General features: G+C 28.3%; 6 protein-coding genes and 1 long non-coding RNA gene across 17 annotated transcripts; 3 read left to right on the top strand and 4 right to left on the bottom strand.

Moving 5' to 3' along the window:
- Nucleotides 1–8,640: 8,640 nt before the first annotated feature.
- LOC149058185 (uncharacterized) lies at nt 8,641–9,538 on the top strand. The gene is made up of 2 exons (XR_016190348.1): nt 8,641–9,221; nt 9,345–9,538. It is a non-coding gene; the product is annotated as an uncharacterized LOC149058185 (long non-coding RNA).
- A 49,411-nt stretch (nt 9,539–58,949) lies between these two features.
- On the bottom strand, nt 58,950–62,745 carry LOC107173293 (uncharacterized). Of its 4 annotated transcripts, none has more exons than XM_089221269.1 (6): nt 62,604–62,745; nt 59,845–60,048; nt 59,735–59,767; nt 59,540–59,645; nt 59,320–59,472; nt 58,950–59,261 (listed from the first exon to the last, which is right to left on the bottom strand). In XM_089221269.1, exons 2-6 carry the CDS (start codon nt 59,982–59,984, stop codon nt 59,211–59,213), a joined length of 483 nt encoding a protein of 160 aa, XP_089077395.1. In that variant the 5' UTR covers nt 59,985–60,048; nt 62,604–62,745; the 3' UTR covers nt 58,950–59,210. The 4 variants fall into 4 exon arrangements, with proteins under 4 accessions (XP_089077395.1, XP_015379263.2, XP_015379264.2 ...); XM_015523777.2 differs by lacking the exon at nt 62,604–62,745 and adding an exon at nt 60,142–60,282; XM_015523778.2 differs by lacking the exon at nt 62,604–62,745 and adding an exon at nt 60,138–60,277.
- LOC107173294 (nucleolar protein viriato) lies at nt 62,515–65,015 on the bottom strand. Its single transcript, XM_089221268.1, has 4 exons — nt 64,784–65,015; nt 64,466–64,571; nt 64,243–64,404; nt 62,515–62,878 (listed from the first exon to the last, which is right to left on the bottom strand). The coding sequence occupies exons 1-4, from the start codon at nt 64,882–64,884 to the stop codon at nt 62,600–62,602; spliced, it is 648 nt and encodes a 215-aa protein (XP_089077394.1). The 5' UTR covers nt 64,885–65,015; the 3' UTR covers nt 62,515–62,599.
- A 2,418-nt stretch (nt 65,016–67,433) lies between these two features.
- Nucleotides 67,434–72,404, top strand: spdi (sperm antigen with calponin homology and coiled-coil domains split discs). 2 transcript variants are annotated; one of them, XM_015523749.2, is made up of 11 exons: nt 67,440–68,139; nt 68,440–68,598; nt 68,659–68,765; nt 68,838–69,357; nt 69,460–69,900; nt 69,984–70,146; nt 70,336–70,512; nt 70,606–70,773; nt 70,843–70,950; nt 71,097–71,371; nt 71,970–72,402. In XM_015523749.2, exons 1-11 carry the CDS (start codon nt 67,801–67,803, stop codon nt 72,057–72,059), a joined length of 2,547 nt encoding a protein of 848 aa, XP_015379235.2. In that variant the 5' UTR covers nt 67,440–67,800; the 3' UTR covers nt 72,060–72,402. The 2 variants fall into 2 exon arrangements, with proteins under 2 accessions (XP_089077393.1, XP_015379235.2); XM_089221267.1 differs by lacking the exon at nt 70,336–70,512 and having other exon boundaries at nt 67,434–68,139; nt 71,970–72,404.
- Nucleotides 72,405–73,143: 739 nt separating this feature from the next.
- LOC107173314 (PDGF- and VEGF-receptor related) lies at nt 73,144–93,478 on the top strand. Of its 7 annotated transcripts, none has more exons than XM_015523805.2 (27): nt 73,145–73,483; nt 80,023–80,153; nt 80,454–80,622; nt 80,960–81,090; nt 82,412–82,550; nt 83,715–83,875; nt 84,002–84,188; nt 84,247–84,373; nt 84,458–84,636; nt 84,708–84,880; nt 84,946–85,090; nt 87,008–87,166; nt 87,324–87,479; nt 87,576–87,703; nt 87,764–87,935; nt 88,668–88,777; nt 88,844–88,994; nt 89,143–89,367; nt 89,440–89,572; nt 89,656–89,890; nt 89,948–90,073; nt 90,277–90,406; nt 90,500–90,581; nt 90,667–90,772; nt 90,855–91,056; nt 91,240–91,351; nt 92,383–93,478. In XM_015523805.2, the coding sequence occupies exons 1-27, from the start codon at nt 73,408–73,410 to the stop codon at nt 92,390–92,392; spliced, it is 3,855 nt and encodes a 1,284-aa protein (XP_015379291.1). In that variant the 5' UTR covers nt 73,145–73,407; the 3' UTR covers nt 92,393–93,478. The 7 variants fall into 7 exon arrangements, with proteins under 7 accessions (XP_089077390.1, XP_015379291.1, XP_015379290.1 ...); XM_015523804.2 differs by lacking the exon at nt 82,412–82,550 and adding an exon at nt 82,108–82,267; XM_089221264.1 differs by lacking the exons at nt 82,412–82,550; nt 91,240–91,351; nt 92,383–93,478 and adding exons at nt 82,108–82,267; nt 91,654–91,972 and having other exon boundaries at nt 73,144–73,483.
- A 902-nt stretch (nt 93,479–94,380) lies between these two features.
- Nucleotides 94,381–102,069, bottom strand: LOC107173281 (chitooligosaccharidolytic beta-N-acetylglucosaminidase-like). Its single transcript, XM_015523751.2, has 9 exons — nt 101,915–102,069; nt 98,322–98,429; nt 97,264–97,422; nt 96,920–97,164; nt 96,507–96,834; nt 95,469–95,796; nt 94,944–95,366; nt 94,750–94,874; nt 94,381–94,659 (listed from the first exon to the last, which is right to left on the bottom strand). The coding sequence occupies exons 2-9, from the start codon at nt 98,417–98,419 to the stop codon at nt 94,554–94,556; spliced, it is 1,812 nt and encodes a 603-aa protein (XP_015379237.2). The 5' UTR covers nt 98,420–98,429; nt 101,915–102,069; the 3' UTR covers nt 94,381–94,553.
- Nucleotides 102,070–105,333: 3,264 nt separating this feature from the next.
- Nucleotides 105,334–108,773, bottom strand: LOC107173292 (retinal homeobox protein Rx-B-like). Its single transcript, XM_015523776.2, has 6 exons — nt 108,629–108,773; nt 108,365–108,499; nt 107,147–107,258; nt 106,955–107,081; nt 106,807–106,892; nt 105,334–106,207 (listed from the first exon to the last, which is right to left on the bottom strand). Exons 1-6 carry the CDS (start codon nt 108,701–108,703, stop codon nt 106,050–106,052), a joined length of 693 nt encoding a protein of 230 aa, XP_015379262.1. The 5' UTR covers nt 108,704–108,773; the 3' UTR covers nt 105,334–106,049.
- Nucleotides 108,774–125,590: the final 16,817 nt, after the last annotated feature.

Raw genomic sequence — 125,590 nt, 5'->3', positions numbered from 1 at the left:
TATATATATATATATATATATATATATATATGGGATAATATGAACGAAAAAAAATAAAGGTACGAATTGAAAACCAGCCATAAATCAGAGGAGCCTCTGTGCAAGATGCCCTCCGGAGGACGACGACGAGGTATGCCGGTCTCATTAAGGTCCGATTTTATTTAGAACACGCGCCGCGGCGATCTCTCGCGCGCGCTCACGGGACGTCCTCTAATTAGCGGCGGCGCGCGCGCTCGTTTCGACATTCCCCGCGCTCGCAACCAACTCGTTTGTCTGCCGTCGCCGCCGTCGCCACTACCGTCGACCTACCCGCTGCACCACCTAAAGACGCCGCCGCGTCATCGGCGTTTACCCTGTGCGGCAGTGTTGCCGCCACTCCCCTGCGACCGCCGCCCACCCGTCAAGCGACTGTATATACTCTGCTGGGCAAGCATTTTTCCCCGCCCGCCCACCCTCCACCCGCCGATAGCGTGCAGATACGATCATCTCAACGTCTGATGCGCACCGTAGTGGTCAAGTTGCGATTTCCATCTCGTCGCGGTCGAAAAACTGGATTTTCTCGTCGATTTTGCATTTTTTTTTTTTTTTACCTGTAAGCTCTACAGCACTGCAGGATTTTTGTAAATCATATAATAATATAATTAATTTAACGAGCTGCAGCAGCGATATGTACGACGCTCATACAATTATATATTTATACAAATCGCTGGTCCAATAGCTGCGATAACATTATTATTATATATAGACGATTGCGAAAAAATAACCGATTGGGTGATTTGCTATTATTATTATTATTATTATACCTACTTATCACGGGAATCGATCGATATTTTAATTAAAACCAAAAATAATATGTAATTGTACTTCAAAGTAGTTCAAACTTCAAACATTCAAATGACGAAACTGAACACATCCGTAATGTTAATGTATTAAACTATAATATATGTAAACTAAAAGAAGAGCTTTAAGGTTTGCATTGCAACTCTGCTGCAGCATCATCGATAAATATTTGTGAGGAGGCGCCAGTCCCCGAAACACCGAGTCTGCAGATAAGTAAAATTTCGATTAAATCATAACATTATGTTGCATCGAATAATGTGATAACTGAAAAACTTATAAATTATCAATTGGTAATAATTCCCAATGGGTATAAGTATATAAGATATGTACGATGTACCTATATAATGTGACTGGAAATAGTGGAAATGTTGACATTTAGGAAATGATGACAATTCCTTGTAACGGAAGATAATTATTATTATATCATCGTCTAGTGTTTATGTTAACCTAACGATATCAGGAAATTTAGAAGATAACTAGATTACAGTAATTATAATTTATATTATTTCAAGTTCATTAGCAAAAAAACTATGATCTTTATAATGTATACTAATATACCTAAGTACTGGTTTCCTAAAAATCAGGGCTTTAGCCTTTAATGTTTCTTTTTAATATTTTTATTATGTTTTTTGTTATATTTAATTATATAATTACATGTTTATTATTAGTAAGAAAACTATGATCTTTATAATATATACCTAAGTACTGGTTTCATATACAAATAAATGTCATAAAGATTCATGACCAAGAAAACTCTGATCTGATTTTTAACATATAAGTATATAACTATATAAGTAACCACGTTCATGGTACATATACAATATACGATACCTACCTATTCCATATATATTTTACATTTTTACATCAAATTATAGGTACAGCAAAAAAATACAACATATTATTATACATTGAAACTGAGAAAAAAATGTGTGTCAATGACTAATGAGGTATTTAATTTATTTAGATTAATTATTTAATATTTTACAAGACAAAACTACAAAAATAATGATAATTGAAATATTTCAAAATGTGTGAAATATTTCATGAAATTTTCAAACACTATATATACCTAAACAGTAGTTATATGTATACAAAACTATATAGTATATACCGTCTGAGGAGGAATAATATTATATTTTGTTGGTAGATATAATATCACTCTTCTGCTACCGCCGCTGTTGCTGCACCCACGACGTTTCGTGCGGTTTTTATTTCCAATTTTTTTCTCCGTTTCCGAGGTTTCCGCGACCGTAAACCGCCGTCATACATCCTATACATTGTGTAATAATTTTACATTATACACACACACACACACTGCACCGGCGACCCACCAATAATCCAGTGGTAAAACTCTATCTAATATATATATATATGTATGTGGTACCAACCTGCAAATAGCCATTTACGTACGCCGTATAATTTTCTGTGCACGCCAATGTGAACATTTTCGTATGTGGGTTTATGCATGGGATCGTTATTTATTATTATATTTTAATATTACACACAATCCGTTATAATAATGTCCCGTACCGCATACATTAACCGCGACATCATGTAAATTTATATTATTACCTCTTTGGCAATATAATTATTATTAACGTTATCGAAAGCACATATGTGTTCACCCGCAATAATAATAACAATAATAATAAATCTTTTATCTTACGATTTATCATAACATATTTATACCTAATCAAAGTGTTTGAGATTTAAGTCTGCCGAACGAATATTGTTTATTTTTCGCTTCTCCGCGTTATTCTATAATATATTCGAGCAGGTAGCAGGTTAATGTATTGGTACAGGTGGTATAATATTATAAACGTATAGGTACCAAGGTACCTATCTATAATGTACACGACAGCTGTTCACAGTGGATGGATACCGTAGTTCGTGTTTAATGAAATCTATTATCTTTTGATACTTTTTTGCTTTTTCGTATACATATAAATAATAATTTGAAATCCTATACGGTGTCGTGAAAAAAAAAAAACGTCTTACCAGCATAAAAAAAAGACCACGGGGTGGCCATCATAGCAATACTATATGGCTATAATTTATATTAGGTACATAGGTCGGTAAGTATCTGGTATATTTTATATTAGTTGTTGTATTAATATATATATATAATATTCTAATATGTATATGAAATCATATACCTATATTAAATAATAACTACCATTTTACATATTCGGATGAAAATACAAAATATTTATTGATTTAAATAACAGCTCAGCAATCAATGACGGTTGCTTAATAAATGTCAAATTAAAATTAATTTAAGTATTTACAAAGTGTTATAATTATCATTAGACTATAATATATTTTGTTGATTAAATTATTTCCAATTCTCAATCGATTGGTTCTTCAATAATGCGTCTACAAGTTTAGATAGTTAAGCTTCCCGGCAAAATATGTTGATTTATTAATTTAGTTCTGTTTGGTTTTCTGATTATATGGCCAAGAATATATGCTATTTTTTCATATTTATAAAGTTTTTGAAATGAAATAACTTGTGGCTTTATGAAAATAATTTTAATACCAATAACTATAACGGACGTTACAGTATTATTCTTGTGAGTTGGGGTCAAATATTCAACGCCTCGAACAATACATTATTATTATATATTAAACAAAAGCAGTACCTATATATATATATATATATCATTCTCGAACACCTACCACACTCTAACAAAACCGCAATGACAGCCTGCAGAGTACGATCGTTGATTCTTTAATATCTTAAACACCCGTTTAAGCACACGTATAAGACGTATATACATATTATATTATTTGACTGATTTTAGAAGTAGATGTTTTTTTATTTATTATATTTAATATTGAAATGCACATCAAGTCACCGAGTGCGCTCTTGCAAGAGTTTAAGTCCCTATTTAAGTACACGTTTGCACAGAATTTTTCGTTAATTTTCAACAGTAGCACACACCACATTTGCATTCTTAGTACAATATTCACACTAGATTTTTCTAACCTATGTACTTACTTCAAATGTACATGAAAAATCGGTTGAAACATTATAAAACCCCGGTATTTGAATGAAATAATTTCCATGTATACTCATAAGCGATTGATCATCAGAATTATTTTATTTCCATTTTTTACATCGTATTATCTTAATCAAATCATATTATTCGGGAAATCTATCATAATTTTGTCGTGGATGTCGCTCTGCTGTACAGTAGGTTACTGTAATGGGTGGGATTAAATTTGAATGCAATTATAGGTATCATTGTATACGAAAAACGATTCTGAACGGAGATGATTTGTCAGTTTAGGATATATTATATTTAAATATTGTCATAATTATTATATTCTATTTTGAAACAAATATTTTATTTTTCAATTAAGACGCATTTTTCATAAGGCATGGTTAATCAATTAGTGTAGTTATCATGTAGTTATCATAGATATACGAATACCTGGTTTGAGGATAAATCGTTATCATTACGCGATTTCATAAAAATTTAAAACTCAAACGCTCAAAACATTTTTCCTATAATGACGCTTCAAATCTTCTCTATAGTTATTAGAAGCAAAACTTATGGAAAACTTAGTGTTAAATTTGTAACCTTAGATATAAATACAAACATGAAACAATATTATGAGTTTTGAACTACAAAATAATTTGCAAATATTCATGGTTTTGACGAATTTTTGTCAATATTTGAAGTTCAAATGCTAATAAAAATTTAATTTGAATTTCCAGTGGACATTTTTTTTATGATAAAGATTGACAAATTTGTAAGGAATCTTGAATTAAATTTTCAAATCTTAGATTTAAAAAGACAATTTTTTATGAATTTCTAGCTTAAAACAATTTGCGAATTTTCGTGATTTTTACGTATGTTTTCAAAATTTAAATTTAAATGCTTGTAAAAAAGAATGTGACTATACATTTCTTGTATTTTTCAACTGCTATTGTAAAAATATTTTAGGAGCCTCGTATTAAATTTTTAAATCTTAGGTATAAAAGGAAAATTTTTATGAATTTCTAGAATTAAATAATTTACGAATTTTAGTGATTTTTACGTATGTTGTCAAAATTAAAATTTAAATGCATGTAAAAAAAAATGTGGGTATATATTTCTTTTATTTTTCAACTGCTATTGCAAAACTATATTATGAGCCTTGTATTAAATTCTCAAATCTTAGGTATAAAAGGAAAAACTTTTATGAATTTCGATCTAAGATAATTTGAACATTGCCGTAATTTTTACGTATTAAGTCATTATTTGAACTTCAAATGCTAATAAAAAAAAATCGTGCATATGTATTTTTATAATTTTTTAATCACTATAAGAATAACTTATGAGGAACTTTGTATAAAATTTTCAAGTATTTTGATAGGGCCATAAAAATTTTATCAACACTTCAAAAAAAAATTTTTAGAAAAATTGAAAATTTCAGTTGTCTATAAATACCTCAAAAAAAGTCAAAATATTTTGAAAAATAAATCATGTAAAGAAAATGCCAATCTAAATAACTGGTAAAATTTTTCAAGTATCTATGACTTATACTTTTTGAATAATAATATTTCCCGTTTTTCTGTCATTTTTTTTTGTTTTTATCGATTTTTTTGGAAACTGTTGGAAAATGTTTACTTTTGACCTCTATAATGCACCAAGGATCTTCAATTTTACATTGGAAACCCCCCCCCCCCCCAAAGTTTGAAATCGAAGCATTATTTCGACTAGTTATGCTGTACACAGACACGAAAAAAAAACACACATCATTGTAAAATCAATACATTCATCACTTCGTTCAGAATCTAAAAAGTTTTAAAATACAGATAATATATATTATCATATAATACACCTAATAATATGCTTTAACCGTGACTATATTCAGATACCGATCGGCGTATTATAGGTTCTTACCAAGTAGTGACATAATATCGGGTTGGTCTCTACCGACATATACAAGAGATACCTATCTGGATACTATGATCTTGAAACGTAATTATTTTTGTCAGGCGAATTTACGAATATAATAATATAAGTATGATAATATTATGCACACGTATTATCTAAATACAAACTAATAAAACGGTATATATTTTTATCTACGCACAATAATAATATAACGACGATGATATTAATGTCCGCCTCAGCACGCCCGCGGCAATATACGGCGCAAAACATAATATTATGATATGGTCCGTACGACAACGCAACATAATAAAATGTCCGTAGAAATTAACGACGGAACTAAAATTAATTTAATATACAAACTATAATACACGTTGAATATAATATTTTTTATGCCTATATACGTAGTCATTTATTATATTCGTAAACGTGTAAACGTATCCGCACGTGACATAAAAAAGGCGCGGCGGGACAGTATAAGTTATAAAATATATTTATTTAATATACGAAAAACGCGATGACATTTACTAATATATATAATATCATAATGAATGTGTGTGTGCGTGTGTGAGTGGACCCGTTTACAAAATACCTCTGCTACAGCAAGTACCTATACGTCTTGTATAAAACTATATTAGAATATTGTGTGGCGGGTTGACCGTGACATTTCGGTACAGACTGTCCGGCAAAGCTGCGGCTATAATAGTGTATAATAATACTATGATATTATTATTTAACTAAGATTATATGACACAATGAATACTGTATGGGCGATGGATAGACTGTCGACATTTGTCTATTTTCGTTTTGAATTACTATCGACTGGTTTGAGCGGAATCGTGTTTGAGAAGAGCATGTGCAGCGGTATAATATTATTATGGTGTATGATATGATAATAATGTATATTATTGTAATTAAAAAAAAAAAAAAAAAATTTGCATAATAATAATCATAATATATTTTACATCCCCTTTTCTATGTATATCATAATGTCTCCCCATAAAATTATTACCTTATAATTACTTTTAGGCTAATGGCCTGTGTTGTTGAAGCCTTTAATCCCATAAAAATAATATATATTATATAATATGATACGTGGACGTATCACAGACTATATGAAAATATATTTAATAAAAAAACAAAAACAAAATAAAAATGTATTTCATATTATCTGTGCTCGTACCGTTTAAGCTCGAATTGAAAATATTTCTTTCAATCGCAAACGGCTAACGACTGATGTTATTGAGTTATTGTTATAGATCATACAGTTCATAAAAACGACGTGTTTTGTATGACATGACTATATATTATGAAAAATCAGAAAAATAACAAGTCCGTAAGTGGAAAAAAATCTTCAAACTTGAGACTTTTAAGCTAGGGTGACCATACGTCCTGTTTTTTACAGGATTGTCCTTTATTTCAGCGTTGTGTCCTGTTGTCCTGGAAAACTTCATTCAGGACGCTTTTTGTCCTGTGTTTTTGATCAAACAAAATTAATGAATTTGAAAACGAAACTTACGAAAGTAATGAATAATGATTATAATTCTAATCTTGTGATTGCCTGAATTTATCAGTGTGGGGTATGTCTACAAGTTATAGGAGCTTATCGGAGTTATCGGATTGACCGTTGTCGGACTATATGCTTTCGATTCTATCTATTTATCTCACTAAAAGTACGTTTTGTGAAGACGGTTATCGTTATTATAGCGAATAGCTATTGCTATTAGTTTGGTACCAACAATCGTTGAGTGTTACCTGTCATGGACTTGTTGATAATCGTTAATATATATATTATATATATATATATATATTAAGTATTAATAAAAAAAAATTAAATTATTATTAATTTTGTCCTGTATTTTTTTTTTTTTAAATATGGTCACCCTATTATAAACCCATCGTAACGGGCGACCAACATTGGAGATTGTATTACAATAACAATAATATCATAATTATTGCTACGTCGGGCAGGTAAGTGCCATTCGCCATAATACGGTAAATCTGGTTAGGTATTGTGCGACATATTATAATATACTCTCTCTGGCTCGCGTTCTCCTAATACATAAAACATAACATATCATATATTATTATTTATTATACATGATAATTAACTACGGCATGGGGCTGGGTATTACCTCACCACACGTCGGTTTGTGCGATTAATTATTGCCATTACGTCGCAAACGGGCTTGGCAGCGGCACGTAAACAATGAGCGTGTATAATAATAATATTATTAATAACACGTGCGGACCTACGCTGTACAATACTGTACACAATAATACTGTAGTATACCTACCTAATACCTATAGTGCATAATATTATATTATCATTTTAATATTATTATGGTAATTCTGTCGGCGTTATATATTGTGATATTGTACATAGGTATAAGTACGCGACCGACGTTAAAAACTGCACCTGCATTTCAGCGTATGTAACAACTGATATTATTGTGTTTATATAATATATATGCATATGTATTATATTATATAGCCGGTGCGTCGATAAATGAATTTTATTATATATATATATATATATTATATAGGTATTGAAGACGAACGGTACGCGGGGGAGGGGGTCGCAAAATGGAAAGAAGAGTATAGTAAGAAGAGGAGTAAGAGCAGGAGGAGTAGGAAGAGTGACGACGATATATCTGCGGAGACGAAGCTGTACTCCATCGCATAGACCATTATATAGGTTTATATTATATATATATATATATTTACGACTAAAAAAATAACGCGTATACGCGACCATGACGAGGTGTGGTCGGGCACTATAAAATTAACTACTTAACAGAACCCGCGCGCGAAGGTATTGTATGTATAAGTGTATTATATATACTACGTGTATATATATGATATAGGTACCTTATACGCACAGGTAACACTCTCGCGGTAGTCGTCGGCCGGTTAATGGAAGGTGTGTTCGGTTGTGATCGGGCGGCGGCTCCAGAGTATTTGGCCGTCACTCAGCTGCCGCGGAAATCTTGTACTTTTTAACACGTGTGCGCTGTGTATGTGTGTCGGTACGTACCAGTTTACGAGTCGACATTGTCACATTCGAAGAGCCCGACGTGTGAACAATTTACATAATATTATTATCGTTGTAAAAAAACGTGCGGCGAGCGCGTGTGTGTGTTGGTACGCATTACGCCCGTGGGACGCTGGACATAGAGACCAACGGACGGACGAACGGACGGTGTGAGAGAGCGAAAAAATCTAAAAAACAATCGTCGTATATATATATATATATATATACACAATAAGAGTGGGCAGGTACGACGACGACGACGGCGGCAGCAGCGCGTCCGGGCAGAATGGCAATTATACGTGTTTTACGCGACGTATACACGCAGATAAGCTATATGTACAACGAACACCTGCTTAAAGGTCCCATCTAGAAAAACGTCATAAAATAATATCATTACAACATTATGTAATATGACGTGGTACTGTTGCAGAGACGTTATGATCAATATAATACTATAATACGTATGTATACTTTTAAACAATATATTATATACATGATAATTTTCTATAAGCATGCTCGCCCCCCCCCCCCCCATTTTCTCGTTATTCGATAGTATTTCAATACTGAAATTCTGATTTTTACAGTTTTTAAGCATGCAAAGAATATTTTTACAATGTCTGGATCATTTTACCAAAATACTCGAGAGAGGTTTTTATGTTGTTCAAATGTTTATAACGTTTATACTGATAATCCTTAAATATGGATATGTGTAATATCAGATTTTGTATTTATTATATTTTGATCATTTGAAAAAATTATTTATATTATACAAGATGAATAGTAATTGTTGAATATTTTCAAAACCTCAGTCTCTTACATTTTATCCTTAGTACACAAACTTATGCAACTAGAAAAATATTAATTTTAATTTTGATTTATGTACCTAAGTACCTACATCATAATTTTAAAAATATATATCTACTGAATAATTAAAATTGAAAAAGGAGGTGAGGGTTCCTATTTGAAAAAAAACAGAGGTTTGTATTATCAATAGTACCTTCATGGCTCACGGTAACCTTAAGTGGTTCAAAAAATCTTACGATGAGTATGCTTAAAATATCACCAGTATCGCTGTACCATATGACGCATTTACATAGAATTATACATGTTATACATAATCGGAATATCGGATATATCAACATACGTTTTACCATGTTTAACCAACTATATACCAAGAATAGGAGGAAATGGCGCATTCCGAATAAAAATAGCTTTTGTTAATTAATATTCCACGATTAATTACCTATTGTTCAATTAAGTTGTGGATACTTTAATATTTTTTCCTCAAAGAATTGATTCGTCAAAATAATAAAGAACTAATTAGTTAAAAGTATAATTTAAAAACTCACCGAGCATAAATTTTTTTTAACAATGTTACTAAAATGTATGAATAGTTTCTTATTTTGTTAAATAAATATTATTTTTTTTAAATTTTATTACATGAATTATGGAGTTGAAAAAAATACTACTTACTTATGAAAGACGCATATACGGCTTACGAACAAGATAACATTTGCTTTATAAATATAAAAATCTATTATTTGTCTTTTACTACCTCAAATAATGACGGAGCCAGTACAATAATGATGAATTAATCCGTTAATGTATGAATAATCCTACAACGTCGAGTAATCTGATACACGAGATGTGTGGATTAAGTTCCAATCCCCGAAAATAGCTACCTATACTTAAGGTGCATATTATATAATAATATATATGTACTATATGTCTAACTCTAAATGTATAAATCGCATAAGTGAATATAGTTGTTTGATGGCGAATAAAAAATATGAACCATTTTACACTACACATGCCATCATGTCCATGATTTGTTTATTTTGACCTTAAATAAGTAATATAGCATATGTTTTTCACAACAATTATATTTATTATTATAGTCAAGATATAACATGTATTGCGAAAAACTTAAACTAAGTAGTAAACAGTGACGTATTTTAAATAATTTCTTGACTTACTTTGAAACGCAGCGATACTCCCACACCAAAATAACGCAACTGTCTATATCGTTTAATTATCAGAAATGTTGACTTAACATTGAGTAACTCTTTTTTTTGTTCTCTAGCGGGGGTTGAACCCATGACCCCTCCGAAAATACACCACTGGTAATAAATAAATTGCATTGATTAAACATATCACAACTTTTAGTTGAATACTTGAATATAATATCTTATGGAATAAAAAAATTAATGAAACACTAAATAGTTTAAAATTTAAACGAACTATATAATACCAAGTATACCTACTCACTAACTCATACATGAATTACCTACCCAATTATAAATTTAATATTCGAGTAATAACTGTATAATATACCTAGATTGTATATTAGATTACTAGTATACTGTATAATATAATTGTAAACTGTATAGACAGATTATTATAGTTTATAATGTTATACTTTCTGCATTTTGTATGCAACTAAACATCTAAATAATATATGGCAACAAATTATTTTCCTCTGCAATAAATACGTTAATTAAAATAAACGACTCTTCACCACAACTCTTCATAGACCTAAGCTATTTTTATTTTTTATTATTTATTACCTGATGTTATCAAGTCAATTTTGTATCTTCAAAGATTCCACGTGATTAAGCCTAGTATACATGTATTATGTTCTGAAACTAACGTCTAACAGTATTCTGTTAAGAAAACGTCGGCACGTCTTTGGCGAGATGGTTCTCAATTTCTCACGTTATTTATTATTATTGTATTATTAGTTTCGATTCATATATTTTAATACGCCCGATTGATATCTCAGCCCAATAATGAAAATCAAATTTGACCTTGATTGCTGCGACCATGGCGGTGTTGCGGTCTAACCTATACGCAGCATTTCGAGCTTAAAGTATCAACGTGACTATATGAGTTTTAGATTGCAAAACATAATAATAAAAAATAATCATTCAGCAATGAGTAGACGTTTCACAAAACAACTGTTTGTGTTATACTGTTATCGATGATATATATTTTATGCGTGCATATATACGAGATTATGACGTATGGTAAGGAATTACTATTTTATAAAACAGTCTATACTCTATAGAAATATCCGTGAGGTAAATGATTAGATTTCGATTCAATCGTCGTGATGCGAATGAAATAATATCGAACGCGTTGCGATGTATTATAAGATTACCATAAACATTATACATGTATATGCCTATTATAATATTATGTAATATATATATATATATTGCATAGACGAATAGGCGGCAAGTCGCAAGTATATACCTATGTGGCAATTTCAACACTAGGAGATTCTCATTTATATCAGAAATGTACTTGTCCGTTCGAAACATTTGCTTTGAAAGTTTAAAAGTAAATAACCGTCTATAGATTAAAATTAGTCTTGGAATTTTTTTTTTTTAATACAAATGTTCTAATATTTACATGTCTACCTCATAATCTGTAAGGGTATTGAGTGAAAATAATTATTATTTAAGTATTGATATTTAAAATTTACTTATGTTTCAAGGTTTTCTTTATACAAAATAGTAAAATATATAATATGCTATATACAATAAAAAGAGATTCCATAATATTATGTTCATTATATAGCATAAGTTACACAAATTTCTAATTTAAAGTTGTGTAATTAAAATTTATTTGTCACTTATTGCTGTTTCAAAAATAATATATATTTACTTATATTATGTATTATATACACTATAATGTAGGTACCTGTCTATACAAAAACCCGCATTAGTTCCAAGAAATGTTTTGAGCATAATATTGAATATACTAATATTAAATTATACAGTCGGTATTTATGGGGACGTTTTAGTACTGTACATTCAGCTATAGGTATAGCCGGTATAGGTAATTGTCTGAGCCTTCAACCTGGTAATGCTAGTATATTTCCTATATTGTCTTAGTTGAGAAAACCATGTATATTTTATAATACGTAAACAACTATGAATAATTATTTTAGTTGTCGTTAATGATTCCATTTGTTATCACTTATCATTACACATACATAATATGTGGTAGGGACACCTATAATAATATACGTTTTTGTCGTTTTTCATTAGTAATTACGTTCTTTCATAAAGTCAACTAAATGTAGTTATGGCTATTTAAATGTTCAAAAAAAATCTCACTTCATATGTAGTATACCTAAATATATTATATACACTTGACAAATATTTATTATAAAGTGACCATCATACCAAATATTGTTTTTTCTAAGTGTATTTATATATTGTTCAACGAATAAAGAAAAAATTTTAGTTACTATGCAGTAAATAAATGCAATTTATTTACTATGTATACAGTATACACCTATACATTTATTTGTATTCGTTGATAAACTACGTAGTAGTTGATAATGTTATTAGTCAATGTCAATGCAATTTTCAAAACTTTGAGAGAAATAAATGGCTATTTTAGTATATTTATTTATCTATATCAGAGGTGGTGAACCCACGGCACGCGTGCCAAAAATAGCTCGTTTGTCAAATTTCAATTATACGTGAAAAATTTAAATCATGATATTCATAAAATTTTGCTTGAAAAAAATTCTAAGAAACAAATTATATACATTTTAAAAGTTTTAATATTTTTAAGTAAAATTGATTATGTCATTTTGTATTATTACTATATATAATTTACTATACTACTATGTTCTATTTAGTGTTTACAAACTTTAAGCACGTGAAAAATTGTCAAGACCTTGATTGAAAAAATTTGGCACTAGACCTAAAAAAAAGTTCGTCAACCATGATCTATATACCTATCTTTAATTTGAGGGTGGAGGGTGATGACTGATGATGAATTGTGTAATACTATGATAAGTTTATACAACAATTCAATATACACATATTTATAAAAATAACTAGTCACTTAATCAAATGAGTGCAAAGTCAGATATAAAAAGCTGGTATTTATTTAAAAATAAAAAATAGTACTGAAAATGTTATAATATTGTACCCGGTTACTCCTACAGCAAAGCATTACCTACTTTTTTTTCGTAAATATAATAATTCGGTATTATAAATGTAAAAACTAGTTCTACTTTGACATATAGTTTTTCATGCTCGATTCAATATTGAATATACATACAAACCTATTGGCTATTAGAATACATATTATATGGTATACAATCATTTTTCACGTGTCACGTATATGTATAATGTGCTTGGTATAGCGCAGGGAACGAAATTATTTCGAGACTATTGGACTATATTATAATAATCAGAGTTTCTAGTGGTATTTTTTCTAGCACATATTATATACTAGACCAATGTTGCAGCTAAAATTATGCACCGACTTTCGCAAAACGTTACATATAGGCCACGGAGGTGCCGATACACATCTGTTCACGACTTTCGTTCACGTTGACCAGGTGAATGGTGCTATGATATTATATATATATACGATTATTGCTGCATGCGCAAACTCGTCAAACGGTGTACCTATATACGGTCTCTGCATGCGTATACATTTACCTATATTATATATTTATATATATATAATATAAGCATATATAGCTCAATACAAGTAACGTTCCGCACGCGATCCTGACGGGACCACCGCCTCTGTTTTACCTAGGTATATGTTATTTTGATTTATCGGAGATCATTATAATTCATACACATCAGCCGTTGCAGCTTATATATATATATTATGTTTACATATAATACGATCGAAGAAATCGTTGCACTGTTTAATAAACCGTGTGTGAAGACGAGTTAACGAGTGAAGAGGTGTCGGAACCAGTTTCGCGCTATATATAGAAACGTCGATAACTGTATATATACGTGTCCTGGGCACTGCAGCTGACGGACAGAAAAGAATAGAGAAATAGGTATATAAACTCATGTCTTATGTATACACTTAAATTATATACTATTCGTTATGTAATCGCGATGGAGGTGAGTGAAATCCAAAATCTGCTTGCATTGGCAAAACTGCAGTATACGTGATACGCATATAGCCCCATTTCACTTAGCCACGCGTCCTTATAAAAACATATAGCCATATAGGCTGATATAAGTATACAACTGAGTTTCAATAAAACTTTTTAGGACGAATTGATTCCAGGGTTGTTTTTCGATACATACTAATTGAGTCCCGTCAAAATTCTTAGTTGCCGATATTATTAGATACATTTTTATAAAAACGAAATTTTAAGGTACCCATCGGTCGTAAACCACTTTAATTTCTTTCAAATAACATAACTTCACCCATAGTAAACTAAACTCCGTAAACTATAGAGTGAATAATAATACAATTATAATGATACCATTGGACGGTAGTCGGTAATTATTATTATATACCTACTATCGATAGTAGAAATAAAATCCTAAATTCTCAGCCATCATATTTTGTTAGATTATCTGCGGGAAGTCATGAAAAATGATATGAAAAATAACACGTAGTCTTCTTCATAATAGTTCATATACGAATAAATATTTTAATTGATTTTATATTTTACTAATAATATAATCTTTGGACTCAATTAATTTTATTTTTTAACTTTTTTACCAAAACATTAAAATAAATTAAAATATGAAATAATTGTAGTTCTTATCCCTGTGAGTTTTATTACAAAACCAGAATTTCGATATCACCATTATTTCGGGAAATATCGCAATGGGTAAATCCTCACTGGACACTCTGTATAATACATACATTTAGATACTATCGCATGAGTATACCACTATACTACTAATCAAATCAGTTTTTTAACGACCTTGTAGAATACACTTAATATTAGTTTTTTCTTTTTTTTGCAATTTTTCTTGTTACTACAAACATAAATATATAATATTTAATTACGTTTTTAGTATTGATTGCTTCATGTGATTATATTGCATTATCGAAACATTCAATATTCGAAGTTTCTGGAATCAGTGAATGTATATTCGGATATTTTCTTACCTATCGCAAAAATACAATACAATATATTATATCATAGATTAAATAAAATAAACTACCTATATATTTACTAAAATGATATTAATGTTTGTATAAAAATAAAATAAATATGTACAAGCATTTTTAACATCAATGTTTTAGAACTTTTAATGAGATTACCAGCATCTTTTTATTTGTGGTAATTTGTATCAAGTGTACTTATTGTGTTGTGTTTAGCTTAAAATTAATATTATTATACGTATTACCTACTAACAAATCATTACGTGTTTTCCGTTATTACATGACGTTACAAAAATAATAGATAAGTATACAATTTAATGTAATAGTTATAAATAGCTAGTAACCATCCAAGGTAGTTCGAGTTTCATATGGTGCCACGTATATTATATAACTTATCTAAACATTTTTCACTAGTATACCCTTTTAAAGAATTAAATATTGTTTTCCCAGATAGCTTGTCCAGATAGGCTTCTTACCTACCCGTGTAAGTGAGTGTCCCCTTGCGGGTTTAAAAAAATATTTCAATGCATTCCCAGTATTCGAGTACATAAGCCACTTTGGTATTTTGAATGTCTCAATACTCGTTTTGTCACACATTGTTTTCGCGTTCTATCTATATTATATTATAATATTAAATATATATGATGAGTTTCCTCTTGATTTTGTACCCATTATTTACTATTATTTTATATAGTTTATTTCCTTAACCGTACCTGGTGTAGCTCAATCGCTCAATGTTTCCGTAGTTTCCATTATCTCCGTTATTAAACAGTTTATAAACATAAACACGCGGCAGCCGATTTCCTTTTTATAACACACCTTTTTGCACGAATTATTAACATCGCGATCACAGAAAAGTCTAGACCACTACCACGCCCATAATATAATTCACACTATTCACAGTCGCATAATGTAAAAAACCAGATAACATCATCGTTGTTTGCCATTCGTGGTCTGTACATGGTTTTATCTAAAATGAAATATTTCTTCGTTTAACCAAGTGTCAATATTCGATAATATAATATATGTTGGTCGTAACTCAACACACTTTAAATAAATAAATAAATATATATATATATATATATATATTTAGATATTTAGATATACAAATCATATTATAATATAGTACACACGTACACAGGTCGGTCGGTGTGTAGCGTAACGAAGATTACGGTACCGAGCGCATGTACTATTAATGTACGTTCTCGGCCAAAACAATATGCGATTGTTTTTTATACTAAATTGTTTTGATCTAAATAATTTTGTAAATGATCTTATATTATTATATCTTAAAAACACAATAAAATTGAAAAAATTAGACACCCTTAACAAGTATTACATTTTAAAATCAAAGTTAAACATTTAATCAACATATAGATCACTAACACTGACTAGTGATAAAAGTCAGTGGTGATCATCATTAGATAAAACAAAAAAAATACTTTATTTCAAATCAATAGAAAACTACAATAAAATGCTAATCTGGAGCTTGATAAATCCCATTTTAACTAATTTTTAATTAAAAATATACCTGGCTTGTACTACGTGCTATGAGTAAGTTAAATTTTAAATAATGAAGGAATAGTGACTAAGTGATTAGTGGTTTAATATGTTAATACTAATGGTCCTTAAATAATTGATTCACGAGCACGTTCATGTTTATATAGTGGCGTTAAAGAGGTAGGTACTATTATGTTGAGGCGGAAGTGTATAGAACCTGTTGGTTATTTACATCTTACATGCTAAATATTTACATAAAACAATTACACATTTTTCGAAAAAATAAAAAAAATATTCATTTTAACAATAATAAGTAGTAATAGGTATATTAAGACATACAAATAAAATATACTATTCACGTTGAACGAACCAAGTATAATAATATATCGATTAACTATAATAGATCTGTTAAAACAGTAAAACCTGATATCCAATAACCTCAGCTATATTCACAGCTGTCAAAGTTGAATATCATAATTTGTACGATGATGGTCGATCAGTCGATCTGCACGTTATAATTTATAAATCATATTATGAGCGCCTTGATTTTTCAATCAACCCCGTTCACAACATTTATTTACATTTTTATTACGGATAATGCATAAATGTAGATTATAGACAAATTAAATTATTAATTATGGAAATAGAGAAATATTTGGGTTGTTCTCCAAAATCCTGCGTACAAGTCCAAAACTTCATTTTTTAGAGGGAATTTGCCACTATATATCAAAAAGTAGTATTTATGTAATTTAATCTTTCTGGAATTAAATATTGTTGATATGTATATCATATGATGATTATATTATATTATACACATACAATTAAATTTCAATCAAATTCTCTCTCCAATGACCATTAGTAATATTCATTTAAAAAAATTAACTGATTTTTAAATTAAACAAACTTAAAAGTCACGAGATATTTAAATTAGGCTGTGATTTTATTAATTAAAGAATAAACCACTCACAGTTAAAATATTAATTATATTTTTTGTAAAAAAAAAACGAAAAATATAAATTCAAATACTATACCTATAATAATACCTCAAAAATAATTTTCGGTAGTAAGTCCCTTAAGTTTTACTTTGAAACAAATCGTGTACTTAATTTATTATGTTTAATATAGGTGGATCGTAAAATAAATTTAAACCAATATTTAAAAGAAACCAAATGTTTTACAGGAAAAGATTATATAAGTATATTTTTTGAATATGCAAACTTTTCACAAGAATAAAGTTTAAATTTCTTAAATTCATGAAAGAAAAACAACACATAGTTTCATCGATATTGTTATGCATTTTTATAGGCAAGTGGTACCCATGTAGAAAGTAATTTGGGCAAGTGGACAACGATTAATAATAAATAATTAATCCACGTAAAATAAACTTGACCACACGAGACGTTAACGTTAGAAGCGGGCGCGTGCGAAAAATAAAATAATAAAATTTTAACAGTTTAAAGGCGCATCTTACCTAGACGACAACACGTCATGAATTCATAACTAACTGCTGCACTTGTCATGTATGTAATAATTATCGTACAAATTTCGTACATTATACTCGAATTGTACGTCCATTGCGCGTATGTCGTATACTCGTATACGTGTGCGGTGTGCATATCATAATATTGTGTAATAACTAATAAGTAAAGTCGATTACCAGTAAATTGACTGCAAAACTGCAAAAGTGCCATACAGTTGCCGCCCGCCTGTCTATATAATAAATGCGTTAGGTAAATATAATATATATATTATATTATAATATACACATACTAGCGAGAGTGTGTGCGCGTGTATACGAATATATTATAAATTATAATACACAGGTGTGTACAAAAATGATGGTTATGAAAATATGAATTTGTTATTCCATGTTATTAGTATTATTACACTCGCATCAAGTGCCTACTTATTATTATTATATAATATAGAGTGTCCCACGAGGATTTACCCATTGCGATATCTCCTGTGATAATAAATAATATATCATTTTTATTAGACTCACTTAGATAAGAGAGTAACATATATTTAATTTAATTAAATTTGTTGGTAAAAAAATTAAAAAATTATTTTTTTATTTTTGAAAAAAATTAAAATATCCAATTTATAGAGTTTGAAAATGTTGACCTTTCAACATTTTATTTTTATTAATCACATGATTTTTAATAAAGTTTATAGATAAAACGGCAAAATACTGGTTTTTATCCGTGCGACGATAATCCCCCTACGGCTTTTGGGTATACATATCCTCACGGGACATTATATAATATAGCATTATCGAGAGAGGCGTCCGCGATCTATGTAGATCGTATAAGTCGGGTTTTTTTTTTTTTAGTTCGTTTTTGTCGATCGGCGTCGAACCCATCGTGTCGAACTTCGCGTTTAATAATATTAGAATATAATAACGCGTAATATAATTCATCTACGTGTGCAATAATATCCCTATACCATCAGCTATTTATAGGTATAGTAGGTATATAATATAGTATAATACAGTACGCGCATGTATATAATATATAATATTTATATGTAACAAAAAAGTCCAACCCCGAAGGGCTTGCTATTATTATTACTGTAATATATACACACTTGCTGTCGAGCAAGCGTGCGCGATCTCCTACCTATTTATGGCTACATAATATTCGTTATACCTATATGGTTATATATACCTATTTAAATGGGCAAGCGTTAAATCCAGTGACTGATGGCAGCCGTTTGTAGACACTCACACACACTCATACATACATACACACACATTTGGGTCCGTCGTATCCCGTTTCATCGGTAACGTACCCGCCGGGCCACCGCGTGCGCGAGTATGAAACCGGTCCCCTCAGCCCCTCAGCGCCCAGCCGGCCAGGACACGATGACGACGACGACGACGACGACGATGATGGCCTGCTCAGGCCGACGGCTATAATACAGCGGCGTGCGTGCGTGTGCATGAGTAGCCGACCGACTGGACGTTGTGATGGCGTGCGCAATGATTGACGGCCATCGATTATATTATAAACGATACGATGCTTGCATATATATATAGATATTAGAATAATATATATAATATGTATATAAATAAATATTATATATTATATGTGCAGAGTCCGTTCAGGGTCCGATACACGTAATATTATATCTATAATATGTTCCAATATACATATAAATTGCTTTATATTAAGCATTCTCGGATTCCCATACATTCATATACCTAATATAGTAATATGTGTGCGGCTAATTTATAGCAATAAATAATGTTCGTAATCAAATTTTAAAAAATTACCTCCCCTCCCTCTGAGTTCATGTGGCACAACTCTATTGCGCTTTGCGTGTACAAAGTAGTGATTAAGGTTCAGTGGTTTAACCCCCCTCTCCGAAATGTAAAAAATAAAAATAAAGTTTCATATTTAAAATATTTTAACCACATAGTATAGATCTTCATGATATTTATAAATAATATGATATTTAAAATTTTGATTACCTTTATTAACTAAAAAAATGTTTAATTTGTTTCACCCTAAACTAGTTCACATGACTGGTGTGTGTCGAAGCCATCATCTAAAATGAACTTCTGGTCAATAATCGAATCGTAAATTAATAATGCGTGCGCGAATTAATAATTTATAACCGCGGTCATCTGCCAATACTACTTACAAATGGATGTATGGAAATATACGTCTTGGACGCGTGTGCAGCACAGAATATTGTATCATTGTTGTTTTTCATATTTTCAAATTACCGCGTGTTATATAGTTTCCATGTTGCGATTGCTTTTGCGCAATTATATTTTCTATATTCGGAAAAATACTGAAATTTTGTAAACATATAATGTTAGAACCTATATAATATTATAAAGTATTTTTTGTCTCAAGCGTGCAGACGCATCGTAGGTACATCATTATACCTATATAATCCATGTAAGATTATACAGCATTAATATTGTAAATTGTAATCCCGAACACGGAGTAATTAAAAAATCATAAAAAATATCGAATTTAAAGCTCAGAGTAATATATGACGTGATGCAGACGTCGATGGTCTTTCGATTCGGCCTTGACGGAAAATAAAAGGTTTTGTAAGAACACGCATTATTACATTATAATTGTATTAATAACGCCAGTGTTCTAAACAATTTAATGTGTACGGCCTCTATAATATTATATTTATTATATTATTATAGTCATGTATACGCGATGCCGAGAGAGGTTTGAATCAACGTCTCATAAAAAGTCGACCGTCGCCCGTCAAAAATCGAATTGTTTTAAGACGGCGGTACATTCTGCGGCGCGTATATTCGAAATTACAGCTAAGTGCAGTACCCTAACTCTCTCCTCTCTCCGTCAAATAGCCTCACCTATCGCATGCATATAAATACATAACTCGTAATATGTCTACTGTCTATAAGACGCTTATTGACGTCTTATTAGTATTCGTCCGAGCTGCTAGCGGCGCTCTACGTTATATGCATATAGGTACAATAATATAATATAATATATATATATATGTATTATTAAATATATTCCACGCATTTATAATATAATATCATATAACCATGACGTGCATTGTGCACAGAATAAAATAAGATAGGTACATAACTATGCGCATTTATAGGGAAAATTTAGGTAGACATAATAAGCACAGCGCGTGTTGCGCCATATAACAGAAAGAAGCCTTCAGTTAGACGTAATTAACAAACTACCTAGATTTCGTATTGATAATAATTGATATGAACGAAAGTTATTGTTACACACAGTTTAGTTAGGTATCACGAGCACAAATTGTTGGGGGACGGAGCTGTTCTTCAATTTTTTTTTATTTTGAAATTTGAGATCATCCATTCTTAAATTCTTTTAATTAGAACTGAGATACGAAATGTTTTCGTTAAAATAATTTTGTAATTATAAATTAGTAAAATTGTACATAATATTCAATAAGATAAATTAAAATTAATGATTTTTTTTTGTGATAATATTTTATAACTAGGTCAAAAGCGCTTTTATTTATTCATCATTATTACAATTTATGCCTTTATAACTAATTACTTACCTATTTATAGTTAGAAATGCTAAAATATATTTTTATGTGCTTAACCATTAGTTGATTATATTAATAAATTACAAGTGAAATAATTTTTATTGTAATTTGTAGAAAATGTTACTATAGTATTTGGTATAATGGTATATATTATAATATATCAACAACTTATTGTTTAAAATCAATGGTTGGGGGATGTGGTGGGACAAATCCCTCCACAATCAAGATTGATAGTTTAATAATTGTAAGGAACTTTATATTTTTTAAATCTGAAGTCCTCTTTTATTTTTCTGATTTAACAGTTATTTCTGTTTGAACTTGATGGAAAAATACCATACCTATAATACCTTTACTAAATAACTTTAATATTAATTATACTGATAAATAATAATAATCAATTTAACTATAACTGGAGTAAGTACTAAAATGACAAAGTTCGTAGGATAAAAGTTATGCATTTGATTTGTTCAACGACTTCAAATAATGCTAAAAAAAAATAATAATAATGTTTACAAAAATATAAATTCACCGAGAAAAAACATTTTTTTTTTATTGGGTTGAAGGCTTCAACATCACAGGTCAGTAGTCTAAGATAATTATAAGATAATCATTTTATGGGGAAACATTATGTTAAACATAGAAAGGGGAATTTAAAATATATATGTACCTACAATTTTTTTTTTTAAATGAATTACATTTATTTTGCTAAACCTGTGTTTGTGAAGAAATTGTATATATTTTTGCAGTTTTCTTCTCCAAGTGTTAGTTTCATCGATGATGGATTTCCGAAGATTTGTCTGGAGGTGTTGAATTTGGGGCATTCAAGAGTGATGTGTTTGATTGTCAATTCTTTGTTGCTGAGTTCAGAAGTCGGGCAGTCTTCTTTGGTTATATGGTACAAATGCGTTAGACGGAAGTGAAAAAAAATATTGTTTAGTGATAAATTAATTATATTCAATACATAAATTCATACGTAGAGTGAGGCTATACAATTTTGCATACACGTCGGGCAATAAATTTACACGATAATATAAATTGTATAGAAATGAAAAGGAAAAAATAAGAAAAACAAAGAAGAAAAGAAAGCAACGCCGACTCTGCAACCTAATAAGCGTTTTTATTTTTAGGTTTTACCTTCTGTTCGATACACAACAATATACATTTCAATATAATAATACATACCTATAATAATAATCAGGTGAGCAGTGAATATACTTAATTTGTAGCATTGTCCGCATCGTTCTTACTTTTTTAGTTTTCTAACCTTTTTACTCAAAGTGTATAGTTTACTATAATAATACATTTATAGATTTAACATATAATATTTATATACAATTATTTAAATGCATAAAATACTTGTACTGTAAACATATTATTAGTATATTATACATAACACTACAAATAAAATTTTTTATATTATACATTACACATATTATAAGGTCATAAACGCGGGAATTTCGTTAATTTTATGTAGGTTTATGGTTATACTATATATATTATATATGGTGTATGATTATCGTTTATTATATATAATATGTATATCAAGTAACTTTATTTTACAAGTCTTATATAGAAACTTATTTTACCTTGAAAGAATAGCAGTAGTCAATATCTCATGAAATGTATCGAGTTTTTAAATTTTAAGGATAAATATTGATAATCAATAATCATAAAGAAAAAGGCGGGTAAGTCGTGGATGTCGCTCTGCTGTGCAGTAGGTTATAATACAAGTGGCCAAGTGGGTTACTGTAATGGATGGAATTAAATTTGAATCCAATGATATTATATCATTGTATACGAAAAACAATTCTGAGCGAAGACGGTTTATCTGTCTAGGATATATTATAGATTATTAAAAATTTTCAAATCTAAGATTTGAAAAGAAAATTTTTTAATAATTTCTAGTTTAAAATAATTTGCGAATTTTCGTGATTTTCGTGATTTTCACATATGTTGTTAAAATTCAAACTTTGAATGCCTGTAAAAAAAAATTGTGCCAATATATTTATTTTATATTTTACCTACTATTGTAAAAATATATTAGGAGCCTTATATAAAATTTAAAATTCTTAGATATAAAAGGAAAATTTTTTATAAATTTCTAGCATAAAATAATTTGAACATTGCCGTAATTTTTACGTATTTAGTCAAAATTTGAACTTTAAATGCTTATAAAAAAAAAAATTGTGACTATATATTTCTTTTAATTTCCAACTGCTATTGTAAAAATATGTTAGGAGCCTTGTATCAAATTTTCAAATCTTAGAATTCAAAAGAAAAACTTTTATAAATTTCTATCTAAGATAGATAGATAAGATAGATAAGCATAACTTAAATGTAGCGTGTAACATAATGGTAGATCGCGTAGCTCGCGCCCTGTGTACTGTAACAGTGTCCAGTGCCACCCCCGCTTCACCATCAAATCGCACGTCATTTATATGCATTCAGTTTGTATGTGCCTATGTGTATGCATGTGTGTATGTATGCACTATGCACCCGTCTGTTCGTACGCGTGGATAATAATAATATTGTTATCTCTGTTTTACAACCGCGACTGCTGGACGACGACACAGACTCTTAGCCGTCAGTACAACGACCCCGATGGGCTGCTGTATAACCGGTGCGGTGGTCGTATACGACTCTTCTTATACATAATAACACGACGAGTGTATATAATAACAGTCGTCGCCAGTATTGTGTAAATAAATCTGATATTATTAGGTTTAAACTATGTGGATGCGAAACCGAAGAGTACAAACCATTACATGGATTAGGGGGTATTTTAGAGCATCATAACGCCACCCGCGACTGCTTGATTTTTATTTCTGTAGTACGGGTTGAAGTGGGGGAGCTTTAGACTTTTTGCCCAATCCTACGACAGTTTCTGTGTGTGAAATCAATTAATCGAAATAGATTACGAAAAATATACACGGCTATAATGTATGTAATATATATATTTTCTGAAATATAATTAAAATTAAAATATTGATTCTTTTCATGGTTCATCCATCAGTATTTATCATAATAAAAAGATGAAATAACATAACTTAGTAATTTGTTTTAAGTTTTTTATAGATTTCAGTGTTATTAATGTCGTGTTCTAAAGCAATATTGTTATGAAAATTCGGATTAATTTTTATCAAATATCGAACAAAACTTTATACAATACAATATGGTGACTAAATAAGTAAACCTATGCAACACAATAATTTTGCTGGAACATAAAAATTCTACAATTTCACAACTCTTATAAGTATAGGTACGTATAACCTTTAAAGTTTTAGTATTTAGTAATAAAAATCTATATTAGTTGAAAATTAATGACATACAATAAAAAATACAACAACATTATCAGAAAAATATTCTGTTCAAACTTTTATCAGATATTAAAATGTACCTATGATTAAAACATTAATGATTTAAGTATTTCAACGTATAAAAATTTCCCAAAAATTAATAGAAAATATTAAAGTGTGTGTTGCAGAATTCTTAGTGTTTTTGATACCTATCGTTAAGTGTTCTTTCAAATTATTACGGTAGTTTAATTATTATTCGACTCATTTGTCGCAAAACCTATATGTATGAGAAATTAGGAAATAGGTATATTATCATGCATCTTATTCCGGGACTATAAGTTTTTAACTAATATTTAATACAACGCACTATTGAAAAACATTATTGTCAATTCTTTGAAGATAATATACTAATATAGTTTGTGAGTCACTGCAAGGTTAATATTAAACAATATTGTATTATAGGTACACATTATGAAATTCAATGTTACGACTATATATAGATAAATGTATTACATATTTATTTAATAAATTATATGTGTATTAGAATTTTTTTGCATTTTCCATCGTCTGGGTATATTAATATATATGTATATTATTATTTAATATGTATTATTAAGTATATATTGCGCCGTTAAGAACGCTAAAGGGCTTGAATTAATGTAATCCTTGCTACATGCATTATCATATGCTCGAGTGATTTAACCGTCGTTAAAATTGCATTCGTTAAAAATAGCTTATTTAAAAAAAAAGACAGAGTATATATAATATAAATTCATAATCTATGATAGGTATTTAATTATAATATTATATTCGGATGATTATTTCTGATTTATTTTAACTATTTAATTAAGTATACATCCATATTTTAATATTTATTTAATATTTTCGTGGTTTCAAAATATTTGAATAATATACAAATCTGAGACAGATAATGCTGTTATTGTATATAAATACCTATTTACAATTCCTCTGAGTCCTGCAATAATCGGTATACCCGAGGCGCTGTCGATCGAGTACAAGGAGTGCCTCCAATATATATAATATTATCATGCCTATATTATATGCTATGCGTATTAGATACAACCAAATAGATATAATATGTGTACAGATATTTTGTTTTTAGATAATTATCATCCTTATATCAAACGACTCTCGGACAGACAGCCATCACGAAGGTAATATTGAATATACTACACGGGTATCCCGGCATAGCAGTGTATCAAGAATAGCTTAACGTATCGAATGTTTGAAATCGATTTTTCCGCGACTATATTTTAATAGTGTATAATATTATACACGCATTAACAGTTTAACACGCGTTATACATAGTGTATAATATATGCACATATAGCCGAAAGGAAAATGTTTTCTTGATAAACGCGCGACTATACGAGAAGGTATAATAATTAATATTATCTCCACGCAATGTATAGTAGGTATATTAGTAATATTAATAGTTTATATTTTACTGATATACATATTATTATGTACGCATAATATAAAATATTAAGTTTTGTTATGCCAACAAAAACAATTATTGTTCATTCTATATAAAACTATGAATTAGATTATATTTTGTAAAAAACAAAATATATATACAAAATAAGATAAACATTTTCATGTACAGGGTTAAACGTGTCTGTAAATTGTGTAAAAATATAATATTAACAAGTATAGTTAGAACAATTAATGTTATTTCATTTATCTGGTCTTCCTGTTACACCTTGTATTATATATATATAGATATAGATACCTGCAAATTATGTATAAGATATTATTAAATGGTAAATGCATATACATATATCTACCTGCCTAGTAGTATACATATAGTAAACCCTCAATCTTGCATGGGTATAATCATTTCCGCTATACAGAGATGTCTATTATTGGGGTAGTTAAACACATTTTATGTGAATACTTTAAACTGTCCTGTTCTACGGCGCTATTACAGTACATTTTTACAATGCTACAACTCCAAACATAATAATATGGATCAACATGAGTTTTATTTATATATTTTCTATAGAAATCAATAAAATATATTATGATCTACCTACATACACATTAAATACCTACTATATAATAATAATATATCTGTTGACATTACGATTTTATGAGGACAATCGTTTAAACATAACTCAGAGGAGTCGTTAAAAATGAATTTTGGCTTTTGAACATACAGTATAAAATATAATAAAACGATATTATTGATGACTCCATAAAATATGTATTATTGTTATTTACCTTGACCGTGAGTTTAAGTTAAAAATCATTGGTTTAGATCGTTGAACAGTGAACACTATATTATTATTGGAGGATGTCAATAGAGCACACCTGTTCAGTGTTGAATTAAAAATTTAAATGCTGTTTTAAGGTGAAAATCCTATTGTCGAGACCACCCCACTGTGGGGTGTGAATATGAATGTGATAAAAGTGTACACAATATGCACATTACACACGCATCACATAAGTACGAGAAAATCACAAGAGGGTGTGAAATACTGTACAAACACATAATGTTTATGGTACGTGCCGTATCCGAAGAATTGAATATAGGTTTTTTTCCCACCAACACTATGATAAATAGACTATTAAACCGGCAAAATAAAACAAATGAACATATTGTGACTGTAGAACTTTTTTAAAACAAAAATTAGTTTGTAGGTACTATTTTATTTATTACTTCTTTTTCGTTTAGGAATTTGTAAATAAGATCCCAAGATATAACTTTGTTTACATTTAACATAAAACATTTAAACGAACTAACTAATGTATTAATTCTGATTTTTTAAAACTCACAACATTTTAAGCACATCTGTAACATTTATTTATAAATATATATAGTATATATTATATTATACTCATATAAATATCTTGTTTTAAGACCAAGCAATTTAGTGGTGGAATATGAAAGGTTTTAAATGTTTTTACTTTATTGAGAACATGTCCAATTATACCTATTACATTTTTATAATAATCCGTACCTAAAAAAAAATGATTTTCATCTGTCAATATTGTTGTTTAATACGCATTAAACATGAATGAATAAATGATTATTGCTTTGTATAGATATTAGTTATTGTAATTTGAGAATATATTATGTTATTTAATACAGATTTATTTATTTTTTAAATATGTAACTTCTAATATGAACACTTACAACTGACAACATTTTACAAATACTTGATTAGTTCAATTACCACTTACCAATTACCAATACCTAATATATTACTTTAAAAAAACGATTAATTTTTTCATTAAAACCTCAATAAATATATAATAAATAATGTATATACTTGTGCAAAAAATATTAATGTTTAAGGTCAATAACCTTTGTTGTTGAGGCTCAATTAAAATAAAAAAATAAATAAATAATGTACAAAAAACGTGTAATGAATTTTCTGTATGGTACATCATTTATTGATATTAAAATTTAAAATGTAGTATATTCATTCTCATACAAAATAATTGTATGTGGTTGTGACTACTGACAACCATCTTAATATGTAGGTTGGTGCATATATACAAAACATATAGGTAATTTATATATTTTTGTTAAACAAATCTGGCTTTTTGCAACACCGCAAAAAATAGCATTTATATTTTTCATATAAATTATTCCATATTAATTTTTTTATTTACAAGGCACTTAATAATGTGATGTTTATAAAGAAAACAAGGACAGATATCATACATGAATTCCACGGGATCTACATCTTTTCGTTTATACCCATGACTTTATAGCTTATAATAGATAGTTTATTAGTTTCAAACAGTAGATGAGTACCTACTATAGCGAGTATAGTTACTACTTACTACTTACGTCCTACAATACACCTAGTTGAGCACATGTTTATGTTTAACCTATATTGTATTTAATGTGTATATAAAATTACTTATGTACTTTACTATATGTATACTTGTTCTTGTCTTCTGTCAGGGCAGTACATCCGAAAAATGTCGGAAAGTAAATGATATTTTCAACGAATCTCGGCTGTAGATGGATTAAATAATATAATATTATAATGGGTGCCTATAACATCCATATTAAAATGGATTTAGTGGATCGATTTTTTTTTTTACAATCAATGTGACTATAATTAATTAAAATAAAAATAAAAACAAAACACGCGTCGATTCAGAACGACCGTATTATAATCGGTTATCCGAATAAATACAGCTAGGTACCTATATAATACAATATAGAGGGAAAATATCACACGACGAGGCATGACCAAGTGTAGTAATTTCCCCAAACAGCTAGTCCAGTCGGTCGTCGGGATTGTCGCTGAGCTATAGACTCGGAAGAAAAAAAAAACCGCACTAATTAATTGCCTATCTACAGGCGTACCCCTATAATATAAAGGTATATAATATAGACGCTCTGCCCGTGATCTGTAAGCAGACGTTGTCTTTGGAACGTGTCCGTTTCTCGTTTCTGGCGGACGAGGCGAGAATATCTAAAGACGCGACGACGGCCAGAGAGCAGCCGGTGTAAAACGATATACGTATATAAAATCTGCTTGCACACATAAATAATTATATTGTACACACGCTCGCGCACTAATAAAATATTACACCGTACAGCTAAAAATGTAAAATATATAAATAGGTACACGTTTTGTGCTGCAACAGTGTTATTCGTTTTTACATTTTTATAGTATATAATATTATTCCGTCGAAACCTGCGAGAATAATAATTATCAAAGTTATATATACATATATAAATATATAATAGCATTATGCACATAATATAGCAATATATAATATAACATGAAAGTAGATGTATGTTGTGGTGAATATTTACATATATATATATATAATATGCGCACAAGGCACAACCAGTTCGAAAGCGTGCCGTATACATATTATAAATTTATAATAATATACACCGCACATACATATTGTACTGCGATTATTATATTTTTATATTGTATTATGTAGTCCCTCTTAGTCAACCAACGAATCGTTCAATCATCTGCGCAATGATATCATCGTTGTACCTAGTCCATATTATTATAATTGTTTTTTTAAAAACACGAGAACAATAACAATAATAATAATATAAAAAACAAAACCGTCGACTGTTGCGCAGCACTGCAAACCCATACGTGCTCTATTATACATAATATTATATGTTACTATGTTATAGTATATAGATATCGTACTATCGTCTATATAATAAAATGGGCATGGCCGTTTTCGAACAAAAACGTACCAAACGTTACCTTTTCGACCAAATTTTGATAAAGGTCGATTTCCTTGGGTCGTTATAAATACAGTCGATTACAGCACCAAAGTGTTATCATTTTTATTTTATCATTGTTATCACATAATAATATGATAGTGTCTCCAACATTAATATAATACTATAATTATAATTATAATCTTAGTTCTCAGTGGTTCTAATTCGTTAATTAACTCAATTAAGTATAATAATAAATAAAAAATAAAAAATCTCAATAATAAATACAAATTAGGTTAGGTTTAATAAGTCTTTTGATTTAGGTCTTAGGTCTTTTATGGGTTTTCGGTAAATCTAATAATACTGTTGAACTACGTTTTTTAGGTAGCAGTGTTAAACCATTATGCTTTATAACCATTTCACTCATTTTATTATGGACATTATTTAAAGTATCTAGTTCTTTTGACAATTCTGGATGTTGTTTTTCGTCTATGATGTAAGTTAAATCAATCATTTTCTTAAGTAATTCTCGACATTGGGCTGGTATATTTGAAATATTTTCATTGGTTCTATTAATCATTGGATTAATAGAGGTAATGGCATTTTCATTATTTTCATTTAAAACTGTGACACTGTTTTGAATTTTGATTTCATGATCTGTATTATTAGTAATTGAATACCGAGGATCAGATGATATGAAAACATTATTTTGAAATTTTTGTGGTAAATCTTCAAACGAACATCCTGGTACATAAATAAATAATGCACACACATGTTTACATGGCCAATGATATTTTTAAAAATCTAAACATGTACAACTGGGTAATTGAAAATTTACTATATATTTGAAACTGCTAAGTACCAATGAAAATATTTCAAATATACCAGCCCAATGTCGAGGATTGAAAATAATTGATTTAACTTACATCATAGACGAAACACGAAAAACAACATCTAAATAAAAAGACTAATTTAACCTAATCTAATTTGTATTATTATAATATTTAACATGACAAAATAAATTTTGTAATAATTTAAAAATAATTATTAATAATAATTTATTTTGTCAAGTAAGATTTAGGTATTAAGATATAGGTGACACTATCATATTATTATGTGATAACAATGATAAAATAAAAATGATAACACTTTGGTGCTGTAATCGACTGTATTTATAACGACCCGATTTCCTTTCCTTTCCTTTTAATATTTTTTTATGATATATATAACATAAAAACTTATATGCAATTATTATCATTATTTATTTGTAACCTACTACTATAGTTAAAAATAACTAACAACAATTATTTTTTTTTTTCTACATCAACACTTATAATTATTATTTAATAATATTTTTTTGGTCTAATAGTGTCTAGCCCAATAAAATGTGTGTACAATAAGCGTATGTAAAACAATACATTCGTTTCGTTGTTTCTAACGCTGCCACGAGTCGCAATTTTTTTTTCTTCATTTCGACATTATAATATATTATACGGACACCGTCAATACACGCTCGTCCGTAATGTACAATATATAAATATATATACAAATATGGTAGAGTAATTATCATCAAAGACGCGACACTTGAACGCCTCTGTTCAGTGTAATTTGTATAATATGTACATACTTGGAAATTTTTTCAGCACACTCATATGGTCATACTCGCATTTATTTATTATTTTTTTTTTTTTTCATCAACGGCTATATACGAGTAGATATAACAAACATTTAGTAATACGAGTTTGTATCCAAGGTATGGTGCTAGTATTTTTAATTGTTCGAGATTGCATGTATACCTCCTGCCTATTTTGGTTATATACCTGCATAGATTTGCAAGGCACACCATTATAAGCATACATTTTATGTAAGTATACCTACCTACGATGAAAGAATACGTTAGGCATATATACACGTACTTTTATACTATATATAGCTGAGAAACATTCGAGAAATCGAAGCTGCCGTTGATGCAATGTTGTGTTTTATTGTTTTTGTCAAACATTCGACTGTTACCGTGTATGGTAACGGTCGAATGCCTACGTCTGCGTTTTCGCATATAATGTCGCATCTGCGCCTTATGTGTATTGTGTATATTGCGTACCTTGTACGTATAAACTATAAACTATTTTTATTATTTATTATTATTACACTACGCGTATCCATATTGTGACTACAGCGATTATGTTTAGTGCGGGTTATCAAAATTCGTATAGTGATGGATTAAAGGTCACATATTGTCATCACGATAATTATATGTTATGTAACGTGTAACGTCGTAACGATCAAAGGACAAAGATTGATTTTATTTGACATCATTGAATTGTATTATTAATTATTATACTAATAATGTGTGGTATCTGTTTAGACTTCAATCGTAGCGTGCGGTGCGCAATTATTATCAAATGTGTGAACATTTCCCGATACCAATGTCGGGTTTCCGAAATGTCCCTTAAATTCGACTTAGACGACAAACAGTCACACTGCCCACACTTAGGTTTTTATACAACACTACGTCATGTCTGGATGTGACTTTTTCTTTTTATTTGATTCACCCGCCTTCAATATTTAACTATGATTTGACATACTGTATTTTAAATCATATACATTATACGCAATAATAATATTATGAACAATCGTATAGATATGAGTGATATGACAGACCAAAGACATAATAATATATGGTATATAATATTATACCTACATATTTAGCGAACATTTTATTTTACAATACAACTACAGTCAACTACACACTTAAATTATTTTAAAAAACGAGTTCTTGTTAGAGAGCTCGTTTCGAATAACTATATTAAATTAAATGTTGTTACGACTTTATGAGACTATTACTCATATAATTTATAATATTTTGAAATGATAATAATTAAACAAATACCAACACTGCAGATAGCTCTCATATTTTAAGTAGGTATAATTTAAATGAATACTAGCAATACATATTAGACAATTTGAACATTCCAGTCTACTAGTTTTTGAGTTATTACATATATACATTTTTTATTAACTTAATAAGATTAGATGTTTATATTAATATTCCACCTTTGAAGATTTAAATGGTAATATTGAACAAGTTCTACATTTTGATTAAAACTATACTACCTATCGTTAGTACAGCTCGTAACTTATAAGTAATAGTTGTAAAATACGTGTTAAAATAATTTAATAATTTATTTAAATTGAATATGTTTATTTCATGTAGTGAATGACAAGACATTTAAATAAAAAAATGTAAACATTATAGTGAATCATAATATATAAAATGTATATAGTCATCTCATGTATTCCTAACATCATGACGTGGTTCAAAATGTTTACACTAACGATAATAATACTTGTAACCAATAGTTTTACATACATTCAATAAGTATTCCGTGTAATATTATAGAATTAAATGACTAAAATAGATGCATATAATAATAACTCTATTACAGAGAAAGAATGAATTAAATATATGTATAAGTTGATGAATATTGTATTAGTAATTAGTATAAGTATAAGAATATTTTATAAATAAAACATTCTTTAAAATCAATCATGACAGATTATAATATGGTACTTTGAACTTTTTAAGACGTAATAAGTTAAGGTAAAAGTAGTCAGAACTGACAAATTTAATACGAATTGAATTATAAGATGATTTATCTAAATCAAGTGGTTAATTTTATATAATTTTTTTTAAACACAAACATTTTTGTAGGTAGTAAGGATCATTAATTTAAAAAGTAGGTATTAGGTAATGACTTAAAAAAAAAAGAATTCAACAATTACTTGTTTAAAAATTCTCATTAAACATGTAAAAAGAATTTTAGCACTCTTGAATTTAAAAAAAAATTTCATGACTTATTCAACTTAATTTAACAAAATATATGAAAAAAATTTTCAAAATAAACTACGTAACTAAAACATAAACTTTTTTACAATCAACATTTTACTAAAATCCAGATTTTGGGTATTTTGAATTTTTCTAAATAAAATTTAAAACAGATTTAATTTGTAAAAATGTTATATTATAATCATAACTAATGTGTCAAGTTTCCTTCTTACCAGTATATATTAATGTATTATAAGTTAAATGGTGTTAAGGTAATAATATTAACACTATTAGTATGATATAACTGAATAACTAACGCTTTATTAAAAGAAACACTATAAGTAACAAGAGATACTACACTTACTCGCAAGGCCGAATTTAACGGTGGCATGAAAAGCGAATGCCCCGGTGGCCCGGCCCCTTTGGAGGCCTCTACAAAATGACTATAGCTTTATTTTTTACTGACAAATTAAAAATTTCTTAAAAATGTTTTAACGTAATAATATGTTATGATAATTGAATATTGTAATATAAAGAAAACCAATAATGAATATTAAAATGTAATTTTTTAAATGTTTTTATTTAGCATGAAGACAATTTGAGGGGTTAAAGAAAAATTAAATCCAGGAACTCAGAATATTTTTCGACCTGCAGGGCACCCAAAATTCTAAATCCTATTCTGCTTGCATATCCCACAACATTAAGCCTAAGAAGCATCGATATCTACATTACATAATATTTAAATTAACAAATAATTCTTTACTTTAGTTAGGTATTACTTATAAGTTATTAGTTATACCCTTATGCCTATTTCTAGAACCTCTAACCTATAATTCCTATAATACATTATTAATAAGTACCTCATTATAGCTACATTATTATTCATATCTAACCATCAAGCTTTCGGATGTAGGAAAAGCTATTCAAATGTGCAAATAAATAAAAATACACAATAATAAAAGTAAATCGATTTACTTTTATTCGAATATAAGAGCTAGATATTATAATGGATTCTATTCAGTACTGAGTAATGAGTATACTGCAGGCGGTTATGTTTTATTAAACACAATAACATTTCTATTATAATGTACATGATAAAACAATTTGTTTTATTATTTTTAAAGAATACAAACAACAATAAACCAAGTATGTAAAATAATCAAGTCTTTCTATATAATCTTATTTAGTTTTTATTATTATTTTTTTAACACCATTTTTTGTAAACATTTTATTGACAAAGACTCCGCATTCATTAAACTCATATTATTATTATGGAAGTAAAATTTTAAAGTAATTTATAATGATTTATTGATATTTATGTTTTGTTTATACTTTTTATTTGTAGAATAAAAATATTAAATGTCCGATAATATGTGAAAAAAAAATCCTTATATAAAAGCTTAAAAATTATAGTTAGATATTTTCTAAAATGATCATATATGATCTATTTCCTTTTGAGTTCTTTCTTTTTTTTTTTATTATTGTTACAGCATCAACATCATAGTTATTAGTTTACAATTAGATTAAAAAGTTATGTTGTTATGTACATAAAAACATAAAGGATTTTAACAATGAAGTTTAATATTAATGTAAATTAAGTTAAATTAAGTTGTACATTTCAATTTTTTTTAATGTAATTATTTTTTCTGTGTCAGCATGGAATCCTGAGTTTTTTCTTTTTTATCAATCTATAACGCACCACAATCTTTTTTTCTTTTAGAGAATATCGTTTGACGATATTCAATTTCAAAAGTAGGTGAATTCATGATACTTTACACATCTAAAATTTACATCAGCTTCTGAACCTCAATAAATAAAAAGTTTAAAAGTGTATTTGAAAAACAAGTTCACGTGTATTTTGTGTATAAAATACTCGATTTTGTAAATGTATACCGACGTGTTTTGAGTATTAGGTATCAAGCTAATAATTATGACATCTTGAATATAATATTATAAAAATATGTATATCCCAAGACACCCAGATACCTACGGGCTATAAGTACTTGAATTAAATAAAATAGTTTTGCACTTTAAAAGTTTTTAAAATTCTTACACCAAAGATGACAAGGTTGTCTATTTTATATAGGTAGAAAATTTATAATATGAAAATATATAACTGCATTAGTAATATAAGACACGAGTAATAATATTATAGGTTTATATTTTATTACTGTAAATAATGCGTAATTGTACATAATGAAATATATATTACCTATAGATGGAATATTAATTTGGTATTTATATAGGTACTTGCAGAAAGGTATTTTTATTATTATATTTTATGTTTTATGTTTCAATTTATAAAAATGAAATGTAGTATTATAATGTATGCATTATCACTATTCAATTAACATTACACGACGGTGCTACTCTTGAGATCCATATAAAACCTGAGATCGAAATTATTAAGTATAATATTTGAGTTATGACTACTAATAAAAAACTCAAACATATAAAATTGTGATTAAGGCCAGTGACACACATGAGACATTTGTTTCATAAATATTTTTTCACCTACCCACCATTTAGTTCACCCAGCTCGTTTTAGTTGGTCTAAAGATGTCGTCCGATGATGACATATTATTGTTCTGCAGTGGTGGTTAAATCGAAACCAATAAGTATTAAACTTTTGCATTATTTTTTTTACATTTTTACTATTACCTATTGATATTTGTACTTTTTCTGATCCTTTATAATATAGAAGATAGTTTAAAAAGGTAGTCAATAGTTTAATACTATAATATAATCATAATCAATAACAATATAAATAAATATAAATTATCATATTTGTACATACCTATTTGCGTCGTTAACTACGCGGGAGTTGATAAAGTGAAATGACGAAACAATTACACATGAAATCAAACACGTTTGGTTTCATGAAACTTGTTTACAAAATATTTTTGCGATAACGTTTAGGAAACAACAATGTGTGTTGCTCCATTTAAATACACGCGTTTTCAAGTAAGGAAATAAATTTCTTGTTTCACGAAACAAATTTCTCATGTGTGTCACCGGCCTGAATGTAATATAATATATGAACGGGCGATGCCCGTTTCCACCAAAAGTGTATTTTTTCCTTTTCCACTATTTCCACTATTTCGTTACAAATATGAAATAAGTGACTCCGAATGAATAATAATATACCCATGCGGACTATGTATAGTTTTAAATGAATTTATAAGGTATAAATATTAACGTAATTTATAACGAAATATATTTTTGTTTTTATTTATTATCGATCTACAACTGAAGATTGAATTTATTATTTTAATGATAGTTGCGTTGTGGTCTACGCATTTATGCAAAGTTAAGAAGAAGCAAAAAAAAATACATCGTCTACATGCATTGAGTATACATCATTAGTCAATAATCATTAGCCATTACAAAGCAACATTGATGATAAAATTAAACGAAAGTGATAATAGTTTATTTAATTATCAATTAAGTTTTATAGTAATGAATGATTAATGACAATTTTTTTTATCGACCAAGTGTTCATGTTTTTTAGTTATGCACACTTGTCGACTGCAAAAGTTAAAAGTCGCCAAAAATATGAACAAAACCAGATATCCTTTGTTATTGCCAATATTTTTTCATCTATATACATCGTGTCACCACTCGCAGTGTGTTTGTCATTAACGAATTGTATTCGATTTGTTTTTATTCGTCGAAGTTTTGTAAAGACAATAAAATGTTTATTGTTGGATACCATATGGTCATTAGCCTCGGTCGGTCCAAAAAGTCGTTATCCAGAAACAATATGCACTTACAATTTTGTAGCAATCGTAGCCCATATATTTCTATTAGTTCTATTATATATATATATATATATATATATACCTAAGTATTTACACGACGGTCACGACGTCATGTCTCATGTACGGGCAACGTGGACGGCGACAAAATATTTTGTCCAATGGTCATCCACTCATCGGAGTGTGCTGAAAACAGTCTTCTGCGTTCCGCTATCGATATATATATATAACACATAATAATATATTATATATTGTAATATTTTGTCGTACTCACACATATTATTATACATGTGAAATGTGGTTCAGCGTGTTCATTGCCCTCGGCGGCAGCGACACAAGGCTCTATTGTTTTTATTATTTCCTCAACGCCGGCAGGGCGAGTTGACATATCATTCCACGTGTCCTTGGACATTACCGAACAATGGTCGCCTTACAATGTATAATATTATATAGACGGGGCACGTGCTTGCGCGCGCGTTGTATTGTGACTGCCCGGCGGCACATCCTTCTGAACGGCGTTAAATACGATTACCGATGATCGTTATAATAATAATACATACATATATGTATAATACAGGCAGGTCGAAGGTATATTATGTAGGTAGGTGTATGTAGGTACAAGGTACCTATTTGGAGAGCACGATATATAGAGAGCTGCAGGTATAGATAATAATATTATATTATATTATACAATGCGTAGCGCCCGTCACTCGGCCTCACACAGCATGTTTCACCAAAGAAGCTCGATATGGGAACGTGCCCATTCGAATTGTATCGTAACACAGATGATACGATGCAGGGTAAAATGTTCCACCGTGGTTATCGATTTACCTAGTTTTTCGTCAAAATTGTGTTCACGTCACACATCGTACCAAATATTGGCAGTATATAGGACGCGTATAGCCAGTACTCTGTACCTACTAATAAAACAACTAGTAATACCTACTCGTATATAAATACCTAAATCGGGTAATGTCATATTATGAAAATTCCGGGTTAATTAATTATTATAAATATAAATATAAAAAATAATTAACCATCCGATCAAAATTTATGGTAAAAATACCCAGTAGTAAATTCGTGTTATGATAATTGTGTAGCTTTTTATAAGACATTGATGATGAGCATACAGTGCGTTTAAGACACTGCAGGGGTTGTTTAATTTAATTATGTTTTAAGCTGTATAGGTACCTTATAGCACAGTATCACGTTTGGTACTATTACATCTATATACTTCAGGGAGGTATAGTATAATATATATTACTTTATAATACGTCGTACTCGGTTATAATTTTCAATCATTTGTCAATAATCGATCACCGCGGAACCATTATATTACAAATTACAAAATAAACAACGTTCAAAACGGTTTATGTTTGGATGTAAATGTATCGCATTATAATTTTTGGTCTGGCCGTTGATTTAATGACACCGAACAACTACGATTACTGGTAAACGAGGCGTACAAAAATCTATTAAAACGCACCACTTTGACCGCAGTAACTTTCCCACACGTATTTGTTTTAAAAAACCACCACAGATCGTCAAAATTGATTTTCGATGTTTGTATATAGTATACGCTTTTATATATTTTGTTACGGTACATATACCAAAAAACACATAGGTACCTATAGCTACAGGGTTTACAAGTTTAAAATTGTTCGTAGGTATACCAAACCGAATCTACGTGTGGAAATAATAAGATGAAATTATTACTATAACATTAATAATAATAATAATATTGGTACTATCTACGACAGCATAAATTTATAAAAAAAATATTATCTTCGCATATACTTTTATATTATAATCTATATTTATTATTACATTCGTTTGTGATAATATATAGGCCAATATTCGACTTACTACATCGCACACGATACACGAATTATGAGGTACGTTAATACATTTCGGGATTATTAATCGTCCTATACTCGCGTACCTTTTTATCATTATTATTATTATTATAAGTATACATTATGAATTATATAATATAATATATTATATTATATTATATATAAGTATACCTACCACACTCATCACATCGTTTATAATAATATATAGGGTATATGTGTCCGGCGAAAAAAAGAAAAGAAAAATCATCAATCAAAGCATTAGCCAATTGTTGCGTCTAAGTCAATTGAATATTATAACGTCTTTGGCTAAATAACATAATCGTCACGAACTCTTCGGGGAGCATACACACACACGCTGCACACCTATGTATGTATTATTGTAATGCATATAAATATGTGTATACGGCATTTGTATGTTCTCGTACGTTAAACCGGCAACAAACCTCCGAGTCCCAGACTTACACGCGGCTTTCAGAGTCGTTCATTTATCGAGTACAAATAAAACGTGACCGTGTCGCTGGCACGGAGATATCCGCGTACCTTTATACGAATATAATATTATTATATGCAGTAGGTACCTATATAATACACGAGTGAGACGCAACGGTGTTATTATAAATACGAGTCGAGCGAATCGTATTCGGATACAGCTGATGATGTATAATAATATTGTATAGGTATATCGGTAGGGTATGTTGTTATATATACACCGAGGGTGTTTTATATAATATTATTAAATCGCGGTGTGGTTGTTGCTGTTGTTGTTATTGTTGCGCTAATATCGATCATCATATTTTGATATGTTAATATAGTTTATATTTTATTCCCCGCGTGTACGACTAAATGTCGCGCCTGTACGATAAAATAACGTAACTATTATTATACTGGTATGCGACCGAAACATTAATATATTGTGTTGACGTTTTAATAATTGTATTAACGTAATCACTGGCGTAGCCAGGAGTTAAAGTATTACCCCCCCCCCCCACCACACCCATTTTTATTAGCCCTAATAAATGCATTATTTATATTATTTATATACGAAAACTGTAAAAAATTTAGTTCAATGTATAATCAACCCTCCTCCCCATCATAACCTTGGGCCACTCACTGAGTAGGTACATTATCTATTAAGTATTATTATATATAATATCGTTACAATAAAAAAATAATAATATCACTTACGATTTGTTATCGGGTGTACTCAGATCACGTAGTACTTAATTTAAAGTCATATTGTTATTATATTACGAATATGTTAGTAAATGTGTAATGTGAAAAAGTGTCTCTAACATCTAACATGTTATTTGAAGATTCTTAATTATATAATGAACTGATGTAGATTGCAAGAAAACTAAGGAACCTATCCGTTTATTTATGTGCATATATAATAGAAAAATATTATTTAGTCATACTCATGTGTATAAATTTATACAGCATAATATACAAATAAAATATTTTTTATACGCGAAAAATAAAATGGATATTATACACTTATTTTTAGCATAATCATATACACCTACATATAATATGCTAAGTATAATTATAATACATATGATTTGATAAAAAGCAATTAAGAAATAAGAATAGCAGCGTATTGCCACATCTACGCGAAAGATATGGGGGTCATATACTTCCGATGAGAACCAAATTTTTACATAATACAACATGCATACATATAATAATATGAACATAATATATGTGTATACTGAATATGTCCATTAAAATCTTTAACCCCCCCCCCCCCGCCCTCCTTTAAAAATCCTAGATGCGCTACTGATCTAAAATACACTTACTGATAATATGTATAATTATTATATCAGTTATGTGGTTATATAAATTATATGTTTGTCATATTGCGGATTTAGAAAAAAATGTTCTGCACTGCGAAACTGATAAAAAAATAACATACCATCACCGGATACCATTAACATTATTATTAATCGTGGTTTACATTATGCGGTATGGAATTATAATAATTATTATAAAATAAGCATTTATCGTGTGAATATGAATTTTATATAAGAACTTTATCAAAAAATTGACAATGAAGTATATAAAATATAATGATATCAAACCACAATAAATTGTATAGTTATTGTTATTATTTTTATCTAAATAGCAAATAGGAATAGCCTATATGCTAAATCGTCTATAAAAAATCGGTTTCATCAAAATATACGCATTTCTATAAGTCCGTGATACGCAACAAAACATATTAGGTATAAACCATGATAATATATTGTACACGATTTATAATGTACGCAAACGTCAAAAATCTAATAAATATAGATGCATGATGCATCTAAAGTAGATACCAGGTTTCTATTTAAAACTATACAGCAACCTTATTCAGTATCCTTATACGTCTCCTTATAGTTAACGATTTTTGTTCCAAACCCACTTACATCATGGATGGCTTATATATAAACCTTCAGGCACCATCCGGTCGAGTATCGCGTGAAACGTTATAGATACAATATATTAAGACCGGCACAATATAATGATATTATGACCGTTTAAACAAATTCCACCTTTAACCCGCGGTAGCATTTCGGGAATTAAACACGAATAATTATGTACCTATACGGATGATCAAATGGTATATAGGTATTATTACTATGAGTATAATATACCAATCCAATATTTCAGTATTGTTATTACTGTTTTTTTTTTTTATGATATTTAATGGCTATACGATCGTGCCCCTGGCTGAAATGTTCCATTTCGATTGTAAATATAATATCTACACGTAATGGAATAGAATATAATATACATGTATAATATATAATGTGTGTGTGTGTGTAAACGAAAACAGAGGCAGGTGCCGTGCTTTAGAATGCGTGGCAAACCAATGATGATAGGAATTATATCGCGATGTGTGCAGTGGACAACAGTGAGCAACTATTATTATTTTATTTTTTCAGAACACACAATTTACAGCAATTTGTACAAAACTCAGCCTCTCCCCGGGTTGAAAGATTTGTTCAATAATATCGGATTAGGGATGTGTCTCGCGCCTGCAAGAGGAGGATTGTTTAGCGTCTTTATTTTCGGTGAGTATACAGCCGAGTATAATATTATACGTGTATAATATATATATATATATTGTATTTTTTTTTCGCCCATACAACGCGCTACCACATTATAATATACGGGGGTGAAAAAAATTAATATAATATGTGCCCGCATTACATCACGCACACCCGTCAAAATGTCCACCCTTTGCCACTAGCTATAGACTCTACTATATTATCATTATTATTATTATTATTATTATTGTATACACACGTGATATCCATCACGTCCCCTTAAAACCGTGTCGAAACTAATGGTTATATATACGCGATCTTACATTTAAAAAAAAAAATAAGGGATTTAGGTATTCATTAGAAAAACGTGTGCTTGTAAAATATGATCGCATGACCATAATGTATGTAAAATATTGAGTATTAAATCATATACTTGTAAAACTAAATGTACCTACCTACGATCTACTTATACATATATTATGTATTATATATTATACGAATAAATATAAGATAATCGTTTTCGATTTTTATCGATAGCATAGGTACGTATATGTATTTGTTATTTAAAAAAATATATGTAATTTTTACTCGTACATAATGTATAACACAACGATATTTTGTGTCCTCTGATGAATAAAATAGTCACGTATTCGATGAAATAGACATTTGTATCAGTCACGTCCCCCGCAGCACTGCAACAGCGTTATTATATTATTATATAATGCATTTCGTAACAGTAGGATCATTTTTTTTTTTTTTTATCAAACACCTGACGACGAAAAATCTATTAGAATCGAAATATTTGACGTACCTACCTATATATAACATATTATTATACTCAAGTGATAAATGATAATAGTACGACGCATTCATTTTTCATGTCTGAGATTTCATATCTATTGATTCGATCAAAAATCGTAACTGTTCGGTTTATTTTAATGTTAAATCATACCTAGCTATATTTAAATACATTCTCAGCGAATTTATTTGTCAGTTTTTTTTTTTTGTTAGTTTAATAAGCTGCTAAATGTTTTCTATATTGTTCTTCTATTGTTGTAAATAAAACATAAAACTATCCAATTATCCTAAAATATTTTTATAATATACGAGAATTACCACGATATGTTTACTTATAAACTAATCATACAACGTTATATTTATTTTAATCATATCAATAATTATAAATCATTATAACTATTTTGTTTATACCCAGTGAAATAATATACATCCCTGCACCAAATCGTTACCGTGGCACACATAATTTTAGGAACCATTGAATTAATGTAAGAAAAATATTTTAAAATAAACATAGTTGATATGTACAAGAAATTTACTATAATAAATAATACACAGCTGTTATTTAACGATTAAATATAATATAGATAATGATTAATGAATATTGATAATAAAGCACTTATTAGAAAAAATAATTTGTTGTTGTTAACAACAAGTCCGTGAACGTTAAGGGTATACTTACAAAAAAAAAAAAAAAAAAAAAAATATAATACTTACTGCTTTTGCAATAATGAATTATTATGCATTTATGTTGGCCGGCGCGTAGAGCTTACGCTAAATCTTAAATTGTAATTTTCTAAGTAACCAATACAAGTATATTATATGCAAATAAGTAAGCAGGTGATTCACACCTGTCTGTGATAGACACCGGCGAATAATAATTGCACATACGATTTTTACCAGTTACCTTCGACGTCGTGTATATGCATTATAATTTATAAATTATAATATATGCAAAACTACTCTAAAATATAAGATATAACATGATAAAATAAAAATAATATAATATAATAAAATATACACAAAACTTATGTCCTATATACCAGTTTAATAGATTTTACATGTAAATTGACTGTTTGCTAGTAAAATAATAAGTATAGTGTTCGTATATTTAACTAATTCATAGATTAAACATATGTTTAATCTATGACTAATTTGTATATAAAATAGGTTTATCTTAATAAGATAATCTTATATATAATATTATGAATTCAATAGTAATTTGATTGATTTTTTGTTTGTATATTTGGCAACGGCTGGACATCATAATAGTAATAATTATAATAATGCACTCACTCTTGATAGGTATACGTCAATATACGCAAATATTAAAATTAGGTTAAAAACAAAAGTATTATCTTTTTACCATATAAAATATATAATATACAATGGTCCTCTACTACCTATAGATATATTATTGTGGTGATTTATAGTAGGGATTGTGATCATAACATAAACTCTACTGCCTATATATATTGTATAAACTCGAATGTGTTGAATCTAGTGTCTGGACATTTTACACTAGCATATTAAATTATACACTACTACATAATATTATATAAAATACGTGTATACCATAGCTTTGTTCGATATCGTATATGTTAACCTTAGAAGTATGTATGAAACCATAAATCGCCGACTACTGCTGCAACAGTGCAGTCTTTTATCTTGACCGGCCTACATATACATACATCGGACAATAAGTCTATAGCGTATATACATAGACATATGGTGTATATATACAGAGGACAGTGGGCACGAACACGTATAATGTGAATATGTGATGTTGTAAATGGTTGAATACATGTAGATCCATATAATATACATCGACGATAAATGCCTTTGCGTCCATCGAGTAAGTACCTACAAGCTATATGGGCACAGTAAAAAACAGTCCGGTACTTATATATATATATATATATACGCACTATAATAGTAAAATGTTAAGTAAATTGTAACTGTACACATTTATGTATAGGTATCGGTTGTGTAGACAGGAATTTTCATTGTGGTGGCTGCATGAAACATCCGCTAAAACCGTAGAGCTCCAACTCCCTTTTCGTTAAGTCATTCTTCTGAACATCATATCGATTTTACCGTTAATAGAGCGTTGAAAATATTCGGATTCATTAAGCGTAACACCAAAGGTTTCAAATCTGCCTTAAGCCTTCATTCAATGTATTTTTCACTCTTTAGACCCAATTTCGAATTCAGTGTGAACGTTTTTATATTTTTGGTTATTGTAAATATATTTTATAAATAGACTTTGAATATTATAAACAATTACAATTACAAAGTGTTTAAAAAGTCTTAGTCCGATTTAAAAATTAATATTTTTTTGGAAATAAAGATACAGGGACAAGTTAGACATTATTATTTTATTTTAATGTCATACAATAGTAATACATATAATAATAAAAATACAAAATAATATTTCACAACAAATAATTTATTTGTAGATATTTAAAAAAGTCCCGGAAAAAAGTTAAGTGAAAAATTTACCGAAATACGTTCTTTTGTTGTACTTCGTATTTTAGTGTATAAAATGCTTGTTCATATATATTTGTTAATTTGTTATCTACCATAATAACTAGGGTTGGGATTTTGATGATCTTTTTACTGGTGCTTTGAAACATTGGTCCATAAGTAAAATGTGTTTTGGGTGATTAAAATATAATTAAATAATAATAATTTATTTTATTATGTATAGGTATTTTCTTAGTTTTGACATAATTTTTCACAATTTGCCCGTAAAATAAACAAAAATGTTTGCGATTAACAAAAGACTTTCGGCAAACTACCGACGGTACAAATAATAAATTATACAGGCATACAGCACAATTGCAGACAAGATATCGTCGTCCGTCGATAACAATTTTATCACAGCTAGGCCTTTCAAATTATCGACGTTATAAACCTTATTATACCGTATTATAATTATTACATTTTATCAATATTTTATTTATTAGTATATCAATTATATCGAAACGATTATCAGTATTTGTTCGACTGCCAATATTTAAGTACACAAATCAAGTCTATATAATTAAAAGTGGGACGTTTACGTCTAAACTTTTTGTCTTAGTGTGGGAATTTTTTCCGCGATTCTCTCGAACAATGTGTACATTTCCTGATATTCCTATTTATATTTTTTATATGTATAAATAATATGATAATGACAAAATCGAAATAGATTGAAAACTCATTAGATTTTCGTCATGGAATTAGGTACTTATCACCTAAAGATTGTATAGGTAATAGGCAATAGCCAATAGGTACTTAAATTCTCATCTGCAGACCTAGTCTTTATTCGTGACCGTATTTTTACATAATATACATAGTTATAGCCGTTATAGGTGCCCTGCACCCTTGTTATACCTATATACAGTGTCGAAACGACCGTGGTTTTTGAGAAGCGATTGCTTCTCGAATTTTTTTTTAAGGTTTGGGGGTGGGTGGGTGCCGTGGGTACTGGGTATAATATATAATAGGTACTTATAGCTGGTAAGTCGGTGGGTGGGTGTGTAAATTGTAAGTTTGCTTATGGATTACTTTAAGTTCGTTTCTTATCATATATATTATATACCTATAATATATAGATGTATACCTAATATGATTCCCGAGCAGGCTGGTTATAGAAATGTATTTCTATTTTCTATACATTTCAATTTGGTTAGATTTTTTGATTCCACGACGGTTTCCTCAAAGTAATATATTAATAAGTAATACGAAATGATGTTCGGAACTGGTATACATACAATATATTATGTTAGATCTCAGAAATTCATCCACCGATATACTTCTAACTCTATTATACATAATATCACTTTATTGTAACCAACATAATATAGAATATGTATACACTATACAGTTGTATACATATTACATATTACATATATATTATACATATATAATAGAATATATTGATTGTTATTATACACGACGACCCCCGGACCCGCGATTGTTCTTGGTGCCTTGCTGTGTTTCTGATGGAAAAATTCATACCAAAGCCAAAAGGTGAACTCGACCCGAAACGATCCATTGTTTACCTATCTGGCAACCTGTCTTTTATTCTATATAGTAATAATCATAATCATAATAATAGTAATAATAATAATAACAACACGGCTGATGAATCTCAAAACACTCCGGGGTTATTATTCCACAAGACATAATCTAAAATATATAATAATAATGATAGAAAAAAACACATACCTACCTATAAGAATATACGACGTTGGAAATCGAAAACGTGTGTCATGGTATAAAAGCGCACGTGCGTCCACCTGACGTGACCACGACACCTAAACGTAATCCTCGTCTTAGAATATTTTAAGTATTCACCGAGTTTTCAGATACAATTTTTGTAGCATCTATATGAGTATCTATATTAATTTAGATCGATTTAAAATTTTATGTTTTTTTTTTTTTTTTTTACAATCTTTTATATTAAATGTGTAGGTACTAACTTATTTTTTATACCGAAAACTCCGGAATCAAACCACACGTTTAGGAAAGGAAGGATGATATAATGTACGTACTCCTAATAGTACTATTTAGTATTTACAGTGTTGCGCCAGAATAGTTCATACGAATTATGTAGTCAACTACTCTGACTCGCATCACTAGTCTCGAGGTGGGTGACCAAAATACGAAACATAATATAACGCAAATGTATAGTATAATAATGTGAGTCTATTGGACAATATATGAATACCCATACAATACAATGATAAATGCGGGCGCCCAAAATTGGTAATAATATATAACACAAATAAATAATATTATAATAAATAATATGATCAATCGATCAATATGTAAACAAAACAATAATTAAAATACGATAATATAAATTGATAGTAGAAATGATAATGGAAATGATAATAGTCGATCACCCGGTAAGACGATGAAGTGGACTGGTCACTGGTATGGACTGCAGTGCTGCCTCCTGGAACCGTTTGACACGAATACTACGATGTTCCCACGACGGCGACGTGAAACGACGGGCCCTCCAAACTTCAACGGGGAATCCCGCGTTAACCACCCGACGCTCGTCCGCGTCAGCAAAACAACACGGCAACCCGCACCTGACAATCGAAACAATAGTTCGGTTGCGGTAGTGGGTTCCCCACAAACAATGTGGTACGGAACGGGCGTTCACGCCGCCAAAACCGACACACGACGTAATGACACACGACGGTGTCGTCAATTTGCACAATTAATGTGGTTACGCGAACACCGAACGGCCGCGCGATCAGCGCCGACACTTACGCCCGTCACAAGGGGGCCCAAAACAATGGAGGTAACGGACAAGTCACCGACACAACGACAACGAACCCGTAATGGCGCACCCACGACGATCGAAGACGCCAAAATCCGTCCGAACAGGACGACGCGTAGAGCAGACCGGCGTAGGCATTCGTGCACAACAATACAATACAGCACGCACCGGTCGCGAGAGGCGAGACGAGAAGTTTCTCGTAGACTGGCTGGTGCGTATATTATTACGCGCCGCGACCGTCCAAGCTGCGATTACGACGACGATAGTTGATAAAGATCGTCAAAACCTGTAGTAATCTGGCTGGACTCTGGACTCTGTATTGCCGTCGGTGCAAATCGTCGGGCACGAAATTGCGGCTCAAACATACAGGTAGGTTAGTATAATATATCTACCAGAATAGGCACCAGTGCAGGCATATTTTAGACATTGATTATAAATATATAACATGATGAAAAAGGAAAGGTCTTCGGGTGCAATTCATGTGACATTTTTGATTTTAAAATGTTACACTTACCTAGGTTTTGTGTTAATCGGTGGGTCACTAATACACGTTATAATTTAGGGTTATCCTTTAGACATATACCTCTCCTACCTTTTAATGAGTGAGTTTAATATACATTGAGAAATAAATATTTTTACATAAAGGTATGATATAATTCTTTACTTATGTGTGAATATCGCCGGAAAATCGAGAAATAGTAATAAGTAGGGATAAAACGCGGTTGAGAAAATAATATTAATTTACCATTACCACTATCATGCTGTTCCGCGCATGGATTTAATATTATATAGACTTCATTATGACACCCGAACGTAATAAAATAGTAATCGAAAATCGTGCGAGGTATACAAATAGATTGGTGTGGCGTGTAGGCACATGACTTATATATATATATATATATATATATATATATATGTATAGGTAAGATAATATAAGGCTGATATAGGTTCGGAAAATTTCTTCGCCCTCGTGCCTGTTATTATAATATAATATTATTGTTGTACTTATTCGTCGCGCGAGTATCGACAATGACACACGTATTATAGAGGTATCATGTAGCTAATATCCACAATATTATATAATATGTAATAGTATATCTCAACAAAAACACTACGTCAACTCCGTGTAAAAAAACGCTAAGTAAAAAAAAAAAAATATATAAATGCAATAAAATGTGTGATATAAGGTGGAATCTAAGTAAATAGTTTAATGAATAAAATGTATGTATAAATAATTAATTCAAATTTAATAAAAATTGGTTATTTATATTAATTTATAATATGAATTATTTTAACTCAAATTGATCCAATTTTGGTTTACTTAGCCGGAAACAATTTATTTATTGTAACGGTGCTTTCATTATTTATTACATAAACTATTAGTACTTGGCTATACATTTTTTAGACTGAATCTTCCGGCCAAGTAAACCAAAATTGGATCAATTTGAGTTAAAATAATTCATATTATAAATTAATATAAATAACCAATTTTTATTAAATTTGAATTAATTATTTATACATACATTTTATTCATTAAACTATTTACTTAGATTCCACCTTATATCACACATTTTATTGCATTTATATATTTTTTTTTTTTTACTTAGCGTTTTTTTACACGGAGTTGACGTAGTGTTTTTGTTGAGATATCATTAGTTTTTATTAGGGTCAAGATATTTTTTATTTTTTTTTCCATTATTATGATGTAATGTCTTATTTATAATTTTTTTAAGATGTTTAAACATATCGTTCTGTACAAAAGTACATTTTGTTTCCTATACTTCAGCACCCATTTTAATACTCTATCTGCAGTACACCTACCTTGAACCAGAGGCATTTTTAAATTACCAATTGATCTATTGGTACATTTTTCAATATTTAATAAAATGGAAATAACTGTTTGGATTTTGGATTCTTTCTTTTTAGTGGTACTTCATGTACCGTGTTAATACTGCACTGTTTAATAGTAGTACTATTATAACTTTCAACTACGATTTTAGATTGAGTAGACTCCTGATATTTTTTTTCCTCATATCTCGCGCCTTTTGGAGTTAAGTTACCATTTTTAATGTAGACACAATTCGACACAAATATGAAGACAGTCACAATAAAGTATTATAAATTATAATAAAGACTGTTATAATAATAATTATTATTATAACGACTATATATTATTTAACAATAAAATGCTCAATGGAAAATGATAGATAGTCGATACGGTTAGGTTTGGTGATACCACGTGCATTGAATAATAATATTATGGACACGAGACAATAACGCCGACAACAAGCTCGTACGCAGGACGCGAGACGAAAGAACGAAATTTCAAATTACGAAAACAGAATGCACCGATACCGATAACTGATAAGCGATTGTGGACCATGTTCGCGTGTTAGTATGTTGTATGTGTCTAGCGGTGGGGGGAAGCAATAGTAGTGGGAGACACACGCCGCCGTCGCAAGAATCCTCTCACTCGTCCCGTCAACATGACGCGTTTAATACGGCAGCCGGCGGCGAAAGTAATATAAAATGATCACTTAAATATCCACAGTTTTTTGATCATAACTAAAATACTATTCAACCGATTCTATTTAAAATTATAAAAGCACGTAGCCTATGATTTTCTCGATCGATTGATATCTCATTCTAACTATTTGGTTCATTTATTAGACCTACAGCCTTTAATAAAGAATACCAAAATATTAACACGTATTAAATGGGAATGTTTAGGTTTCTGTATATATACACGGTCGAGTGCTTCGCCTTCCTTTTTTTTTTACTTAGCTCGCGACACTACCGTGTCGCTGGATATAAACATATAATTCGTTTATCGTTTATCGTTACAGAAACATTTTATAGTTTTATTATTCCTTGTCTCGTGCCTTTTATTTTGTCTTCATCGTACAGAGAAACCGTTGATTCTATTTCTATAATGCATTTATTATAAAAGCATGAAATCAATATCAATAGATGAAGAAAAATAACCTATAAAAACCTTTCAAATTCAAATAATATTATGTAATGTATAGATGAATTAAGGAGATTGATACATTTTGCACATCCGGCCTCATCTTTTAAGTTTTGATCATTGCGATACATCGGTATACCAACTATTGAATAAAACTATGACTGATATAACATATTTATATTCGATTTAATGTTTATTTGAAAGTAATCACCCCACTTTTTCAAACTTTAAAAATACTTATCTCATTATTTCTTTTAAATTTAATTTTAAAATTTTTAATTCATTATTATTATATGGAATTGAAAAAAAAATCAAAGTAATGTGCTAATCGATCGATCGATGTCAAGTTAACTCGTGATGAATTAAAATTTTACTGGCTCTGTGTGTACCCGTTAATGACACCTACTCGCAAGCGCGGTTCTAGAACCCAATGTTTGTACATGTATAAATGTATCTCATCAAAAACACTCCGTGTAAAAACATCGCTAAGTAAAAATAAGCACTTAAATTACAAAAGTTGTGATATCAAAAATTGGCTAAGTAATTTCATAAATTCATTAATAAAAAAGTATTTATAACTGTTTGTATTTATTGTACCTTGTTAATTTATTCAGTGCAAATAATTGTACTTAGCTTGGCGGGTACTAGAAGAATGTATTTAAATATTTGTATTGTTCTATAGTTTAACTATAGTAAAAATACGCAAAATGAAGCGAATATTTATGTAGAAATCGAGACATTTGGGTTCTTAGTTATAGAGACATAAATAATAGTAACTGCGCCAAGCTAAGTACAATTATTTGCACTGAATAAATTAACAAGGTACAATAAATACAAACAGTTATAAATACTTTTTTATTAATGAATTTATGAAATTACTTAGCCAATTTTTGATATCACAACTTTTGTAATTTAAGTGCTTATTTTTACTTAGCGATGTTTTTACACGGAGTGTTTTTGATGAGATATCACTCATTTTTTTAATTAAAATTTTAGATATATGTAATTCTTTTCAAGCGGTGATGAAATGTTTTTGTTTGGGAGAGGGGAGGTATATTATTATATAATTTAAGTTTTAATTATTGCTGGAGAATGATTATATATACGTCTTTAGCACCACGTGGCCACCGGTCGTAATAAATATTAGAATCATTGCATCTAACCCATTTATTATTAAATCGGATAATGCATGTATAATGAGCTGATGCCATTGAATTACCATGGTGGCAAATCACCGAGTGTAGTTTATACATGCTGCCATCAATATTTATTTTTTCATTTGGTAATCCATTAATGACTAAGTCGGTGATTTTTGTGGTTGAATTTGACCATAGTTGTATTTGTAAAAATATATATTTGTTGCCATTTAATATGTGTGATGTTTGTGTATGAGGGTAATATGTTTGACAATTTTCACACAGAATATTATCTATCAGAACTTGTTCTGAAATTATTTCAAACATAGATTTCAATGTCACTTTAGACTTGTCGGTAGGAGCAGTAAGTTGGACGATATAATTTGTACAACGGGCACGGTACTGTACATTACAACTGTCGGTTATCAAATGTTTCGTTTCACATAATCACATTAATTACACTCGTAAACCCGTTGCATGGAGAGGGAAATTCAGACGGCCAGATAGTTCAACGCAGCGCCGCGCCGTGACGACGGATTACGCAACGAGTGATTTCAACCGACGAGTGGAAGGGGAAAAATGGGCGGCCAGCACAAGCATCCAACGCCGCGGAACATATACATATACATTGTGGAATTGATGAAAAAAATAGCGTTTTGCTTAATTATTATGTTAATACTTTAGCATGTAACTAAGGCTGTAATACTCCGATAAACTTTAAATGTTCACAGAATCATCTACACACCAAACTGAGCTATTTGTGAACTTTTCAAGTCAATTGGTTCATTAGTTTAGGCTACAGGGTGGTCGACATGATTTTCGTAAAATAACATTGGTTAAATACAAGTTGGTTCTCTCGTGTAATATACACCGTCGTCGCGCGCTAGTTTCTTTCTTTTTTTACTTAGCTCTGCGCCGCGACCGCGGCGTTGGATAATTAAGTCTCAACTATTCGATTAAAATTCCCTCCTCCCATATTTTCTTGGTAAAATGTTTCATGCTTATTGCCTCCACAAATGACTAGGTAAAATACTTATTATATGATAATCTTTTTTTTACCATACCCAATAATCTATGTTGTTGTGGCTTATCTAAATGAAAAAAAATTCTTATTATCAATAGGTACGTTATTTAACTTTTCAATGAGGTACACTAAACATTTTGGTGTAGGCAACTATCCACACTCCACCCTGCCATACACTAGAGCCACCACTGCGACTCTGTCTATACATTTACCTGTACATTTTTTTTACGCTATACGCTCTACGGTAGGTGGAAAAAAGCACAGACATATAAATATAATGTGAACACTTATATACCGTTTTACCATTTTGTACTTATAATTTTTTAAGTTTTTTACATTTTAGAATGACAACATAGAGTTTTAATTTCATATTCTAAATAGGGCTAGTAGTTAATGAGTAATAACTAATATAAGTATTTAAAGTTTAGACAACCGGAGTAGTGGACAAACATTTTGTTATTTAAAGAATAACTTCAGATAAAAAAATCACCCGGTATACAGATATGCAACATCGCACTGTCGTTGTTTCATTTAATTTAATATTAAACAATTACTTTATGTGATCATTGCTGTTTTTCTTAAATCAAAAACCAAATTACTCAAAAAAGCTCCAGCATTTCAAGAATTACGTCTACTCAAAATTCCGTAAAAAAAAGTATTGCCATAATATCGACATTGGTAAATTAATTAATTAAGAGGACGTTACACCCGCATGTGTTGTCTCCGTCTTACAAGTGCGTAACATTGCAAAAACTGTTTCGCGCGGGAAAGAACCGAGAAAGCTACAGTTATAACTAGGAAACGAAATTTTCACCACATAAAAAGGATAATTTTGTTTGTGCAATATCGTTTTTATTTTTTCGATATCAGAACTACAAAAAAAGTTATTCATGCTTAAAAAACACAAAATTAATGTATTATGAAACAATAAAATTTTTTTTCGAATAAGTGATATCGAAAAAATAAAAACGATATTGCACAGACAAAATTCTCCCTTTTATGTGGTGAAAATTTCGTTTCTTAGTTATAACTCTAGCTTTCTTGGTTCTTTCCCACGCGAATCAGTTTTTGCAATGTTACGCACTTGTAAGACGGAGACAACACATGCGAGTGTAACGTCATCTTAATTACAAAATAAAATCAATAAAAAAACGCCATTAGTTATTACGACCGTGACGTATCGGCCGTATCTGACCGTTTCGTTTATCGACGTAATCTTGCGATAACCGCTCTCGCCACATAAAAATGACTAACATTTCTATATCCGTCCCGCCACTAATACTACCAAAAAGCTGTTAACAGAGTGTGCAAAATCAATCTCCCGCTTCACTCTCAAAACTTAATCGTAATGATGGAAATACTACTTAATGTACATCGTCCAAACGACTTCTTTCTCCACTTTATCCATCAAGGCATCAAATGAAAATGCCCAACACAAAAAACAACAACACTATGTATCCAACTCTCACTGTTCTCAAAAAATACAGACCCAAGCGACGGTTCTGACTTTAATCAATCTGATATGGAACTCGAGTCTGGCCCAAACGAATCTACACCATCAAACACTGTCAAACCACCACCTCCTCCAATATTCATTCACAGAATCAATAACTCTAGCTCCTTATGTACTAACATCAAAGAGGTAACAAATGGAGAAAATTTCACTTGTAAAAGTTCTATAAATGGTGTCAACTGTCAAACTTTCTACCCAATCCTCAGATTCGTACCGCTCCGTCATTAAATTATATTACAGTATAAAAAAGCAGATTTCAATACCTACCAGCTAAAAGAAGAAAGAGCCTATCGTGTAGTACTCAGAAATCTACATCACACCACCCCAATAGAGAAAATAAAAAACGAACAACTTTCTCGAGGACATACTCCCAGAAATATTACTAACGTTCTATAACGCTACTCAAAACTGCCTCTCCTTATGTTTTTCGTGGATTTAGAGCTTGCCCTCAATAACAAAAATATATTCGGCATCCAATTCTTACACTACACAAAAATCAAAATCGAAGAATCACGTCCTTATAAACAAATAATACAATGCCTTCGCTGCCAAGGGTTTGACCACACAAAGGCATACTGTAGCCATACCCCCAAAATGTGTCCACTGTGGAGATAATCATCTATCAACAGTCTGTCAAAAAGCAACTAATCTCCCAGCAAAATGTGCCCTTTGAAGAGGAAGCCATTCAGCCAGTTATCGAGGATGTCCTATTCATAAAGAATTTCAATCGTCGCTTCAATCAAAAAAAAAACTTCTGATAACCATAAAAATATACATAATCGATGTAAAACGGGACACTACTTCAAACACAAATCTAAATTCTCAAATACCTAAGTAGTAGAATGATTTGGGGAGTTCTGAAACCGCACCTTCTGCACCCGCACCCATTACCGATCGCGTACGTAGGTACGCGACATATATTTTATCAGTTATCATTTGTTATCAGTAATTCCCTTACCAACATGGGCCGCCGCCGCACTTGGCATAAGTGCGCGACTTAGGTATATTTTTACCCTTGAAAAAAACGATAATATAACGGATTGGGCATCGAACCCTTGACCTCCATCTAATTACATTGATGCTTTAACCCAATAGGTCTCCCGGTCGTTCACAAATTTTTGTGATTTTCACTCAATTAACTAGAAGAGATTTAAAAATAAACATAAAATATATAATTATAATATTAGGTTTATTATATATCATAATATATTTATTTTAAAAACAAAATATAAAATAATAATAATTTAAAATATTAATTTTAGTTCCAATCATAAAATTAGTCTTTTCAAAATTCACCTTCACAGGATTCATAGGCATCCATAAGAAGATTCAAAGCCTTGTTAGCTCCGTCCTTGTACCATTGTTCCTCGTGTGCTAACATATGAATGACCAGGACGTCATTATAACCATCCGCAGCCCTATCGGTTTCATTTTGGGAGGGTTGTGTAGTGTTTAATATCCTCCCGAAAATGAGTAAATCATATTCAGGGAGTACCTGTGGTCGTACTATATGTTGAACATACTTGGCAAAATTTGTGTCAAAGATCGAAGCCATTCATCCTTTTGAGATTGCCGTGGCGGCGAAGGAGAAAATTCCACGCCGTCTATCAGATTCAGCGCGTATGCTCCCGGTGTCGTAGGTGAAAACATATCGGGAGAAACATCCAAATGCAGTGGCGGACTGGGAGAAAAACACAGCCCGGGAAAATCATAATTGTAGAGGCCCTCAATAAACTAACGGCCTTTTAAATATATAATATATTTTTTATACGTCATGTGGATGCTATAACGGTCTATAGTCTATAGAATACCTATAATAACTATTTTAGATTCTGAGCGGAGCGATGAATGTACTCGTATTGTTTTTACAATGATGTGTGTGTTTTTAATTTTTTTTTTTTTTGTGTCTATCATCACCTTTTAGGACAGTAAAAATACTTAGATTTTTTCAACATTATCTTTTTTAATAGGAAAATAGTGAATCTAGTTGGTAGTTTTCCCAGTAGTTTTCAAAAGTGCCGTGAAAAACAAAAGAAAAATTATTTTTATTTTTTGATGTAACTCTAAAACAAAAGACCATAGATAGATGCAATTTTGACTGAATGTTTATATTATAATTTTTTATACACCAAAACATTTTCAAAATATTTTGACTTATTTTGAACTGTTTACGGCAATTTAAAATTTCATGTTTTTTAATTTTTTTTTGATAAATATATCAATAAAATTGTATTTGTTGTCCCAAAGTGCGTGAAAAGGTAATCATATAATCATAAAGGCTCCTCATATTATATTGTTACTATAGGTAGCGGTTGAAAAATATTAAAAATGCACAGGCACACATTTTTTTATAATCATTTAAAGGTTGAACTTTGACAAAATGTATCAAAATCTTGAAAATTATCAATCATTGTAGGTAATTAAAAAATTATAAAATGTTCAGTTTTTATAACTAAGGATTAAAAATTTAAAATATAGATTCTCATAAATTGTTCTTATTATGGCCAACAAATCTAAAAAATATATAAACACAGTTATTTCTTATAGACATGTTAAATTCAAATAGTGAATTTTTATTTCTTTATTTTAAATAAAATAAAATTTTTTAATTACATCTAGATTAGTATTCTTGCTCTACGATATTACCTCAGTGTATAGAGCAAAGCTAGCAAATTCATATGTTAACCATACACTTTGTTCACATTTATCAACTACTAGCAATAAATATTATTACAATATTATTAAACAAAAATTTGGACGAAATTACATATTAAATCCAATAATATCGATTTTGGTTATTTTGTTGTAATTTAAAAATAAATATTATTCGTGGATATAAGAAACTTTTAAGAATATATTGACATATTATTGTATTTTATACACACAATTACATTTTCAAATGTATTTTTTTGGGGGAAAATGAATTTAACCTACTTTAGAAGATACTAATGCCTAATACTAAAATTAATTACTTTAATCACAATAATATTATAAAATATGCCTATTGCCTACCTATAGTAATATTATAGACATACCGTCTCAAAATCTCGTTTTTCGTACACAATAATATTATATCATTGAATTCAAAAGGTTTTTATGTTTAATAATATTTTATATTACATACTTATTACTTATTAGATAATATTTTAATTTATTATTTCACCATTATAATATTAATAAATATATATTTTATACCAGCAGCGGCCCACCTGGAAATTTCCAGGTATCCCAAACGTCCACTCCGCCACTGTCCAAATGTATAGGTGACAACGAACGATGCCATTCATGCATTTGTGGTGAAGACGTCGTTGATGGTATAACTGATGATAATGCTCTATACCAATTATTATTTTCAATTTGTAACTCTTGCTATGAGAAGATTAGCACTATCCTCGGATGGAGTCTAAATAAAAATTATTATCTTATATTGAGTCTAATTAATAATTTCATTTAAAACTTACCATCTCTGAATATCCGAAGGCTGAGTCCCGTAATGCAGGAGGGCTCCACGGGGAGTACACAATCCGTTGTGCATCACACTGATCGAAATCGCCAACAAACTCTGGAGTAATGGGTCTTGGGGTAATTGATCTTTGTGGCGGTCTATTAACCCGCTAAAACCCAGATCATGCAAATGTTATAAAATAATTTAAATATAATGTAAAAAAAATATGTGCTTACATATATAAACGTCCTCGCAGGTGAATAAAAAAAATCAGGTTGGGAATCTTCTAGATGTGTTGCTGCAAGAACTCTATTATAGCTATCCTCGCTAAACCACGGCATACTATGCGACGAATCATTCGACATTTAAAAATCGAGTTATACGTAAATCGTGAATAATTTATGAATAATGTAAAAAAATAAAATACTTACGTTTTACGAAAGATGTGATAATCACAAATATTGCTGGTAAATAAAAATCGTATACATGGTTATGTAATAAAAGACTGATAGTAGAATAAGCTAATGAAAAATAATTTTACATGTAAAATGCGTGAAAAGTAAGTCGTCGCTTAACGTTGCGTACTGGCGCTGGGTGTTCGGCAAATGTTGAATGAGACGGTGGTGGTGTAATGAATTGAAATGGTGAGTGTCCTGAAACAATCTGTACAATCTGGTCCATCTTTTACATCACATGATCGTTGGTTATGAATCTCATCTGGTACTTGTAATAGGTCACCAATAGACTGCAAAAAAAAAGAAATAATATTGCTTTTATTTACAAAATGTTTATACAAATTACCTCTGACTGTCTAAGTGTAGTGCAATTATGTACCTACTATTTTTGCATTTGAATATCCGTAATCCGTATATAAAATTGCCTATACTTTGTATACTTTTTTTTTCGCGATTCACGCTCTACACATCATATATAAGCACAAATAATTCTTTTTTTTTAAGGGATGATGACTTTCCATGAGTTTTTCCCTACAAAAGATCGTCGAAAAATTAAAATAAGGGTATGCTTGGTGGTGAGTATTTGGGGAGACTATAAGTAGCCAAGTAGGTACCCTATTTGTTGCGACAGTGCACTAAAATACTACACTGTCTACACTCACGCATACTAATGAATAATGATGTTTTATACACACATTCACAATTCACACCCACGCACGCACATTGCCTACACTGAATTCCTTAACAACGGCGGTATCGAATTTCCTTTAAAGCAAGAGGTGTCTGCTCCATTACTCTTTGTATTTTCTCCATTATTTGGCATACTAATGTTTATAAAATTATTATTTTTTTACCATAGTTATTTAAATTTTAAAGTTTTAAAAATAATAATGATTTAGATTATTAACTTAAATTTTTGAACAAAGTTAATCATTTTCCCAAAGAAATCAATTCAAAAATGTACGTAAAAACGTAGTAAGTTAGTACCCTTTTTTATAGAATCAATATATAAATTTTAAAAATACTGTATTATTCTGTTTGTTAAATCTTAAATAATTAATATCATCAAAATAATTGCAATAGTTAATTTTTAATTAGAAAATAATTGATTGTTATTCGTTGCATGTAACATGTGCAACTACTATAGCATATTGATTTTCTATAGGTAACTATTTATTATGATGAAAACTGAACAATAAAATCGTTAATTAAAGTTTATGAAATAATTATGAGTGTCGAGGTAATAAATTTATTTTTGGGTAAACGTTTTTGTTCAAATTAAACAATAAATTACTACCTATGATATATTGACATTTTAACATTAGGTATTACAATGGTGTATTGTAGAACATGGTTTAAAATACTATTATTACATTTCCAAAAATTTGTATTTATAATATGTTTTACATAATGTTATGTAAAAAATATTATTTAGATAATTGAGAATAATAATTTCTCATTCTGGTTTATATTATTATATTTTGTCAACTTATATAGTACTGGTAAAAATATAGGTATATTACATAATATATTGTGTATGAAACATTTTTTAAATTAGCTGCTCTTTTTATAAAACATGAATATGAGTAATACAATAATTTATCAAATAAAAATACTTTTAAGTATTCAATAATAACATAAATAAAATGTATGTTTATACAACAAAAAATGTTTTTAAAACATTTTTTTTCTTATTTTACTGCTAGCAAAATCCTAAATTATCTTTATTATGCTCTATTCATTTTTACTGTTTACTCAATGTTTAATATAAATATATTTGTCAGGCGAACTTGTAATAAATAATTATTAATCATTTTTAATTTGAAAAATAAATGTTCTGCCTTTGCTGCAGTAACTGGTATTGTTAGGAATTTAATACATACACAGCATATCTTTATAAATAAAAGCAAAATCAATTATTTTTATTTTGATACACACCAAATTCAAAATTATATGTTATGTATAGTTAAATCTGAGGCCCCGATACATTTTTAAGGACTAGGTATTAGGAGGTACCTTGTACCTATGATAGTTGCAGCAATGCATAGAACAGTAATATTTGTAGTATAGAGTTAACATACTCAATATTGTAGGAGAAAATTTAGTATTTACTATTTTCACTGGTATTTGTTGTTTCTCTCATGTAAGTGCGTAACATAGTAAATGTACACTCAGCAGATTATGTGTAGCTTTGTTAGTTTAAAAATTAGAGTAGATTGATCTTTGATCAAACTTGGTAGCAAGAACATTATCTGTGTTTGTATGTGGGTTTTTGACAATACAAAAATTTTTTAGTAAGATTTGTGTATATAAAATACCATGAATTAGAATCCCTGAATGCTCATAACTCACTTTAAAACTGAACTATCGTAAAAAACACTCATACACAGATAATATTCATACCATCAAGTTTCATAAGAGGTCGATTCACTCTAATTTTTAACAAATGTATCAACACTTATTTGCTGAGGGTAAATTAAAAATTTGATAAGTTGTGTACTTGTAAGACAGAGACAACAAATGCCAGTGTAACGTACTTTTAAGAAATAAATGTTTGGATTCAAATGTTTAACACACATTTCATTGACATCACATTCACACAACCTATTGATATTAATGATATTATAACTTTACTTGACATTCTATATGCCAAAGTTATACACAATTAAATTACTGGACGTGAACAAAATAAATTAGCTATTTGCATTTGTATTAATTTCAGAAATTTAATAAGATTAAAAAAATACCACATAAAATAATAATGTATACATTTTATTCATTTTTAAATTTATACATAATAGACTTTCATAACCAACCAGATAAGTTGTAAAATAATCATATTTACTTCTTTTTTCCTTTTTTTTTCAACCACTTTTGCCTTTTTGTTTCTAACATTTTCTTCCTTTTAGCTTTCTTTTTATCTTTAATTTGTTCTATTTTGTTTTTCATTTTAAATATTTTACTGTTTTGTACAGTCTGAGCAGCTTGTTTTTTAATTGCCTTTTTTATCTCTTTTATAGAACTAAAACTCATGCCAGGTACATTTTCAACATCACCTTCTTCATTAATTGTATCATTATCCTCTTCATTTATACTTTCTTTGTCATCTTCATAAATTACCTAAAAATATACATATATAAAATAAGTAAGTGAAGATAAAATTGTATTGTATTGTTATTTTGGTCAAACATAAATAATAAAAGTTTTTACGAAATAATAAACATTCAAGAAAGGATCATATTTCAAGCTACATGTGATTTTACAATGGTAGTAATGGTCGGTCCAACATACGATTTTCAATCAACTTATAGTTCACTGCTACACCTTCAATTTGCAGTAACTTAAAATGTATAGAACTAAATTGTGCCAAAATTATAAATATAAAACATTAAAATTGTAGAAATCATAAAAATAATATTCCTACTTTGGTTAAAAAATTATTTCTTATTGTCAAAAAGTGTGATCTAGAAATCCTTCAACTAAAAATTCAAAATAAATTAAATACTAGGTATTAGGTAACTATTAAGAATAATAACAGCTAATATTATATACTTTTAATATTAAATAGATACATATTACAGATACCTTGAAAATAAATTTACCACTAGGAATTTGTTCTTAATCAAGAAACCGGTAACCAGAATCAAAATGCAGAAAGACTAAACAAAAAGCTAATTAACTTATAAAATATAACATTATCATTAGGTAATTTTTAAAACGGGTACTTCATCTTTACTATAGATTGACAAATAAAAAACAAATTATGTAGATCTTACCACTAAAACGAGTAAAACATATTAAGTTAAAAACAAATTAATGTTAGAAAACTGAGATAATTATTTGACAACTTCTAAAATGTTATTTAAAATTAAATGTTAAGGTGTGTTGTTAATGATATATACTAATATTTAATTTAATTTCATAGTTTTAACGTAATGTTATAACATTATTTTATGGGCCAAAAATTATCCATATGATTTTAATATATTGTTTTAAAATAGTTGCATTCACAAATAACGATTCCTAACAATATTAAAATAAAATAGATTTACATATTTTATTAATAATTTAAGCAAAAAATTAAGTTTGAGTCAGGGATAAAATTACTTTTATTTGTGCGCAAGAAGTAATATGCTTATGTGTATACATATATAAAATAATTAGGAAGTTAAAAAAACACCTTCTATGGTTACCAATAATCTTTATGACTATCTGCAAATATTGTTATTATTTAACTCAGAATCTGAATCTCCATACTAATTTAGCAAACTACAACTACAAATAATATTTGATTGGTTTAAAGTTATTGGAGTTTATTTTATACCCAATATCAAACTTATCAAAGTTCATACATTTTAAATCTCAATAAAAATGTTTTATAGATAAATCTAATAATATTTTTCAATGAAATTTAACTGAACATCAGGTGATCACAATTGTTTTTATTTCATATAACATTAAAGTACAAAGGTACATTTTAATACCTGATTTGATCCAATCCAATTGTTACTTTTTGCAATCTCGTCTGTTGACAAGTCACAAATTTGCACTGTATGATTTTCCAAACTATATTCTTTTGTGACCATATCAAGAGGTTCTGGGATAAACGGATGCGAATTAGTCAATTTTAAAAATGTTTCTCTTGCCTATAAATTAAAATGATATTCATAGAAAAAGTTTTTAATATCTTAAACTAATACATTATACCTCAGTTTTGATTCTTTTCTTTTCTTCCTTAAGTTTCTTTTCAAAATCATCTCTGGCTTTCTTTTTTCTTGCAAGCTTTCTTTTATGAAATCCAGTTAAAAAATCTCTAAAAATATTAACAACACAATTTAAATTTGAGCCTAACATGTAAGACAATAACTACAAATAATACATTTTTAAAGAGTTTATGTAGTATGATATTATTTAGAACTGTGTATGGTACTATTGGTACTGTATCACATTATAAGTATATTCTGTGCGTGTTTAACGAGAACTGCGATTTAAATTATTAAATGATTCAAAAAACCATCCAAGTACCTTCTAGATTTTTCATCAAAAGTTATAGTTCGTTTGGTTGTCCTGTTAATTGGCTTTCGATGCCGTTTCACTTTTGTTCTGTCTTTGAATTCGTATTCCATGTTGACGGTACCTAAGTGAATTATAATTTTAAATTTAGAAAATAGGTATTAAACTATTGAATACTAAAATAGTAAATACTAAATACTAATATTATTAATTTTTAAAACACACATGCCAAATGTTATCATATTGACATCAGGAAAATATTGAATTGATAAAGTGATAACAATTTATAACCTCAACAATCCAGTTCAGTCTAACCAACTGCAAAATTACCTAGTAGCGGTGCTAGTCAATTTTTTAAAAGTTCTAAATTACTTTTTTAAATTTTTTTAATTAATCGCTTAAATGCCATTTTGGTTATCTATTTACATTATTTACAATAGTGTATTTCTACCTATATTGTATTTTATACGAGTAACTACAGTAATTTTATATCAGTTTTCAGTTTATAAATGATGCAATAGGTATTGTATCTTTTTGATGTTCAATTCGTATAATTATTATTACATTTTCTTAACTTTAAGAAGTAGCACGAATTAAGACATAATTTCAATCAATTCTTAATTTTTGTTTTATACGCAATTAAAATTAAAATTAAAACGAATAAGTAAAAATTAGGATTTGTTTTTAAATATAGATACTTTTAAATAGTATTTAAAAGTAATCTTACTCAAGTACTTTACAAGAGTGATGCATAGAGCAATAAAACTGATGATGGTGGTTGGACATAGATTATAATATTATCTATGGGTGATCGGTGGGAAGATGGATTTCTAATTATTTTATATTATATCTAAATCTAATGAGATGACAACTTGAATCATATACGATCGTATATCATCTAAAGCTGGTAATGACTAACACAGCAGATCACACGAATTTCTTAGATTTTAAAATAGATACAAAACGTTTTTCAAAATATATTTCAATGTATTATGTAGTGATTATTGATTAGTGAAGTGATTAGTTTATTGAAACGGCTGCGAAACGGTGACGGCGAACTGCGAAGTGTTTTAAGACCCCTCCTATTGGTCATCACCTTATTTACGCTCATGATTATAATATTAATATAGGTACGTATCCAATATCCAAATTCATAATATATTAAATTCGTTGACTGTAGGAAATCAGTACTGAGAAGTCACTAATCACTTTTGTTATACGAGTGCTTAATCTAAAATTACTAATTACTAATTACCTACTATCTAGGTAAGAACTAATATAAAATATAATAATAAATGAACAATTAGTTTATGTATAACAAAATTACTTGTGTTGTAATTGTACAATGAGTATACTAATGATTTCAGAACAAATTATTAAAATTAGATAATTAGATACGTTGTTGGGTAGTATTTTAAATTATTAATTCTTTTTTTATGTTACAATTTAGTCTCATGATTTTTGGAACGCCAAGTTTTAAAAAGATAATAAAATGTGTATTTAAAAAAAAAAGATTGTTACATACATTATAGAAAAATGGCTCAGAGTCAAGAGTCAGAAATCATTTTTATTTAAGATAAAGATTGTATGTAACAAAATGTATAGCTATTGTTGTTAATTGTTTTACATCCCGATTCCACAATCCCTGTATTCAGAAATTCATTGCAAAAATATAAAGTAGCAATACTAAACAGAAAATCACAATCGAATCGCTGATATCAAATATTAAAAAATCTAAACAAAGAACTATGAATTATGAAAATTAAAATGCTGAAGTAGAAAATGGTGATGACTGATGGTAGACAAAAAAAATAATAGTAACATGTTGATAAATCGAAAATCAATTTATACAAATCAATACTCTGTTTAAAATATAAAAATAATAAATAATTTATAAAATCGTTTGTATTTTATTGTTGTTATAAAATATGTTTATTTTTATAATTATAGTAAAAAGAACAACAAAGACAAACGATAAAACTTTGTTTAAGATTTATCGATGACGTGAAAATAATTGTGTGCAGTAAAAATATTATTAAAATTAATAAATTTGAGTTTTAATGTAATTATAATGATTGCGACAGGTGTTTATTTTCATCAATACATCATTACCAAATAAAAATAACTTTTTGTAATTGTATTCGTATTATATAGGTAATAGGCTTGGATATTATTATATTACATTTCTAAAAAATGCCTCAATACGTAAGTTGTAGGTACCCACCCGGATATAGTACAACTTCCTATATCATGGTTGTAATTAATCTAATTCCAGTTCAAAATTTAAAATTATATCATGGTAAATTGTAATTATTCTTCATTTTAAATGAATTACATGTAAGATGAGAGTAATTAATAGTCTGAGCGAAAATAATCTATGTCCATGCACGTCATCATAGTCTTTTACTCTATTAATTATTATAATAAAAATTTATATTTAAATTATCACTCATTATTCTATAGTTTGTATACTGTATTTTAATATTTAGTCGTATTATATCATAGAACAGTATATAATATATAGTATATACTATATATAAATTATATACATTATACAGTATATATATCTAGATAATATTTTAATGTTATTCGTCGTTATCAGTACGTACTACGTACCCGTTTTTAGTTCAGTTGTGTTGTGACTGTATACTCATTCTTTAAACACCTGTTAACCGGTTATTTTATTATCTTTGTTTTTTCTTTTTACTAGTGAAGTAGTGAGTAGTGAGTAGCGATTAGCGTCCACAGTATAGATTAGTATAATTTTCCTATGGGTATTTTGCATGCTCGTTCATCTTCGGGCGTCTTATTATGAATATGATTCGTTTGTATTTTTTTAATTTGTGCTATTGTAAGTGTTCGATTAACAATTGTTGTGAAAGCCCGATGAAAAAAAAACAACAAAACTAACATTGCAAAGCGCTTTTAATGAATCGGCAAAGAATCAATTTTTTTTTTTTTATTGTGTAATTTGATTAGGTATCTATTGGTACATCTATTTTTATTCAAGACGTTTACGTGTACAATACATGCGCGTGATGAAATTCATATCGCTTTTCCGCCGGAACCACAACCAGGGTAGCCCTTCCGAGGGGGTGAGGTCCTATCAGCAACCCCCAGTGACAATGGAATCAGCTGTTTTCCCGCCAAACAACAAACTACCTCAAGAAACGGAAAAACTTCAAAAGCAGCACCAGAAACAACAACATCAACAGAAGCAGCAACAAGGATTGCAGAGAGAAGCTATGGGCAGCCATGGTGCTATGGCTGTTGGCTTATCCCCAACCAACACAATTGAGCAGTCCAGTAACGTAACTGGGTACATCGAAGAGTTAGAAAAGCTACGTCTGGAAGTTGGACTGTTGAAGGTAAATACTAGAATTTATTATTACAATATTTATTTATGTTAAAAAAGTAAAAATAGTTAAACTTTAGAATGCTTAAAAATTTGATGTATTAAATTTTTGTAAACATATGTCATTGATAATCTAATTTTGTTTGTAAAATTGAAGATGAAAAATTATCATTTTAAAATTTAAATTTAATATAGGTAATGTAAATATATATATTAATTTCCATTGCATTTGTAACAAACAATATAATATATAACAGTGTTAAATGTGAAATTTAAATTGTTAGCAGTTATTATTTATATATATTTTTCATAGGAACAAAGAGATGTTGCTGAACGAAACCTAGCAATGCACATTGAAAGTGCTCATAATGTTTTGCCATGTGCATCTATATCTAATAACAAAGTAGATGATCGACGGAGATATCCAAGTTCAGCTCCTGCTTCTATAGCTCCTCCAAATTCAGCTAGTCAGGTTACTATCGGTAAAAGATTTACTATTCCCAAATAACTTGTTACTTATTTTTGTTATTAGGAATTATTAGACACACATGACTGGGATAAGAATTCTAGTTCTGTCAGTGAGGTGTCTTTGGCATGCTTACAGGATAGAATTATACAAATGGAAGAAACCCATTATAGGTAAATATTCATTATGTTAAATTTAATTAGTTTGTTTATAAGTTTAGAAATAATTATTATATATTTTATTAGTACTAATGAAGAATTACAAGCAACGCTGCAAGAATTAGCTGACCTTCAATCACAACTCTATGATCTTCAACACGATAATGAACGTTTGGGCAAGGAGAAAGGTGTGTTGTTGGAGTCACTATGTCAACAAACAGAGAAGTTAGAAGATGCTCGTACCAAAGTTGATGCGTTGCAAGGATTATTTCTTGTGCCTGGTTCTAATCCTCCATCATCTGTTACTGAACGCGAAGAAAAATTAGTGGAATTACTTAAAAGTGGGCAGGCAGAACGTGAGGCTTGGTTAACTAAACAAGAAGGGCTAATTTCTGATGCAAACGAATCAAGGCGAACATTAGATAATGAAACAAAAAAAGCCAATCAACTTTTAGAAAGGGTTAGGTTTTTGGAATCTACTGTTGACAGTAAAAGTGCTGAAGTCAAACAGTTTGAAGAACAGCTTGCTTCTGCTAAGGAAGAGATATCTTCAAAAAATATTGAAATCAATCGAAATCTCTTGTTATTAGACAATGCTAGAGCAAAGGTATGTTATTACTTATTATATTTATTTTTAATTAGTAGAATATACCTAGTAATAAGCATGTGCAATGAAGTTTTATTTTCAAAATTTTATTTTATACATTAGATCGAAGAATTAGAAGCAGCAAGAGATAAATTAGGTGATAAATCTGAATTAGATGAATTGTTAAATCATACAAGGCGTGAAAAGGATAATTTAGAGAGTCAATTAGCATCCATGCAGGAACGTGTGCAACGAGCATTATGTGAAATTGATCGGCTTAAAGAACAATTGGCAAATTCTAATGAACAATGTACCGTAGCAAGTAACAATGCTAAATCAGCTCTTATAGACCTACAATGGCAAAGAGACAAATGGCATGAAGAAGTTGCATCATTAACATCTGAATTAAAATCGGCTAAAGAAGCAGAATCAGAAGCACAAAGTTTATGTCAGAAATATGTTGAAGAAAAAAGGCAGCTAGCAGATGTATTATCTGAAACTCAAATGTGTTTAGCTAATGTTCGCAAGGCCCTTGAAGAAGAAAAATCTGAAATGCGTTCTGAAGTAATTAATACATTCTTTGTTTCTGTTAATATATTTATATTTATATGATTTATTTTTCTAAGTATTTATTTTTCATAATTTAGAGAAAAGAATGGCACCAATTCAAAGAAGATTTATTAACAACTGTTCGAGTTGCTAATGATTATAAAGAAATTGTAGAGAAAGATATGGAACAAATTATTACAGAAAATAAAAGACTACGCGAAAAAGTAAAAACATTAGAAGCTCAACTTGATAAATTAAAACGTAAGTAATTAATTGCATCAATTATATTCATTTATATTCTGTTCAAGTAATATAATATACATTCTTAATTTTTTTCTGATTCTTGCTTAAAATGCATTATCTTTTCTTTACTTTTTTTTCTTCTAAGATCTGTGCTAAAACATTTTTATAAATAAAGCACATATTCTAATTATTATTTTCAATGTATAGATATGGATAAGCCTAGAGCTTTATCATGTAGTGCTAATTCTATTCTTAATCCAGTTATTATCGGGCATGAGATAAGTCGTCGTAGTAGTCATTCTAAACTTTCCCGCCAAGATAGCCAACTATCTGTTAAAACATTGATTGAAAGTATTGAAAATGCTACCAAACAAGCAAAAACTGGTATTTTTTGTTTATTATTGTTATTTATTATCATGTTCATTTTAAATTCAGAATTAATATTGTTATGTTAAAAATCTTATATTTTGATTTTAGCTGAATTTACCAGAAGCAATTCAACATCAAGTTTAAATGGATTAGTGGGACAGAATGAAAATGAACTTTTAAATAAGTTACCAAGAGATGGAGAATTTAAAGCACCACTTAGAGAACAAAATTGTCTCTCTGCAGACAATAATACAATGTCTGCTTGTGAAGAAACTGGTAATACAGTAAAATATGATTTCTTGATTTAATTTAATATATCATATATGTCATAATGTGTATACATAGATCCAATCAAAAAGTGTCAAAATGATGATTATCGTTCAAATGGATCAATTCTTTCTTCGTCACGCAACATTGACACATTTGCTCGTCTTGGAGGAACAATCGAAACACGTAATTTTATGATATTAAATAATTAAATATATGTATATAAATATTTAACTATTTTTATTTTTTGAGTAACTATATAGATATTTCATAATATTGATTATATTTTTCCAATACTTCAAATCTAGTTAAAAAAAAAAATATTGTTGTAGCTGAACGCCGTGATCCTCTTCAAGCATTAGTAAAAAATGGTGGTTCAAAACGCAATGCCTTACTTAAGTGGTGTCAAAATAGAACAATTGGCTATCCAAACATAGACATAACAAATTTTAGTAGTTCGTGGAATGACGGGCTAGCTTTATGTGCTTTATTACATACTTATTTACCAGATAAAATTCCATATTCTGAATTAACAACAGCAGAAACAAGACGTAATTTTACTGTTGCATTTGAAGCTGCTGAATCAATTGGTATACCAACAACATTAGTAAGTATTGTAATTATTTTGTATTCTTGGAAATGTATATTAAACTTCACAAAAATTGTATACTTATTTTTCCTGGAAAAAATCAAAATTCTACCACATAAGTGTATTCTCGATTCTTTTAACAATTTTACATTATAAAAAATGAATTTATTAAATAAATAATAATATACTTAATTGATTTTTGTATTTAAGTATACTTGAGTTACGAATAAAGCTATATCAATTGGCATTAGTATATTTGGTATCTAAATTATTGTGAGCTATTTTATTTGTTTTCCGAATCTTAAAAAATTGAATAAGTATTTATATAGTTTTTGATTATTATTACTAAATAATTCAGAACAAAAATAAGTATTTTTTTATAGAAGATTAAAAATATTTTCAAAATTAAACATTCATTAACCATAAGAAGTTCTTTAAGATAATTGAAATATTTGATAATGTTCAATATTATAATATTTATGAAACTTAAAACATAATTATTGAAAATATTTATATTTAATAAGTGTATTAGGTAATAATATTATTGTATTAGAAATTAGCATTTATTACAAAAACTATTCCAATTAAACAATACGATTGCTAATGTTTATTTTAGAACATCAATGACATGATATCTCAAGAACGTCCAGACTGGAACTTAGTGATGGCATATGTAACTGCCATATACAAACAGTTTGAAACGTAATTGGGTTTTTATTACAACACAGCATTGCAAGACTGATTATAAAACAAATCCAATAATTTGGTGTGTTCCTAGGGCAAGATAACGTGTAAGACTTCTAGATTTTATCTGTAATATTAACTTATGGTTTCTATACTATGTATATCAAGTATCAATATTTTTCACCAAAATTGTATTTTAATATAAAAACAACTATAAATTAGGATTGTCTAGAAGTTGATCTAGTCAATTAAAAATGTATTATTTACATGTTTAGTAAGTAAGTTGTATTTTAAAGTTTTTGTATTTTATATTTTCACGAAAAAAGTATTTGTGTATGCAACAAGATTACAATGTATACATTATTATAATTTATGTATATATAATATAAAATATTTTGTAATTATAAAAAAAATTATTTTTTCTATTATCAAAGTGTTAGACTATTTTAATTTATGTGTAAAGTCACTGCCAGTACCACAATTGCTGTATGCTGTATTTGTGTTTCTTAAGTGCATGTACAATTTTAAAAACTGACGTTTAAAATTTAAACAATTTTTAAATACACACATTATTATTAGACTCCCGAACCTGATCATTCTTTGTGTGTAGAGAATTGCAATTTCTTTTCAAATATCACACATGAATACACGATGTAATTCCAACACTGTTCATGTGCTATGGACTAGCGTCCCGCATTACATAGTAACATGTATGTTAAGTCAACAGATATCTACTCTTGTCAGAATAAGCATTCGCTTTTGTTTAAACATTCTAAACCCTCCAAATAATTACAGAAATAATTGTTATATATTCGTGTGCTGAAAATATAATAGACGTGATGTAGTAAATGGTAATAATAACAATAAGTCAATAATTATCAATTAAACAACATGCTTGCTGCTTACATGCATGATACATATAGTATCTAGATATTAAATTGCCATGCAATTGCCCCCTCACCGATGGGATTGGCCCATCATTGCGGTGTCACATGGGTTCTTAGCTGCTGATCACACACTTGTTGTTCACTGGTAATTCCATTAGGTTGGTACGCCGGCAGAAGTGGCGCTGAAATTCCAATGTTTATCAGTCACCGCGTCAAAGTCCTTGGCCAGTTGACGTGTTACCGTCGCCCTCGCCGCTCGTCGTTGTGTGCCTTGGTAATCGGTCTGTCGGCTGACAGTTTTGTGACCAAATTCAGCACGACATGCCTGCTGTTACAGGGCCTACTGGTTTTCGTCGACTTCCGGTTGACGAACGACAGTAGTCATTGCTGTCGATCAACACAATTATTTAGAAACATTGTGACGACTCATCAAAAAGAGGAGATAAACAGTAATGAAACAAAAACCTGAACGACAATAAGAAAATGATAATTAATGTTCACTTCGCCCTCGGATTATGTATCGCAGCCGCTGCTATGTTGGGTACAGTCTCTTCTGCGGGTGAGTCAGAATTTAATCTTTGTATTAATATATATATTTTTTGGCCGATTTAATATTGTTTGTTTCTGAAAGGTGTGGTTTGAAATAGTGTATAGTTTTTGGTTATATTAATTTTTAAATGCTTTGTAGTTCGGAATAATTTACGTATTTTTATTTTATGGTATTTTGGGCAGGGCATCGATTTTATGAAGGGTGGGACGTCGTAAAACCGACAGAAATCTGATGTATAACATAAACTATTTTCGCGGCTATAATTAAATAATAGTAAATTTTTCGATGTTTACTAAATTACGATGGTATAAAACCTTGGACAACTCGAATAACTATTCCAAGAATTATTTTCTAAGCAATCATTGATTTTGATTTTGATTTATAATTAGTTTCTACTGTTTCAAAACTACCAAAAAATTGTAATTTAAAACCAAAAATAAGACTGAAATATAGTATGTTATAAAATCATAATGCTGAATACTACTTAATTGAAAATATGATTAAATTGTACCTATTTTTATTAAAATATCAGTTTAGTTTTAACAATCAATTAAATCAATTATATTGCTTAATTTTAAGTACCTTACTATATGATAATATAATATGGTAGGTATCTATATAAAGTCTCTATAAGTAATGATATCTATCAAACTCTTTTGCACACAAAAATATATGATTAACTTGACAAAGATGAAACCGGGTATGAAACTATTATATTTAATATTATTTTGATTAATATGACCTATAGGCTATTTGAACATTAAAATAATTTTGAAGATTATCATAATTGCTATTAAGTAGTTTTTAATTCAATTGTTAACTGATTTTAACTAGGTAGGTACCTACCTATTTGTCATTGTTATGTTTTTCCATGTTGTTACTTAATAGTTATACTTTCTCTAATGTATTAGGTGTTTTGTTATAATATTTACTTCCAAGAAAAAGGAATCATTAAATGGGTTCTTACACACTACATGTGAACACACTGAGGAATGACCAACAGTTACCTCAGGGATATAATTTTTTTAAATTTAAATTTAGGAAATCAATTTTAAATTCCTATATTTTAATTTATTAGTTACCTAATTATAATCTATTGTTTTCTACAATTTCATAAGTGTTATAACCTATTGATAAAAATCAGATGGTCCCAGTGGTAAGTAGGTTTATTGCTGTATAATGTTTGTGATATTATTAAATCCTTAGTTTTGATGGGTATTTAAAACTATAAGAATGAGTTTTATGGGATGCAGTGTAAACAATATGCATGTAAATGTGTTTTTTTTAGCTTTTAATGGTTTTAAATATAGATATAATACTAAAATTAGGAAAGCAGATGTTTTTCAATATTATGACTTATACCTTATATAATATAGGGAGAGTGTGTTACATCATAGTATAAGTATCTATATTGGTACTATATTTTAATGCAACAAATTATTCCAATAGTGATCCAATTTATTAAATTGTCCTGTACATTAGTGTTTGTCTTTAAAAAAAAAGATTTATAAATATTAGTGCTTATATATTTGAAAAAATGAGGTACAATAAGATTATAAGAATATAGCTGTATATTAGTGTCAGTAATATTAGATTAATATTTAGTCAATAAATAGGTATAAGTTATTTAATAGAATCCCAACTTTAAATATTGTATGTAAAATACTAAAACGTCTAAAACTTTAAATGTATATGTTTCATATAAATTACTAAAATAATTGATTCATCATTTAGAAATAATAGATTAATTAAATGCAAAAACTTTTTCGCGCGGGAAAGAACCGAGAAGGCTACAGTTATAACTAAGAAACGAAATTTTCACCAAATAATAAGGAGAACATTTACTGTGCAACGTTGTTTTCAATTTTTCGATATCACAAATAGAAAAAAAAGTTCTTATTGTTTCAAAATTCACTATTTTTGCATTTTTAAAAATCGAATAACTTTTTTTTCAGTTCTAATATCAAAAAAATAAAAACAACGTTGCACAGTCGAAATTCCCTTTTATCTGTGGTGAGAATTTCGTTTCTTAGTTATGACTGTAGCCTTCTCGGTTCTTTCCCGCGCGAAAAAGTTTTTGCAATGTTACGTACTTGTAAGACGGAGACAACACATGCGGGTGTAGCGTCCTCTTAAAGTTAAAATGTTGACGAAATTGTATATTCTTGCAATCACTCATAAATTTAATCATTTTAGTTTTTTTATTGTAATCCAAAAATTATTATTAAATCCTTGAAACTTAAAATATGTCACTGATAATTAAATTATCATTTTCTATGAAATGTTTGAATTTTAGTTTTGATTATGTTGTTAAAATTAAAATGTTTTAGGTTTGGGTAAACCACTTCAGCTTAAAAATATAGTATTAAATTCCACTAAATTATTCTTATTGAAATGATTCTCAAAAAAAGTATAATTTTATAATATAATAAATATAATATAAAAAACTATAAATTAAAAAATTAAAAGATATTGAATATTATCGGAGGATCTGAAAATTCTTGCGTTTGCATGTTTTTATTTATTTGATCAAAAATTTGATAGATCAATTACAAATTTGATTTAGGTACTCTTATATAAATCAATATCAGAAATTTTCTTTTGCACATTTCGAGGTTTTTACTTAAAGATCGTAAAAAGAAATTACTTTTTAAAGGCATGTTGATGTCGATGATAAAATTTATATTTTACTTAATACATATATATTATATACACATAAATTGAAGATAATCAAATAATAAACAAAGTGTAAAAGTATATATTATAATAGGTACATAATATATAATAGGTATTATACGAAGTTATGTCTGACAGCAGCCCGATAATGGCTAAATGTTAAGTAGATCCGTAAATTTTTATCAAGATGTTTAATTAACCTAAAATGTTTAATATTAATTTTTTAATATATTTTAAACATGCAACAATTTTATTTGTTGAAAATGAATATTAAAAATTAAAAAATTAATAATATTAAAAATAGGTACTCAAAATTAAATAAATAAATAAAAAAAATATATAATAATTTAATAATTAAAAGTGAATATTATTAATCAACTTAATTGAAATAAAAATTGTAATATTAAAGATTTGTTTTTTGTTGATACGATATACATATATGCATATATAATAACAATTTAAGGGCATATTATTTTTACCCGGATATTAATTATTTCAGAGTTTTGTAAAGGATATTATAGTACCCGCATGTGTTGTCCCTACTGTTGTCTCCGCAGTGCCCCGTTAAGCTATGTTGCCACTCCAGGGCAAATTAAAATATGCCACCCTTAATTTTTTATTTTATGTTGATTCTCAAAAATTTGCCGCCCTTTGCCCCTCGTTAAATGTGGCTCTGTGTCTCCGTCTTAAATACGTACGCCAAAGCAAGTTTTCGTTTACCAATTTTAATAGTGTGCCGTTAGTTTTGATATATTAGGGTGAATTGGCTTATTATCAAACTTTAAGTGAAGATATTATCTGTGTTCTCTCGGTCGGGTTTTTATGATATTTTAAATTTAAGTGTCTTATGAGTAAAATATATGTAAAATATAAATATTTTCAAAGGTCCTCATAAGATATTTTTATAGCAGTTCAAAAATACTATGTAGAAATACTGTAATGTAAAATACTGTACCCTATACAGTCACGATTATTTTTTATTTACATTTAAATTTTAAATTTTTCCATCTCAAAAATCCCGAAAATGTACAAATTATTATATTATATGTTTTCGTAGTTTACATTAGAAATTTGAATAGAAGATTACCAACAAGTTTTTCTACCTTTACCAAAATAAGTTCACTGGAAGTTTCGCCATTTATAGCCTTGATATATTTTCGATTTTTATAATTTTTTTTTAATTATCCAACTTGATTATTTATATAATTATAAAAGTGTGCTAGGAGGACACAAAACCTCTTAGCCATCTCTCAAAATCGTTTTTCGTGTGCAATAGTTTATCATTGAATTTAAATATAACACATTCATTATACAATGATAGGTATGGTCGAAAAATTTTATACAGCAGAGCGGTATCCACTTGTCCGCATTTTACTGTCTTGAAACTACATTTATTTTAATTAATATTTTGATTATAAACGTCAGTAAATTATGATTCTCCTGCACAGTCGCTATCCTTAGCCCATAGGCGCCTGCAGAAATCGATCTTGACTCTTGAGGGCAAATTTGTTTGTAGGCACATAATAAAATATAATATATATTTGTATATTGGCTTAGCAGTTAGCAGTAATTTTATAATAGCAATCCTTTTTTTCCTGAAATGTTTCCTTCCTTTAAATGTCACAGCTTGCCCCACCACTGTTTGCTTAACTATATTGCCTTCTGACCCCTTTGTGGGTTAGGTTATTTTAGTCATGATTAATAGTAATAAAATATTTTTTATCGTTGTTATCGACGTTGACAACTTTCTTAGAAGAGCCATCTCTTATTTAATTAGATCATTTACTGTTTAACTATTTAAACATTTTAAACACTCAATAATTTCATTACCTAAATCATTAATCTGCTATGTAGTTCAGTTAATTTTGAACGCGATGTTGAAAGTACGTTATTTCGAAAATCAGACGTGTCTAAAGTGCCTAAATTAAAGTCAAAGAGTTGGTTAATTGTTTTTATGTTCTTAGTAATTAACAACTTATTCGTTAGAAATTTGATTTTCGTACAAGTTTTGAAATTCTCTAAAAATATTCTGAATTTTGATTGGAAATAAGAAAATAAATAACGTATGGATTAAAAAAAAAAACGACAAAAAAAAAAATCTTTATCAAAAACTCTGTTTTATAAATTTTAATGACCTCAAATTATGTATCAAACATATTTCAAAAAAACATTTATTTTCGATAAAATGAGTTTTTTTTAAAGTATCTCATTATTTAAGTAGTAAAATACAGACTAGATTATCATTATTGTTATTAATTTTTATTATTCCTTGATAGGATAGCTAGCAGAAATGTATACAATAGTTTGAAATATATGTATTGATTAAAATTTATAATATTTTATTACCATAGTATTTATAATAGTATGTATATTTTAAATAAGTTAGAAAAAAATCATCGGGGATTTATGCCGGATATAGATAATACTATCATTTATATTTCTAGGAAATACAAATAAATATCTTATGCATAAACAATGATATTTTTATTTTAAATATTTAACAGAGGGCAATTTATTTATTTTTTTTAAGAGTAGATTTAAAAGCTAAACAAGTTATCTAGTTAGGTGGATGAATTGATTTTGTGTTTTTTCGTTTTTATTATTCGTGTGGAAAATATAATTCATTTCTCTTATTCACGTTAAAAATGTTTATAAATAGCGTTATGTATGTTTTATTTATGATCGTTTTACCATGTCATAAATCGTTTATAATGTTGTCAATGAATAAATTCATTATCGCCTTACGACTAGAAATTAAATATAAAGGGTGTTAAGTATATTATGTTATATGAATTGTATAGAGTAATAGCTCACAAAAGGTGGCCCTCCGGTGGATGTTATTGCGGGTAAGCTGTTGTGGAGATTAAGGCTCGTGCACTCGTTCGATGATATTCTCAAAAGTGAAAAGTGACTACATGTTTATTATTATTGACTTTGCTCAATGAATAATAAACTTAACATTACTTTCCTTTTTTGATTTTACTGCGATGTTTGTTTTGTGTGTCTACATCACTATTTTTGACAGCAAAATGCTTCATTCAACTTGCGTGTTGCGTAATTTTTTGTAGAAATTTGATTTAGTTGGAACTTACTGAGTAAGCGTGTACAAAAATTGATTTTGTTTTTTTCTTGTTACTCAAAAATGATAATCAAGACAATTTCCCCTCAACGATTTTATTTTGTTGCAGGTCATTAAAAAATAGAAATTATAGAGGTTGAAACTTTTAGCCAATAGCAAGTATACCTGTATGGCTGCAGTATACTTATATTAGTTATTATTTTATTAACTATAGTAGTAATTAGTAACTACAGTTACTTATAACGTTATAACTTATAAGTTATAACTACAGTTATATTTATAAGTTATAAACTATAATATTTATTATTTTCCATACATCTATTTATCTATACGTTCTACACAATTACATTTTTTAATATTTAGAGTTTTGACTATTATTAAGCTATTTATACCACAAACTTGTTCTCACCGTTCTACAGTACGCGCTAATGGCATGTTTATTAATATCAGTGCCGTAACCAGAAATTTTTTTGGGGAGGGGAGGGGATTTAATTGTTTTCTCTAGTTTTTGTAGAACTAGAATATTTATCAATTATCACCTGTTAGTTGTTACTTTATATCACCATTCTGATGAGGGCATTTGCTCCTAGTTCCCCTTTCTTCCACCCACGGCTCCATAAATTCATATTGGCTACGGCATTGATAAACATTTTACCTATATTATGATATTATTCTCTTGTCTCTCGGAATATTTTAATATGAATATGATTGCGTTTTCACGAGCAATGCATTCTTTCCAGAATTGCGTATTATGATGATTTAATAAAATATTTTTGATTGTTATTTCATTCAGATGTAAATATATGGCCAGATGTTCCTGAACTTACCCTGACTTCTGGGGCTGATCTCACACTTAAGTGTACTGGAGATGTACCTGTAAAATGGAATCAAAATCAATATGACCCTACTTTACTTATAGAAAAAGTAAGGATTAATAAATTAATATTTACATCGTAACGGTTCTGATTGCTAAACAAAATAATGTACATTTTAATTGATTTTATTATATTTATTCTAATCGGTTACATCATGAGCCCCCTTGTCTCTTCACAATTATACCACTGAATGAACCAGTACCTACTAAAATACTGCATTGCACTTTGCACAATTTGCACATTACATCTATTTAATCATATAATTATTCAATACCTATTTAAATTAATTTTTTTTTCTTGCATATGGCAAAAATTAAATTAATTGTCTTATGTTATACAATTTGAATAGAATTCTTCAATCGACATATCACAAGGATTGGCTAATAATAGTTATATATCTCTATTATCACTAAGAAGAGCAAGTTATTTAGATACTGGATACTACTACTGTGATCCATTGTCTGAAGACTTAGGAGTAGACGAACAAAATTCAGCAAAAATATATATATTTGTTCAGCGTAAGTATTTTAAATTAAAATTAAATAAAAACACTTTTATAGGCTTTGATATGGAATTAAAATTTTTTTTTAATTGATACTATTTTAATTAAGTCAATTTTGTTTTCTATGTTTAGACCCAATTACCTACAGGAATTAGTTATTTTATGTATACCTATATTTTTAGGATTTAAGGTTACCTATCAAATATTTAAGAGATATTTTAATTTAAATATCATTTTTTGTTCATGTAATAAATTGTAAAATTAAAAAATTACATTTTCTTAAATTCAATTATTGTTGTTAGTGTTTAAACTTCAGTGTAAATTAATTAAATAAATATTGTTTTAATGTTTAGATGATACACATTTATTAGCGGTTCCTGAAAATTTAGTTTTATTGTCTCAGGATGAATTTGGTAATGTTATTATACCTTGTCGGCCAACATCACCAGATATAAATGTAACATTGACTAAAGATGAAGAAGAGGTAAGAGATTTTAATCACGGCTCTTCAATTTATTTTTAAACAAAATATATAGTCGTTGTTTACTAAACAAATCAATTAGTTAAGAACAAATGATTTGTGTTTGATTATTGACTATAACCAGTGGTGTAGCTAGTTGAGAATGGGCACCTAGGTAATAAGTAAACATGGCCCCTTAACTAATATTTTTTCTTTCGTCTTCAAATTTCTCTATCCATTGATCAATCATTTTAATCCATCCTTAGTCTTACTTTTTTTTTTCTATCTTAATCCTGGTCTTACAAGTGGTTATTTCCCTTGTGAGTTGTAGTTCATTCTTTTGCACTACTTTCAATAAAAACTTTTATTTACCCCAAGAATGACTTTCCCACTAACTAAAGCCTTCGTTTTCTGTTGTGCTTTGTAACCCGTTTCGCAGTGATGGTAGTGACTGTTGGTTGGCATTTCCTACATTTTGTGCCATTCAAATATTGTAGAGATGTGCATAATTTAACACGTCTTGGTCGGGAAGCAGATTACTTCTCTTGATGCCAGGAGAGTAATATGCGTTCATTGTCAAAAATATACGAATTCTGAACTTCCTTAACTATACTACTGACTTCTGACTAATCACTCTTGTTGACACAGAAAAACTCAATACATTATTTTGTTTTTATGAATTAATAAAGTATTGCTTTATTCTTATAACCTGATTTTCCTTAAAACTTGCCCTCATAAATATTGGGTTAAGAATTTAAATTATATGTTATTGTGAGAAATAATTTAGTATGATTAAAAATGTGTATAATGTATTCATCATTGTTAACTTTTTATTTTTATGATTTTAATTAACTCATTAATTGCGCTGGGTTTTTATGTTCCTAATATTTGTTCTATACGGAATGTAACTACATTTTAAGTTGATCACATTTATCAGCTTTTATAAAATATTATGATTAATTAATTTTTGAATGTACTAACATTTTAATCTTATTTGCTATGTGTTTTGGATGTGAATGCTTAAATTTTCTTTTAATTTAGTTGGTGCCTGGTAACACATATGATGGCATGGAATTGCATTATGACCCAAAGCTTGGATTCTTACTCTACTCAGTGACAATGTTTAGTACAGGAATATATTCTTGTTATGCTGAATACTATGGCAAAAAAAGTTATGCAACTTACCATATTATTATTATGTGTAAGGATATTTTAGACTTGTTTTGTCTATCCATTCAATTTTTTTTTTAAACTTGCTTAACTGCGTTTGGCTTCAGAGTGTATTTTTATACAATTGTTGTGAATGTAACTTTAAAAAAAAAAAAATTATATATTCATATTTCAGATTACTGATAATTTAGAATATGATCCGAAAATAGGATATACACTTAGGTCACCTTCAGTTCAAGATTCTGGTTTATACTATTGTGAGGCAAAAAGAAATAACAGCAATGAATTACGAGAATTAACTGTTTACATTAATCGTGAGTTAGTATTGTTACTTACATGGTGATTGGTTATTGAATGTAGGTTATTTATAATTTAAAATATAATTCTAAATTTCATAACAAGTAAAATTTGTCTCGTAAGTTGCCTAAATTTAGGAATACCTCATTTATAAAAAAAACTTTATACAGTATTTTGTATGAATTCTTATTTAATAAGTTTTAAGATAAATATATTGTTATAATAAAATATATTACAAGTTTTTATAGTTATTTTGGTTCAAGACTAAATATTAAATAATTAACTCAAGAATTATTTTTGTTCATGTGGGAAAAAATTATCTGCTTTATCAGCTGGAATACCAAAAGTATTTTGACAAATATTTAGTAATTCTGAGTATTAATTACTACAGTCAATTATTTTTAAGTACTCTATCCACCTCTAATGTAGGTTAAATTTAATTTTCTTTATTTTGAATTAATTAATTATTTTTATGGTATTGCCATGTTTTAATTATGTTTTTTATTTTAAGTTATATCATGATATAATAATACTTACTTAATTTCAAAAAATTAAGAAATAGTTCATTTTTTAATATTTAATTCAATTTTTATTATTTATATAGTTTATATAAATTATATTGTAATGAGGTATGTTATGATTTATGAGTTTTTGACTAATGAGGTCCTGGTTATTATTGTAATTTATAAAAATAGTAAAATACAATTATAATTTTAAATATTTAGGGTGTCCTGCGAGTATTTACCCATTACGATATCACCTGAGATAATAAATATATCATAAATCTGTTTTTTTATCACATAGACAAAGGCAACATGTATTTCATTTTTAAATTTAAAACAATTTTAAATTATAAAAAAAAACTAAGATACCTATTTTATAGAGTTTATTTTTCTGAAAATTTTGACCTCAAAACATTTTATTTTCATTAATTTTATAATTTTTAATGATTTTTGTAGTTTATAGATAAAACGGCTAAAAACTGGTTTTTATCTGGGCGGCGAGTTGTCTATGGCTAATGAGTTTCTCCTCATAGGACACCCTGTATTATTTTATTATAAATAAATATTTTTTGTATCTTACAGGCTTTTTGCATTTAAACTGCTTTAATTTTGTATCAATTGCAATTTGAAAATACTGCATTTTTTAAAGTAAACATGATTTATAATTATAATTTTCAGCTAAAGTACATAAAGTAGTTATGCCTTATATCAATAGTAGTGATGCTCATACAGATCATTTAATTATTGGTCAAAATTTAACCCTGAATTGTTCTGTAAGCATGGATCTTGGTATTTCTTTTACATTACATTGGAAAGTTCCTGATGAACAGAAGTTACAGGTTTGATATTTATCTGATAATTATATAAATAATATTAAATTTGATATTAATTTTTCAAGCTATTATAGTTCAGTAGTAATAGCCAAAAAATAAAAAATAGTTATTATATGTTAGATTTTTTTTAAGGATGGGCATGTGTTAGTTGGTAAAGAAAATTTCTATAATGGTTTAAAACATGGAGTTGGTAAAAGTATTGGTAGTCGGTTATTGAGTATTCAAAATGTCACTTCTGAAGATGAAGGTGATTATGTTTGTGAAGTAACAGTACATTCTGGGCATAAAAACCGTGCTACATACAAACTTAAAGCATTTAGTAAGTCATACAAATATTGTATAACTAAATTATTTCATTTTTAAATGTATACTTACAGCACCTGATATGACTTATTTAAGTTTGTCAGTTCAAGGTAATGTTTATGTAATAACACGTAGGGCAGGAACTCGACAGGTACAATGGATAATTCAAGTATCAGCGTACCCAAAACCATCTCTTGTATGGTAATTGAAACAGAAATTATACAATAAATTTAATTTATTGTTATTGTATTGTTTGTAATTGTTTATTGTATTTTATATCTTTAGGAGAGATCCTAATGGTAAAGAATTAGGGATGAATCCAGAAAAAATATCAGTTGAAAATGACAAAAGTACATCCAAATTAGTTATAAAAGATTTACAGCTGTATGATTCTGGTACATATGAATTAATTGCAGATAATGATGCACATGTGAAACAAATTACTGTAACCTTGCTAGTTGAAGGTAGCTGATGATTCTAAAATTGTTGGGTTCAATTTTATAATTTGTTATTTTGTTTATAATTTATATTTCAGACAAACCATTAGTTCAAATAACCAATAGTTCTAATTCAAAAGTGTTTTATGAGCTGGGAAAAATGTATAGTGTTGAATGTTATATAGGTGGTTACCCTTTGCCAGAAGTTGAGTGGGCTTTTAAGAAGTGCCCAAATTATCCTGAATGTGAAGAATCATTTACCCAAATTCATGTAAATTTGTTTTTTAATAAATAACAAGTAAAAACATTTAAAAAAATAATATTTTGAATTTACAGAGAAGCATGTATAAAGAAACCGTGTTTAAAGAAACATTCCTTATATCATTAGTGAATATTACTGCTATCGAAACTGGAATACTTTTTTGTAACGCTACAAATGAATTTGGAAATAATAATCATGAATCTACATTTTTTGTCACTGGTAAGATCATATTTTTATGGGATTTTTTTAATATATTAGACATAACACAAAGTTTAATTAATATAATATACTATATAGCTGTCTTGGTAGTATTGTCTGTGCCAAAGATCAGTTGTTTTTTTATTTTCAATTGATCTAGTTACCAACAAATAGCTTTTAATTTTTATAATATTATTGAATAGAATATTTAATTATAAATATATTATGAATTATGACAATATAGCTTTAGCGTAACGACAGCTTCGATAACAATTTTGATGTGTACAATATATTATTATTATATAATAAAAAGTTAACTATTAAAATTGAAAGCTATAGATATTACAGATGTCAATAGGTTATGGATTAACTTACACTGCCATCTATTAATAACTTACACAATTTGTTAATAAGTGAGAACTCCTTGTCCGTGTATTATAAAGTACCTATTCTTAATTTTGCAATGAAAACAAATTAAATAAAGGCCATTTTTTGAGATAACTATCTTATCTAAATAAAAGACATTTACAAAATGTCATAAAAATTTATTGAGTGGTTTTGAAGATTGGCGTGAACAAATATTGTTACATGAACTTTTTATATTTTTAATATACTAGGTTTGGCTATTAAATAACGAGACTGCTTATGAAAAATGGTTTTATATTAAAAATTATTCCACAATTGAATTTTCCCCTTCAACATACTCTCCTTGTCTTTACACACGCCGTTTCATTCGTTTCTTCAATAATTGCTCGAATCAGTGCTGGTGCTGGAAGTCTGATTTCGTAAGACCATTCAGAAGTTCTGCCGATTTTCGTTTTACCTCTTTCATCGACTCAAAACGGGTTCTTTTAAGGTAGACTTGATCTTCGGAAACAAGTAAAAGTCACAAGGTACCAAGTTGGGTGTGTAAGGCGTGTGTTCGAGCACTGGAGTGCCTTTAACGGCTAAATAATGCTCCACAGACATTGCATTATGGGCATGTGCGTTATCCTGGTGCAAGATGGAAAGATCCACAACTTGTTTTTCCACATCATCGATCTTTTCTTACGAACTCGTTCGCGAGTGTTGCCAAAACTGTCTAATAGTAATGTTGGTTCACAGTTTAACCCTTTGGAACCCATTCAGTCATCATGATGCCGCCGTTGATATCGAAGAAAACGATCAGTATGGCTTGTTTTTATATTCCTTTTTTTCATTCTTGGCGATGCAGGAGTCTTACAATGCATGGATTGCCACTTAGTTTCGACATTGTATTGGAATATTCATGTTTCATCGCAAGTGATGATGTTTTCCATAAATTCAGGCTCTTCTTTTAACCTCTCAAGAATGTCTGAGCAGATTTGTTGACGGACGAGTTTTTGATGGGGAGTCAAATTTTTTGGGACCAACGCCGCACAGACTTTCTTCATGTACAAATTTTCTGGCGGTCTCTTCATCGGCGTTACAACTTCAGCAATCATCCGAATGTTCATACGACGATCTTTTCGCACAATTTTATTAATTTTTTTAACATTTTTTCTAACATTGATTTCGGTAAGAGAAAAAAACACAATCGTTTCTAACCACTACAGAAAAAATACTAGTACACTGAATATAACCTGTTTTTGTAATGGCTTAATAGACACTTCCAGCTATTTATTTTTTTAACCAGCGCTGTATTCGGTTTCCCTAACCTCTCAACCACTCTAGGGCAGTAGGGCACTCTCTGCGCGTGCAGTCTCGTTATTTAATAGCCAGACCTCGTTTTATATGATATTACCACAGAATATATGAAATTTAATATATTCTGTGATATTACATTACATTGATATGTATATAATTTATAGCTTAATTTTTACTAAATAAACAAATAAGAAATTGGAAAAAAATTAATTAATTTGTATTATAATTTCAATTTAAAACACGGTTTTATGTAACACTATGATATTATTTTAGATGTATCAAATGGGTTGGCTATCAAAGGTCCACCAATTGTTGTTGATGGCGATGATATAACAATTGAATGCGGAGCTTCTAAGTATAATTATAATCAAAATATTAAATGGATTTATCGAGATTTAAATAATGCAGAAAGTCCAGTGAATAACAATAAAAGTGAGCACATTTATTTTAATACAAAAAAGCAATTGTTGCTATTTAAACTACGTTTTATTGATATTTTATTAATTTCTTCAAATTATTAAAAGTATAAACAAATTTTATTTTTTAAATAATAGATTTTTATAAATTATTTGTAATATGTGTGTTATAGATGTCATATTAATTAATAATAAAACAGAACTTTCGTATCGTTCATATTTGATAATAAAAAATATCACAAATGCATTTGATGGAGAATATTTGTGTATGGTACCTGAAATGTACGAGAAGAATTCAGCAACAATATTGTATTCTGTATTAGTCCAGAGTAAATATTTTTCTAAAATCAAAATAATATCATAATTTTTATTTTATTACCTTGTTTTTATATAGTACAAAATTAATTGTTTTAATAAAATTACAGAATCACAAATACCAGTTATTAGTGAATTATCAAATTCAAGTATTTCGAAAGTAAAAACTGGTAAGCCTGTCCAATTTAATTGTTATATTAATAAAGGCATGCCACCACCTACTGTTACTTGGTTTAAAGTGAGTTATTTTATTTATTAGTAATGTAATTTATAATAATGATTTTATTTTAACTTATAGAATGGCCAAATACTTAGGTTAAATAAAAATGACAGTAATAGGGTTGAATTGCGGGATAAAAATCAAACACTTGTTATACGGTTTACTGCATTAGAAGATGAAGGTTATTATATTTGCAATGTTTCAAATAAAGTTGGCAGTGCTATTTCAACCAATACATTATTTCTAATTGGTATGTTAACAAAATATAATATATATAATATTATTAGTATTACAAATAAAAAGTTCTTATTGATGAGAACATAACAATTTATGTAATTTATTAAAGATCAAATATTTTCCAGTAATAATTCTTGTTTTCTTGTATAGGGTGTTTCATAAAGGGCGCAGTTTTTAGTTTTGCTATAAATAAATTTTATTTATCAGAAATACTTAATTAATGATGCATATTATTTCACTATTAGTTGAGGTTCAAGTGTGAAATGTGATATTGTGTATATGACCCTCTCTAGAGTCGTTAACAACAGCGAAACATCAAATAATCAAACTTTGGGCTCGCTTGCGCCCAAGAGTATTAATGTTTGAAATTGGTCCTATGTCTTTGAATTTACTGACCGGCCTCACTATTGCAGTCATTGTTTCACAATGTTTGAGGATCGTATGAAGTTAGCAGCAACACACTCGCCATGTTATAATAATGGGTTTTAATAAACAAGACATGTTGCTCGTTGCTCAATTGTATACCGTTCCATGACGACAATTAAACATTATACATAATATACTGATTATTCACTAAATTCCTAAACAACCACAAACAACAAAAATTATAAGAACAGTGCCACTTTCCTAAAAATAACAAATTAGTAAGGATTTCAAAAACTGCGTTCTTCATGAAACATCCTATATTATTTGAAAAATTATTTAATATTTTTAGAAAAACATTTTTTAATGTGTTGTTTTATAGATAAACCTTTAGAGCATGAACATTTTACTCTCATTGCTTTTTGTTCTGTGTTAACTATTCTTTTGGGAGTCCTTATGATATGCTGTGCTGTACATTTAAAGAGAGAAAAGGTAATTAATAATATGATACTATATTTTCAAACTACATTTAATGTTTATGCATACATTTTACTATAGAAATTAAAAAAAGAACTAGCTCTAGCTGGTCTGTTACATTTTGAGAATGGTGCTGTTGAAAGCTGGAATCCTGATTTAGGTATTGAAGAACAGGCAGAACTACTTCCTTATGATAAACGATGGGAGTTTCCTAGAGATAAACTAAAACTTGGTAAACGATTTAAGAAAATTGACTTGTAGTTTTTTATTTTATAACTATTTAGGTCAAACAATGATATCAATGATATACATTTATTATTTTCATATTATAATTAAATCCATATGGCATATATACATTTAAACTATAATTTTATATTCAGGTAAGCAATTAGGTTCGGGAGCATTCGGAGTTGTCTTTAAAGCTGAGGCAATTGGTATAATTGATAAAGATACTACTACAACTGTTGCTGTAAAAATGATAAAACCAAATACAGATCCATCATACATTAAAGCCCTAGCTTCTGAATTGAAGATTATGATACATCTTGGTAGGCATTTGAATGTGGTCAACTTACTTGGAGCTTACACGGGAAATATAAACAAAAGTAATGATATTTAAAATATTTTTAATTGACTTAAATTTTTTACCAGATTAGTTATTATACTATATATTTTAGGAGAACTAATGGTGATTGTAGAGTATTGTCGTTTTGGAAATATTCATCAGTACATGTTGAAACAGAGAGACTGTTTTGTAAACCAAATTTCAGCAGATGGCTCTTTAGATTACAATATTAAAACAATATCTAAGTAATTTAAACTAGAATTTAGTATTTTCAAACAATCAATTTGGTTATTTAATAATAATTTTTAACTATTTTTTTGCCAATTAGAAATCCATACTATGTAAATGTTCCTAACAATACCAATTTATCTGAAAAATGTGAAGATAGTAATACACAAATTGGTTCTGATGGGTATTTGGTCCCTGATGAAGTTGAACCTGAGTGGCGGAGCAACTATCGTGGAGATTATAAAAATTTGATTGTTAAGCCATCATGTACTCATGACTTAATATGTTGGTCATTTCAAGTTGCACGAGGAATGGAATATCTTGCTAGTAGAAAAGTATATTCCTGAAATAAAGAAGGTATGAATAGTTAATATTTGAATTTTTTTTTCAAGATTCTACATGGTGATTTAGCAACAAGAAATATTCTATTAGCTGAAGAAAATATTGTTAAAATATGTGATTTTGGATTTGCAAAAACTATGTATAATAGTGAGAATTACAAAAAGAAGTCTGATAAGGTACCTAGTATGATATATTATACTCATTTCCACAAGAGAAAAGCTGCACATGTCCTACCATAGTGCCATATACCAGCAGTTATGTGTAGGAGATTTGACGGCCAGCTATTATTCATTATGTGTGAAACTGTACCTTTTTCTTGTGTAAAGGAGTATTTATGTTTTTTCAGTATTTGTAATATCTAGTTATTTTCAATTTGTAGGATCTTTTGCCAGTAAAATGGATGGCAATAGAATCTCTACGTGATCGAGTTTTTTCAACACAATCAGATGTTTGGGCATTTGGTATTGTTCTGTGGGAAATATTCTCATTAGCAGTTACTCCATATCCAAGTAAATATCTTTAAATGTTTTTAATTTTCATAATGCCATTTAAACATTTGATGAAAGACTATATTTATGTCATTATTTTGTTAACTCTATTAGATATTCAAAAGTTTAATGACCTATTCAATAGACTGGTTGAAGGTTATCGAATGGAACAACCAAAATATGCTAATTCTGAAATGTAAATTTTAAAAACAACGTTTTAAATTTAAGTTGTCAATGATTATAATATTTTAAAATTTTTTTTGTTTTTTTTTTATGTTTAGATACAATATAATGTTAGACTGTTGGAAAATGAATCCTATGGCAAGGCCTTCATTCACTGATTTAGCTGAACGCCTGGGCGATTTATTACAAGATGGTACTAAATCAGTAAGTAGTAAATAATGATATATCTTATACATATATAAAATATATTTTAAAAACTTAAATTTTATTAATATTTCACTTATAGCATTATATGAATTTAAACGAAGTGTATATGAGAATGAATACGGAGGGATCGGTTTCAACTGATTACTTAAGTCTTTTAACTGCACCAACATATTTGAATTGTTCAACCGTGTCTGAAAACAATTTAAATTCATGTCTAAACAGTTCTGAACATTCTGAAAACAAAGATGATTTGGAATTGAGGCCTATGTTGCATAATCCAGGTTAGTTGAATTACCCATAATAATTTTTCATTTTAATCATAATTTTATGTGTTAAATGTTAATTATTAGTTAAAAAATTCTAAACTGCTTTGTAGACATGTTATTGACTTAATATTGGTATTAATGGTTGATACTTTAAATACTTTTATCAAACTATATTTTATTGTGTTATATAATTTTTAGTTGATTATTCTGGTTACATAAACCTAACAAAACCATCGTCTTTTTCTAATCCCAATTATGATGTTGTTGATAAATCCAAAAATTATTCATACTTACAATCTCCGTGTCCAAGGTACACATTTCATTTCTTGCTAATTAAAATACATGCTCATTTTGCTTTTATTAACTTATTAATTCGTTAAATGCTTATTGCTGAGAATGCTCATGTAAATTTTTAACCATTATCTAATATACTATGGTCACTATAGAACTATAATTTTTCTTTACTCTATCTCATGCAAGAGTAACTTTAGGTGCAATGGGAGTGTCTAACCTAACACGTTTTGAGTACAGTGCTCATGAAAATGTCACATGTTATTCCAAATTCTAATAACAATTTATCTGTATTTTTCTAAAATAATCATGATAAAACAGCATTCAGATATGAAAGTCAAAATAATAAGATTTAATTGAAGGATCGACTGAACCAAACAAAAAGTGATCGCCACCTGAAATTTCTCTTATGTGTGATAGAGTATAAGAAGAACAAAGTAGACTTTAAAGTGAATATATCAATTACATAATTCATTATCATATATAGATATGAGTACTCTATTATAGTGTCTTAAACTTAATGTTGGATTCTTTTTTATATCTAATGTTCAAAATGTATAAGAATCACAATGGTAAACAAAAATTATAATGTAAATATCTAACTTAAAATTTAAGTATTAAAATAAGCATTGACACAAATTTAGTGTCAACGTAAACTAATACTAATATTCATCTATAGCTTTGATAATAGATTAATTAAGTCTAATATTTATTCAGAAATTTCAAAATGCAAATTTTTCATAAAATTGATAAATGTATCAAATCAATTAATTTTTTATATTTTATATATTATAATTATAATATTATATCACAATATTCTTGTAACGTCCTAAAGATCTCCAAGAAAAATCAATATTTTTAGTGTTGGTTTTTTTAGAGTTTAAAACCTAATTTTAAATAAAATTTCATTTGAAATCAGTGTGTAAAATGAATATATTCTTCTTTAGAATCTTAAATGATAGAGAGTTTAATAAAATACTAACCATATTAACATATTTACATTGATATAATCAATTAACTTAGATTCTAATATCAATTATTCATTTTTAGCTATGTTTGATGGAACCAGAAACCCTTAAAGATTTAAATGGTTGAATAAATTGATAGTATACCTATTGTTACCATTTCTGTTTTTATATATTATTTTATAATGACAAATGACTGATGAACAAACATAATTTTTGGATTATATCAATATAATTTTGATTTTATGATATTGTATCTAAGTATTATGAAGACTTGAGATTAATATATATTGTATTATATATTATATTATTTATTATACATTTTATTTATATATTGTTGATGAGAAAAAAAAATATAGAAATACAAAAAAAGTTAAGTAATTTCTAGATGTAACTACATACCATCTATTGTATATTTTTAATATTTATTATTGTCCCCCCCCCCCAAAAAAAATTCATTATATGATTGTTACGTTTATATTAATTTGATATTATCATGCATCACTTATATTTTATTTTGAATAAGTAGGCAATTTATATTTTATGTTGTATATAACACTATGCATTAACTTGGGAAGTATATTTGAGCTGATGATTGCTGAAATATTGCTAATGTACTAAACTATTTTATACATAAGTACAAAAGTGTATAATAGTCTAATTAACATATTAGTAATTATTTCTTCACAAATTATTTTTCTTGGGTCTGGTAACACCACTCTTAAGGTATAGTTGGATAAGTACTGTTTAGATTATTATTTAGCCAAATATGTGTAAAGACATGCTTAAAGGTAGGATATATGTTTAGCTGTTTATTTTTAAATTTGGTTTTTTTTCATATAATTTCTTTTCTTTTAAATTTATATTTTATTCAACTGACTCAAGTAATTTCAGCCATTATTAATTCATTAAGAATTTTGTATGTAGCTAGTCAATACCAAATAAAAACATAATTTATTTTGAATTACTTTGTATCAAATAAAATAATTTTTGCAAATAATCAAACTATTCCATCCATTTAATTGTATTAATTTATTATAATAACATGTATTGTATTTTAATGATTGTTTTTTAAATTATTATTATTTTTTTTTTTTTTATTGGTTGATTTATATAATTTCTTATTTAAAGCCTATCAATATGTATACTATTTTTTGTAATAAATTTATTTTTACTACCTACATTTGTAGTAATTTTTTCATAACTTTTTTTGTTTTAATTTTTCCTCATGGCTAATATAGGTTAGGTAGTAATATGTTTAATATTATACCAAACACAAGTTAAGTTCTCTCACCGATCACTATATGCAAAATTTTTGAAAAATAATTAAGACTAATAATCAGTTAAACATAAATAAGTAACAGACGTAAATGTATTCTGCAAGACGCAAATAGTCATAATAATAAGACGCTGCACCGGCAATCGGCATGTGTTGTCTCTGTCTTTCTAGTGTAAAACATGATAAAAATTTTTTCCGCAGGAAAGAACTCTCAGGCTGTAGTCCAAGTTAAGTATCCAAATGTCCTCCTCTTTATAGTGTAAAAATTTGGATTTCAAGCTTGTACTATATGCTATATATTCTGTAGCCTATGCGATTCTTTCTCGCGCAATACAGTTTTTACTATGTTTTATATTTGTAAGACTGGGACAACACATTCGTGTGTATAGTCTTCTTTATTACAAGTATTTTGATACCATTATTATTGTATGGAAAAGTTGCATTGACAAAATTGTGAATGAAACGGCGGGGTGGTTTAAGCTTTTTTTTTGAAAAAAATATTCACATATTTATAATGACATGGTTGGGTAAAATACTTTTAAAATTGAATTTAAATATTGAATACTAAATGCATCAACTTTTACCAAATAAATACCAGATAAAATCATAATAATAATACGTAAAAAAATGCAATGTCAGATATTAAAATAAAATAAATACGATCTACTGCTGTACTATACATAATATATATATTGCCGAGAATCTACTATCTTTGATTTTAAGTAGGTAGGTACTGAATATTAAATATAATGATAATTATTATTATTTATTATTAGGTAATTAAAATTATAATAATTGATAGAATTTTGAATTTAAATTTGTATTTATATCAATACTATATATAACGTACAATTGTTAGATATTTGAAATTATTACGAATTTACAACGTAAATATCATTACAATAAGCCTACATTATTATTTGGTTAAGTTCTTGTTTTAGTCATTATATTTAGTATATACCTAATATTTTAAATTGTCAATAACTAATAATACATTCGCCTTCACGATCATTACACCATTCTGGAGTAATTCTATCCGGTCTGATTCCTAATGATACAAGTCGTTCACGGTGTTGCAATAGTCTAAAATGTTAAAAATATTTATTATTATATTATAGTTAAGTTTTATATTTGGTTATTTTGGTTGTAACGTAATAATAAACTATTTGTTACCTATACTCGGCTGCCAAAGCATTAGTGGAAGGATCCGCCCACAATCTCTCAGCTAAAGCTGCAGCCCTTGGCCAAACTTTAATATCCAAGTTAAAATCATCAGCGAATTCGGAAAACATACAGGTCTAGAAAAATTATCAAATTAATGCACTGATATATTTTGTTTATTTTAAATATTATTGGCTATTACGTACTTCTGCCCCTAAAATGAGATTAGGGTTATCGGTCATTGGCATTTTGTTGTTGTAAATAACCTTCCACGAGTGATAAGTGGTTGGAGGCCGCAATCCGTGATCTAGGTAATAGACATCCTCTACGGCCACAATTACCTTATAACCTAAGTTTGATAAGTGTACAGCGTCTGTATTTCCTTCCCAGACTTCAATAGTATATCGTTTTTTGTCGAGATGCTTCTCTACGATATTTGGATCAGTCAATCCACTAGACCAAACAATTATGTCCGAATTTGAATCGCCTACTTCGTGATCGTATACGGTTAAGGCTTTACTATGGAATTCGGCCCATAGATCCAGATATGAGCTTTCAGTTAAGTTTCGTTTATTGGATTGCATCCAATCGACAATTTCGGCTGTTGTGTTCCAACATCTTACTGCGACCTTATATACGTAAAAAACCGAATTTTAAAATCAAAATGTATGCTGTTTTTTTTTTTTTTTTTTTTTTTAATTTGACGGTGGTAAAAAAATAAAAATAATAACCTCATCACCGCCCATGTGGAATGCTTCTCCTTTGGGAAATACGTCGACCAAATCTTTGTATATTTTTCCTAGCCACGTGTACGTGTGATTGTTTATTGGATTAAGTTGTCCACACGGTGGCTGTACGCAATAATCCCACCATGGGTGGTTACCCAGACAAATCACCATGTCTCCGTAACCGGAATCCTTTCCCCATTGCCATCCATACCCCGCGTGCGCTGGCGAATCGATTTCCATGATAATTCTAACACCTCTAACTAATGCATACCTTAGGAGTTCTTTGATTTCTGCATACGAGTATATTTTTTCGGAACTATACGCGCCATATCTATATAATACACATTACGGAATTATTTCTTTATATATTTCTCAAAAAACACATAAAAATTATATTTGACCTCAGCTGAATCACTGTTTTATCATTTTTATATTTATTTCACATATTAATTAGTTAGGTATTCAATTATTTTTTTTTTTTTATTAGAAATAAGCCTCGGCTGCGGAGGCCATTGGCTGACTATTCAATTATTGTACTCTGCTATGTAGATATTATATACAAAGATTACTGTTCCTACCTGGTTTGCAAATAATTAACAATAAAATAATACGTACCTAATGGCTATATATTACCATTGATTTGGTAGTGTTATCACTACTTATAAGTACTCTGGTATTTTTATACTTTTAAATATTTAAAATATTATAGATGAAATAATGTTTATCATTACAAATAAATAACCTACTTATAGCGTAATATTTTATTCTTTACCCGCGTGTTCTTTTTTCGCCAAAAAACCTTGGGTTAAGCATTTTTTTAGTGTTTAATTATGATATACTACGATGATATTGTTTGGGCTCTATTGTATATGATATTACATTATATTTATCACACAACACTCGTCGATACCATTTCACTAATTTTACAGTTATAATCGTCAGTAAATAAGACGTAATGTCTATTGTATATTACACGGCGTCATTCACTCGGTATAATGCCGATGATAGACACGTTTGTAAAATATTACGATCACGTCTCACCTTGCCATTTGTGGAGCACTAGGCAAATCTAGTGGAAAACTGTGAGAGTCCGTGGCGTGCCAGTGGAATACATTGAGTTTTGAATGACCCATAGCGTCGATTGTTCTTTTGATCGCCGAAAGTGGGAAATAGTTCCTCGAGGTGTCCAGCATGAATCCTCTATACGCGTACACTGGTCTGTCGACTATTTCGACCTCTCCAGCAATCACTAGTGTCTTGCCGTTAAATTTAGGCCGGCCGTACGATGTTATTAGCTGCCGTAATGTTTCCAATCCGTTCCTAGCACCATACACGGTTCGCGCTGTGATTTTTGCTGTTATTCGGTCCACTAGAAAAATAATACACTTTTGAGTGAGTTATCATCAGAACCACCGAAACGTCTATCATTATAATACAACACACTCTCGTCTTACAATTGGCGAAAATTTTTAACTCATAACTTTCGTCTGTCGACAACTTAATATTGGTAAAAGGAGTGTCCGTGGTTATGAATACAGTCAGGTTGTTGTCGTTCGGAATACATCGTGGCTCGCACATTTTTCTTAACGACGACATCAAAACTTCAGATGCCTCGACCATATATTGTTTTCCTAATTCGTCGGCAACGGATGTTAAGTTAAACACGACATTGTCGAGCCCAAATTTAATCACTGGATCTCTACGATTTGTTATTAAACAATTACATGTTAATACAAAACTAAATAATTATTTACATTTAACTAATTTTTGATTTTAGTATAATGAAATTTGTTTTTACTTTATACTAGTCGTATTAGTTGGCCTCGGCCAAAGTGACCCATATTGTCCACAGGTTAACCGACAAACGTCTAATGATTCACTGACATCGTTGATTTCCTTATTTTCGTCTTGAAATTCACTTATTATGCACTTATTGTCCACGCATTTGTAAATTTTACTTTAAATAAAAAGAAATGTATAGTTACATAATGTATGCCGCTATGCCGCAGTTAATTTATTATTATATGTATTATAATATCAAATATGATATCAGTATAAAAATGTTTATTTGTTTATTTAATTAGTATATTTACACGCCTAACGCCTGCCTATACTATCTTATTAATATTTATAATAATTAGTGACTTACATATTTTTGTATCTGGGTACCTAATTTGTAAACTAGGTATTTAAAAATAGAAAATGTGATTATATATATATTATATTACATTATATATGCATTTCAATTAAGTTTAGAATCGATCAACTTTTCATAATTTCAGATTTTATCATCACCAATTGAAATTTTACATTAAAGAAAAATTAAAAATTATAGTCGAAAACTGAAGTAAAGGAGATTGGAAAATTGAGAAATAATTATCAAGTAAATGTAATTTTGGTATAACCGTTTACTATAGGTATTAGTAGGTATATTTTAATATTTAGATACCTATCCACATTTTATCACTATATAAATTAGTGATCGAATCAATAAGTGCCTTGTACCAGTAGTTTTGCCTACTTAATTTTGTCAAAAGTATGCTTATGACTAACTACGTTTATAGTGATTTATGTTAAAATAATTAGTATATTCTCACTATTTCACAGTTTTTAATTGTGTCTTTGAAACACCTAGGTATTAAATATAAGTATAAATGTATGAAGCATTGCAATTATGTTCATTCAATGTTTTATGACAATAATGCCTATTATAGGTATAGTTGGTTAGATTAAATACAAAGGTTAGGTTACCTATCTGTTACCAATTGCCTTAATCAGCAATTACCATTGTTACTAGTAATTATTACATTGTTTTGTTGTTAGGTAATTATTATAGGTATTTTAGTTTTAAATTACCTGATGAACGGTAACCTGTTTTCGGCTGTAGCTTCATTAGTGGAAAAGAAGTGAAATATAAATAGTATACATGTCATATAATATGCACAGCTTCCCATGTTTTGAATTCTATTTAAATAAAAAAAACGTATATTATAAATATTAAAATAACAGTAGATGCAAACGAGTAATGACACATAAAATTACACTTATATTATAATTTTACTAACAATTAATTTTGTGAATAGAAGAAACTAAAATGTCATTTAATTAAAAACTAAAATATTATTTTAACGTTTTATACAAATAATTGTATGTTTGTACTTTATTGTGTCCTATACAGGGTGTTCCCGCGAGGATTTACCCATTGCGATATCTCAAGAAATAATGTAAATATCAAAATTCTGGTTTTATAATAAGATTCACAAGGATAAGAACTACAATTACTTCATTTTTTAATTTATTTTTAAAAAATTTAAAAAATATCTTTTTTTATTTAATTATTTCCAAAAAAATTAAAGATAGCCATATTGTAGAGTTTATTTTTCTAAAAATATTGACGTTTCAAAATTTTATTTTCATTAATTTGCTGATTTTAGATTCTGAACGAAGTGATGAATGTATTGATTTTACAATGATGTGTGTGTGTTTTTTTTGTGTGTCTGTGTATAGCATAACTAGTCGAAATAATGCTTCAATTTCAAACTTTGGGGGTGGTTTCTGATGTAAAAGTGAATATCCTTGATGCATTATACAGGTCAAAAGTAAACATTTTCCAACAATTTTCAAAAAAATCGAGGAAAACAATAAAAAAATGACAGAAAAACGGGAATTTTTACGCTAAACCAGTTTTCGACCAAATCGATTTTTTATATGTTTGTAATTCAAAAACTAATCACTGTAAATACTTTAAATTTTCACCAAATGTTATGTTAGTATTATCTATATACAGTTTAATTTTCAAAAATGTTTGACTTTTTTTGAGTTATTAATAGGCCACTGAAATTTTCTAAATATCTAAAAGCTTAAAATAATAACAATTATGATTAACACTCTGTACTAATATAATATTAATTAGTAATTATATGTGTACTGAACTAATTAAGTTTTAACCTCCATAATATAGGTATTATATTATTATACACCCTATCTATGAATTCTCAATTATTAGTCAAAAATGGTTTTCTTTTTTTATTTCAGGCTAATTTAATACAGAAAATATTATGCTTACAGGTCGTAATTATGAAGAAAACGTATAAATAGAAACCAAAAGTCTAAAAATGTTTTTTCTCTTCTAGAACATAATCTGGCTTAAATATATAATTATAGTATTAGTCCATCCCATACATTATTATTAATTCATATATGTCACAAATACTAAAAGTTATAATTTAACCAAATCTGATATATTATTTAGTTTTCGGATGGGTATAAATAAACAATAATGTTTAAGCATTATCATTCATCACATATTAACATGACATTTAAATATATCCTGAAAATAATATAATTTAATCAAAAATCATGTTTTAGTTTTTAATTTTAATAAGTAGGTACTAGGTAATAACTATAAAGTGTACTATACATGTCTATATACTGTATATTATATAGAGTACTGAGTATGTAGCCCGGGAAGTACTTTATTTTGACGAAAAATTGATTAAATAAGTGATTGGATAATGTAATATTACGATAACCAAATACAACTGAGCAAACAATACACAGCTGATAATAAGTATATGTATAGTATAGGTACTGTATTACATAATATTAGTCTATAAAAAAACCTAACCATGTAGTAATGTAAGTAATCTAGTTTAACAAAACATTATTACTTTATTTTAGTACAATAATTTTATTAAAGTAATATTCATTTAAATAATGTAGTACCTAATTAATAATTATACCAGATTTTAAGTATTTTATAGGTACATTTTAAAATAAGTTTAATTTAAACTGTAAGCTTATTGATCAACCGTATAAATACACCATACATTTATGATTTATGTAACATCTTTGTTTTAAAACAATTAATACATAATTAGATATTATAACTATTACATACTATGTAACTTTTGTATCATTTTGGATACATCAAATTTCAATCATAAAAAAATAGTCAATTTAAGCATTATAAAATAACATTTGTATAATTATTTATTAAAATGAAATGTACTACGCAGGGATAAATATTTAAGAAGCAGAGAGAGGAATATATTGATTTTACTATGATGTAAGTTTTAGATTCTGAACGAAGTGATGAATGTATTGATTTTACAATGATGTGTGTGTGTTTTTTTGTGTGTCTGTGTATAGCATAACTTGTCGAAATAATGCTTCAATTTCAAACTTTGGGGGTGGTTTCTGATGTAAAAGTGAATATCCTTGATTCATTATACAGGTCAAAAGTAAACATTTTCCAAAAGTTTTCAAAAAAATCGAGGAAAACAGAAAAAAAAATGACAGAAAAACGGTAATTTTTACGTTAAACTAGTTTTTGACCAAATCCATTTTTTTACGAGTATATGTTTGTAATTCAAAAACTAATCACTGTAAATACTTGAAATTTTCACCAAATGTTAATGTTAGTGTTATTTATTTACAGTTTAATTTTCTAAAATGTTTGACTTTTTTGAGTTAGGTATTTATAGACTACTGAAATTTTCGATTTTTCTGAAAATTTTCTTTTGAAGTGTCGATAAAATTTTTTTGGCCCAATCAAAATACTTGAAAATTTAATACAAAGTTCCTCATAAGTTATTCTTATAGTGATTAAAAAATTATAAAAATAGATATGCACGATTTTTTTTTATAAGCATTTAAAATTCAAATTTTGACTAAATACGTACAAATTACGGCAATGTTAAAATTATTTTAGATATAAATTCATAAAAGTTTTTCTTTTTGAATCTAAGATTTGAAAATTTAATTCAAGGCTCCTATCAACATATTTTTAAAATAGCAGTTGAAAAATAAAATAAATATACATGCATTTTTTTTTTAAAAGCATTCAAAGTTTGAATTTTGACAAAATACGTAAAAATCACGAAAATTCGCAAATTATTTTAAACTAGAAATTCATAAAAAATTTTCTTTTTAAATCTAAGATTTTAAAATTTAATACAAGATTCCTTACAAGTTTTTTAATCTTTATCACAAATAAAAAGTCCACCAGAAATTCAAATTAAATTTTTATGAACATTTGAAATTTAAATTTTTACAACATTGGATTTTCACTTTTAGCGATACTTTACAATACACTTTTACCAACTTTACAGCGGAAATCAAAAATCAACATTTAAGAAACTCATTATTGACATTGTGGTAGTTGTATATAGGTATTTAATATTTACTTGTTTAGAATATCATTTTTTAATAGAATCTAATAAGCAATGGTAAATCTTATAGTGAGTAATGTAATTTTACCTTTATTATTTTAATTAATATAGGTACTTACCTACCTATTTAACAAGAATGATCAAAAAATAATAACAAAAATGTACCTACCTAATATTTTTTTTAATTGTTATTGATATTATTTGCTATTGTTATATTCTAACACAAAATAACAATAATAATAACAAATTAAGACAAAATGTTAGCATTTTACTTACATTTAATGCGACGTTCTCTCATAAATTATATTTAGCAGCTTCTTCTTCTCTTTCTCTGGTCATACTAGTATAATGCTAGCTATGTATATGATTTAAAACTAAACAATTTCAGTTTGAAACCAGTATAATATCATCATGCATTTGAAGGTGATTTGTTGTCCACAGCCATCCAACTCCCACTTTTACATGTATACGGTATACAGTATACCTAGTCCTCAGGCATCGATTTATGTATGATATACAAATATTATTATATTATAATATATTAAGGTAATGTTACAATAACAATATTATTGTTTCAAATTATTGCTGTCTGGGAAAATGGTATTGGTGGTGTAGGTACTTTATATAATTCTTAACTATCATGTATTATAACCTAATAACTTATGTTCATTTTTTCGTACAGTATAGGTTTATGTTACATTCACTATAACAATATAAGACTAGGGCCATAAAAAAAAAAAAAACAATTCGTAGAATTTAGTCGCTAATGTTATGTATATAAATTATAATATTATAATGTGAAGTTAAAAATTTAAAATCACGCTAAAACTAAATAATAATCAGAGAAATATTTATTTTGATGTATTCAATGAAAGTAAAATATTTACGAGCATGGAAGTTATCGCACGTTGATCAATGCATCAGGCAAAAAAAGGACAAAAATGTTACCATACTTCTTAGTATATTAATATTATTCAACATTTTTTTAGCTATTATAATTTTATTAAATTTTTAAAAGAACTGTTTGCAGTTGCATACATTTTAGTATTGATCTATTTATCCAACAATCCAAAATTTGTTTTACTTACAAAGTATAGGTATAGCAAAGTAAACAAGCATTTTATTTTCAAGCAACTATTACAGTCTACAAATATTGATTTTGAGGTAGGTACTTAATAGTAGACTTGCCTTTCAGTGATGTAAGGGGCATAAAGTAATAGGTGATAAGTAGTCATTCTAGCATGGCAAAAACTAGAAAAAAATAAGCCTTTCCTCCACAAAAAGAATTGTTTGTCACCGATACTCTCTACCTGCCTATTTATATATTCTATAAGTGAATTTAATATTTACATATTAATATTAGTGATATAAGAAGTTATGAAACACAGAGGTTACTTCATCAGTTGGAAAAGTAAACGTAAATTATGTACGTACCTTCTCAGACGTATAGGTAATATTTATTATGTAAACAGTAATTAATTTATTTTTAAAGCGTTTGAATTAAATTATGTCAGGTATATTTATTTAACCTCCAAATGCAATCAAAATAAATTACCCAGTACAATAATAATTCGTTATTATTTATTCACAGTATAATATAGATGATTTAATGTATGCCAGAAACAACAGCTCACATATCTACATTCAATTTAATCCAGTACTATAAACACTTAAATTTTACATAAACATATTTATGTAAATTATTATTTATGTTTATATTATGCATTGATAATTAATATTCAAAAGGTCTATAGTATAGTCTATTCAACAATTGGATTCAAATATGATTGATGATTATACTGAAACGTTTTCCTAAATATACACGTATTCTCTGATGGCAGTTTTTTCAATAGACGGATTTGCGGTATTATGTTGTTTCTTTAAGTATTATTTAACATTTAATACATCCAGTCGTAATCGTAAAATGTTTACGAAGGTAAATTAGGCACAAAACAGGATGTTGGGATAATTATACCTCTTTTACTTTTAAATTGAGTGTACCCAAAATGAATGAATTTTTTTTTGGCGTGATTGAGTAATTACCATCGCGTAAAATGCTACTAGAAGTACTGCAAAAGCCACGATTTCGTCTGTTAAAAAAGAAAAAGAGGGTACATATAGGCGTGCGCAGACTTGGTCCGCAGGGAGGGACCACATTAAAAAGGTCTGAACCAATTAACAAAGATTCTTGTACTAATGGCTACCTGCTTTCGATAAAATGAAAATAAAAAAAATGTTAGTACTTAAAAGTAGGTTAAAAAAAACAACACATATGTAAAATTGTGAAATAATAACAAATAAATTAAAAACACACGTTATTCTTATAGTATTTATAGTTAAAAGATTAAGCAATAAGAAATATTAGCACTTAAAAACTAGGTTAAGAAAACAATTAGCATAGACATTATTCGATTTTAAGATTAGTATATAAGGAATATTCGAGGACAACTAAAGGGTCAGTGGTGATGATCGTGTGACTCGATTATCACCACATTCCGCGATTATAATAAAGCGTCTCACAACATTCTTTGGTTGTTCTTATATTGAATACTTTCGAGTAATCAGAGTATACAACAGCATCTATTTATTTAATTGAATATGCAAATATAAAAATAATTTAGTATAGTATAGATATCAGATATCTATGTATTTATTAATGAAAAAGCTAGAGGCCGCAGGAGGGTATACCTACGTATTACGTATACCTGTATGTACATAGTATAGTGAATACCTATGAAATGTTTAAAGTACCTATAAGCTTTAGTTGTATTTTATTTCCTTTTATTATAATATGGTAATTATACCACGGCAACGCATTGACAAACGATCGATGACAATCTTAATTATTTTAAGTCGTAGTCATACATTTTGTAAATTGTTAAAATACAAACATATAGGGGCGTATTGAGTAATTTAATAACAGTAATGAGGGACGTCAATTGGAGTAAAATAATGGAGTAGCTCTGTAACAAGTATCTCGAATAATATATTAAATTCGTATGTGGTCTAATGAAGCCCGGGATCATTAGGTAAATAAAATAATAACGTAGCAATTGCTACCCTTCTCTATCCTGTGATGAAACCCATGACTCTATGATGGTAACTAATCCGGCGATACTCGTTTGCGCACAGTACACAATTTTTTGCAAACAATAGCACGTATTTGTAGTACCTATACCTAAGTTTTACGAAATTTAAATCATTTTTCAAAATCTATGTAAAACCATCGACCGATAACAACTAATATCCAGTTATAAATATAAAAAGTTAAGGTAGGTAATATAATATATTACGTTGGTACCTATCCGCCACATTTTTATGTATACCTAGATACCTATAATGGTCTAATAATATTTTTAATTAGTGATAATTAATTCTGGATTATTGTTTTTGTGAAATGATTTTCGGGAAAATATTTTTCAAATTTTGATTTTTGTGGAATGATATTTCGGACAAGTTGTCATTCAGGAAACGGATTCGGGAAAACGTCCGGGCGTCGTGTTTAATGATTATAATAACATATAATTAGATCGTAGATATTTTATAGTTTAAAATACATTTCTTTGGGTAAGCATGATTTTTTTGTATAATTTATTTTAACAATAAATAAGTTATAACAATTACTGTTAATCTAAATCAGATGACATCATACATCTGTATTTTGGATGTAAAATCAAAGTTTATTAAGTAAGTACTTATCTTTTTACATAGTTTTTAGATACTTATTTAAAGTTAAATTTTCAAATACGAGTACCTGTGACTATCTATTACACCATTATATTAACGATTTGTCCATATTATACACGATTAATGTTAATAATTAATATTATAACATTGAAATATCAGTGGTTTATTATAATGAGCTATATTTGATGATTTTATTATCAGTCATTGTTTACAATAATTAAGTTATAATAGAAGTAGATTCACTAGTTAATAGAGTTATAAGATATTTACATTTATTCGTAGAAATAAGCAGAAACATATAGATTTATTAATTCTGATATTGCAGGTGCGCTAGTAATTTGCACTAGACATATTATTAATATTATAGTCGCTTTTGTAAAAATTAAATAATTACCTATATAAATAAAAATATTTTAATATAATATTACAATTTAAAAATTTTACTTATATTAAAAAAATTAATTAATTTTGCATAAAGATTACTCACTTATTTGTTTAACATGTAATTTAACATATACATTTAAATTTTAAATATAATAGTTTATATAATTATAAAGATTAAAATACTATGGATAATTTATATTTTTTAAGTAGGTACATAATTAATTATTTATTATAAATTATTATTATTATTCAAATTGTACATAATATTTTTAAATAAAACTTAAGTTTAAAGTAAATTGCATTTTGTCGTTCTTAATTATTTAGTTTGATTAAAATATTTTTAATCATTTACGTTGATGTCATTTTCTTCATCAGGACTGGTAGAACGAGATTTTGAGCATGTTAAATCCACAGAACCTACCATCAAAGATAGGTTTCCGTTCATGTCCGACCTAGAGTCTTGGTGATGAGCTGAACGTCTATTTGAAATGTCATTTTCTAAAAATGGATAATATAAAATAAATATTATAATATATGGTATGGTGTTAGGCTTAGGCACATCTTATTTTATCGTCATTTTTTTAAAATGATAAACAGAGAAATTGTTAAATAGGTTACGTATATGAAAAGTATATATCGACAAAGGTTGGTAAAAATCTAGTGGAATATTTCTTAAGATGTATGTAGATTTGAACAATTTAATAGCTAATAGTTATATTACATATAAAATAAAATAATGTTATACAGAGTATATAAGTAAATATCTATCACTATATACATTATAATGATTGTATAACATTGTTGTAAATAGATATTCATATTAAAAACTATTAATCATAGGTTAATTGGGTAGGTACATTATTAAGTATTTAAGTGTTATAAAGTGTGTTATATATATTGCAGTTGAACTACATAATTGAAATTAATTTTAAGTTAAACTAAAAATGCATTAGGAAAAATCAATTTAATTATTATGTTTTAATTGTAAAGTATTATTATATTACTTACTTTAAGATTTTTATTTTGATAACAGAAAATTTACAAATTTTTTTATTGAATTAGAACTACCTAGTAAATTATTTCATCAAAAATCTTACCAGTAGAAGAATACGGGCAGAACAATTTGGTTGTAACTGTATTTGTCGGTGGTCCAACTAATGGTGGTCGTTCTGTTACTTGAAAACTAAAAGTGTGCGTGTTAATACATTTTCAAATTTTATATTCTCTGGTGATTTATAACCATACTTTTGAAGCATTCGGTAACTTCCCGGTACATGGGTGGGTGAAGAGACTACAGTTGATTGGGTTGGAGGCGTTGACGGAGATTCTTTATCGTCCGCCAAACGTGTTGTTCCATCTGGTGCTTGACGACCTGAGAATCAATTAAACTCATTGAAAAAATATGTCTATGATTAAGTTTTTCAAAAATTGAATTACCCAATAAAAGTGATTGTGTGTTCAAACCCATGCAGCGAATTCTCCACGCGTCTTGAATTATTTGAAGGCGTGCGTGTTTGCGCCACTTAGCTCTACGGTTCTGAAACCATACCTATAATCAAAAATAATTAAATTGAATTAATTAATAAAAATAGATTTATCTTGAATCCAGGTGTGATATTTGCTCATGTAGCCTATATAGTCACTTTATATAGTCACCCATATTATAAAATATGTATTATAGAAATCATAGTAAAAATTCAAAAACGTTTTACCTACATTATTATTTATCAAACAAATAAATGTTAATGTACTATGTTAAAAATACTCATGGTATAAAGTCATAGGTTGTAGAAGCTAAAATATGCCACACTAAATAAATAATCATACTATTTCCTTAAAAAATATTTATTATTATTGGTTCATGTAAGAAAATAATAATAAACTTCCTATGTTAAAAAATTTAAAAATATTTTAATGAAAATGCGTTTTTTGAAGATGTTATAATTCTTGTCACATTATATACTTACATGTTTGTCTTCCCTCAGGTTGAAAGGGATTCAAACGTTTACCCTTACCCCGTGCGCATGCTTATGGGTGGTGGGGTAAATAAGTTGGATAGAAGCAACATAGGTTTTTTTTTCAATGCATACAAACTTTTAAGTTAAGCTTATACATTTCTAAAAATGACTCAATATTTTTTAATAAAAATAAAAATTTGCCACTTATACTTTAATTATTTAATGGTACGTAGTTTTTCAAAATTATTTATTTTAAAAATATTTAGTGTTATGTCAAATATTTTGAATAAATTAAATAAATGGACTTTATCATATTTTGAACACCAGGTAATTTATGATTATTTTTGAATTTTTATGTGTATAGTGTACCTACTTATGAAGGTATATAATGTATACGTATCTAAATCAAATAGTTAATAGTTTTAAAAAACAATTAACAACACTTTAAATAATTTTTAATGAAAAATGTGTTGTATATTATGATTACATGAAAAAAAAATATACTCTATGGTCTACATGTATACATTAAACTAAATATGTTATAACAACGTGACGATTTGTAAGGAAAAGAAACAAAATTGTTTGAAATGATTAAATAATTAAACGATTGCTTTGAAATAACGCTGTACGGATCGTATTCGAGTAGATAGTACTTTGATAATATTACAAAAAAAAAAAAAAAATGTTTAATATTGACCTGTACACGAGCTTCGGAAAGATTAATTCGTAGAGCTACTTCTTCTCTCAAAAACACGTCTGGATAATGAGTTTTCTGGAAAAGACTTTCGAGTTCTTGAAGCTGTTGTGGCGTAAACGTCGTACGGTTTCTCCTCTATTTACAATAACAATAATAATTTATTTCTTAATAAATTTCTTAATATGGTTGGTAAATGTACAACAGACTACTCGTAATTATTATTAGAAACGCAAAAAAAAAAAAGTAAATGATATGCGAACTTGCCTGTCTTCGTCTACCAAACATATACTCCGATAAAAGATCGCCGGGTAGCGGCGATAAGTAGGGTCCTCCAGCCATAGCGCACAACGACGGGGATGATTATGATTTCGAAATTTAACTGACAGTACAAACATCCCTCCAGAAATTACAAACCGACAAAACCACCCCATTGGATGCGGTCCTCAGCCAATGGCTGCGTTTGTTACGGTCGCGCCCCGTGTACCCCTCCTCAACGATAATTGCGTTGTAAGCACATATAATAACAGTAAAATACTTATTATTATATACATCTTATAAGTTGGATGACTACGAGTATTTTTCGCATAATTTCGTCTGGATGCACATGAATGCACTGCAATTTTCATAAATCATACGTATTAAATAAGACCTAACATACACAGTTCATAATAAACAAATGATGACGAGACATAATAATACCTAATGTATTATGTATTTAATATTATGCATACTTATGTATTAACTGTATTTTTGAAAGTGTAATACATTATTATGATAGTTTTAGATTAATTTCTAACGAAAAAAATGAATTTTAATGATTTAAAAATTATAATCAATAAAGTGTTTAGTGTTATAAACTATTTATATTCATTTTTTTATGTACAGATTGATAAAATTATTTTTTTACGTGAAAATTCATTTTAGAACAGCAGGTTTACAAACCTGTTGAATTACGGGGGGGGGGGCAAATGTTGGCCAGTGTCCCCTGACAATTTTGAGAGGGTCAAAAGTATAATCCCCCCAGGTTATCCATTAATAGAAATATTTGAATTATCATAAATTAAGAATGAATGTAATATATTGTTTAGCATAATTTAAATTACTCAAATTATTTTATTGAAGTTTACATTTATTTTATGTTTCTATAGTAAATGTTATTGCAAATTTGCAATTATCGCATTAGTTAAATTAGCATAAAAAATAACATATTAATAATATTATCATTGCATGAAATATGAACACGATTTAATAATATTATCTTGAAATCGTGATTATGACTACAAGAACGGGAGGTGATGTTAAGATCAATAAGAAATTACAATAATCACAATTGATAATATTATTATTATTTTGTCTTTTTTATACTTGAATATCTAATTCCATTTCCATATTACATTGTGCTAAGGTTTTACCCCCTTTGATTTTTTCCGAATTACGCCACTGACTGCAGGTGAGAAGATTCATAAATCGGATATTACCAAAACTAAAAATAAATGTTTATAGACTGATCTCAAAACGTTAAGATTGTCAATTTTGCAGTTTCTATCTTAAACTAGGAATGTATTTAAAAATGAGTGTAGAAAGTGTATAACTTTAAATATAGTCAAATCAAAATGTCTATATTAATTAAGTCACAAGCTCACGCATTGAACATTTTTACCTCGTTTCCTGAAAGTAGCGTTTAAAGAATCAATGTTCAAAAAAATTTGGAACATTTTTCGACAGTTTTAATCCGATACGATAGAATTTGTTTCAGTTAAATACAAACTTTAATTATTTGTTGTTATTCAATATATATCATTTCACAAAAAAAAAAAAAAACCATTTGCTTAGAATCGTTCAAAGATGATTGAAATGTTATACTCTACATGGGGAATTAAAATTATGTATAGCATTCTATAGGCTTAATTTATGCTTAAATAGTATATTGAAGTATAGGGTAAGTTTAGTGTGTATGTGTATAAAGGTAATATTAAAAATATAGTTTGGATAATTACGAAATACACAAAGTAACAAAAACATACAGCGGCTATCAAGCTAAAGGCTAAAGGCTATTTCCCCAAGGCAATCTTATTTTAAATTGCTTAAAAAATAAAATGATAAATTAAATAGTGGGCTAATCTAATTAAAATAAAACTTATTGGAATTAAACCTTTATAAAAGCTACATTACTTTGCGCTGTGCAGCTACCTATATATTATATTAGCTACAACTACTGTTGTTTTATGCATCTACATGCTGTAATATAATTTGAATAGATATGTATATAATACATATTATTGTGTATACATCACGCTCAACTGTTCAAGTGACCAATTGATTTATTTTTGTATACCCAACGCTATTATTATGTTGAGGGTTTTCAGCGCTGCACAGTGCGCATATACGCATTATCCGCCTCTAGTAAAAAGAGATGAGTAAATGAAATAAAGGCGTGTCTTTTGAAAATGTCCACAATGGTCGAAGGGTTGTGGGGTTCTGGTTCTGTTGTCCGAATTTAATAAAATTCAAATAAGGGTGACGCGAAGGAGGGACAGAAACAAAATGTTCAACAAGTAATAATTACATGTTCCATGATTTTAATCAATCCGTTTTCATAATTTGCTCCGTTCTTTAATTCGTATTGCAGTTTTAAATCTGTTGAGGGTGAAGTGGATATCACGTGGAGTTCTTTATTGTAAGTAATATTCATAACAAAACAACTCGATTGACAAAAGGCAATGGACATCTGTTGTGCTATTACGATAGTCATCGACTGACAAAATGTTTTTTGCTATGCTATACAACTATTGTGAACGATTATATACGCATACGTACTTCAATAAAATAAACATACTTCTATTAACTATATCATTGAGCTGTTGAAATCGTTAAGTTACGTTTAAACACTATTAAATATACATTAAATGGGTATTTGTTTTAATATAATAATTAATAATATTATTATAGTTCTACACTTTGACATGTTATTATTTAAAGTTATGGCATGTGTCATGTGGGTACTCGTATGATTTTGTTTGAATAATTTATAATACATTTCCAACTATTAAAAAAATATGCTGCCGTGGAATATTTTAATGGATCTCCAATACCATAATAAAACTGGCTAATTTATCATAAAAGATCTAGAAATCTATATTCTATAGATAGATAAAAAAATCTGTTAAATTCATTCATTACTATATAATATGATTTATGATTTTTTATAATGTTAATTTTTAATTATGCATAACTGATACGAAAATTCAAATTAAATGAAAAGAAAAGTAAACCCCATTAATTCAAATTAATTTGTTTAATGTACGCCGTCGAAAGGTTTTTAACGAATTATATTCTTTGTTAAGTTTATGATTAATTTTTCAATAACATTTCATTTATACCTGAATAATGTCTACAATTTCTATATAAATACAGGAGTTAAATAAATTATTTGTAAACAAATGAGTATGATTTTCCGAATAGGTGCAGGCATAAAAGAAAATTATCATCAAAAAGGATTTGAGTTAACATGATTAGATATTTTTCAATAGATATTACAAGGGCCCTTAAAAATGTGATTATAATACGTCTACCACTAAATCCCCTTCTATAAAGAGTTCTTTTATGTGTACCTATGTTAATAATATTATTTATAACTAATGTATAAAAAATATTAAACGCAAAAAAATGATTAAAATTGTGTAATCTGCACATTTACTTACTATTTAGTTATGAGTTCTTTATTCTGTGAAATAACATTTTTATTTTTTCTCATAATTATTTATAACTACCCTATTGGAAAAAAAAACAAAAGTAAAATTCTAAATTACCTACCTTTTTTATAATTAATTCGTGATTAATTTTATGAAAACTTATTAGAATATTATACATAGGTAGTATTATTTTTTCACTTAATAATTAATTAGACGTATCATTGTATGATTAATGATATTTAAAAAAGTCACTCTGCTGTACAGTAGGTTACAAGTGGGTTACTGTAATGGATGGAATTAAATTTGAATCCAATGATATTATATCATTGTATACGAAAAACGATTCTGAGCTGAAACGGTTTATCTGTCTAGGATATATTATTAAAAATTTTCAAATCTTAGATTTAAAAAAAAAATCCTTATGAATTTTCTAGCTTTAAAATAATTTGTGAATTTTCGTGATTTTTACGTATGTTGTCAAAATTAAAATTTGAATGCTTGTAAAAAAAAATTGTGACTATGTATTTCTTTTATTTTTCAACTGCTATTGTAGAAATATTTTAGGAGCCTTGTATTAAATTTTCAAGATTTTCTGCCCAAAAAATAAATTTTTACCAATATTCATTTTTTTACAACTAATAATGATCGAAAATTGCATATGCCTATGAATAGTTCAACTTAATTCGAACATTTTTGAAAATTGCATGGTGGATAGAATATATTTATATAAACATTTGGTGAAAATTTCATATATCTAAGGTCATTTGTTTTAAAGTTACATCAAAAACCAAAATCGATTTTGTCGAAAACGTTTTTCCTTAGTTTTTAGTTTGTTTATTCCGATTATTTAGAAAAATATTAAAATTTTGTACTTTTGACCCCCCCCCCCCAAAGTACCAAGTACCAATTAGATTCACTTTCTGATCGAACTGAAGTCAAAAATCGAAGCACTTTTACTGTCCCAAAACGTGATGAAACACAAAAAAATAATTAAATATAAACAAATAAAAATAAAAACACACATCATGGTAAAATCAATACATTCATCGCTCCGCTCAGAATCTAATATTATTCATCTGCAAAAGTTTATAAATATTTTGATTTGATTTTACTGACCATAAATCATTCTAAACATTTATGGTTATCTAAAAATTATTGTATAGATTTTATTAAGAATGTTGAAATCTTAAATAAATATGTAATAATAATAATAATAGTAATAATGATTCGTTAAATTTTATTAAAGTATATTTACGCTTTAGATTTTTTAACTTAACAGTTTGTAATTTTTGTTGTCGTCGTCGTTACTCTGGAAGTCTGAAATCAATGTATTATTATGTATTGTACTTCATATTTTATTATTGCTCACTAACCACCATTACTTTCTAAATTCTTTTCATGTTTTGAATTGTTCTCAAACTAACAATATAAATCAATCATCCTTTCAGTCGTTTTGAAGATTAAAAAATATCGTTTTAATCAATACGATGCACTTACATTTATCACATACCCATAAAGTATAAATAATTTTGTTATCACCCTTTTTATAACTTCTTTTTTAAATCGATTGAGCTATACGCTGCGCTCGACTTTACCGCGTGCCCACCAGGTCCTATACTATAATATATTTTTAGTTTGTTTAACCTTTTATCATATTCTATCTATATAATAATAATTCTATATTCAGACCCTAAAATTATGTGTAGGTACAACGGAACACTTTGTGACTTTGTGTAGTACGAAATTTAAAAGTGTGGTATTCACACTGAACCTTTATAATAATATCATATAATATTTTAATTTAACAATATTAATATAGGATATCACAATGTTCTTCGACCACAAAGAATAAAAAAAAAACTATAATTTACATAGGTACTTAATATAGCTAATTTAAATTTATTTTTAATTATTTATTGATATTATGTGTTATTATGTATTATTTTCATGCATTTTATATACCAAATAAAAAATTATTAATATTTTAATATATATATTAAAATATTATTTTAATAAAAAATTTCTATTTCACACATTTTTTTTTAAAGAACCTTCAAATTTCAAAATTTGTTAAATAGCGGTTCTACTTTATTTAAATAAAAATCATTTATTGTAAATATATATTATTAATTGATAGGTAAAATTTAGATTTGGCTGATTTTGGACTATGTGTGTTGTACGTAAATTTGGATATTTTAGAGATAATATAATATACAGTGAATATTCAAGCAAATATATACTAAAAATTAAGATAGGTGTTTATGTTTTGTCAATGACTGTATATTTTTAATCACACATAAAGCATATAGACGATATTATACTGAAAATAAAAAAAAACATGACTGAAAAAAAATAACGTACCTAGCTATAGGTGTAAAGAAAATTCTAGGCCAATCGATGCTTTGACATAAATGTATATAATGCATTCAAATACACTCGTTCGAGTGTAATTTTCAGGAGTGTACTGACGAGAACCACAATGTGACATTTTAACCCCATTCGTATAGTAGGTAGGTATATAAATATGTAATCTGTAAAAATATAAATATGTAATCTGTAAAAATATAAATATGTAACATACTATTATGTCTCATATATTATATTGTGACGACGGCGACATTATTATAAACATATAATAACAATAATATCGCTGCAGTGTCAATGCGTATTATTGAAGTGTTGTAGGTATATTCGGATTTACATTACGTACACATATCATAATACAGCTGGTAACATTTATATGTATACCTATAGGTACATTTCGTCGTCAATACTCGGCGCAGACGGGAGGAGAATATTGTTATCATATTTATAGGACACGATGATAAAACGACCGTATTCGGTTACACGATGAAACTACTTAGGGTAGAAATACTCTATGGATAACTGAAAAAAAAAAACCGCGACGAAAATTAGCGAAATTCCCAGCGGAGGACGTGACGCGCTTTTATCATGAAATTTTTTTTTCTATCCATTTTTCTTTTCTTCTCTTTAGTTATTGTTCGCGCGTCGCATTCGCAGCGCAGTCTGATGAAACAGTGTTTTACGCGCGCGGGGACTAGACAAACATGCCTTTTGTCTACGCGAGAGGCTCTTCCCATTAGGCTAATAGACTGGCGTTCCGGTGTTTGCGGTAAGAAATCCGTTTCATATTTTTTTTTTCTGATTAAACGCGCTCCTACGCCAAAGGGGTGGTGCCGCGGCCAAAGGGGTGGTATGGCTGTGACGGGCGATGGCGTCGGCGGTGGTGGCGCGATGGTGTGCGTATCGGAGACGGATGGAAATCGTCCGGGGAATTCATCAAGTCTCCGATGCACATTACGTGGTGGTGGGTGTGGGGGTGGAGGTAGGTGTGGAGAGGTGGTGACGGCCGGCGGAGTGCGCGAGAAACGTGAAATTATAATCATAATAATCATAATCGTAATAATCGTAATGATAATAAACGAACGAACAACAACGAACAGAGCCGCACAGAGAAAACAACAATGGGAGTTATTGCAGACAAAGACTTTTGACTGACTGACTGCGATGAAGTGAATGAGAATATTCGGTTCATGATGTTTTCATAATCTTCTGGCCAAGCCCTTTAACAATGGGCCGCGCGCGCCACCGCCACCGCAGCCGTTTTTAATCATAAAACCCTAAAAACCGATCCCGCCCAACCATTGTGCGTATAATATAACAACGTATACACCACCACCACACCTCTTCTACCTACACCACCGACACCGCCTCCACCGCCGACGCGTATTTACATGTTATTATATTGTGCACCACGAACGGAACACAATAATAGTAATAATAATAATAATAATAATATGCAAACAGATGTTTACGGATAGTTTTAAAATAATAATTATCGTTTGTCCGTAAAAAAAAGAAAAAGAAAAGAAGAACTAAAAAATCGAGTATTTTTATCATTATATATTTTTTATTATACGCTTTACCTTACTTTTACAATATCCATATTGTTATACTCCGCGAAAAATTGTTTACCGATTCTATGATTATGGAAACCCGCGCGTGCCTGGACCACAATTTATATCAGCGATATCAAAAATAAAGACAGCACGTAATTGTGCATACATGGCTAGAGATCTAGGTTGGGAGGCTTTACCTAGTTTCTGGGAGATTTGTATTCATTTTTTAACTATTCTTTATTTTGATTTACCTACGTCAATGACAAATTACAATATTATCTGTCCCTCAATACTGTCTAGTTATAATCCGTAATCGCTATATTTACATACAACTGTTGGAATTATTCACTGATTATAACTATACCTAACGAATAATAATTAATTATTTTTGGTTAGATGGATTCTTGTGAGAAATAAATTATTTTTTATGTAGAATAATAATAGTTTTTTTTTTATTTATTTTAAAGTGGTTACTGACATACAGGGCCATCAAACTTATTAATAATATAATAGAAAATATATAACATATAATATATAATTGGTAAGCTTAATTTAATTTCAATATTTACAACAAATTACAATCATTTCCATCGATAAATAAATAAATAATGATATAAAATAGAATAATTAATTAAACTAGGTGTAGTATTTTCCTTTTTTTTAAGTTTTTTTTTTATTTATTGATATTATTGTTGTTGAGAAAGGACATCATGAGGACGTCCACGGGTGTAACACGTTTCCACCAAAAGTGCATCTTTCCCTTTTCCATCAAGTGAGATCTACCTTATTTAACCACGATTAATTTACCAGAATAATTATTGTATACGCTACGCTTATATTAAAACTTTTAATACAGTAATAAGTTTATTTAAAAAACTAATGCTGAATTAAAATAAAAATGACATATTAGTGTATTTAGCTATACTGTACCTACTCATGTAGGTATACGGGGTGATTCTTTTAAGTGGGTACACTAATTATCTCGAAAAGTATTTACTTTTTTCAAAATATTTTTTTACATGGTTTCAAGTTGTTAAAAAACCAACGTTTTTATTAAAAAATTATATTTTTAAATATTTTTTATCCTTATCATTTTTTAAGTTTTTGAATGACAACATAGAGTTTTAATTTCATATTCCAAAGCAGAATATTTTTCTAAGTATTTTGATTCATACTAATCGAATTTAGGACGAGTAGTTTATGAGTTATATGTATTTAAAGTTTAGACAAGCGGAGTAGTGGACAAACATTTTGCGGGGTAACCCCGTACCACTCCACTCTGCCAATCTAAACTTTAAATACTTATAACTCAAAAACTACTCGTCCTAGATTCGATTATTATGAATCAAAATACTTAGAAAAATATTCTGCTTTGGAATATGGAATTAAAACTCTATGTTGTCATTCAAAAAAGTAAAAAACTTAAAAAAATGATAAGGATAAAAATATTTAAAAATATAATTTTTTAATAAAAACGTTGGTTTTTTAACAACTTGAAATCATGTAAAAAAATATTTTGAAAATAGTAAATACTTTTCGAGATAATTAGTTTACCCACTTAAAAGAATCACCCTGTATAATTGGTTGAATTTTTTTTTCAATCGTAGAACAGTCCTATACTTTTCATGAGTTTTTCAGATTGATGTAAAATGTAAATATATATATATATAAAATTATAAATATATACACAATATAATCAATGTATATTGTACGTTTATCGTATTTAATCGTATGTTAAATTGTTATTGTACTTATCATTTATGTCGATTAACCATGATAATATCTAACGGGAGTCGGGACAATATTTTATGAACAAGTGAAAAGGTTGCACACTTTAAAATTTAAATAGTGCATTAAAAACTGCGAGTGTATTAAAGTAAAACGTAATTTTTTAAATTTATAATTCTGTGATGGCTAAACTGATTAAAAAGTGATTTTGGTAAAAACTTGGTAAATTATTTTATTTGGTGGAAAAGGGAAAGATACACTTTTGATGGAAACGGGCATCGCCCACGTCCACGCTTGAGACACCGGAGGGTAGGCTTATCGCTGAGATTGAAGTGTTTTGCGCTTTTGGCGTTTATTAGTTGGCCAAAATAGTTTAACGTGAGATTTAAATTGTTGGGAGCAGAATAATAATGGTAGGGCCTATAAAAAAAATATTAGTGACGTAATTTAATATCAATAATTGAATACTTATCAATACATCATACATGAATAATAAAATTATTTACATCCAACATGTAAAATAAATATTTGATACACACGTACTTAGAATATAATAGGTAATTGTTAATAATTAACACGTGTCTTGATAAAGAAATATTTTGAAAAGCATAGGCGCAATTTTAATTTAAAAAAACTAAGGGTGCTTATGGTATGCATTTTATCATTTTAGTTTGTTTTTTAGATAGAATAAGTTTTTGATACATAAACACAATCATTATTTGAGGGTGCTAATTTAAAACAGGGTGTGCTAATACTATAATATTTTTTGTTTGAAAGCCAAGTGGCTACGAGAGTGAAAACGCAATAGTAATATCGTTTAATTTGCGAGTTAGTGCACCTAACCAACTTACACCACCTTTCACTATAATAATCTAATTATTTCGTTCTTTATTAGCTTGAGTCTTGTTATTGCATAATGTTATTAATAAAAGACAGAAGTTGATTTCAAAATCATTGTATTCCTGTTATAATAACCAGCTACGGTCCCATACCAACAATATGGATAACCAATATATTATTTAAGTTATTGTTTGAACAGATTCAATTTAGCTAATATGATAAATATTACTTATTGTTCTGATTTATAATTTCACTAATTCCAGGATTGTTATTTTCAGATGTTCACTATTTTAGTTCATCAATGTTCTTAAATGTGTATTATCTATTAATTAATTGTTACTAATGTTTTGATTATATCTTATAATTTATTAAGTAGATACTATTAATCAAAATATTTAGTTACGTTACCTGGTACTAAAACACAATGGGTAGTTTATATTCTTATATAATACGTATGTCGTACACCTACTTGTAAATTGTAATGCATATAAATGCGCTTTATGTTTAGAATAATATAAGAAGACTTGTAAACGTTGATTTATTTACATAATTAATAACGAGCTAATCTTATTAAGAGACAAGAATTATGAGCATTATTGCTTAGTGTATATAACAGAATACATTATGTTTAAATAATGCATATTAGGTAATCTGCAATCTTGTCAAAAATAAATAATTATATCCTTATATTATATTCGTACCTATACTTAAAGACGAAATAATACTTACTGTGAGTTACTACTCATAAAACACCCAAATGATAAATGTCATGACGGCATAATAAATCAATGACAAAATAAAACATTATGTCTATTGTCTATACATCAATGTTAATATTTAAATGTGTTTCATTTTCCGAAAAAACTTCAAATACACATCTATAATTGGTAATATGATAGTTTAGAAACCAGTCGCTTAATTTATTAGATATCTATATTTTCACAACCACACCTCGAAAAAATGTTGCTAGATTAATTTATACCGAATACTATAGCAAAGCTAATTACTGTTTTTGCGTACATTTCTATACAAATTAATGGGATTTGTATTTTTAATATTTATAATAAACGTTATTCAAATCTGTATATTATTTCAATTGAATAAATAGGCATAAGAACTAGGCCTTCGTACCTATACTCTCAGACATAGCGCCATACGAAAAAAAATTGAATGTCAATCCTTAAGTTATAACAGTAATCGACGACGTATTACACGATTTCTATTGTAAAAATATGAAGCAATGTATTATTATTATAGTAGATTACTAACTAGGTGTATGAGTAATATGAGGTTAGTAATATTATAAGCTACACGATTTTGAGGATTTGATTTATCACGATGAAATTATTTTTACGATTTCATATAATATATTATTATAACTTAACATCTTATTCATTTATTATTATAAGTCTTATTCATACCCATTTTTCAAGCATAAGTTATGGAAAGCATTATTTTAATATGGATAATACACAATATATTATAATACAAACTACTTTAACTTATAAGTATCCGCGTTTTATGCTTATTTGTTAATATTGTGTCAAGAAAATTTTTAAATTGTTAATAAATAATTACATTATAAATAAAAGAAAAAGAATATATAACATGTATATAGCATACCACCTACCGCCTAGCGTTTGAGTATAAGTATAGAATATTATATATTTCAACACATTATTTTTAATTTTCATATTTGAACATAATATTACACTAAGATAAAAATGCATTTTACTTTAGTTATAAAAAGTATAAGTATACGCACTTAGGTAATGTTTTTTTTTAATAATTTTTGAGTGAATTTATTATAAAATTCAAACTTCCGTTTTGCCCATCCACTAATGTAACTTTTATAAGTAATGAATTAAATACTGTTTGTGTTTCTATTGTTCCATGACTCACGCCATCCGTTTATTTTATCCATCTACAGTGGGAGAAGGTTCATCGTGAAAATACAATCACCTCTTTTTTTCTTTTTTAATTTGGAATCGCCGACATTTTAATCCGAGTAAGTTTTTAAAATCCGTTGGTTTATTTGTGAAAGGAGTGCAATAATTTTCATTAAAACATTTCGTTCTCTCACACATCCCTCTCTCTATCCAAGAACCATTTTTTTCTTTCTATTCACTAGAAGTAAAATGTTTAATGCAAATTGAAATATCGTTTGTTTCGCCAGTGTCACTTCCATCCCATCCCACCCGATCTAAACTATTTCTGCGCTATTATCACGTGTATTGTGCGAACTGTTATTGTCATCGTTTATTTATCCTCCCACGGAAAGCAAAAAAAGTCTCTCGAATCTGCTGTTATTTTAATTAATATTTTTGTTTTAAGAAAGCGCGTGTAAAAAAATATCTAATTTCACCTAAGTAACATAAAAGACTACGGTATCTATTCATAATACACTATTTTAAGCGCTAATTATTGTGAAATAAGCAATGGTGAAATTAAGTGAAATACTGGTTGTAGAAGTTCAAAGACTCGATGGACTACGTACCTATATAAAATATAAGATCTTTTGATGGTGCCTGCAGTAATGGTGGTTACTGGTATAGTAGTTAATTAATACTGTTTCGTATTTAATTAGCTCTGAAAGAATGAACACGCATTATAAGCGTCTAAATTAATACACACAAAGTCACAAAAATCTTATGAAAAGATGAGTAACCAGTCTTAAAACTTTCTTGGTTTTTCATAATTTGTTACTTGTATATAGTTTTTGGTTTTGAACCGATGGAACTGAGCGTTCGTGAATTCGTGATAAATAAATAAAAAACAACAAGAAACTAATTATGTGTTAGTCTCTACATGGTTCAAAATGGTTCAATGGTTGCATACTTGTATACCTACATCTACCTATAACATCTATAAATGTTTTAAAAACATTAGGCATATATTCATATAGATGCTATACACATACATTTTATTGTGGCTACAAAATTGAATAAGTGTATTTATAATGGTGGCCTACAAGGGTTAGTAAAAAGAACAAAAGTTCTTTTGAAACATTCAAATTTTTTCTCTAATGAAAAGGATTAATTTAAAAGAGCAAATATATATAGGTTGGCATAATTTCACGAGGTAGAAACTAAATCCAATAGTTTGACTTTTGTTTATTCCAAAAAGTCATCAAATATTTTTAAATGCTTATATATTTTATTTTCGATATGTTTAAATTACTGTAACAAACCATAAATAACTTACGAAGATGTAAACAATTGTATACAATTATTATTAAACATGATTAGATATTTAGATATTAATATTAATATTTTCATACATTTTTACATAAAAATAATTAATAACTTTTCACGATTTTTAAAAATAGTACCTAAGTGCAAACGTTTATAAATTTTAGTTCATAATCATATTTTATACTGAAATATAATGTTTCGGAAACGTATACCAAAACTAGAAGATGCTAAAATTAATATTTGATGAAAATGTCAAGTGTCTAACATTCAAATACTAAAAATAATATTTAATTAATTTTTTTTTAATCCATTCAAAATGTATTACTTTTTCTTATAAATAGTCACAAATGCAATTCTGCCAGTACTCTTCATATTTATGTATACAAAAAGAAGTCGTTTGTGTTTATGTGGTAATAGTTTTAGAAAGGTATAAAATTAAAATTGGTCGGTCTAACAAAAGATTATATTCATGTCAAATCTTAAAACTTGTCATTAACATTAAACTTATGAATTATTCATCAATGTTTAGGATTTTATAATACAAATAAGAATTCAATATTTGGTAGCAGGTGTTGAATTCCACAAAATAAATAAAATATATCTTTAGTGATTAACACTTAAATAAAAGTTATTTCTCACGAATTTTAAGTGTTCTAATGAAAAATAATTACTAAAAACAGTATTATATTTAGATACTTTCTTTATTGTATTATTTTAAAGATTTTTAAGCGATTGTTCATGAATAATTTATTTTTACGTAAATTGCATACCTATAGGACTTCAATAGTTTCTCTGCAGGTGGGAAAGTGAATCTAGTTGGTGCAATTGGGAGGTCAACATTTAAAATTTATAGTTCTTTTCTAAAGCGAAGGGATAAACAAAAATAAAAATAAGGAAAAACGGGAATTTTTACGCAAAATCAATTTTTGATAAATTGGATTTTAGATATTGGTATAACTCTATAACTAATTATCGTTGATATATTTTCACTGAATGTGAAATTAATTTAAATTAAACTGAATATTTATATTGGCATTTCCTATACTTGATAACATTTAAAAAATATTTCTACTCTTTTAAAGTTATTTATAGATATTTTCAATTTTCTTAAATTTTTTATTCTATAAATGTCAATACAATTTTATTCGTTGTGTCAAAAACCTTGAAAATTGAATACAATGTTCCTTATACGTTTATAATATAATAATAGTTGGAATATATTAAAAATACATAGGCACGTTTTTTAAAAAACCTTTTAAAGTTAAAATTTTTGACAAAATTTATAAAATAAAAGATTTGCAATATATTTAGTTGCTAAAAATGTATAAAACGTACAACTTTTACAGCTTAAGATTGAAAATTTAAAACAAGATTTCACTTGACTAGTCAATTTTGTAAAAAAAATATCTAAAAACAGGGAATGTCCATTGCCATCTTACTGACATATCCTGCGGAAGACATCAAAAGAATTTTTGGTGGACTGTCGGACTAGAATGTCGATACAACGAGGCATTACTTCATCTAATGGGGAATAATAATAATAATTGTATAGATATAAAAAATATAATATCGAATTCAAGTTAAGAAATAAGAATATATTTGATAGACCGTTTGGAACAATTTAACCAAACTGTGATCTGTTTGGGCGAATAGTTATAAATCGTCTGGACGATTGATTATTTCACCAAAAATAACATTTGGGCGAATAAGAATCAACAGTTTTATTTTTATATATAGATAAATTTTTATACATTGTATTGCTATACATAGTTTCAATTGAAAAAAGGTAGACAAGCGAGTACCACTCTGTTATACAGTTTATATAGTGGTCAAGCATGCCGTTGTAATGGATAATGGATATGTTATTTTTTTGTTAAATAATAATAAATCGTTACTTATGAAAAACGATGAGCGGAGATACGTTGCGTCATTCTAGAATACTTTTAAAAATAATAAATATTAAATAATCAAATTTAATAGTTAAAAAAAATTTTAAAAGGCGGGTAAGTCGTGGATGTCGCTCTGCTGTACTGTAATGGATGGAATTAAATTTGAATCCAATGATAGGTATTATATCATTGTATACGAAAACGGTTTATCTGTCTAGAATATATTATAGATTATTATAAATTTTAAAATCTTAGTTATAAAAGGAAAATTTTTAATGAATTTCTAGCATAAAATAATTTATGAATTTTCGTGATCTTTACGTATGTTGTCAAAACCCAAACTTTGAATGTTTATAAAAAAAAATTGTGTCTATGTATTTCTTTTATTTTGCAACTGCTATTGTAAAAATATGATAAGAGCCTTGAATTAAATGTTCAAATCTTAGAATTAAAAAGAAAAACATTTATGAATTCCTATCTAAGATAATTTGAACATTGCCGTAATTTTTACGTATTTAGTCAAAATTTGAACTTTAAATGCTTATAAAAAAAAATTGTGACTATATATTTCTTTTATTTTTCAACTGCTATTGTAAAAATATGATAGGAGCCATGTATTAAATTTTCAAATCTTAGATATAAAAGGAAAATTTTTAATGAATTTCTAGCATAAAATAATTTATGAATTTTCGTGATTTTTACATAATATGTTGTCAAAACTCAAACTTTGAATGCTTATGAAAAAAAATTGTAACTATGTATTTCTTTTATTTTGCAACTGCTATTGTAACAATATGTTAGAATCCTTGTATTAAATATTCAGGCTTTTCTACCCGACAAATACATTTTTATCGATATTAATTTAAAAAAAAAAAATAATAAATATCGAAAATTGCATATGCCTATAAATAGTTCAACTTAAGTCAAAATCTTTTGAACATTGCATGGTGGATAGATTTTATATGTAGAAATATTCGGGGAAAATTGCATGTATCTATGGTTACTTTCTGATTGAACAAGGTACTGAAGTCGAAAATCGAAGCACTTTTATTGCCCCGGCTAAAACGTAATATCAGACACAAAAAAAAAGTGGGTAAGTGGATGTCGCTCTGCTGTACATTAGGTGGCGGGGTGGACCTCTGACTAGGGTATGTTAGATTTGAATGCGATGATATGTATCATTGTATACGAAAAATGATTCTGAACGGAGGTCGGAGATGATTTGTCAGTCTAGGATATAGTATATTTAAATATTGTCATATATTCTATTTTTAAACAAATATATTATTTTTCAATTAGGACGCATTTTGAAAAAGGCATGGTTAATCAATTTTTCCAAAAACATTGCATGTATAGTTATCATAATTCATATACCTTATATTATCTTAGATAAACATATACCTGATTTCATACAAATTTAAAACTCAAACGCAATTAAAATTTTTCCTATAATGAAGCTTCGAGTTTTCTCTAAAGCTACTTGAAGGAAAATTTATGGAAAACATAGTTTTGTATTTTTAATCTTTAGTTATAAATACAAACTATTTTATGAATTTTGAACTACAAAATAATTTGCAAATATTCATGGTTTTGACGAATTTTTGTAAATATTTGAACTTCAATGCTAATTAAAAAAATTGCGCCTATGTATTCTTATAATTTTTTAATAACTTATGAGAAAATTTGTATTAAATTTTCAAGTATTTTTATTGGGCCAAAAAATTTTATCGACACTTAAAAAAAAAATTTTCAGAAAAATTGAAAATTTCAGTTGTCTATTAATATCTCAAAAAAAGTCAAAATGTTTTGAAAATTAAATCATGTATAGAAAATGTCAATCTAAATAACTGGTAAAATTTTCAAGTATCTACGACTTATACTTTTTGAATAATAACAACTATTTTAAATCGTTTGAGGATAAATCGTTATCGTTACGTAAAACTTTAAAATTCAAACGCACTTA

Source organism: Diuraphis noxia, unplaced genomic scaffold, assembly GCF_037042655.1.
Source record: "Diuraphis noxia isolate RWA-SAM2 unplaced genomic scaffold, SU_Dnox_SAM2 contig0002, whole genome shotgun sequence".
NCBI lineage: Eukaryota > Metazoa > Arthropoda > Insecta > Hemiptera > Aphididae > Diuraphis > Diuraphis noxia.
Note: the sequence above shows the minus strand (reverse complement) of the source record. Positions and strands in the feature narration are given on the sequence as shown.

Excerpts from the sequence above, each read along its gene's own strand:
- LOC107173314 (XM_015523804.2), top strand. The coding sequence starts at position 73,408 with ATGATAATTAATGTTCACTTCGCCCTCGGATTATGTATCGCAGCCGCT. Across the intron at positions 84,881-84,945 it reads AATCATTTACCCAAATTCAT|AGAAGCATGTATAAAGAAAC; the intron begins GTAAATTTGTTT and ends TTGAATTTACAG. Across the intron at positions 87,480-87,575 it reads GTATTCTGTATTAGTCCAGA|AATCACAAATACCAGTTATT; the intron begins GTAAATATTTTT and ends ATAAAATTACAG.
- LOC107173281 (XM_015523751.2), bottom strand. The coding sequence starts at position 98,419 with ATGGGAAGCTGTGCATATTATATGACATGTATACTATTTATATTTCAC. Across the intron at positions 97,165-97,263 it reads ACTAATACGACTAGTATAAA|AGATCCAGTGATTAAATTTG; the intron begins GTAAAAACAAAT and ends AACAAATCGTAG. Across the intron at positions 95,367-95,468 it reads TCCACATGGGCGGTGATGAG|GTCGCAGTAAGATGTTGGAA; the intron begins GTTATTATTTTT and ends TACGTATATAAG.
- LOC107173294 (XM_089221268.1), bottom strand. The coding sequence starts at position 64,884 with ATGGAATACGAATTCAAAGACAGAACAAAAGTGAAACGGCATCGAAAG. Across the intron at positions 64,572-64,783 it reads TTTGATGAAAAATCTAGAAG|AGATTTTTTAACTGGATTTC; the intron begins GTACTTGGATGG and ends TAATATTTTTAG. Across the intron at positions 64,405-64,465 it reads AGAAAAGAATCAAAACTGAG|GCAAGAGAAACATTTTTAAA; the intron begins GTATAATGTATT and ends TTTAATTTATAG.
- spdi (XM_015523749.2), top strand. The coding sequence starts at position 67,801 with ATGCGCGTGATGAAATTCATATCGCTTTTCCGCCGGAACCACAACCAG. Across the intron at positions 68,140-68,439 it reads TGGAAGTTGGACTGTTGAAG|GAACAAAGAGATGTTGCTGA; the intron begins GTAAATACTAGA and ends TATTTTTCATAG. Across the intron at positions 71,372-71,969 it reads TTGGTATACCAACAACATTA|AACATCAATGACATGATATC; the intron begins GTAAGTATTGTA and ends TGTTTATTTTAG.
- LOC107173293 (XM_089221269.1), bottom strand. The coding sequence starts at position 59,984 with ATGGACCAGATTGTACAGATTGTTTCAGGACACTCACCATTTCAATTC. Across the intron at positions 59,646-59,734 it reads TATCACATCTTTCGTAAAAC|TATGCCGTGGTTTAGCGAGG; the intron begins GTAAGTATTTTA and ends TTCGTCGCATAG. Across the intron at positions 59,262-59,319 it reads CCTTCGGATATTCAGAGATG|ACTCCATCCGAGGATAGTGC; the intron begins GTAAGTTTTAAA and ends ATTTTTATTTAG.
- LOC107173292 (XM_015523776.2), bottom strand. The coding sequence starts at position 108,703 with ATGGCTGGAGGACCCTACTTATCGCCGCTACCCGGCGATCTTTTATCG. Across the intron at positions 108,500-108,628 it reads TGTTTGGTAGACGAAGACAG|AGGAGAAACCGTACGACGTT; the intron begins GCAAGTTCGCAT and ends TATTGTAAATAG. Across the intron at positions 107,082-107,146 it reads CACACAATCACTTTTATTGG|GTCGTCAAGCACCAGATGGA; the intron begins GTAATTCAATTT and ends ATTGATTCTCAG.